Source organism: Mesocricetus auratus, unplaced genomic scaffold, assembly GCF_017639785.1.
Source record: "Mesocricetus auratus isolate SY011 unplaced genomic scaffold, BCM_Maur_2.0 Super-Scaffold_100004, whole genome shotgun sequence".
Lineage (NCBI taxonomy): Eukaryota > Metazoa > Chordata > Mammalia > Rodentia > Cricetidae > Mesocricetus > Mesocricetus auratus.
This window is the reverse complement of record NW_024429189.1, coordinates 15096024-15240202: the sequence shown is the minus strand read 5'-3', so window position 1 is coordinate 15240202 and position 144179 is coordinate 15096024. Positions and strand designations below refer to the sequence as shown.

The following is a 144179-nucleotide window of genomic DNA, read 5'->3' as shown; positions in this document are numbered from 1 at the left end:
ACCTTGCTTTCCTACCAGTGAAATTGTAATTCAAGGATTATAATAGATGCTAAATGGATTAAAAGACATACCTAATAACAGCACTCTAGAGGTTGATGTCATGAGTTGAAGGCCAGCCTGAACTATGTAAGACCTCTCTCTCAAAACAGACAAAATGAGTTAAGAGAAATTCAGCCCTACTACAGATTCACTCATAATTACACATTTTCTACCACATTTGAGAAAAAGCAGAATTATTAGTTCTTCTCTTGTTTGCTGTCTTATCTTTCCAGGTTCAACACTTCCTCAGCAGTGGCTGAGATGTGGCCAACAACACCACACTGTGGCATCTATCTGTGGGAAAAATACTCAGCAAATAAAGCACCAAGAAGTAGAAAATAGGGAAGAAGTCAGAGACAGGATTAAAAACTGGGGAACAATTCAGAATTAAATCAAATTCTTAGCCAATTTGGAGAAATTAGCACACATGGAAACTGTGAAAACTTGCCAGCTCCTGGAAGCTGTGATCATTTAGGAATGATGGCCACAGGGAGGACTGAGAAGGTAGAAAGGAGCAGTGTTAAATCGAATTGCATTTTAAGCCAAGTAGATTTTAGACAATATATATTCATTTCTGTAATCCATATTTTTGAGAGATGAAGATCTAGTTGCAAAACCTTTATGTTCATCCAGGAATAACACCTTATTATCATGTGTTATTGTTCCACATATTATACTGACTAGTCATTAATTTGATGATCCCTCATAATAGCCCTCTAGATATGTATTGAAACCGTGGAATTCCTAAAATATTATGAACTAATTCCAAATAATTTTCAGTACTTCAAGTTAGGGAAACAATTCATATTTTCATAGACAAAACATCTGATAGATAAAACAGTAATAAAATAACAGCTGATTTTGTTAAAATACAGAAAGATGATAAAAAGTGAAAATGCATGTAATCTAATTGCTCATGACTTTGTAATTTATATTTCCTGATGTACTCACAGAATTTTTATTACAGATATGGTAGACTAACACATATTTTTTAAAAGCTAAGCACTATCGGAAATCAGATAACTTTCCATATCCACTAAGATAGTGGTAGCCTCAAACCCCAGCAACAACAAATGCTGACAGGATGGGAAATTGCATCAACCCCCACCCAAACTGTATGAGGGCAAATGGAACAGTAGCTTTAGAAAATAATTTGGTAGTTTCCGACAAAACGCAAGATGCTCTTCCTATTGGAACTACCATTGCACTCCATGGTATCCACCCAAAATATACTTGAGTAGATGAATGGATAAGCTGGTCTTTTTCACACATAGGAATTTGGAGTTAATTTCAAGTCATGAAAAGACAAACAGAAAAAATATGAAATACTAAGTGAGAGAAGACAATCTGAAAATGCTGCAGAATAGAAGACTCCAATTTTATGACTTTCTGGAGAAACAAACCCCGAAACCATTAAAATATCAAAAACCATTTGAATAGGAAGGCAGTGGGGGGTGAGTGGGCACAGCAGAGGGAATTCTTGGGCCAAGGAAGTATCATCTATAAACTAATGATGGATACATGTAATTATAAAATTTACCAAACCCATAGAATGTGCAACACTAAGAGAGAACCATAATGCAAATTATGGACTTTGGTGATAATGATATGTGAGTGTAGTTTATAAGCTGTAATGAATACACCACTCAGGCATTGGATATTCATAACCGAGGCTACTACACATGCCTGGGGGAGGGGTGCATAGAAAATATCTGTACCTTCTGCTTGGTCTTTCAGTAATCCTAAAATTGATTCACACACACACAAAAAAACATTAAAAACAAAGAGTCTCATGAATACTTAATAAATCTGCACTGGGATAGCCAATTCTAGCATGGAACAGACAGTAGCTTCCACTATTAAACTTCAGGATTAGTAACAAGCTATCAAACCACCCACGAAATGTCAAAATATTCTGTACACCTCAGAGTTAGAGATGTATGACTCTCTGTGATTTATGGACACATTATTCATAATGTATTTTCTGTTCATTTCTGTCCAGCTCTGCACCTTTTATAAACCTACTGATTAATATCAAACAGTGAACAGATCTGACAAGCAGGATTACGAATCTAACAAAACTGTTTATAGTATGCATGAAAAAAGTACACCATTTCCAGGCAGTGTACTTAATAATAAAACCCTGTTGTACTTAAGTGGTGAAGGCATTACTTAACTGTCAAAATTCCTTTAGCTGTAAGAGTAGCCAAGTTAAAGACCTGATACCAAAGAGCACCAGCAGAATATTTTATTCCACTTTATTCACCATTATCATATTTGATATTTAAATATGATACAACTGAAGTATAAGGCAATAAATTCGATTATTCAAAATAAACATCACCTAAAAATTTTATGATAAAGAATAAACTAAATGACTTATATTTTTCCTATTTATATTTCAACTCATGTGTTATAAGTTTTATATAATTTTGGTCAAAAGAGATCTGCATTTCCAGCTTCATTGTTGCACTAGTGACCAAGATATGAAAACAATGGAGTATCTCCTGATAGATGAATGGATAAGAAAGCATGATATAAATAACAACAGATTATTATTTAGCCTTAAAGAAAAAAATCTCCCTTTTTAAACAACATGGATCAGTCTATAAGACAGTAGGCACGTGGAATTAGCAAGATACATAAACACAAATTCTGCAGGATCTTATTTAAGTGTGGAAACTAAAATTTTCATAAAAAGCAGAGTGCAGAATGTGTTTAGAAAGCTGAAAATAGGAAGAAGGGGCCATCTCCCAAAATTTGGATAAATGGAATGAGTTACAAAAACTAATATATACTATGCTGTAAACTGAAATTTATGTTAAATATTCTAAACAATCAAAAAGTCAAAAATGTTTCATTATGTACATATGCAAAACATACCATGTTACAAATTGTAAAATATTTGTTTTGTTGAAAATATTTTATTAAATCTTCAAAAAGAAAATAATTAGTTGCTTACTTTTAAAAAGATAATATATTTGTGAGTCATTAAAAATAATAAATATTGATAATGCCAGCAGAAGCCTCCAACCCCACCAGAGGTCATGCCAGCCACTAGAACCCCAGGTAAACTGTACACTCATGGACCAACCCCCACTTTCTTGGTGCCTGTTCAGCCTACCCCCACTCTTCCCTTCCACTCCTTGTCACCATATCCTGGCCCCCAACTCCAAGGGAGGCACCCTACTGGGCGAGAGAACATGCCTGCCAAGAGAACTCCAGGTCTCAACTGCAACTCTGGCTAAAACCCATGTTCAACCAGAGGCCACCCCAGTAATCAGAAGTCCAGCCACCAACTCAGGTGGGGACCCTCTACTCAACCACAGGCAAGTCTGGCCAAAAGACCAGACAGGAAACAGAAAGCTAAGAAAAAAATTCATCAATCCAAGAAAAACTCAGAAGTCAGCACCCAGACCTATAATTACTCTAAACCCAAATGCCTAGATGCCAGTGTAAGAAACAATCAATACCAGTCAAGGTAATATCTCCCCAGAGCCCAGCTAGCCTACAATACCAAGCTCTGAATATTCCAACACAGCTTAAGCGTTCGAAAATTACCATCCAACCAATGTTATAAAGATGATAGACATCTTTAAAGAGGAAATGAAAAAAATCCCATAAAGAAATCAGAGAAAAGACAAACAAAAAAGGGGGAAATTAATAAATCCCTTAAAGAAAGTCAAGAAAAAAAATCAATAAACTTTTGAAGGAAATTACTAAAATTGTTCAAGCCCTGAAAATGGACCATAAAGAAAATACAGGCTGAGAGAATTCTAGAAATGAAAAAATTTAGGTAAGCAAATAGGAACTACAGACACAAATACCACAGACACAAGAGATGGAAGACAGAATCGTAGATGTTGAAGATACAATAGAGAAATAGATACGTTGATCAAAGAAAATATTAAATCTAAAATAATCTTGACACAAAACATCCAGAAAATCTGGGAAACTGTGAAAAGACCGAACATAAGAATCAAAGAATATGAGAAGAAGATTCCCAGCTCAGAGTCCCAGAATATATATATATACATATATATATATATATTATATTTTATTTTCCAGTTTAAATTTAGATAAGAAACGAGATTGCTTCACAAGTCAGTTCCAGGTCCCTCTCCCATTCCCTCCCCACCTCCCGTGCCCTCCCCCCAGCCCCCCCCGTTATCCCCTCATTCCCCCAGGGAGGGTGAGGCCCTCCATGGGGGTGTCTATAGTCAGTCATTTCATATAGGGCAGGGCCTAGACCCTTCCCCAAGAGTTCAGGGTGAGAGTGCACCTCACATTGTTCTATGGGAGTCCAAAGTCTGTGTATATATTTGGGATGGGTACTGATCTGCTGCCCAAGGCTCAATAGATTCCCTAGGCCTCCTCACTGACACCCAGATTCAGGGGGTCTTGATCAGTCCAATGCTGGATTCCCAGGCTGATGCCTGGGATTCAAGAGTTAACCTTTGTCTGGTCAGCTGTTTCTGGGGGTTAAACCAGCCCAGTCTTAATCCCTTTGATCATCAGTCCTCCCTCTCTGTTACTGGCTTTCTTGAGTTCAGCTCAGTACCTAACCAAGGAAGTCTGCCTCTTCTTCGATCAGCCACTAAATGAAGTTTCTGTTTCCCAGACTCTCTGGCCATAGGATTGTAGGCTGGCACTCCCCAGATCTATGTCTAAAATCCATATATGAGAGAGTACATGCCATGTTTTTCTTTTTGTGACTGGGTTACCTCACTCAGGATGGTTTCTTCTAGTGTCATCCATTTGCCTGCGAATCTCATGATTCCATTATTTTTTTCTGCTGAATAGTACTCCATTGTGTAGATGTACCACATTTTCTCTATCCACTCTTCGGGTGAGGGACATATAGGTTGCTTCCAAGTTCTGGCTATTACAAATAAAGCTGCTATGAACATAGTGGAATAGACATCTTTGTTGTATGAATGGGCATCTTTTGGATATATGCCTAAGAGTGGAGTTGCTGGGTCTTGTGGTAGGTTTATTCCCATTTTTCTGAGGAATCTCCATACTGATTTCCAAAGTGGCTGAACCAGTTGGCACTCCCACCAGCAATGGAGGAGTGTCCCCCTTTCACCACATCCTCTCCAGCATAAATTTTCATTGGTGTTTTTGATTTTAGCCATTCTGACAGGAGTTAGATGGTATCTCAGAGTTGTTTTGATTTGCATTTCCCGGATGGCTAAGGATGTTGAGCACTTTCTCAAGTGCCTCTCAGCCATTTTAGACTCCTCTATTGAAAACTCTCTATTTAGTTCTGCAGCCCACTTCTTAATTGGGTCCTTTGCTGTTTTGGAGACTTGCTTCTTGAGTTCTTTGTAAATTTTGGAGATCAACCCTCTGTCAGATGTGGGATTAGTGAATATTTTTTCCCATTCTGTGGGCTGCCTTTTTGTCTTGCTGACTGTGTCCTTTGCCTTACAGAAGCTTCTCAGCTTCAGGAGGTCCCATTTATTAATTATTGATCTCACTGTCTGTGCTACTGGTGTTATGTTCAGGAAGCTGTCTCCTGTACCAATTCGTTCAAGGGTACCACCTACTTTCTCTTCTAAGAGGTTCAGTGTGGCTGGATTTATGTTGAGGTCTTTAATCCATTTGGACTTAAGTTTTGTGCCTGGTGATAAACATGGATTGATCCACATTCTTTTACATGCCAGCTTCCAGTTATGCCAGCACCATTTGTTGAAGATGCTTTCTTTATTCCATTGTATATTTTTACCTTCTTTGTCAAAGATCAGGTGTTCATACATGTGTGGGTTAATATCAGGGTTTTCAATTCAATTCCACTGGTCTACCTGTCTATTTTTGTGCCAATACCAAGCTGTTTTCAGGACTATAGCTCTATAGTAGTGCTTGAAGTCATGGATGGTGATGCCGCCGGATGTTGCCTTGTTGAACAGGGTTGTTTTGGCTATCATGGGTCTTTTGTTTTTCCATACAAAATTGATTATTGTTCTTTCAAGGTCTGTGAAGAATTGTGCTGGGATTGCAGTCTATCTGTAGATTGCTTTTGGCAGAATTGCCATTTTTACTACATTGATCCTACCTATCCAAGAGCATGGGAGATCTTTCCATTTTCTGAGGGCTTCTTTAATTTCTTTCTTTAAAGATTCAAAGTTCTTGGGATACAGGTCTTTCACTTGTTTGGTTAGCGTTACCCCAAGGTATTTTATGTTGTTTGTGGCAATTGTAAAGGCTGATGTTTCTCTGATTTCTTTCTCAGCCCTTTTATCACCTGTTTATAGTAGGGCTACTGATTTTCTTGAGTGGATCTTGTAGCCTGGCACTTTACTGAAGGTGTTAATCAGCTGTACGTGTTCCCTGGTAGAGTTCTTTGGGTCATTTATGTAAACTATCATATCATCTGCAAACAGTGAAAGTTTTACCTGTTCCTTCCCAATTTGTATCCCCTTGATCCCCTTTTGTTGTCATATGGCAATGGCTACAACTTGATTCTTTGTATTGTTTTCCTAGTTTCTACTTTATTGATTTCAGCCCTCAATTTGATTATTCCCTGGTGTCTACTCCTCCTAGGAGAGTTTGGTTCTTTGTGTTCTAGAGCTTTCAGCTGTGCTGTTAATTCTCTAGTATAATTAATCTCCCGTTTCTTCATGTGGGCACTTAGTGCTATGAACTTCCCCTGTAGCACTGCTTTCAAAGTGTCTCATAGGTTTGGGTATGTTGTGTCTTCATTCTCATTGAATTCTAGGAAGTCTTTAATTTCTTGTTTTATTTCTTCTTTGACCCAAGAATGGTGCAGTTGTGCATTCTTCAATTTCCATGAGTTTGTAGGTTTTCTGCAATTTGTGTTGTTGTTGAATTCTAATTATAATGGATGGTTGTCTGATAAGATGCATGGGGTTATTCCAATATTTTTGAAGCTGCTGAGGTTGGATATGTTGCCAAGTATGTGGTCGATTTTTGAGAAGGTTCCATGTGGTGGTGAGAAGAAGGTATATTCTTTTTTATGTGGAAGAAATGTTCTATAGATGTCTGTTAATCCCAGTTGGGTCATTACTTCTATTAGACACTTTGCTTCTGTGTTGAGTTTCTGTCTGGTATTCCTGTCTAGTGGTGAGAGTGGTGTGTTGAAATCTCCCACTATAAGTGTGTGAGGCTTTATATGCGATTTAAGTTTTAGTAATGTTTCTTTTACGAATGTGGATGCCTTTGTATTTGGGGCATAGATGTTCAGGATAGACACTTCATCTTGGTGGATTTCGCCTGTGATGAGTATGTAATGACATCCTTCATCTCTTTTGATTGATTTTATTTTAAAGTCTAGTTTGTTAGATATTAGGATTGCTACCCCTGCTTGTTTCTTGGGTCCATTTGATTGGAAAAATTTTTTCCCAACATTTAATTCTCAGGTAATGTCTGTCTTTGAGGGTGACGTGTGTTTCTTGTATGCAGTAGAAAGATGGGTTCTGTCTTCAAATCCATTCTGCTAGCCTGTGTCTTTTTATGGGTGAGTTAAAGCCATTAATGTTGAGGGATATTAATGTCCATTGATTGCTCATTCCTCTTTGATTTGGAATGGTTGTCAGTGGTGGAATTATGTGTGGAATTTCACCCCTTTGTTCTTTTGGCTGTTGGTAGAGAGGGATTCTCTAATGCCTATGATTTTCTGGTTGTAGTTAACTTCCTTGGATTGGAGTTTTCCTTCCAAAACTTTCTGTAGTGCTGGGTTAGTGGATACGTATTTTTTTGAATCTAGTTTCATCATGGAATATCTTATTTTCTCCATCTATAGTGATTGAGAGCTTTGTCGGGTATAGTAGTCTGGGCTGGCATCCATGGTCTCTTAGTGTTGGTAGAATATCTATCCAGGACCTTCTGGCTTTCAGAGTTTCCATGAAGAAGTAAGGTGTAATTCTGATAGGTCTGCCTTTATATGTTACTTGGCCTTTTTCCTTAGCTGCTCTTGATATTCTCTCTTTATTCTGTATATTGGTGTCTTGATTATTATGTGGCAAGGGGCCTTTTTTTGTGAACCACTCTATTTGGTGTTCTGTAAGCTTCTTGTACCTTCATTGGCATGTCTTTCTTAAGGTTGGGAAACAACTCAGAGTTTCTGTGAGGGATTGGCCCCAACACTCAATATCAATCCAGTCACACTAAATCTCTTAAAGGAGAAAGTGGGATGTACCCTTGAACAAATTGGTACAGGAGACCACTTCCTGAACATCACACCAGTAGCACAGACACTGAGATGGACAATTAATGAATGGGACCTCCTGAAACTGAGGAGCTTCTGTAGAGCAAAGGACACAGTCAACAAGACAAAACAACAGCCCACAGAATGGGAAAAGATATTCACAAACCACACATCTGACAGAGGGCTGATCTCCAAAGTTTACAAAGAACTCAAGAGGCAATCCGCCAGAACACCAAAGGATCCAATTAAAAATGGGATACAGAGCTAAATAGAGAATTTTCAATAAATGAGTCCAAAATTGCCAAGAGATACTTTAGAAATTGCTCAACATCTTTAGCTATTAGGGAAATGCAAATCAAAACAACCCTGAGACAGCTGTCAGAATGGCTAAAATCAAAAACACTAATGACAGTTTATGCTGGAGAGGATGTGGAGAAAGGAGTGCATGCCTCCATTGCTGGTGGGAATGCCAACTTGAGCAGCTGCTTTGGAGATCAGTATGGAGATTCCTCAGAAAAATGGAAATCAGTCTACCACAAGATCCAGCAATTCCACTCTTAGGCATATACCAAAAAATGTACCCTCATACAATAAGGACATCCGCTCAACTATGTTCATAGCAACATTATTTGTAAGTGCCAGAACCTGGAAAGAACCTAGATGACCCTCAACTGAAGAGGGGATAGAGAAAATGTGGTACATTTACACAATGGAGTACTACTCAGCAGAAAAAAAAAATGGAATCTTGACATTTGCAAGCAAATGGATGGCAGTAGAAGAAATTATCCTGAGTGAGGTAATCGAGTCACAAAAAGACAAGCATGGTATGTACTCACTCATATATGGAGTTTAGACATGGAGCTGGGCATTGCTAGTCCACAATCCCACTGCCAGGAAGTCTGGGGTGCAGGGAGGACACTAAGAGAGAGATGCATTGTAACATGGAGAAGAGTTAGGGGATGCGATCTTCTAATTGAATTGGGGGGGGACAAGAGGAGGGCAGAAGGAAATGGGAGAAATAGAGGGAAAAAAGAGGAAGGGAGCGGAGGACATGGGAAAGCAGGAAGGTTAAGCCAGGGTAAAAATAGAGGAGAAAAAGAATGTGAGATACCGTAAAGAGGAAGCCAGTATAAGTTGGAGCAGAGATCTGATACTAGTGAGATCTTCACAGATCTACAAAAATGACACCAACTGGCATTAAGGCTACCTTAAATGACCTCCCATGATGATGAGAATGATGACTACCTTATATGCCATCCTAGAACTCTCATCCAGTGATTGATGGAGGCAGAGGCAGACACCCATAGCTGTGAAGCGTATTGACCTCCTGGAACCCAGTTGCAAAGAGGAGTGATGACCAAAGGGATCAAGATCTGGCTGGCAAATCCCACATAGGCAATTGACCTAAACAAGGGAGAACACGTGGATCCCAGTCTGATGATTAGAGGGCCAGCATGGGACTGATCCAGACATCCCTTCCACCAAATCTGGGTGACAGAGAGGAGACTTTGACAATCTGTGGGACTTTAGAGAGTAGAGCAGTATTTATTCCTGGCCTAAAGAAGGACACTGGGAACCATGCCACATGGAGGGATGCTCTCTCAGCCTGGACACCTGGGGAAGAACCTGGGCCCTTCCTGGGATGATGTAACAGACTGAAAATACCTCATGGAATCCATGGCCCTCCCTGGGGATTGGAGGGGGGATGGAATGGGGGTGACTGTTTGGGAGGGTTGGAGGTTGGGGGAGGAAAGGAGGAAGAGGATACTGAAAGTGACATGAATAAATATTAAATGGAAAAAATGCATAAAAATGGAAAAAAACTTTTAGAGTTATAAGGGATAAAAGGGATTGACTTAAACATAATAAAGGCAATTTACACCAGATAGCCATTATCAAGTTAAATGGAGAGAAACTCAAAGCTATACTACTAAAATAAGACATAAGACAAGGATTTCCACTCTCTCCATATATAGTTAATATAATAGTTGAAATTCTAGCTGGAACAATAAGACAACTGAAGGATATGAAGGGGATACAAATTGGAATGGAAGTAATCAAGGTACCATTATTTATACATGAAAGTTTACCTAAGCAACCTCAAAAATTCTACCAGGGAAACAACACCCATCACAGTGGTCACAAATAATATAAAATACCTTGAGATAACTCTAACCAAGCAAGTGAAATACTTATATGACAAAAACTTCAAGTGTTTGAAGAATGAAATTGAAGAAGATATCAGAAAACAGAAAAATCTCCCATGCTCATGGATCAGTGGGATTAACAAAGTAAAAATAGCCATCTTATCATAAAAAATCTACAGATCCAATGCAATCAGGATTAAAATTCCAAGACAATTCCTTACAAACATTGAAATGACAATATTAACCTTCATATGAAAAAACAAAAACAAAAGAGAAAAAACCCATGACAGCTAAAACAATACTGGACAATAAAAGACTTTTTAGAGGTATCACCATCCCTAATTTCAAACTATACTATAGAGCTATAGTAATAAACATCACATGTCATTGGCATAAAAACAGACAGGTTGTTTGATTGAATCTAATCAAAGGACCAGACATAAATTACACACCTCTGGACACCTGGTTTATAATAAACAAGCTAGAAATACACAATGGACAAAAACAAAAGCATATTTAGCAAATAGTGCTGGTATAACTGGATGTTAGTGTATAAAAGAATACAAATAGATCCATACCTATAACCCTGCCCAAAACTCAAGTCCAAGTCAAAGCCTTCAATATAAAACCAGATACATTGAACCCAACAGAAGAAAAAGTGAGAAATAGCCTTGAATGTACTGGCTCAGGAGACAACTTCCTGGATAGAACACCAATAGTACAGGCACTAAGAAAAACTATAAATAAAGCAGACCTCATGAAACTGGAAAGCTTGTGCAAGGCAAAGAACACTGTCCATGGGACAAAACAGGAACCTACAGAGTGGGAAAACATTTTCACCAACTCTACACCCACCAGGCAAATAGATAATATTCAAAATATGTGAAGAATTCAAGAAACTATCAAAAATCAAATAATCAAATCTAAAAATGGAACACAGGGTATGCTCAACAGAAGAATCTCAAATGACCAAGAAACACTTAAAGAGAGGTTCAACATCCTTAGCCATCAGGGTAATGCAAATCAAATCTACTTTGAGATTCCATCTTATAGCTGTCAGAATGGCTAAGATCAAAACCACAAGTGATAGCTCTGCTGGCAAGGATGTGGAACAAGGGGAACACTTCTTCATTGTTGGAAGGAGTATTCAGTCACTATGAAAATCACTCAGAAAATTGGTAGTTGATGTACCTCAAGACCCAGCTTTACCACTTTTTGACATATACCCAAAGGATGTCCCATCCTATTACAAGGAAACTTATTCAGTTATGTTCACAGCTGCTTTATTCATAGTAGCCAAAAAAATTAAAACAACGTAGATTTCCCTCAACCAAAGAATGGATAAAGAAAATGTGGTACATTTACACAAAGGAGCATTTCTCTAATGTTAGAAGAAAATGACATCATAAAATTTGCTGACAAATGGATGAAACTAAAAAAAATCATCCTGAGTGAGGTAAGTCAGATCCAGAAGATGAACACGGTATGTACTCACTCATAAGTGGGCATTGCCTGTTACGTAAAGGAAAACTATGCTACCATCCACAGACTCAGAATGACTAAGTAACAATGGGGGCCAAAGGGAATGGGGCCCGTGGATTTCCCTGTGATTTTGAAATGTTAAAAAAGCTAAAAGCAGTAGTCATGATAAATTTTTTTATATTAAGGAAAATAGGATTTAGAATCACCAAGGAGATAGACTTTTATGAATTTTATTCTGTTTGTTATTTTAAAAATTAAGAGGAAATATCTTAGAATTGATTTATTAAATTATTAATTTATATATCAAATTGGTCTCTCTATAGTAATTTACCTTCATAATATAAATGATCTTATTTGATGTTTATGTTTCATTAGATTGAATTATTATGTATTTCAATTCTTTCTAGATTTATGTGGTGATACTTCCTTATAATGTAAACAGCACAGAGAGCCAGAGGCAGGAGGACCTTGAGTCTGAGGACTCTTGGGCTATGTAGTGAGACTGCAAAAAGAACAGAAAGGTAAAGAAAGAAAACACTTCTTTATATAGTGTTCTATAATTCTATCCACAAAACTAAACAAATAAATACATACATTTATCAGGAGGCTAATGATATGATATTTCTTTTCAAAATGTCAAATAAAATTCATCATATGTGTTCTTTGCATATATACTTGATATTCATTAATTTTTACTCTTCTTTCATACACTGCACCCTGACCACAGTTTCCCCTCCCTCTTCTCCTCCCAGTCCCTCCCTAGACCTTCCCTTTACTCCCTTCCTTCTTAATTTCTATTAAGAAAAGAGCAGACCTCCCATGGATATCAGCAAAACATGGCATATCAAGTTGCACTAAAACTAAGAATTTCCCCTTGTATTAAAGCTGGACGAGGTCATCCATTAGGAAGAAAAGATCCCAAATGCAGGCAAAAGAATCAGATACAATACCCCACCCCCATGGTTAGGCGTTCCAAAAGAACACAAAACTATATAACCATAAGGTATATGCAGAGGACCTAGCTCTGACCCATATATGGTCCATGTTTATTGCTTCAGTCTCTAAGCTCCTATGAGTCCTGCTTAGTTGATTCTGAGGATAAGACAGAGGTGGTAAAAATGATCCATATAGAAATTTGTGTGTGCATACATATATATACTTTCATAAGTATATGTCTATTTGGTACTTTTCGATAACTGAGATAAAAGACCATGATCAATGCAACTTATAGAAGAAAGAGCTTACTTAAGGTGTGGTTTCAAAGGATTAGAGTACAAGAAGGCAGAGCAAAAACATGGCAGAGCAGGAAGCTAAGGACTTTCACCTTGAACTACAGCATGAAGCAGAAAGAGCAAACTAAAAATAGCACAAGTCTCAAAACTCCAGTGACATATTCTTCCTCCAACAACGCCACACCTCTTTAAGCCTGCCCAAGTAGTGACACTGAGATCCAAGCACTCAAGTGCCCAAGACATCAGAGACATTTCTCATTCAACACATTACAACATGAAGAGATAAGGCAAGAAAATACCATTTTTATAAACTTCCCAGAACCTAAAAAGAACCAATTATTTTCTCCCTAACACACCAATAGCCTTTTCTGGACACCGTCTTTGTCTTGTGGACATACACCATCAATCCCACAAACACACACACAAGGACAAGCACTTGCTGAGAAGAGAAAGAACTCTGACTGATAGACACCAGAGAGCTTACCCACAAATACTACAGCTGTTTCTACCAAGAATTGCTCTGCCCAGTTCCACCCATCCTTTTGCAGTGTCACCCCTGTGTTTTGGCTTACAAACGAATGGATAGTTCTGTCACTCCGTGATTTTTCGAGTGATCACATTTGATAAACAACAAAATGGTCACGCCTCACGCATGCACTATTTTCTTCAACAAGTAAGAAAATGCAACACAGAATAAAGATCTTTAAAACCCTGTGCCTTTTGCTTTCTCTCTGAACAAGTGAAATGTCCTGAAACCACAGGTGAGAGGAGCTAAGCTATGTATACAACAGAGCTTAGCTTTTCAATGGAACTAAAAAGGAAACAGTGTTGGAGCCTCATGTTTCCAAAGAGTGTCAATTAGCAAATAATTTGAAGGCACTGGAGATGTAATCCAAAAGCTATTTGCAAAACATGAGGACTATTTTTTTTAAAAAGCCTAAAGGCTATTTCTAAATAGCAGTCCAACCTCAGAAAACTTCTCCTGACCACAATCAAATTCAGATCATCTTAGCTATCTTTAGAGGGAAGCTTTTAAAACTACTAACTCCCACCATACAATGAGGCTAAAAATAATATTATAGCATCCAACTTGCCTTTAAATAGCAGCATTTCTATCTTAACGTATTTTTAATTCCCATTGACTCAAATGAAAAGGTCCTTAGTACATGCATTATGGAAGCGATCTCCCAGCCTCAATTCATTCTTGTGCATTCTGCTCTTAAACACCTTTGCATTATGCTGTTTCCTATTTATAATAGAAACAGCCTGGTAACCAGTTCTTCAATCTTTCTCAGACACAAAACATTCACTTTACACAGCTTCCTTTACAGTAAACACTACATCAGACAGCCTTCGTTAATGAAAGGCCACGCTTATCACTTCCCTGTTGCCTTCAGTTGCATACTAATTACTGCTGCTTTGCAGTGCTGATGAATGGAACAAATAAATTTTATATGCATATGTGACACCACTGCCTACACAACATTCACCAGAAAAGTTAGAGAAGAGTAAACTGAATAAAGATTGACTGTAAAAATAACTCTATTAGGTCAGTTACTAATAAAAACAAAGTTCTAAGAGATGCGTGTAACTCAAAGAAAACCATTTTCTTAGCAAATGGAAGACATGCAAGTCTTGAAACTCAGAGAAATATTCACTCAGAGATATCCTGGGAGATACAAAAGCAAAGGCAGAGACAATTAGGGAGAAAACTTTATGATGAAACACAAAAACTATAAGGATAAATTCATTTGTGACATATCAAAACAGTGGTAAATTTGTAAATAACATTTTATTTAAAGAACTAGCTAAACTTTAAAATATAATGACAGGAACCCAAGATACATAATTTGTAAAATATTCAAATAAAAAATTTCTGTACAGAAAAGAGCTATGTAATGTTTTCCTATTGAAAATTTCCCAGGAAGTGCTGAAAGGGGAACCTTGTAAATGACTAAGGTGTTGAAAATGTCTTACAGCTAAAACGTGACAGAATGGACTTCAGGTCCAGATCTGCACTGCAAACTCTTAATGCCACTGTGCAAACGCCTGGCTTCGAGACATGTGCTTTGCACTTTGGTGGAATGATAGGTGTGGGCCATTAACTCATATTTATGGCCAAAAAGTAGAATAGTGTTTAGAGGACTATTAAAGTTTTGATACTGGATGACTGGAGAGTTTGTAATGCTGTTAACCATTAATAGGTGTTAGTGGAAAAAGATAATTGTTTAAAATGGGAAACTAGTTTCCCCTCACTTCAGCATTCTCTTTACTGCTATTAATATTGGCAGTTAATCTTATGGTCTCTTCATAGAGTAGAAGTCATACACAGATTGTTGTATCAAATATTCTCCAGTTTGATGCCCTGCCCAGAATCCTTACATAGAAAGCCAGGTAAGAAATTCACTCTTATGACCAGTGTCATGATATCCTAACAGTGTTTTATCCAGAAACGAGCACACCAATCACACCACTTGATCAGCCCTGAAGTCATATATATACAGAAAGTAACAGTATACTGACTGATCAGGTTGCATTTATTTATTTGGATATATATGTATGCGTTTATATATAATAATACATAATAAATATATTAATATAAGCATACATACATATTTAAAGGACACAATGAATTTGAATAAGAGCAAGGGGGATATATGTGAGGTGTTATAAAAGAAGAGAGTAGTGGGGTAATTGTAATCTCACACAATAAAATTTATATTTTAAAGTGTAATACTTTGCAGATAAGTAAGGATATCTAGAAATTTAAAGAAATTGTATAACATGAGAAATAGTGACCAAAATAATCAAAAAAAGACAAGTATATGCACTTGAGATTTCACGCAAAAAATAGATATTCCCCAATATATATTATTACGAGACAAAAGATATTACCTTCATTATAAAAAATAAGCAACAACAAAAAAGCAAAGAATGGGATAAGTCAAGGCTGTACAAAAAACATAAATAAACATACATGTCATTCAAATTTTAAAAGATAAGGTTAAGGCAAGCTCTTGGAAAATAAAGGAGAAAGTCAAGACAAAAATAACAGTAACAAACGGAGAAGATGAATCCAGTATAGAGATTTCATCAGGAAAGAGATTAAGGGAAGAAAATAACCACTGAACAAGTCAAGAACACTTTCAGAAATGAAAGATGAGATTTTCAAACTGAAATAACCCAGCAAGTACTCACCACAAGGGACACTACTGACTACACAGTAAGGTAGAGTGTCAACACCAAAATTCCAGAGGAAAAAATGACATCAAGGCTTTTATTCCAAAAATACTACTTCAACAAATAAACACATTTTCACACACAGTATTCCCAAGTAATATTCTCTTCTGGGCAATTTTCTTCAGAAAATGATACCACAAAATGAATCAATAAGCTGACAGAGAAGGCATGGGAACAAAAACTAGGAAAGGAATATGATTACATGAGTAAGAGAGAAGTTTTGCACCACACAGGGCAATTGCTCAACCTGGAGGAGGCCAGCAGCCTGTTGGGGATAGGAAGATCACAAACGTCTGATACTGCCAACATAGGGGAAAGAGAATCTATAACTGAAGATGGAATTGAAATAAAAGATAGAGCTTATTAGCAGCTAATTATGAAGAGGAATAAAAATCTCTCAACAGATAAAAGTTATTAACTATAATACTAACAATATTACAAAGCTGTGAAATACATATCTATGGCACCAGGCTTGTCAGCACTCTTAGAGTCCTGGTCCAATCCACAATATATACACATATATATACATATATGCATATATATGTATATTAACATATTTGTAATGGCTAAGATGTAGATAATATTTACATAGGACACCTGTAAAACACATATACAGACAAAAAAATCCATGGGTAGAGAAGCTATTTCTATGAAATAGGGTCATATTGATCTATGTACAGTGTCTACTTCAGTTTTTATGCTGCTTAAAACACCATCATCAAAAGAAAGTTGGGGGAGAAAGGGTTTGTTTGACTTATATGTCTCAACCACAGGTTATCATGACAGGAACTGGGGGCAGGAAATGAAGCCATGTATAATTGTATAATACTTACTGGTTTGCTCCTTCTGGTTTACATTGTCTGCTTTTTATATAACCCAGGACTGTCTGACAAAGGGTGGCACCATCCTCAGTGGGCTGGACCCTCTTACATCAATCATTAAGCAAGAAACTGCCTCATAGAAATTGCCTTACAGACATTCTGATGAAGGCATTTTTCTCAATTGCATTTCCTCTTCCCATATAACTCTAGCAGTGTCTAGCTAACAAAAGATCAACTAAAACAACTGACCCTTTGTCAAGTTGACACAACAACTCTATTAAACCATAAACTTTCTAATATTGCCAAGCATGTGTGACTAGATATATTATGTACTCTGGTGATTCTAAAGAAAATGTCCCACAAAGGGAGTGGTACTATTAGGAGGTTATGGTTTGTTGGAGTAGGTGTGGCCTTGGTGGAGGAAGTGTGTCATTGTGCAGGTGTGCTTTGAGGTCTCAAAGTTCAAGCTACACTCAATGTGGTACATAATTCACTTCCTGTTGCCTTTAGATTAAGATGTAGAACTCTTCCAGGAGATGAAAATTTCTGAAGGGTTAGAGGTTATCAACAATGTCAAAGAAATAGTGTCTTTCAGACACAACAGGGCTGATGCACATATGAACTCACACAGACTGTGACAGAATATACAAGATCTGAAAAAGCTCAAAACAGACAAATTCCACCATGGAGAAGAAGTGCACATAGTCCCATTCATAACCAAGAAGTTTTAGGTAACCAATAGTTACTGGGAGAGAAAGAATCTGTTTTATTCAATGGAGTAATATTATAGGTCAAACCGAGTACTCAGCAGTAGCTGGTCATCACAAACCCAACTCCATGGTTTTTGGATGCTATTGTTTTTGTATGTGTGTGTGTATGTTATCCATATTTGTTTTGTTGTTTTAAAGAAAAAGAAAAATCATTAAATTGTATGGGGTCATGGAAGGACATACAAGGAAGGAGTTGTAGAAGGGGAAATAACATTATAAAAATATTATGGTACATTTACACAATGGAGTACTACTCAGCAGTAAAATCCAATGCCATCTTGAAATTTGCAGGCACATGAACAGAATTAGAAAAAAAATCATACTGAATAAGGTTACCCAGACCCAGAAAGGCAAACATGGTATATACTCACTCATAAGTGGATATTAGATGTAAAGCAAAAGATAACCAGCCTATAATCCATGACCCCAGAGAAACTAGGTAACAAGGATAACTCTAAAGGAAATATACATAGATCTCCCTGAGAAGACGCAATAGACAAGTTCTCCTGAGAAAACTGGGAGCTTAGGATGATGTAGAGGGTGGAATGGGAGGGGAGAATGGGAGAGGGGAGCAGAACATGAGGGAACAAAATGGTTGAGAAGGGGAAAAGACAAAGATAGAGGGCAAGGAAAGAGAGCTTGCTAGAGGGAGTAATGGGGTTAGTGAGAAACCTAGCACTAAGGAAATTTGACCCTAAGCAATAGTGAAGAGGACACCTGAAATGGCCTTCCCTTGTAATCACATTGAAGACTACCAGAACTGTCATCACAGAACCTTCATCCAGCAACCGATGGAGGCATGGAGGCAGATGTAGAGATCCACAGCACTGGGTCAAGCTCCTAGAGTCCAGTGGAAGAGAGGAAGTAGTGAAACATGAGTAAAGGGGTCATGACCATTTGGGGAATTCCCACAGAAAGAGCTGACCTGTGCTAGTGGGAACTCACTGACTCTACTGACAGGGGAGAGGAAAATGTAGGACAAAGTTAGGTTCTCTGAATGTGGGTGACAGTTATGTGGTTTGGGCAGTCTGTGTGGCCATTGTCAGTGGGACCAGGATTCATCCCTGGCGCTTGAACTGTCTTATTGGAGCACATTCTCTTTGGAGGGATACCTTGCTCCGCCTAGATACAGCAGGCAGGGCCTTGGTCCTACCTCAAAGTGATGTGCCAGACTTTGTTTTAAAATGAAAATAATGAAATTAAAATAAAAGTATTGTATGGATTTCTCAAAAAGTAAATAAAAACATAAACCTACAAACTTCCCTTTCTGTTTTTATCCCTTAAATGTCACGTTAGTATTAGCACCATGAAATAAAACACATTCCGAATTCAAAATTCTCACAGTCTTCAAAAGTTCAATAGCCTGATACTGTCCAAAGCCTCTCTAAAAAAACAGAAATCTCTTCAACTGTCTGCTCTTGTAAAATAAAAACAAACTTCTCCTTCCAAGAGGGATTAAGTAGAGCACAGGGATGGTAATGTAGAAGCAAAACTGAAGTTCAACAGCGTGAAGAATTTAGAGCTTGACATCTTGGGACCTACTCATAGCCCTCTGCAACAGAGAACTTGCGCGGCTCCACTCTTCCAGATCTGCCATGCGCAGTGCACAACTTGCCTCTGAGGCTCAAACCTGCTCCACTCCTCACCTGTTGGTCTCCTTTAGCAATTGTCAAGTGATTGATATCTCCGTTATGCTGAGGTATTTATTGCAATGGAGGCTGCACCTTCGCTAATGGCTTCTCATAGATTCTCTTCGGAGATTCCAGCCCTACCACACAGTGTCAAACCTGAGCAGCTCCTCGTGACACCTACATACCTTCAGGACTAGTAACAACTGGATGACCTTGCACACTATAAAGTTTGATTGTCATCGGGAGATACAGCCTTGACTCTGGGCCAAGGATATGTGCGATGACACTGAGAATACCCTCAGAAGAGTTCACCTCGCGGATGATGATTCTTCTTGATAGTTTCTCAGCCCTAATTAGCATCAATTGTCCAGAAAATGAAGGGTTTTCCCTTTAGTGGTGTTGGTCTACTCTAACTCGAAGCTGACTCTTCAGTTCCAGCTGACCAGACACCACAGATTCTTAGCAAATGAATGGCTCTAATGGAGTCTTTTTCTTCCCTTTGAAATGTCACAGGCCAGGTCGTAAGTATTTCTTTCAGCATTCTTACCTTCCTATCTCTCACAGCAGCTCAGTAAGCTCTGAGCACTCAATTGCTCTTCCTGACTAAAACCCAAGTCCTTCCACAGTCCTCCTCAAAAATAACATGGCCACATCTGTCACTTCAGAAAAACGTATACCTGGTACCAATTTCTGTCATATTCATGTTGCATTGCTGTGATAAAATACCATAACCAAAAGCAGCTTGGGGAATAGAGGGTCTACTTGGCAAACAGGCCATAATTTCAGTTCACCTTAAGGGAACGCAGGCAGGAACCTAGAGTCAGGAACTAGAAAGAGGCCACGCAGATACACTGATTTCTCCTCATGGTTTGCTGTGTTCTTTTGTAAAATCCAGGATCATCTCTCCAGAGATAGGGGTGCCCAGCAGTATTAAGGACACCCCCACATCAATCATTAATCCAGAATATACCCTACAGGCAATATTATGGGGCATTTTCTCAAAATGGTGTTCTTCCCAGCTGGCTGTGTCAAGTTTACAAGTTTCCAACAAGAATATATAGTTTTCCACTCATTTCAATTTTTATATTTTCTTTATCTTATACCTACAATGTAATGATCTTTCCATGGTATCCTATTCCCTATGTGTTCCTTTCTCTGTGACTGTAAATTTTTTCGTATCTTTGCTTGTTTGATCTAGTTACTTCATCTCTGAATGCTGATATTCTTTCTTCTTAATTTTTTCATCTAATTGTAATATATTCTTTTCAGTTTTCCAGTTGGATTATTCAGTTTTTCAATTCCATCCTCCATTCAACATGGGTTTTCTTCAATACTTCTATCTCTTTGCTTCATTCTTATTTCACATCCTGGGGTGTCTCCATTTTTTCATTCAGTTTGTGTGGCTTTGCTTTAAAATTTCACTATCAATTACATTTTATTCCCTTATCCAACATGAAAAGAGAAAAAACAAACCATGACAGTGTTGTAACTAGAAAAACAGTAGCTTTTTCAAGACTTGTCTTTTGGTTTGCATTCTGTAATTCTTAATCATGTAATATTACCCTCTCTTAGTCTCCTTTCCAAATGTTGTCCTATTGTCACAAGTGTGTGTGTGTGTGTGTGTGTGTGTGTGTGTGTGTACACACCCTGAGTCCTTTAGCAGACAACAAACCCCTTCATGTAACCAGTGAAAAAAGCAGACACTCTCACCTCCTCTACTCCCTTAGGATTACCCCCAAAGCACCTATTGCCCAACATCAGGAGTCTGGTCTAGTGGGGTAAAACCTTATACCAAAATGCATAACCAATGACCTATTTCCAGAACCCAAGTCCATTAGACAAACAAAAGCACTACAAAAACTAGACGTTATTCACCCGTCAAAATTGTCAAATTCATGTAATGGTTCCCAATAAGAAGAACTTAGATGAAATTGAAGACACAAACAACAAAAGAACAATTATAAGCATATTCAAAAATTTCAAAGAGACCACAAATAAACACCAGAATGAAATGTAAGAAGACAGAATTCATGATTGAAGGGCAAATATTTCTGCAAGCTTAATCAGGGGAACATCTCTGCAAAATGAATAGTAAGAAGGCAAATACTCATAGCTGCCCTAGTGGGAGCTGTATATGCAACCCTCAACAAGACTCCTTTTAAGGCTCAGAAACCATTACAGAAATGGGAGAGAAAGAATGTGCAAGTCAAGAGATATGGAAAATTTCCGAAAGACACTTTCTTCTAATCATGACATAACCATTGCAATCATTATCCCATAGCAGCTAAGTTTGCCTCAGCTGGGCCTGCACAAGACAGGGCTTCTCCTTAGTCCATCATAAATTAAGAAAGAGCTTACAGGGCAATTTTCCTCCTTGCTGGACTATTGGATATTGGTGGATTCTGTGGAAGGGGTCATTATCTTCAGTGTGTACACAAAGGTAAGCTCACCAGGCTCCACTGGACTTTTCTAAACCTATGATCACTCAAGATGCCTGACTAAACACAGTGGGTTGTGAATGTGAGAAAAAAGCCTGGAAGACTAACAGTAGTGGGACGGAGATAGAAGCTCAGTAGTAAAAAACAATCAGGATGCATTATATATGATATTGTCAAATAAAAATTTAACTTTAAAAATAACTCGAATATCTCTAAATATAGAGCTAGCATCTGCACTTAAGTTTTATTTGAAAATATCCAAAGAAATTAAAAGTAGTACTATTGTTGCCACAAAGCAATTAGAAAAGATTGCAAAAATACAGTATATGTAGAAAAATAAGCTCCTGCTTTTAATATTACTCCAGATAATTTCCCCAAGTTATCTTGAGTTCTGAAGGAAATGTACCAAGATACAAGATGCAAGCCAGAATGTCCTGCACACAGTCAGTGAAGAGTTTAAGCTTTGCCTGAGGTCCTTGCCTAGACATAGAAACTAAAAGAAGAGCCTTCTTCTAGACCAAGGTTAACTCTCTGTTTTAAAATGAAGCCTGCCTGCCAATGTCCACTCAGATACATTCTTTATTCTACAAATTGTACTGCAAAGCAAGAAACAAGAATATTAAATCTTCATGTGGGCACATTTTGTATTTTCTGAAAAACTATTGTAATGTCAGAGTAGTATAAATATTTGATAAAATAGGAACTAATAAATAATGATGATGTATCCAGTAATTTTACTCAGTAACAAAGCAGTAATATTAAAAAATATAAAAGACCTAGATAAAGTGGCTCCTATGTTTCACTTCACTCATTTTGTAAAGTCAAGAGAGTTTAAATGTGTCAAAACTAGATATTATCCAGTTTCATAACTATTAAGTCTGAGAATAACTTATTTCTCTTCTAGATGATAAATATTTATGTTCAGAACTGCATTACTTTACAGAAACTTAGAATTATGTGTAAAAATTTAAAACCATGAAAAAAGTACATAAGTCATCAACTTAAGCATATTTCTGTCATTCAGGGAATGTATAACTCACGGCAAACTTCTTTAACTCCAAATGGTTTAGCATCCTTTACTTTAATACATGATTTCTGAGATTAATAAAATGAAAGTATGAAAAATAGTTTGATGTGATTAAGTACCTCAAAATAAATAGCATTGGTCCTTTCAACAATTAGTGTCCTGCTTCACAACTATTTTACTATGGTTTGCAAAACAAGACTGAATATTTAGAATGTCAAAGACATTTAGGAATAAAATCTGTAAAGCAAAACAGAAGATGTTTCAAAATATTTTCTAAGTGTATATAAGGGAAACAGAAATAATAATATGATTAATTCCCCATAGTTGAAGTTGCTCTATAACACATGTAAAACTATTCATCTTTTAAAGTCTATGATTATCACACAATAGAAATTATAAAAAACCAAACAGCAACATCAATGAAAGAGAATTTCATGGGAAGTACTGATTATATTTGATATAGCATAAAAACTGGTTTTGAGTTAGTTTCTGCTTACAGAGATACTTGGAGAAAGAATGTCCTTGGGAACAATCATAAACAGAAACTCTATAGACTGAATTTACAAAGAAATAAATATATACATAGTCTATAAAGGCAATGTCTTGAGCACTATGCTGGCAATCTTCCAGGAGCCCTGGGAACAAGCCTAATTTCCATCTAAATTTGCACACATCTTTATTGCAATCTCATACCCTGTGAAGATTTACGCACTTTCATGTCCTTTGGCACAAGAGGGAAAATGACATCTCTCTCCCTCTCCTTCTCCCTCTCCTCCTCCCTCTCCCTCTCCCTCTTCTTCCCTCTCCCTCTCCCTTTCCCTCTCCCTGTCCCCCTCACCCTACCCCCCTCTCAATCATACACCAGGAGTCTAAATCGCATTTCTTGAGATCAGTCTCAGCATCACTAATATTTAAAGAATCAAAATCCAGTCACAGTTTTAGTTATAGAACTCCCTGCTGAATAATTTCTGCAATGGGAATTTAGTTATACAAATGAATCACTGAATGATATTACACTCCACTGTAATCCTCACTGTAACTCATCCTACCTGAGTATAAAATACATGTATTCTCAAGTTTGCTATAATGTTACTAAAATTGACTTTTCTTCAAAAGACTGATGCCTGCTTGTCCATTTACAAGCAAGTTTCTCTGGAGTCAATCCTTGATTCTGCATTTCTAGCATGCCCTTTTTCTTGGGATGAAAATAGAATTACACTTAATAACACCAGGGATGCCTTCCCTTCAATTAATGCCTATTGATTTATTGCCATCTGCCTTTGTGTTTATTGCTACATTTTTTGACAAATGGTTTAAGGTACTTTTTCTTATTTCAGGGGTAGAGGGCAGTATTCATTTTATCCTCTTGTTGTCTGTTCCTTTCCAAACGAATATGTGAATACTTATTTAAATTTCAACAAAATCCAAGTCTTTAACTACAAGTCTTCATTTAACTCTTATTATCATGTCAATAATTTCAATCGTTTGTTTCATTGAACATTAAAAATATGTATGTCTACTAGACTCTACTTTTCTTGTATTAGCATTGTCTTTACCAATTGTTATCTAAGAGCAACTTGGAAGAAACTGTAAGTAGAAGAGATGGACTGGTGTTCTAGATCAAAAGAAGTCTACACTCTCACTTTATGAGTCAAGTATATTAACTTCAAATACAAGCACATCCCTAAAGGCAAGATTATAGATTTTAAAGACGTTGTGATGATAAACTTCATGGTCAACTTGACTAAATTTAGAAGGGCCTGGGAGACTGAAATAAGCTTCTGAATGTGTCTGTGAAGGTAGTTTTTAAAAGATGATTACCTAAGGAGCAAAGACATACTCTGGATGAATATTAGTGATGGCACCACACAGTAAACAAATAAGGAAAAGATAAAGTCAACCAAGACCCTTTGTCTGCCTTCTGACCACAGTGACATGCCTTACCATGTTTCACTGTGATGAACTGAGATCTCTGAAACCATAAATCAAAATAACATTTTTACCACAATCTCTTTTTTCTGGGTGTTTAGTCCCAGTAACACACAAAAAGAGTAGCTACATAGCAATGTTCAATACAGACAGGTGACAAAAAGTTGTCTTCCTGTTTTTTGTTTGTGTTTTTTTCCCACTGATTGTCTGGTGTTATTAGATACAAATTCCACGGTCATTAATAAAATTCCTGTATGTATGCAAAAGTACTAGGATTAAACTTGGTTATGGGTGGCAATGATAGGCTTACACACCTACTAAGGCAAGCACAGAACAAATTATTCATATTCAGGCATGTCTGTGCATGGCATAACATCCATGTTCCCAGGGAATGGGGACATATTTTAGTGCAGTAATGACAGTGGTCAACTCGTTATTTTATATGTCATTTGTGTTTATCTGAATATACATCATAGCAAGTCATCTAAACATTTGTGGGTAAACAGCAAAATTTTAATTTAACCTATTTCCTAAGTGAGAAATAATGTTAATAACATTATCTGTTATGTCACCATACTTACCACTACTATATTTTAGGTGATGTAAGACTTTACTGCCTCATTTAATCATATATCCATATGACTACTACTTACATGTATACATAGCACTCCATTATTTAGCTTTGGAAGCAAAGAAACTTAAAAGTATTTGCCAGAAGTACAAAACAGTAAAATGTAGAACCAGGTATTAAATGTATTTCCATCTACTTTGATACAAATGTTCTTAAGTATTTGCTAATAATAAGGGTTCCAAACCTGTATATGTTATAACCCCTTTAATCAAAATGCTCACAACGAATTTAGACAAATAAATAAAATTCTCTTCAAAATAAACTTACAGAAAATTTCTGGAACTTGAACTTCCTATTCCCTTTTCCAAAAAAAAAAAAAAAAAAGAAGAAAGAAAGAAAAAATTGGGAAGTCACTTGAGACTTTAATATCTTCATGGCACACAGCAAGTATTTTCAGCCAAGATTGGATGCCATAGTTGTCTTTACTAACAGAGATATCAGGTTGACCACTGTGTAGAGCAGCAGGGAATCAGCCAAACACCTTGCTTGTTTTGCTGAACTGCATCCATGCATCAAGTAAAACATCCTTAGACACAGCCATGGCCATTCTCTGAATTTTTTAATATGCTCCTTGCTAGCTTGTCCATTGAGGTAATCATTGTTCAGGTCTTGTTTAGGCACCCATGTTGATGAGACTTTATGTAGCCTCTCTGACATTTCTAAAAGATACAGCAGACTTTTTGTTTCTTTCTCCATTTTTTATTTAAATTAGAATCAAGCTTGTTTTACATGTCAAGCCCAGTTCCCTCTCCCCCTTCCTCCCTGCCCCCTATTAACCCCCTATTCCCATCCCCTTTTCGTTCCCCAAGGAGGCTGAGATTTTCCATGGGGGATCTTCAAAGCAGACTTCTTGTTCCTCTGCTGATTACCATCTTTCTACCACCTCTTCCACGATGAACCCTAAACCTTCAGTACAGAAGTTAGAAGTCACATTAATGGATGTATCAGTTGAGCCTGGAATCCACATGGTCTCTCTCTCTCTCTCTCTCTCTCTCTCTCTCTCTCTCTCTCTCTCTCTCTCTCTCTCTCTCTCTCTCTCTCTCTCTCTCTCTCTCTTTCTCTCTCTGTCTCTCTGTCTCTGTCTCTGTCTCTGTCTCTGTCTCTGTCTCTCTCTGTCTCTCTCTCTCTCTTTCTCTCCCTCTCTCTTGTTTTTTCCATACAGGGTTTCTCTGTGTAGTTTTGGAGGCTATTCTGGCATTTTCTCTGTAGACCAGGCTGGCCTCGAACTCATAGAGATCTGCTTGTCTCTGCCTCCCAAGTGCTAAGATTAAAGGCACGTGCCACCAAAGCCCAGACTCCACATGATCTCTTAGTCCCTTCATTTTCATTATTTGTGGAGCAGTGAGTCTTGAGATCATACAAAAAGAGACAACATTATATGGAGCAAGTTACATTTATATACTTAGTGATATATATGTATATATGTATTTAGGAGTATATATGTGGATATAAAAATATATGTATATACATATATAATAATTTAAAAGATGATGAATTTGAGGGAAATCAAGGAGGGTACATAAGAGAGGGGTTAGAGGAAGAACGGAAAAGGGTAAAATGATATAATTTCAAAAATGTTATATAATATGTACCTTATTGTCTTGACTGATACTTTTAACAAGTATCTTACTTGATTTAGTAGACTTTTCTCTATAAAATCCCAAAAAACTCTACTAGATACAGTCTAACATAAATCTTAGTGTCCATTGTTATTCTATGGTAAATAGCTATATTTCCAGAATTTCATTGTGAGATTTTCTTAATTTGTAAACCAGGAAACTGTTACATTTCCATATTATGAATTACTAAGCCAAATCATAATTATATTTTGATTTCTACTTTCAAAGAATCACAATTTATCCCTGGGAATAATTTAGACAAGAAAGAAAAATCCCTAGTAAATAAGCAGAAATGAAGTTAAAGTTGATATTGCTGAGACAATAAAATAAATTTTAACTGGAAACAAGAATTGCTCTCTGAGTACAATGGCTCTAATTTGTATGAACTTGGATTAATTCACATAAAGTCAAGAGATGATTGGAAATGTAAAATAAAGACCTCGAAGTAAATGTTGATAGTAAAAATAGCTTCAGGAATAAATACTGAATATCTAACATAAAGAAGTAGTTGTTGCATATTGAATCTATAGGCAGTGTCCTCTTTCTCTGTCTTTACCCACACTAATTGCCTCATAGGACTTAAATTTGTGTGCTAGACATAGATGAATGCACATGTTTATATTTTAGCCTTTAGTCCTGTGAGTTGATATAGATTTTAGCTGGGAAAACCAAAGGTATTAGACAAAATGTTGAAAAATGAAGTTCTATAAATGAAAAATCATAGTGGTTTATATTAAGTTTCTAATATACTCATCTGATAATTACATGATTAGGTAGATTTTCTTTTCTTAAATTATTTCTTATGTCCCCAATAGAACAGAATGTCTTCTTTGAAGGTTAGGATACAAATTACCTAATTAAGTTGAAGACTGTGTGTAAATAAAATCAAATGTATGATAAAATTGATGCTGTGCATGGTAATTCTGAACACACTGTTGATGTATTCACACAAAGAACAATAAAGTGACTGACAGGTAAATTCATCAACTTTTGTTTGTTAACCCTAATCTTAATCTTATTTACTACAACTATGCTCTTATATTGAAGATGGCCAATATAATCTGGCGTGTGGATAGATACAGTAATAATGTGCAGAGAGGAAAACCTGGTAATGTATTTGCTTCCTGTTAACGTGGAAAGTTGGTTTCCTTGCTTATGTGAAACTTTTGTGTAATTAGATATTCTCAGAAGCCTCAGTTGGAGCCAGTAAGACATCTTTGAGATTAAAGCATTTGCTTTGCAAGCCTGACAACCCCAGCTCAATACCTGAGTCCCATGGTGGAAGGAGAGAATTGACTTTGCTAAGTGGTCCTCTGACCTCCATACTTGCACCTTGGTGCATGTGCACCTGTCCCCACTCACACGAGAACATATACAAAATGATAAGGAAATCTTAACAGGCAAATTTTGTTGGAATCTGATTACTTCCCATATCACTGAGGATGAACCTTGGGTCTTAGCCATGACAAGCAAGCTCACTGCACATTAAGCTATTCCCCCAACTTAATCTGCTTCTTAAAAACAGCACTGCTGTAACTCTATTTTTCACACCATCCATCATCATATTTTTGCCACCATCTTGCTCCTCTTCAAAATCTGAAACAAACAGCTTAAAATTTAACTTTTAGCCAATGTCAAGATGACTCTACTCTGTGCCCACACTTCTTTCCAAACTAATGTCACTATTTTATTATGTATTCTAAAAAAAATTTACACCTAGATAACTAGATTCTTTTCTAGATTCTTGGTTCAGAACAAACAAACAATAAAAAAAGGAAGGAAACAAAACACTCATCTTCCTGTACCATCCCTACAATTGTCTCTACTGAACTCATAAAACATTCTTGTTATATATGAATTCCTATTCCCAGTTACTAGATCAGTTGTAGATATGTCACAATAAAATAGATATTAAGCTCTTTAAGGTCATTTGAAGGACTTATGAGAAAAAAATGCAGACAGCAGAATCCTGGCATAAAACCAGTGGATGATGGTAGGGTCTCAGTGCCTTCCAAAAGAGCGTTGCCCACATTACCAATGCCTCAAAACTCAGAGACTTGGCAGGAGAACAAGATGACCAGGGCTGAAGTTATAGATGAAGAAGGAAGGCATAACACATGTTGATATTACCCAAAGTGGAGTGGATGTTTTAATTGGTTTAGGTTATTTAGCAGTTGCAAGAGAGTGCTTCTAGGTTACAGAGAGCACTAACTGATGAACTGTGGAAAGAAGCCACATTCCAGCACCTGTGGTACAGAGTGTCCATTTGAGAGACAATGAGTGAGTAAATCCCTGTAAAGTGAGATGATTTCAGTTGTAGACTCTAGTATGCAGCTTCACTGTCAGCTGCTGCAAGTCTAGGACAAACAGGGGCTTCCCAGTGTGGCAGCATGGAGCCATAGAATTTTAGAGTTCTTCACAATACATTTTGAGAACAAAGATATCTAAACTATATAATTTTAATATTAGCCAAACCCCTGGGGCTCTTGAACTATTCATGAAGTAGAAGCTCTCTCCTAGTAAATGCCTGTGGAGGTGTAGTGAGGCACACACACCAAAATCATGCAATTATCACCACACTTGTATTCTGGGACCCCCCAAAAAGTCCCTTCAGGTCAAATTAAGTCAGTGTTTAATCAGAGCTTGTCTGACAATATGTATAGTTGCTCTTTATGTTCATGATGCAAAATATTTTTAAAGACTAAATTTTGAATTTGTAAAGATTCATCTCATTCATCTGATGAACACATCCTATTTTAAATGGAATTTTTAGCATTGCAGCAATGCTTCTTCCTGACCCTATAAATATAATCCTAGACAGCTAAGGAAACCATGTGCTGCTTACAGGCTCTACTCAACTGCTGCATTTTAAAACTGCTCCCCACTGTGCTATCCTTGGAGGCGATAAAGAAGAGCTGTTTATTACCAGGCTCTCCCCAACCTCCATCTTCTTGTTCCCTTGGGTCCTCATACTTCAAGACTATGATTGCATCTAAGCTGAAATAAATCACCTATAGAATGCCTATGTTCTACAAGGAAGCAGAGTTGCAGCCTGCCATATGAACGCAGTCCTTGAATGGAGTAGATAGACAATGGCACTTTGCCTTTAAGGATCTCTAAAGGCTAGAGAGCTAAGAGAGTCTAAGGTAACAAATCCATTAACCTAGGCTTCATGCCCTACCCACTTTTACTCCATCTCACTCTATTTCCATGTTCATGTGAAACTTTAAACATCTTGCTTGTATCCTGCTACTTTGCCAAAAGGACTATGTCTCCTCAGTCATATCTGTGCAATAAAAAATCTTCCTCTATCCTTTTGTAATTTGAATCATCTTTCATCAACTCACCTGTCCTTCCCAATGACAGATCAAATCATCTACTGGCAATGAATATAATAATAAACAAATTGGGTAGAATGTTGTAAGGTAGAAGGGGAAAATTATCCACTGAAGGAGTTCAGAGTGCTAAAATATGTAAAGGTAAAGTGATAATGTGCAATAGTAATACTAATGAGGAGGATAAAACACTGACATGTTTTACTTCTTCAAAGATAAATGTATATTAATGTCCTTTTAACAACAAAATAGCTAAGTAAATAAACTTAAGAGGAGGAAGTTTTTGTTTTCCAGTTTCAGTCCATGGGCTGCTGAATCAATTGTTAAAGGCCTGTGACAAGCAGAAGCATCATCGTGCCCAGGATACGGTGGACCTTTTAACAGTCAAGAAGCAAACAAAACAGAGCTTCTAGATGCCTTCTATCTTCTGTCTGTGTCCCATCTCAGACTCATGTCAACAAGACAGTTCTCCCACATTAAAAATGGGACTTCTCTCCTAGGCTGTGGTCCTATATAACAACTATGTCTGGAAACCTCTTCTTAGACATACCCCAAAATGTGCTTCATTAATCTCACAAACAAATGATAAGGTCAATCCAGATTTACCATTACAAGAAATAAATAAGGGAAAATTAATATCTATGGAAGTGGGTTGCAGCAAAAATACTAGAAAAAAAGCAGTTTTGTGGGATGGGGATAGCCTAGTGTATTGAAGGGGAAAACTAGGGACCAGAGTAGATGATGAAGAGTCAAGGATAAGACACAGGAAACTGTCTGAGTAGCAATAGTCCAGATCATGAGGCCTGGAGCAGCACTTCATCAAAGATAGTGTTTAGACAGGCGAGTGAACAATGAGACCAGATGGGAGAAAATCTGTTGCGCTACAATGATCCAATGAGTAGATATTATGTTTCTGTTTTAACAATATTACTAAGAATTAGTGTCTCAGCCCCAGTGGCTACAACTACAGAATGACCTCTGCATCTAAGACTCAGAATATCGCAGAAAAGGAAGCAGAAAAATTGAAGAACCGAAGGATCAGGGTATCTGATGTCATCCCTCAAGAAATGACAGTGAAATTTCACCCATTATACACCACCAATATAGGTGCCTAATTAAGATCGGCACAATGACAATACCAATAGACATACCAATGTGGAAGAGGGAAATCTCCTAGTATCTCACCCCTAAACAAAGAAAGGCAAACAACTACAAAATGCTAAGAGCAGGAGAAATAGTCTTCCTCAGGGATAAGCAACCTAATTGGTTATCCAGTATCAAGTGGACAGTCCAAGAAATTATATGCATACAAGTAACACTAGTTGAACCCAGAAGTTTGTAGTTATATATTTATGCATTTTATATGTGTGTACGAATAAAAAAGAAAAAGAGAGAGCAAGGAGAGTAAATATAGGAGGTACTGGACAGAGGAAAGGAAAGAGGGTAAAGGTATAGTTATATTTTAATTAAAAAGAAAACAATAGAGAATACTGTATCATGAATAATAATACATAACTTCAGAAAAAGGACATTAAATATATAACTTTCAAATTATGTATATTTTATTTACAGAAAAATGGAGACAAATACAAACGACTGACACAAAATGTCAAGACTTATCAAAACCATTTAACCTTCATTTAAAAATATTCCAATTTGAAGCTATGGAGCTGCACCTGAGGAGGCCATCAGAACTTTGATAAAGATATCTACAAATAACAGAATTGGAGTATAGTCAGTATGTTCTAAATTATATATAAAAATACATCAGATAAAGTGTGCTGTATTTAAATATTGTGTTTAAAAGATAATTATACTCTCATATGTTATAAGCATATCATTAAGTATATGTTATATGAATATTCATCACAGTAATATTAATAAATATCATAATATTGTAACATTATATCCCAAGTGTTATGAATGCATGCCATTCAAAACTGAGCATGATTTGTTTTGCCATTTTTAATCCATCAGCAGCACTTCTTGTTAAGTAATAAAAGCAGTAAGAGGTTCAGGATAAGTATTCATTCCTCATTGGAGAATTCTTTAATTAAGTTTTTAAAATTAATTTTTGAAAAACTTAAATATTATTTTAAAGTATAGTTTTCATTAATATTCCTACTTGAAAATAGGTACAAGAAATTTACTTTTAAAATATAACTTTAATATATACACTGCCTTGAATTTTAAAAATGAGGTTGTCTCATATTTGAAAAGTGTACTCACTCTAAACTCTTTTAAAGGGAAAGTATACTCAGAGAAATACACACAACATTCATTAACAGTCAAGTACACAGACACACAACACACACACTTGAAATTGTTTCCACTGCCCCACAGAAGTCAATCAAAAGTAAATTTAAATGATCAGGCCACCTCCTTTCCCACCTCACCAGTCTTTTTAGAGGGAGAAGGCAGTCTTCAGAGCAAAGTAAGTGGACAGATTGAAGAACGAGGAGGGGGGTAATGTTTTCTGGAAGTAGCTCTGAGAAATCTTGTTCACAGCCTGGAACTGCATAAATTTTCTCTGCATATGTTATTGCTACCTTGGGGGCCATGATAGCATATGCATTTTGGGTTTTGCAAAAAATAGATATATGTACACTAGTATGTGTGTTTAATGCATAAATATTATGATGACTTTCCTTTTGTGGGACTCTGTAGTCCCTTCAGACTTTACGGTGGTATATGCATTAAATAAACAGCAATATTTGAGAGTGCCTGTGTTTTTGGAGAAAGCACAAAAAACAAGGTTAGAAGGTGGTGGCTATCATTGGCAAATTTAGACCACCTCAGTAGTGGAAAAGTATTAAAGCAAATAAACTCAATGAGGCAACAAAGACGTTTAGAGACAACCCTGGTTCCAAAAGAAAAACCACTATGAGTATATGAATGGGATACAGACTCCTGGAGCAGACAACCACACTTACACATCAGTGCAGCAGCTCAAAAAGCTAGCAATGCAAACTAACACATGAATCAAACATACAGTATCATGAAAAACAAATACTTCTGACCAGGTGACACTAATAAAACAAATCACTCAGCATCCTGAACACCTATGGGCTGTCACTGTGAATAGGTGTTATTGCTGATTGTCAGTAAAGTTCTTAACACACTTTGTTTTACCAAAAAAGATACATGGTTGGCGTTCCTGGCTTTTGCTGTCCTTTGTATGCATGATGACACGATATGATGAAAGCAGATGACTGTAAGATGTTTTGTTTCCTGGCAAGTTCCCTGAAACGGAGATTGACAAATCTAATATGAATCCCCAGAAATCTGGTTACTTGTAAGCGTCAGTACTCTGGAATACATAAAATAAATGCATGATCAATGAAATGAAATATGACAAAATATTTAATATTGATGTTTTCTTTTTTCAAAAACGTCTTTTTGGTTAATGCCCCTAGTCAGTTTTTCCATACATTTTCTTATTCACAATGTATAGATTTTCTAGTTCTGATTTCAAGTTCAGGGGAGCCTGGGGAGAAGCAGGAGATCTCCCCAAGCCAGAGCTGCTGCTCGGCCTTTCACATGAGAAAATTGTTAGGCACATTAAAGTATTCCTGACGACGCTACATTCCTTTGTTCGGAGTGAGTTTTGGGAACACATCCTTTTCTCATTATATTTCCATAAAATATATTTGATCTATTCTATTCTTAGAATACCTCTGATGTGGTCTGTGAGTGGAGCACAGTATAAAAATATTTCTTTTTTATATGAGACAAAATGTTTCCATTTCTTAGACACATTAAAAAAATCACTATGTAGCGCTCTAAGAAAGTAAAACGTGTCGGGTCTGTTTTTGGTGGGACTCAGGAGAGACCACAAAGACCCCTCCCCTTCCATTGTAGTTCTGAACCTCACCCAAGACACAGAGGCCTCAGCAGAACAAAAGGGGATCAGGCCTTTAAGTAGAGGCCAAAAAGACTGCTAAAGATTGGGTCCTGGAGCTAGAAAAGCTCATTTATATTTAGAAGAAATGAAAGGAATTACCTCTCTTCCTCTAAGAAAAAAATGAGTCCTACTAAATTTATATTGGTAACTAAAGACGGTCAAATATTTTAATAGCTTAATGTGAGTGGTTAATGTTTCCAACTAGTGGCAAATAGTTGGGATGTTTGCTTAGTTAATTCAATTTAAAAACCACTGGGAGCCAAACCTGCTCTTCCACAGTTTTTTCTCACACACCCTCAGAGGCAGCACCAGGTCTCAGGTCTCCCAGCAGCCCTGGTTGGTGACTACTACCTTGGCTGGCCTTCTTCTTTGAGAGCACATGTCTTTGGCATACCTTAAGAGAAAACAAACAAACAACAAACAAAGAGTAAAAGTAAGATCTAAATTTTACTTGTCAAGTTCAAAATGAAAATGAAATTTTATCCCTGAAGGATTGTCCCTCATGATATCCAAAAATGGCATAGAAGAAATCTACTGCTGAACAGTAGATTTAATTTTAGATCTAATTTAATCTGCCTAATTTAAATTTAAATCTACTGCTAAATGGTTGCACACTTAACAGATTTTTTTTTATATTTTATTTTCCAGTTTAAATTTAGATAAGAAACGAGTTTGCTTCACAAGTCAGTTCCAGGTCCCTCTCCCATTCCCTCCCCTCCTCCCGTGCCCTCCCCCCAACCCCCCCGTTATCCCCTCATTCCCCCAGGGAGGGTGAGGCCCTCCATGGGGGTGTCCATAGTCTGTCATTTCATATAGGGCAGGGCCTAGACCCTTCCCCAAGAGTTCAGGGTGAGAGTGCACCTCACACTGTTCTATGGGAGTCCAAAGTCCGTGTGTATACTTGGGATGGGTACTGATCTGCTGCCCAAGGCTCAATAGATTCCCTAGGCCTCCTCACTGACACCCAGATTCAGGGGGTCTTGATCAGTCCCATGCTGGATTCAACAGATTTTAATGACAAATATAAGCCTTGTGATGAAGAGGATTTAGTCTCTCTTGTTTAACGGATATTACAAAAAGTATGAATAAAGGGGTGAACTGAGAAGATGGACCTCTTCCTTCATTTCTTCACCTAGCCAAAAAAAAAATGCATGAAATGGAACCAGTGAGATGGCTCAGTGGGTAGAGGGAAAACCAATTCTTGCAAACTGCCCTCTGAATTCCACCTGTGTTCTCAGCACATGCACACACGCACGAGCGAGCACACACACACACACACACACACACACAAGAGAGAGGGGGGAAGAAAAACAGAAAGAAGGGAGAGATAGTGAAAGAAGGAAGAAAGAAAGAATCAAAGAAAGAAAGCAAAGAAAGAAACAAAGAAGCAAAGAAACAAAGAAAAAAGAAAAGGAAGGAAGGATATAAAAATGAAATATATGAAGTATGGAAAATCTGCCCTTCTAAACAGAAAGCCTGACTGGTTATCCAAGGAAATCTTATTCTTTGCCCAAGAGATGTTCCCTGCATGTTTGAGAAGTAGCTGTTCCTTAGTGTTAGTAGGTACAAGAGTGCCTAGATGCTTTTTACAAGACATAGTATGGTGTTAAAATAACTAAATGTTTCTGTTACAGATTGAAAGAAAAATAGCACTCCAATCTTGAACTCTCACACAGTACCCAGCCTGCCTTCTACTGTAATAGATGAAGCTGTATACACATGTGTATACTTCTGATACAGTGACACATAGGTAACAACATGCAAGGAAACAGTAGGGACTATGAGAGAAATAATACTGGAATACAACATTCAAAACAAATGCATTAAATTTCATCTCTGTTAGAAAAGGACACAATGTATTCAAATATATGAAATTATTTTTCATTTTGTCATATTGCTTTGTTCTTAATGTGTTTATACATGACACAAGAATCACAGAAATGTATTACAGTCATATTCAACAGTCTAGTTTTTGATTCATTAAAAATATCCAAGAAAAATAACAACACAGATTTGTAAATGTTTAAGAAATGTGTAGATTAGAGTAATAATATTTTACCTTGAAAAGGGCTTGAAGTGCAAGTAGGACCCAGAAGGGTAAAATCCTGTGGCTTCCGATCTATGGTAGATGAGGGACTATATGAAATTAAACAGGAATCTGTAATAACAAATGTGGGTGCATGCAACTAGGAATACAAAACAAGGTAGCGCTAGATATTGGAAATGAATGCTTGGGAGTTTTGTGTGTTCCTATATAAGCATGGTTCTGTTGTTTACAATCTCAGCATATATCTTACAATTTCTACAAATAAAATTAGGCAAAATTTACATTATGCAAATTGTTCCCTAATACATCCCTCACATAATTCATGTTTTAAAATAAGTTCTAGAGCAAAACTTCCTATAACATCCACTAACCCAATGAAAGATACTGAGGCACAGATCAGCCTGATCCATACATTATTACCCTTTTACATTCTCATATAGTGTGATTTCCTCCTAACTACAGCTGAAATCTGTTTGCTAGATCTTTGGATTTCTTAAAAGTATCAAGTTGAGGGAGTAACAAACCACTATTTGATTGAAATTAAGGGCCATTCTGCGAAACAGAGCCCATGCCCAATACTGCCTAGGTAGCTGAGGGCCTGAGATGAGATAGGACATGTACCTAGGGGAAAAACCAAGTACTATTGTTCTGCTGAAGAACAGCAGAAATTAAGCAATTCCTACATACATTCCGCTATACCCATAGATCAGTGTCTGGATCAGGCATCATCATAGACACTTCTTTCTGCATTAGATGGGGACAAACACAGAGACCCATAACTGGACAATGTGCAAAAAGTGAGAGATCTTAGAAAACAGCCCTAGATGGGATTTCTCCATCAATTCTTTCCCCTCATGGCTGAGGAAACCCCAAGGAAGAAGATGCAGCAGACTGTAAGAACCAGAGGGGTAGACAACACCAAGGAAATGAGGCCTTCTAGACACAACAGGACTGGTGCACATATAACTCACAGAGACTGTGGCAGCATGTCCTGCACAGGTCTAAACCAGATGAGGTTCCAGAACTGGTAGAGGAAGGAGGCACAAATCTGAATCCCTAAACTAGATATTATCTACAATTAATGATTCTCATAGAGGAAAAATTAGTTTTCTTCAATGGAGAAACTATTCTTATTGGCTATTCATCATACATAGGAGTGGATTCCAGACCAGCAATAGATAACCAATGCAAACCACATGTAACAAACCACATGTGTTCTGCAGCACCACACACACACACACACACAAATACACTCACTCACTTAGATCTGTACTCCTTTTTAAATTGGATTCTTTGGGTCTTTTATGTCTAGTTTCTTGTGTTCTTTATATATTTTGGTTATTAGCCCATTGTCTGATGGGGTGGAATTGGTGAAAATCTTTTCCCATTCTGAACTATCTTACATCTGTCGGAATACTCTATCATTGTTGGTGGTATTTGGTGTCTAGTTTCTTGAGTTCTTTATATACTTTGAAGATCACCCTTCTGTCAGATGTGGGATTGGTGAAGATCTTGTCCCATTCTGTGGGCTGTGGTTTTGTCTTATTGACTGCATCTTCTGCCTTACAGAAAATTCTGTTTCAAAGGTCCCATTTATTGATTGTTGGTCTCAGTGTCTATACTATTGGTTTTATATTTAGGAAATGGCCTCCTTTGCCCATGTGTTCAAGACTATTTCCCACTTTCTCTTCTATCAGATTCAATGTAGAAGAATGCAAATAGATCCATATGTATCCCCAAGCACAAAAGTAAAGTCCAAGTGGGTCAAAGACCTCAACATAAATCTGGTCACTCTGGTTTTAAATGAAGCATGGCCCTTGAAACCCAAAACTTCTCCATACACATACATGTCTCTAATGAATTATACTACAACCACATATATAAGAAACCATTAAAAATAGATAATCTCAAATTTTTACCATTTTTCATAGTCTTGATTTTGAAGTCCTATGAAAAGTAGATGGAGATAATCCAACATTGCTACTTCTCTGCCCACTACAATATAGAGTCACTATTAATACCTTTTTGAAACATCAGTTTTTCCTTCTATTCTCTGTTCTTCTTAATTACCATTATCTAAGATTAAGAACTGAGAAATAACTTTTCCTTCTTCCTTTAACAGTGTTTTTTCTACTTTCTATAAAGTTCCACATAGTCATGACAATACTAAAAGGTCCTCTGGTATTCTCCAAGCCCAGCCAGAAAAGTTATGTCAGACATAATATGGAAGAGTTGTCAAGGAGGACAATATCCAGATACTTCAAAGTAAACAAATAGCAAGAACAACAGAAGTACTAAAGAAATGAACTTCTTCAAGCATTAATCAATAGACTATTAATCTGGAAGTGGATGCAAGAGTCCAGTGAAATTATGTAAAGTCTACAAATTGAGTGTGCCTTTGTAAACTAGAGCAACTACTACATATTGCTACCTTGAACTTTGCAAATTGTCTTCAATGACTGTTTCAAAGCTGTATTTTGCAAGTAGAATTAAACATAAACTAATAAAGTAAATTGGTATGTATGTAGCACATTTATGGTATTGCATATGAAGAGATAACATTAAAAATTTTATTTTCACCCCTTCTCATGTTCACATCCATTCCTAAGAACATTGTATATTATATTCCCAATGTCTCCTTTATGAGCACATGACCCTTATTAATTGCTAGTAATAACTATTAATACTACCAGTATCATTAACTTCCATTTTGTGCCCAAGAGAGGTTCAAAGCATTAATAATGATGTTTCAGTCCTTTTGTACAGAAGGATTATTAGTAATTGAAACAAGAAAATAAAAGACATTTATAGATGTAGCAATAACCAACAGAGGTCTCCCTCCACCCCACCCCCATTAACCAGATTATAATTGGGAAGGGAGACATTCTTTCTTCATACAGTACATAGTTGTTCAAAACAAGGACGTTACATGTTAAGTACCCTCATATTTATTCTTGTCACAAATGCCAATGTTGAAATAATCACAGAGTCAGGACAAACATACTACTCTAGGCAATAGTTACTATTCAATCTGGGATGGATTCTGTCTCCTGTACAACCAGCAAGTATTCCAAATTCTCGTGTCTTGAAGTGATTCAGTGGTAAACTGAGGAGTTTGGAATTTGACTGAGAGTGGTCCAGGTGATGCTGTGATAATGAACAATCACTAAACCTCACTAGCTCTGAGTGCTTCTACCAGCAACATTTGCAGTTGTTATTTAAACAAAGTTTAAGTTTTCCTTGCCTGAGTGTTCTGTGTGGGCCGAATGGGGTCACTTTCCTGCTTTGTCATAATCTTCACTCAAAGACCTGTGACAGTAGAGCTATAAATGCATGGAATTCGGCTGGTTACATTTACAAAGGAAAACCACCTATGGCTTCTCAAAGTCTTGGGGCATGTCTATACTCCATTGGTTAATTCCGGTCATGTGACCATGCTTACTTTCAAAGAGGTGATGAACAATTTTTGTGAGTAGTCTGGTAACTTAAAATAATTCCTTATTCATTAAAGCATGAAAACTGTCATTAGCAACTTAATATAGCTAGTGATTTCAAGAAGAGAACACAAGGCAATCAGCTGCTTTGTCAGACTGTTATAAAAGGGGCATTATGAAAATATGTTATAATCTGACTTCAAATTTCCATTATTAAACACATTAAAATTTTCAGATTACAATATTATATGAACATCAAACCAGCATTTTAGGGGTTAAAAGTGAAAAGGGGATTATTTTTCATTGAATGTTATTAGATAACCCAAGAACATGTGACCTAAATCATTTCATTAGTAGTGGGAACTGTGTAGAATTTAAAAAAATAGATGTGTTTAGAAGCTTATAAATGCTAGGAAAGTTTTATAATCATTAAATAGCTAAGGCCTGATGTTAGCGGAAAAAAATATGATTTGATCTTCATTCCTGTGCCCACATTCTGAATGTACCAGCTCACGTGTCAGCCATGGACTTGCCATGCTTGGTTAGATGTGTCTTCTTCAGTTACCACTTGGTTACTAACATGACCAAGGCCAGCGCCTTCTCTCCAGCATGGTTTGGCTGTCACATGTAAAAGTGATCTGGCTTGTTTAAACAGAATATTTTCTTACTGGTCTCTGTTATTTTATATCACAGCAGAGAGAGCTTTGAGTTAATAAACAGCATTTTACCATGGCTTACATGTCAAAATAGGTCATAGAACCTTAATGGGGTCTTTAGAAAATCGATAACATCACCATAGCTGATGCCACACAAGTGTGAATAAGACCAGCCTGCAGCTCAAACTGTTGCCAATATATTCTGTCTTTTATTCGTCTCGTGTGCTCTTTGAGTATCCATCTCTTCTCTCAAACTTGATTTAAAACTTTGCTTAATGCAGAAGCCAAGCTGCTCACTTCTGTTAAATCAACTGTAGAAGGTACGCAGCTACATACATGGAGGTCCCCTGACACTTCCTTTTTAGTGACACTTACTTATTAAAATCAAGGAGGGAACAGAGGAATATTGTTCTTTGATTTTAAAAATACTTTCGAGAACTGCCTAATGGCCTAGGATGTATGAAGTTTGGGGAAGAAAAGTAGACCCCGATATTTGTGCTCAAACAGTGTCTTAAAAAACATACAGCAAATCTCTGAACACAGTTTGGTTGTGACAGTGGAGTAGTGGTGCAGCTGGCACCCAGTGGATGGAGTCAAGGGACAATGTTATGGGTCTTACAATGCTCAAGAGACCTTGGTAGCAAGAACTAGGGAGCATCAATGTAGATCATGTCCACGCTGAGAATTTCTGTCCTATAGTGGAGTAGAGTTGGAGAGTGAAAAGCAACATTAAGGCAAACTTTTAAAGTTTATTTCCTATATTTTTTGAGATAATAATATAGTTACATATCTCTCCCTTTCTCTTTCTCCCTCCAAGGCCAGCCATCTAACTTCTCTGACTTCTTTCAAATGAATGGTCTCTCTCTTCCATAACTGTTGTGATATACTTACATTTACATGTAAATAACTGTATATTATGCATATGTATGTATAAATGTATATTCCTGAATAAATAAGTATGACCTGCTCAGCTGTATAATGTTACTTGTGCGTAGTTTATTTTCAGGTCTGACCACTTAGTATAAACTAACCAATGAGTGTATGCTTCCCTGGGGAAGACTATTTTTCCTGCTCTTATTCCTTAGTTAACTGTAGCCCTTTGTGTAGGGTTGAGTACTCACAGGGGCTTTCCTCCACCTATGTCAGCATGCCTATTGTTATTGTCTTTGTTCATCTCCTGTTTAGGTAGTCATGCTATTAAGAATTTCTGGGTGTAGTTTCTGGCATTTCTGGAAGACACAGTCACACAGCAAATTTCCTGTTGGGCTCTTAACAGTCTTTCCATTTCCCTGAGCCTTAGGTGCAGAAATTATTTAGTAGATGTCTGGGTTGGGTCTGGACTCTACAGTTGTGTTTGGAGTTATGGTCTGCCTCTGTTGCAAAGAGAATCTTCTTTGATGCAGGTTGATGACCTGTGGGTATAAGAAAAAACATTTAGAATGGAGTTAGGGGTTATGCTGGATTATAATAAAGTAGCAGTTTAGGTTTTCTTTCAAAGTCCATGAATTCACTAGCCCTGGGGGTAATATAGATTTATGATTTCCCTTTTGCTGAGCGGGTCATAAGTCCAATTAGAGACCTGGTAGTTACAGCCAAGGAATGCATGACACTACTGAACCCTTAGGGTTATCATGCTAATCATTAAGACCAATTCTTAATAGTGATTTTTATCTATCCCCCACTGATCTAAGTGACAACAATTTCAATATTTTTATCTAACTGAAGACCATAAAATAGATAATGACAGCCTTTGGGTTCAAACATATGACAAAACTATAAACAGAAGTTATTAAGCAAAATGTTGTGATTGAGGAGTGTGGTTTTGGCGGGGGAGGGAGCATGAAAAAAGTTAACATCTTCAATAACATAAGTAAGATAAGTAGTAATATAAGTAAGTAATGTAAGTAGGTTAGGCTAAGTTTAGAAAGCTACTTGTTTGTTCAAGAGTAGAAAAGTAATGGTAAAAATTTGCATGTGATACATCATATTACATTGCAAAAGAATAAGAAACAGCTAATCTTCTTGATTAACTGTAACCCACATAAATATGCATCATTTACAGGTAGGAATACTAGAATTCTGTGACATAAACGTATGAAGTTTGTGTGCCACGCAAGATTTAGCAATTGATAGTCAAGTCTACTGTTTCAATATAAGTGTTGGGAACACTTAGTATGTACAACTGAATTCCATATAACACAAAGTAAACAACTGCAAAAATATCAATGTATTATTTGTTACTGCAAATCCTCAATTAAATGTTAAATCTTTGTGTTCATCAGAGATTCAAAACTTCATAGTAACAAAATTTCATGGGCATACATTGTCTCTTCTTTATCTTTGTGTATAGACCTCTCTCTTCTCTCTCTCTTGGTCTCTCTTGTGCTCCCCCTCTTGCTCTCTCTCTCTGTCTCATTCTCTCCTTTATTCCCTTTGCCCTCTCTCCTTCTCTCCTCAGAAAATACAGGAGCCTTATTTCCTCACTCACTCATTACTCAGAATATAAAGGAAGGCATAACTTTTCTGTCTCTATCAAGTTTACTGAAGGTATTATTAACAATCTTCATCCAGTGGTCTTTGCATCATTAATCTCCTTTGTATTTTATTATAGATTTTTTGCTATTGTTCTTTCCAATGTCCATTTCACTTATTGCCTCAACGAGCTAACAGATGATTTTTATTTTCATTTTTTATATTTTATTTTGTATTCTTATGTTTTTCAATTATTCAACATATAGTTATTGAATAACCACTATGTTTATGGAACATATAAGACTAGAAAATGACAGTTAACAAAATATATGCCATTTTTTCTTTCCCTTATATCCCTTACAAGTATTTAAAGAAGGTAACCAAATGGTCTGGCAGTGCAGCATGTAAGAAATCTTTTTATGAGAACTGGAGAGGAGACATCAAAGTTGAGATACTAGAGTTTTTGACATCCAGAATTCAATATGAAGAATTAGAACATAATACCCTGCCAGGCAATGAAAGTAGATTTATTTTAAGTGATGTAAATAGCATCTAACGGTAACATGATTGGGTGTATGTTTTCAAACTACCACTTCCTCAAACAGCACTACAATGGGCCAGGTGTTGAAGCAGGGACATCAGCCAGAAGTCACTGGCAGTTTTATTTCAAGATGTGATGTTGAACTGTAGTGGAAGAGAGCCGAGATGATGTGACTATGTGCAGTGGAGGGGAACAGGAAAAGCCAGGCTTCTGTTGAAGTTTCTGACAAGTGGAGTTCGCTAGAAAAATAAGATGACTTCAGTTTTAGATCTGAGCTATTTCATTTCTAAGGTGTCTACCTTGAAAAGGAAATGTCTGTATGGAGAGACCTTGGATAAGTTATTGATTTTATGACTCTAAATCCTAAGATGGAAGCCATTACAGTATGTATGTATGTATAATATATTATAGTATAGTATATATATATATATATTATGCAAGTATGTATGTATGTATATGAAATTATATGTTTTTCAGTTAAATGAGCACATTATATAAAGCTATCTTTTAAATATGGGTCCAAGAGTGTAAAGTTAATAGTTCTTGAGGAGTCTCATCCCAGGCTTAGGATATCTTTTCCCCTGACTGTTTCAAACTCACATTCCTTATAACTGTGTTTGCCAAAAGGTTAAACCGAACTACTATAAATATCTTACATTTGAGTATTTTTTTCACAATATGCTAAAATTCTTTCCCATACTTCTCTGGACAGTTTCAAAACCATAAGCTGCTATTAGAAAAACAGTCAGAAGCCAGAAAACTGGGCTATAACCACAGACCAGTAGTTCTAATGAGGCTACCATATTTATTCTGGGGTCATAGCCAGTGTTCAGACCCTGGAGTCCAGAAATCAACCAAACCAACACCTAAGATCCAAGCCAAAGGTCAGGGCCAAAACTGTGGGTGAAACCAAGAACCCACTACAGGATTAGCACATCAGAGCAGCCCAGTGCTTATGGGAAGTTCAGGGCCCTGCTCACTTCCTGGGTCCTTTGGAGGCATTCCCTGCCCACACGCTGGGCTGACACTCTTAAGCAATGCATTCTCTGAGGTGGCAGTGGGGAATCCCCTGTGTCTTTATAGGACCTTGCCTTGAAGCTACTGACAAACCTTAAATATGTTCTGCTATTCTTTTAGAACAGGCACATAACTCTTAAACAATTTTGAGTATTATTTACTAGTCTTTTAAAATATCTAAATAGAAAAGCAAGCATTGTTTAGATTAAACTGACAACAGAAGGAGCAAAAGAATACTTCCATAATTAATTGGGCTTCTTTTAAAGAACGTAAAATGTTAAAAATAGAAACCCTATATTCTGTTTTGAACATGATTCATACTGTCACAAAGTTGTTCTCTCACTCACACTCTTCCTGGGAACTTTGGTAACAAGTCTTAGATTTCTCTCTTTTTAACCTTTGATGTAACAAAAAGAGCTGTGTAGTTAAGAAACTAAGGCTTTCATTCAGCTGTGTTCTTAAAATGAATTGATCATGGTAGATCTGTCTTTGGATATGTAAGCTTGAATAGACAGTGCAGTTATGGGTCTCAGTCTCTTTACAGGTCTGTATCTGTGACATCCATGAAAAGCTTCATCTTCAGTTAAGTGCATTACTTCCACTTTGGCATTACTACCAACGAAAGCTAGCATTGTTATGAATTCTTCTCTATGCCCTCAGAATGTTACAATGCGTGTGTAAAACTGAACATGTATAACTTTGTTTTTATTTCTTGTCTCTAAACAAGGCAGGGATCATTGCTCTGAACATTGTATACTTTTCTGGCTAAACATTAGATTTCACACATTTTTTAATGCTGCGTTGTATTCCATTACGTAAATTTATTTCCTTTGGCCAGCTATGCAAAATAGATAATTAACACAGACACTTCACTACCAAGATTATAGTGCTACAGCTGATGCATCACCTGTATCATATATACATAAACATATCTCCTGGAAAATTTGTCCAAAACAATTTGATGAAATAGGAGGTATTGCACTGGTGATTTTAAGTCATAACTCTCAGTGCCTTCCACAGATTCACACCCATTTCAACTTCTCCACTACTTCATCCATAGATTATTGTGGAAAACTTACTTTGACTTTTTTCAAAGTAAAGGGAAAGACTCTATCACTACATCAAAACTTAATATTTTATTGTTGTACTGTTAGTATGAATCATTTCACAGTGCAAGCAGACGGAGATATGGGGTTTTCCACAGTCTTTGCATTTTTTTATATAGGTGATCTTTTTAAAATCACTGGTTTCAAAGCAATGGTGGAGAGGCTACCTTAAATGCCCTTCTCCAATTAAAAGAGATTGATGACTATCTTACATGCCATTCTAGAGCCTTCATCCAGTAGCTAATGGAAGGAGAAACAGACACCCAAAGCTAAACACTGAGCTGAACTTCTGCAATCCAGTTGTAGAGAGGGAGCAGTGATGAGCAAAAGGGTCAAGACCTGGCTGGAGAAACCTACAGAAACAGCTGACCTGAACAAGGGGGGAGCTCATGGACCCTAGACTGATATCTGGGAAGCCAGCATAGGACTGATCCAGACCCCCTGAACATGGGTGTCATTTACAAGGCCTGGGCAATCTATGGGACCTCTGGTAGTGGATCAGTATTTATCCCTAGTATACGAATGGATTTTGGGAGCCCATTCCACATAGAAGAATACTCTCTCAGCCTAGACATATGGGGGAGGGCCTAGGCCCTGCCCCAAATGATATGACAGCCTTTGGAGATGCCCCATGTAAGGCCTCACCCTCCCTGGGGAGAAGAAAGGAAATGGGATAGGGGGCCGGAGGGTGGCAGGGGAGGGGGGGGAGGTAGAGGGAACTGGAATTGACATGTAAAACAAACAAGCTTGTTTCTAATTTAAATAAAAAAGACAACAAGAACAAAAACAAAACTGTAGCTTTATGTTTTGAACATCTTATATGTGGATAAAAACAAATAATGGTCAATGTCACTACCATAATAAGACTGTATGAAAAGACTGATAATAATAATAATGATGATGATGATGATGATGATGATGGTGATGATGATGCAGAGAATCAAAATGGATCAAATATCAACTATTCATGGAGCAACACACCCCAATAAAGCATTCAAGATGCATAGGACTGCCCATAGATGCAGATGAAAGACAACAACAGAGAAATGAGTAAATGAAGAAGGCTGCATTTGCACAGACTAGGAAACAATATCCTGGTGATGCCAATTTGATTTAAATTATCTTCTACATTTTGTGGGCAATTCTTCTCCAGGGTGACTGGAATGTTTTTAGATTTTTTTAAGACTGGAAAAAATAATTCTATCTTTAAAAAATTAAAATAAATTTGTATTTTAGAATTTTAATAAGTTAACATAAGTATGCATCAACTTAAACTTTAAACTTTCAATTGTTTTCACAAATCTATTTTCTGATGGATTAGCCAATTTTCCCTCGTGGAACAGACCAGCAGAAAACAATTATATTACAAAGCATGGTAGAGGATTGGGGGGGGGAGTTGTTTTTTATTTATCTATCTATCTATCTATCTATCTATCTATTTATGTATTGTATGTCCTTTTGAGACAGATTTTTTCAGTCTTGGTTCTCTTGGCATCTGCTTTGTAAACCAGACTGACCTCAAACCCACAGAGATCCACGTGCTTCTGCCTCCCAAGAGCTGTAATTAAAGGTGTGAGCCTCCACTGCCCAGAAGTGGGAGGAGTTTTAATGTATGTCCTTTTGTTCTTTCTTTGTTGTTTTTTGCGGGGTTGGGCATTGCTTTTAATAACTTTCTATGGTTTGAAATAAATCTATCCCCACAGGGCGGTGTGTTGAAGGTGTGGTGTCCAGCCAGGCTGGTCTTTGAATATGATGGAGCCATCAAAAGGTGAGGCCAACTAGAAGAAAGTTGAGGGAAGGAAGATAGGTTGAAGGAAATAGTGGAACTCTGGTCCTTTTACAACTCTTTCTTTGCTTACTGACTACATTGAGGCAAGAGGTCTCTTTTTCTAAACCCTCCAACCCTGACAAGTGCCATCAAAGGCCTAATGAAAAAGAATCAATTGATTGTACAATGAAATCACTGATACCATGAACCAAATGAAACTTTCCTTCTTATAAGTTGTTTATTTCAGATATTTTGTCACAGTGACATAAAGATAACAGTGATGGAGAAGATATTTATTAAAAATCCATAAGGAAAAAAGTAGTTAAGAAAACCTGATGAAGAAAAATAAAATATGTCATCCCTGCAGTAGGTTAAAATATATTCTTACCGATTTGGCAATAGGTGCGGGAGGAGGGGAGGGAGAGGGAACTGGGATTGACATGTAAAACAAGCTATTTAAAATTAAAATAAAAAATGATAAAATAAAAAAATATATATTCTTACCCTCAATAGTGTAAAGAACGGTATTGTGTAGACCCTGATAATCTAATAAAATAAGACTATTAATTATGTAAAAATCCAAAAATAGTTCTAACTTGCTCTTCGAAAGTTCCGACTACCGCCCCACTCGGATGAGCCAATCCCTCCTCTTCCTTATAAGGAATCACATCTGCACACCTGAAGCCACACCCCTAGGATACAGCTACCACCGCAAGTCCACTGGTGAAACAAGATGTCACTACATTTAACATATGCAGAAAAGTAATTTATGATAAGATGCTACCTTAAATGAGTGAAAGGAGAGCAATTCAGCAAATCCTTGGGGGAAATATTGGCAGCAATCCAAAACAAAGTACTAAATGTATTCTATGCCCTCCAAAAATCAGGGGAATTAAAGATAGATCAATATCCACAATTTTAAAAAGAATGGAAAAAGGAGAGGCTGATATTGTGAGACACTGGGGCCAAAGCAACCTCCTAGTGCTCAAAGAAGCCAGTCTCAGGATAAAGTCCACAGAGGTGCTCTTGTAGAAGCAGCCACATCTCTCCCCTCACAGACCCAGCACTGCTGTGCCCAAGCTTCCAAGCCTCCTCATCGGCAGGTTCCTAAGTGTCTTGCTACTTACTACTGGGATGGAAGATTAAACCCCTCTGGGTTTTCATTACTCAGAGGACAGAAATTTCAGGTAAAATGTGACCCACACCCTGATAAGAAAAAGGCATTTGACACAAACATAGTGGGAAGAAACAGTGATCTTTGGTCTGTAGTATGACATCTAAAATACAGATGTTGTCAGTTCAGTCCAAGTAGACCAGGTATAAGTCTGAAGAATGACTCTTTATATCTGGACTGGGATGTGATTTGTTAAAAAGGATTGGGCTTCACCATCTGTAGCAAGAACAAAGCTTGTATGTGGTTCTTTGTACATATTTATACATATTAAGGGACAAGGGATAAATTTTAATCCCTTGTTCATGAGAACATAAATAAATACATCCCTTCTACTGTGTCCCCTCAAAAGAAAAACGTTTTGAGGTTAAGAAAACTATTTTATCAAACTAGTATGAGCCCTTTGACTATTCATTTCATACACCATCATATTTCTCTATTCTTTATGCATACCTTGCTAACTTTAGAGAACTGCTATTTTCTTGTGCAATTTTATAAAAGTATTCTCTTGTACTACAAACTATTCTTTTGTCTAAGAGACAGCAGGTTTTTCTAGGTTGCATAATTCAAAAGATCATCTGAAAACTTCTGTAAGGAATGAAGCTACTTTGAGTATGTTCTTCAAATTAGCAGCACCCAGGTTGAGAACAAAAGTGTTAGTGCAGCTTTAAATACTGGCTCCATCTTGTTTCCACCTGTCCCCAGTGGTATACTAGAGTCAGAATCATTCTGGGCTAAAACCAGTGACATGGAAAATATGTTTGAGCAAGAAGATTTGCATTTACTTGCAATACAAGCTGGGGATGGGTTCCTACCTACAAAGAAACCATTTTGGTCTACCTACAATAATATTTGACATCTTCCATAAGAGGAGCACAGAACTGTTATGTCATAACTGTAGGTTATTATTGAGACTGGTTCTAGAAGTACACTCATATTTCTTTCTGGTGTAAACTGAGTACTCCTTTTTTTCTACTGAATGACTTTGCTTTTTTAGGGCGATAGGAATATCAGAATTTAGTGGTAACTGGTTGAAGTCGGTTGACTAAGGGAGTACAGCCATCCTTGAGCGATTTTTTCCTGGCCCTTGTACTATTTTCCTATTATTTGCAGAAGACCAGAAAATGAAATAAGTTGTGTGAGTTTAGAGTGTGGCAGAAGAGATGAGGAAGACTGTGTTCCTGCAGAGGGCTGGTCACTGCTGAGCAAAGTTCCTCTTCTGGGGAAATGGCATATAGGTTGATATGGCCACCAAATAAATTTTTCTTTCCATTTCATATATGATAATCATTTGGGGTCTATTCCAAATTGTCTGAGAAAATCAACTTCAGTAATGTTGGCTTACATCAAAAGTTTCAACCCATAGTCACCTGGCTGTTCCTAGGCATGCACAGAGGTTAAAATAATAACAGGGTAGGTTGTACACAGTAGAGCAAAGATCTTCACTTCACAGTGAGTGGGGAGTAACATGTGGGAGAACGAAAGTGGACTTTGACCAAGAATACTCAGGGGAAAACCTCCATTGATTCTAACCAGGCTCCTCTAAAATTTCCATCACCTCCCACAGTGCACTCAGTGATAAATTTATCACTAGGCTGATACATGAAAGAAGTTAGAGGCCTCATGATCCAACCAGCTCCCAAAGGCTCCCGCTCTGAGCTCGGCTGCTTTGGGAAACAGGAATTAAACTCATAAGCTTTCAGGAATATTTGAGGTCTACAGAATTTTGTCCTTTTCCCCACCTCTAGTTCTGTGTAAAGTTTATGGTAAGAGAGAACTAAACATTTTCTCTCCCAAATCTCACGTAATTTTGACACCTTCTTTTCAATAGAGGTACTGAAGTATTTTTCTATTGCCATGTACACTTCCAGCATCAAATAATAAATGCCTAAGAGCTCCTCCTCCATATGTCAGAATGTAACTATTTGGAGAAGGGCATTTAAAATAAGAAACATAAAATGGAGTCATTAAGGTGTACTTTCCACAGTATGATATTTCTTCTGAAAAATCAAGAGATAAATACAGAAAAAGGAGGGGGAGGGGGGTTAAATAAAAATGATAGAAAAATCATAAGGACCGAAACTAATAACAACCTAAAAATCCCTAAAAAAGGAAAGGAAGGAAGAAAACACACAAGTCAGTGACCAAACATACAGATCAAGAGTAAATAATATTTTCTGGGCTAGCAACTCTTCCTTTAAGAGTCATAGATCATTTAACAAAAACCTTAGCATCACTTACGAGAAGCCGTCTTTTGAGCTGCCCAAGGAAAAACACTTGGTCACAGTTGTCCAAGAGATTCCCAAGACACACATCATTTTGCTGTTGTCCTTGGTTAGCCCTAAGGTGGTGGTCCTTGTTGATGAAGACACTATGAATTTCAGAAATATGACCCAGAGACCAGTGAGCAGGAACTGGCCTGCATGCCTTCTCCCTGTGAACTGGTACTAATGATACCAGGAATCACTATGCAAGCTCACAAAAGGGGTAGGCAACCAGTAAGTAGTTGTTCTGTTCAGCTATGATGTCTATGAACCACAACAACAATCAGCATGACAGGACAACCCTAAAAGTGCAGTAGTGATACACATATTTTGACAGTAATCAACAGCTCTAATTAAACTCAAGATCATAATGCCATCCAGAGGGAAATATTGCCTGATGCTGGAAACCTAACTAGTTACCCAGGACTAATGAAGTCATAGATTTGGTGGAGAACCCAAAACTGATACTTTCCTAGACCAGTGTAATTTCTAACTATATTCTAAATGTCTGTCCTCATTTTCACAGAAAGTGTAGTCCTTAATTGTGGCAAGGAAAGTTCTCTTCACAGCATAGAACGGCTATTACAGTAAATCATGACCAATCAAAATGCAGAATAGTGGAGTCCATTCTCAAGGAATCCATCTACAAAACAACCTGCACTAAAGACTCTGGAAATTTTGTGGAAGAGGAGATGGAAATTCTATAAAAGCTAATCAGGAAGTTTGCTGTGAGACTGTGGTTTTTAGTAACATCAGAGCTATTCCCATAAAGTCTCACAAATATGATCGCCTAAACATGAGCTGAATAAAGATAATAGGCATTCTAATATGGACTTGGAAAGTCCAGGAGGCCTTAGCCCTACACAATGGGCTACAGGCAACCAAGAAATGTTGAGAAGAGGAGAAATAGTCTTCCCCAGGAAGATCATATTAATTGGTTATCCAATACCAAATTGTCAACCTTGAAAACACACATACAAGTAACATAAAAGTAAACATTGAGGGTGTGTGTGTGTGTGTGTGTGTGTGTGTGTGTGTGTGTGTGTGTGTACCACTGTCCTGATGGTTAGAGGCCCGGAACATGGTAAAAGGCATCAGCCAGCCCCAAGATTTTTTGGGTATGGTGGGGGGCTCATAACTCATTTTACCTAAGCCAAACAATCTGGTTGGCCAAGTTAAACTATATCCTCAATCCTGAAGATATGGACTGAAGTTGTCTTCAAAGTTCATTAGCAAAAAAGAACCTCTTCTGTCATGGTCAGAGTTCTGATGACTATGCTCATTGGTATGGCTGAAGTTCTCAATTCAGTAATAAATTTCATAATGATGGTGAGATGTGGACATGGGTTGTTGGGAAGCTATTAGTCATCTCTTGCTGAGCACCTCAGTGTCTTCTTCCTCCATCCACAACTGAGCTAGACCTGTCCATCAAACCTGAGTGTGATTGGCTTTATTTAGAAATCTTGTCTCTTGTAGTAGGCCTTCATCATTCTGCTGAGCAAAGTGTGTCTACTGATCTTGATCTGTATCAAAGAGCCGTGGTGTTACCCCACCAAAAGTTCAGGCTTTTGTTTTAACTCTGACCAAGGAAACCCAAGCCTGTAACTGTTTCTATTTCATGAAATGTTTACTCTCACAGAAAAGAGGCAGGGCCAGGCACAGCTGATGAGCTAGCTCTGAAGTGGTTATACATGAACAGAGGGAATGATCCAAGGAATTGACATGGAAAAGTTGCCAAAATTATCATGACATCAGGGTCACAGATCAAATTCATGACCTTGCATATCTTGGGAAATTCATGTTTACAAAGCACATGGTACAATCCTAAAACTTCTAAAGACATTCTCCAAACAGCCACTTACTCCAAACTGCTGAGTTGTATACCACAGTGAATAAAATGTTAATGTTTCAATGACTTTGAAAGCAAACATGCTTTTATATGTAGATTTCAGTTATAGAGAAAGCCTTGTCCTAAATCAACTGTGCATACCTTTTCCTTAAGCAAATGTTGCACAAATAGCAGGCAGCTGAAAGCTGAAGACAAACAATGGGAACAAAAACCAAGCTCTCTGGAGCTAAGAGCTGTGATTCATGCTCAGGGGGTCCAGCCACTTCTCACTGCCATGAGATGTTTACTGCTAGTGAATGACAGAGGGACTGATCATCTGTTGTGAGCTCACTTGAAAGTCTCACACCCAATAAACTATGTTGCATTTAGGAAGCCTGGTTGGCATCATCTGAGACTGACTTATCAGAGGATTGCTCTGGAAGTTCAAAAACAGTTTTGCATGGTCACAAGTACTATTGCTTGACCAATAAAACCCCATTTTACAGGACAATAATGATGAGATACATAATATGTGTGCAATTGGTGACTGTGATGGGACTGGAATCAGTCAGCCTTGCCTCAGTCCCTTCGCTGTTTTAACTGTGACATCCAGAATACTGCCATCTTTCAGTTGCCTCATTCTGATTCACTTAACTATTATACAACCTGTGGTTTTTTTTTTTACAAAACAGGAGATATCAAAATTAATATGAAGTTCACCCTGTGATAAAGATTGTAGCCTTGGCTTAAGACACTTTCTAAGTGACACTGTTTTATTGTTGACTAAAGATAAAGAATCAATATAGACAAACCTCCAGACTATAGACTAGATGTTTATTTTCACCCTTGATATATATTTATTGATAACTGAAGGTGCATATATTTGTCTATATGTAAATATATTGTTAATTAGGATCCCCCAAAGATTTTGCCAATGTAAAAACTATGCCATTTCTTTACATAAAATTTCTGCAGAGATGAAACTCATGCTTTTGGAAAGCAAATAACAGACCTGTACAACCTTGTCCATTTCTACTGTTCCATATCATTTAGAATATGAGTCTTTTTTTGGCATAGAATTAACAACACAGTAAGTTCCCAGAAGACAAAGTTTTGTGACTTACAATGATGAGCTAAGAATTCCTCACAGTGAAAAGTAAGCATGTTGGATGTTCAAAAAATATTTTTAACATTGTTGGGTTTCAAACAAACCTACTGTTGTCATATTACCAGTGTAATATATAATTAAGCTGAAAGGTTTTTTGAAAAAAGAATCAATGATCATTGAATGGGAAATTGGTTAAACAATAAGAAATGCAAGAGTAAATGCTCTGTTCTGGGTCTCTGTATGAACAACTGAGTCTCCAGTACCTAGACTCACCAACATTTATGGGACCTTTAGAGATGGGGTGTGTTTTCTTTTGTTCTGTTGGTTATAAATTAACACTTAGTCAGTCTCTCTATAACAAAATGATGGTTCCCACATATCAGGTAGTTTTCCTTTTTCCCACAAATGACCCTTTTGGCTCAAAATGACAGTGAAACTTCACTTAGGCATCACTTGTCTATCTGGGGTAATAGGTAAGGGACAGGAAGCAAATGAGGAAAGGGATCAGGTTCAGAAGGACCTAGTATGTGCTAACATCCTTGTGGAGGGTCTTCTATGCAAATAGAGCATCCTATAAAATAGACACTATCATTCATTTCCAAACACAAGATAACTGGATACTAAATGGCTAAAGCAAACTCCTGAAGGGCAAAGAAAAAGGATCCACAGCATTGTCAAAGCCAGAAATACTAATCACAAATTAAATTTTTATTGAAATTTTTGACATGTTATTTTAAAAATCACAATATTCAAATGCTTACATAGTGACTGTGAATTTGTGCTTGTATACCTATTTCTATTGGATGATAAAACTGAATCTCTCTTTGGAAACATGTAATGTACAAATCCAGAAAATTTGTTCACCAAAACCTCCTATAAATGATCTCGGCTCTATTTTTCATATTGCTTTGTTTTACTGTTGTTGCTGTTTTGCGCTGGGGGAGTAGGGACACTGTTCTCTGAGGAGAAACAAAATAATATTCTGTTTCAACACTCAGTATCTTCTGCACTGTCTAGGAATAAACTGAGCTAATTGTTGCCTATGAGAATGGTTTTCTAACGTATGCATTACTGCTCCAAAGTTACTGATTGCTATATTTGCCATCTTTAGCCAAAAACACAGCTCAGAAAATGGTTATAGATTCAGTCTTCGACATTTTCATCCCCATATGGATGCGCAACAGGTAATTCCAGTTATCCAGTCTGCAGACTGGAATCACTGAAGGAGTTTCAAATGCCACATAGCATTCCAATAATCTATCTGTATTTGAAGCATATCAGTTTCTGCATGTGAATGGCTAGCACATCATGCATCACAATGTCATCCTGGCTCTGAGGAACAACGGCTTCCAATTTAAAGAATAAAACCCCCTCCAGCTGAAGAAAATTCTCACATTACAATATGTTTAAAAGAATCTATTCCAGTTGTGGTTGGTTGTCTATGAGAAATCTTTTTCATGCAGGGAGGGGAGTTGAACATTCCCATGTGAAAGTCTTGCAAGAGAAAAAAAATAATGCGTTGTATTTTATACAAACTAGGTGAATTCAAAATGATGGATCATTTCAAAAATATTCATTATACTATTTACTTACATAAATGCGGTTGTATAAAAAGTAAAAAAAAAAAGGAATGCATTCACAATTGGTTTAAGTAATTTTCTCTTGGCAAACCACCATATAAAACAGGGGCGTCATGGCGCCATAGAACTCTGAATTGTGGTGGAGCATCATCGGTACACATGGCATTAATCTCTGTCTCGTTGCAGGAGACACCCTTGCTTGCATTAGCAGGCTGCCTCTTAAATATAAGATGGTGTAATGTAACTCAGGTTTAAATAACACAATAAATAAGACCTAGTTCTCTTTAGTCTGTCTTTTTCACTCTTCTACTCCAACCCCTTTATGCTAAAGCACTTCTTTGTTTACAAATTTTAACGTAAATAATAATACATTGTTGGGTGGGAAGTTTTAAAAAGAAAATATAAAGGAAGAAACATTCTGGGGGCAGACACAAAAATTATAGTTAATAAATTAAACCATTGAAAAACACTTATTAAAAAATTATCCTGGATATATAGACATAGAATAATGCCATAATCCACATTCGTTTAGCAATCTGACAGTGGTCCCAAATCTACTGTTTTATATCACTTCATGCTACTCATGACAAGGAGAATATTTAGCTGCCTTTAGTGTCTTCTAATTAAATACTCAACGCATTCTTAAATTCTTCCTTTTCCAAATATAGATATATTTTGAAATAACAGACTTTTTCAAAGGCATTTTTCTATTGAACTGAAAAGCTTTCAGAAACTGTCCCCACTGAACATAATGACTATTTAAGGAAACAAGCTATTTATGTGGAAATATTAAGAGGGGTGATTTTGATAACCCACACTCAAGGCCAAAATAAGGATCATAGGGACTTTTACTGAAGAAGTTAATGGAGGCCAGGCCATTGGCAAATGACCTTGAAATCCCTCGATGTAGCCTCAAATTGGCTTCTGCACAAGCTTATTATTAATGCAGACAGCTAGTTTATACCATGAAAAGCACACGGTATCTCTCTCTGAAACCAGAGCTGTCACTCAGACACCCCTAGAAATAAACAAAAGCACCAGTAAGGCAGTGTATTTGTACTTTTTGCTTTAATAAATATCACAAGCTTGATAATTAGTATTCCATATTGTCTATGAAAACAAGGATTCTTCTGCTTAATATAAGCTTTATGTATATAAAGATATACCAAATAATTATCATGCAATTAGTATATATTATTAAAATGGAATATATCATCTTGTAACACAGATGATTCAGATTTTAAATTCTATTTTCCTCTCTGATTAGTAGTGCCCTTGAGAAACATATAAAAAATCTTTTGTTTTTAGGTGACTCAACATGATAAATCATTTTCTCTGATGCTCTGATGTTTTTTTAAACTGATATACTTTAGATCTTACACATACGCATATATACACATTTACTCTAGCCAGTCAGATACATAATTTTTGCCCACTTTGTACATACACAATCATTAGGGACTGTATTTCATGGTGGGAAATTTAAATATGCATTGTTAAAGCAAGGTCAAGAAATAAAGTTAAAAGGTTTTTTTGCTTTTTGCTTTTGCTGTTGTTTGAAAATGCACGTTTCAAAATGAGAAGAAGAAAAAGAATCTCTTAATGGTAAAGCATTAACATACTTTTTCATATGAATAAAATCTGTAATCAGTTAGATAAGAGCAATGTGCCTTTTTTGGCATTTAATCAAACAATGAAATCATACACATATTTCCTGACACAAAAGACAAATGATGCAATAATCTGAAGGAGTTTCTCTATCTCCTTGGAACTTTGCATACTTGACTTGTTTTCCATATTTTGTGACTTTAAATGGTGGGAAAATTATATTAAAATGCTTGTAGCAGTTCCTCTAAACTAGCATCCTTTTTGTTTTATTGTATTTAATATAAAAGCAGCAATTATTTGATTTCAAAGTTATGAAAATATGTACCTTATGAGAAAACAAGCAATTTAAGCTTTAATTGGTGTCATTTTTCACAGAACTGGCAAGATTCTCGCATCCCTGGCACGTTGTTTTTCTATAAAACTGCAGAGCTGCCTTCAATGAATGTTTTACGAACACAAAAGTTGTTATATGAAGGTATATGCATAGATGCCTGGAATCTAAGATTTCTGGTGGGAGTTATTTACCAAAGATGTATTTCATTTGTTACTGTGCGTGTAACAACTCCTATTATTCTAAATGTTTCTCTCCTCTCAATAAGACGGCTCTCAGCTCCAGCCTGGGAACTGTGAGGGCTTGTGTCTAGGGTAGAATGAGAGGGTGTGCTCTGCTGAAGTAAAAATGAACACTTGTGAAAGAACTAAAAAGAAATTATACTCCTTACTAAAAAGAAGTTATAGAGAGAAAGACACTGAGTGGCAGACTCTGGTTTCCATTAGAAGGCAGTACAGAATACGCAATGGACAGCTAACCTTATAGAAATTCTTATACGAACCATACAGCTCTATGTTTTGTAAGATGTTAACTTAGGAAAGGTACCTTCATTTGTTCTGCTTAGATTGTGTACCAAAAAGAGGCCTTCTTTGAAGGACAGAAGTTTTAAAATTCTAATATCTGAGGAGTTTTATTGGTTGCCACACCTGGGGGTGGGGTAGGATCTGTTGTTACTTCTCACAAAGATGTCAAAGCTCCTAACTCACAATTGAGAAGGGCTGCATTCTTAAGAAACTAGAGATGATTTTTATGACCAGTCAGATTTAGTGGGCTTTACACAGAATGTTCTTATAGGGTGGCAAATGGGGTTATAATATGTAATGATATATAATATATAATGTAGCATATACTCGATATTACATCTTTGCCACTTTCAATGAAAATTTTTGTTAATATCAGTGACTGATAGACACTTAAGTATGACTATATCCTTGAAAACTTACTTCCCTAAAGTCCCATAAAATGGAGACCAATTATTCTTTCCTCTTTAGAGAAGGGAGTATTTCAGAATGAGTCATTTACTATGGATATGCAAGTAATGAGCATGTAGGATAGAAAATCCAGGTCTCTGTGACTCCGTCCCTTTCTCCACACTTCTCTACTAGGAAACTAAAAATAATAATAACTTAATAACTAGGAATGTGTTTGAAACTATGTTCTTATTGGTTATCCAAATTAGCATTACACGCTAGAGTTGTTGTTACTGTTTTATTGATAGCCCTATCACTTATTACCATCATTGGTTTGATCCAGTTTTATTTCAAATGAACCACAGAGAGAGACTATTCCAAATAATCTGCCCATTGCTGTTATTTTCCATGTATGTCAATATTAAGTGTTTTTTTAAAGAAACTCAGTGAGAACAAAGGCATCTACTGGTTTATGTATAGTCACAATCTTTCCATTCACTAATTCATAGGTATGTTTAAAGTAAAATAAAATAAAATAAATCTCTCTAAAGCATGAGCAAAAATACTAAAGGTAAAGTTAAAGGAGGTTTCTTTCTGAGAAAGCATAATTTTGCTGAGCTTTTTTCAGAGATATCTTTAGCCCCCAAATATATATCAGATTATCCCAGTTTGGGCTGTGTCTCTAATTGTTCCCCCTTTTCTAACTTATTAAAATTATTTTAATTATGTCTATACATCTATGTGAGTATGGGCTTTGCACATGAATGCAATGTCCACAGATACTAGAAAAGGGCATCAAATCACCTAAAATTGGAGTTACAGGTGATTCTGAGCTGCCCAATGTGAGGACCAAACTCTGGTCCTCAGTGAGAGCAATGTGGGCTATTAATTCTGAGCCATCTCTCCAGTCCTCTTTGTTTCTACCAGCATCTTAAGATCCTGTACATAGCAGGACATCTGCCAGTGTTGTCTTCATTCCCAGATACAAGAACACAATTCAAAATTCTTCTCACACTCAGGTCACAGAGTATATGATTGTTTTTAATCTATAAAGTGAGAGTACTCATTATTTTAGACTTCTGAAAGATGCACAATTTCCTCGGCAACTAATAAACTATTTTTACAATGCATAAAGACTCACAGATGTGATATAAAAATGGGTGTGGTGAATTTTAATATAACTATATTTCAAATAATTCTGTTTATCATACAATAATATTCCACTCTATATTTTCAACTGTTTTAAAATATAAAAATCACTCTTGTGGTTTGCAGACCATACAAAAGTTAGCAGGTCAACCTTGGGCAATAGGCCAAGTTTGTTGACCTCTCCTTTAGGCAATCAATAAATATTTGATGATTGGTTGACTAGCTAGATAATTGTGAGAAATTAGCCCGTTTAGATTGAACACATGATGAGCCTACGCATATGATAAATGAAAGCTTGTGTCATGACATTCAATCTCCAATTTAGAAATAATTATAAAGGACAGGAAAAGTACTTCAGAGGTAGTAATTAGTAGGCAGAGCTAAAATGACGCAGGACTACATAATTAATATCAAACTAAAGATCTGGGGAAATCCAAAGTACATAGACTCACAAACATAAAAGTACAGCTTTTCATCCTCACCACCAGACAAACTGCAGTGGCCTTTTAGTTGATTCTGTGACACATTGCACTCCATACTGCTTGATCTGTCACTGAGGATCAGAGAGTACCAAGTCCGATATCTGGACCTCTATGTTCCCTGGTCATACTCATATTCATTAATTAATTATTTAAATACAATGGCTCTTGGGCTTTCAAAACTGTCACAGTGTGGCTCTGAACAAAATCCAATGACTTCCTCAAGTAAATGGATTGTTGTGCTCTGGTAGTTTTCATGTCATCATGTTAAGAATTAAAGGTCATTTTTAGCTGGTGATGAAGAAGCATCTTGCACAACAAAGCCTCTATGCAGGTAGAGCAGCTGCTGCAAGATGAGGCTGAGGAACTAAGGAACAGGGTAGTGTCAGAAATACATAACCTTGGTCCTTTCCTTGCTTTTAAATCTCAAACTTCAGAAGAAAAAGTCATCCCTCTGCTCCACTAAGCCATTCTAATAAATTAAGCCATGAGACTTTTAACACCTTACACCTCTTTCTCAGCTAAATTTCTTAAAATGACTAGTCCTGCCTGAGAAACACAAGGTCATAGTTTCCTACCACTTCCTCCACCATGATTCTTGAACATCTGGGAGACAGTTAAGTCCCAGGCTGTTTCCCTGTCCCCAGAGCAGACCACTACAAATGCCAATCACACTGCTCATCCTTCCAGGATGCATCACTCTAAACCAAGAGACAACAAGACTGGATAACCACTTTTTAGAGAAATGGGTTTGGGGATTTGGGAGGGGGCTGTTGTTTTAGTTTTATGAGCTTTATAAACCTAATATTCTGTTTATAAAATTCAGATTTTAATATTCTTTCTGGCCTGAAAATAATTAAGACTACACAGGAATGGTGACTGGTGCTCTGACAGAAGAGATAACATAGCAGTCACTGTTGTGCTTAAATATGTTTGCCTCACCAAGTCTGCCTTTTCATAGCCACCTCTCCTAAGGAGTATATATACTTTTACAATAGTATAGCACAGGTCCTATTATATACCAGGTACTCATAATGCATTGAGTAGACAAATGGCAAAATGTTCCAAAGCCAAACAACAAATGTTCAGAGTTGTTTAATTATAACAGAAAGGGATAGCCACTATCCCAGTCCAAGATCTTCTCTTCTCAAGAACTGTCAGTTTCAGCTCTTTACATATTTTTGAGCCCCTTTTCTGTTGGTGTTAGAGCTAACCTTCCTCATCAGAGCCAGGATCATCTTTCTGGTTTACTTTCCCTTATCTCTGTCTTCAGGTGTTTCTTATACCTCCTCTGGAGTTAAATAAAATTCATGACTTTATGTAATGTGACAGTCATAGGATGTTACTAATTGTCCTGTTATTTCCTTTGGAATGACTCATGTCAAAAGTACAGGGAAGTTAACGATATCAAGAAGTGTAACTAGATGAGTCATGAGGCTTTTAGTGGTTGTGCTAGTACTTGTTCTTCAGAGGAACAGAATCAATAGGACATAAGTATGAAAAGGCTTACATGATAGGGGCTAGGTAGCTCAACAATAGTTATCTGTAATTAGAGGTAGAGAACATAGCAGTTACACAGTGCCTCAACAGTCCCAATTCCTAGATGCTACCTGGATAATCACAGGTGGTAAGTCCACATTGAAAAGCTGAGGAAGCTATATTCTGATGTGACATCCACACCCAGAAAAGCAGCCTACACATACTCATTCAGAAAGACAGGAGATGGAGCTGTACTCACTCTGGCTTCCTTTACCATTGCTTTCTAACAGTCACCAGCCAATTTCATTGAGCTACCTACATCCATGAAGGGTATTTCTCCTAAAGGCAGAGTTCCAAATATCAATTCCCCCTGCAAGTGCACACAAGAGGGATGTTTTGCCATTCCTAAACATCTCTTAATCAAGTTGAGTTGACAAACTTCAACCATTATAATTTGATGTTTCCTAGACAGTTGTAAGTGTATAGAAGAGAAGCTATAATAAGAGATTCTAGTTGGAACTAAAGGGATTAGACAAACCCGGATCACTTCATCATATCACAAGCTCAAACTATACACCCTCATATACATTGTATACTTATACAATATGCCCAAGTACTGTGCTAAGCAGGCCTTCCCATTCTCTAACAAATCTCAGGTCCAAGTCAATATTATAAAACAGTATACATTAGGGGTTTCTGATGGAGAGTAAGCTAATTCAGCTGAAATGCTGAGAAGACTTCATAGAGCAAGCAGTAAGTCTCTCAAGCCTTAGTACATGAGGAGGAGCTCATTGAACACAAATGTAGAGGAAAGATATTCTAGCCAGACGATGCAGCACAGGTAGTTAGCTGTGCATTCTTTCTAGATTTGCCTCTCTGAGACACATAAACATGTCAACTAAAGCCATATATTGATTCACAAATGTTAACTCTTCATAAAAACTACAGGGTCGTAGATAAATATGATTGACACTACTACATAATGTTGTATACAATTCTCTGGGTCCTAATTCTAACCAGAAAATGTGACAGTATAATCATTCCTACCCTAGATTTTGTATCTCCTCTTCCATGTGTTCAGCTGCTGAGGACCCTTCATCATGATCCTCCTACTATTATACAAACAATACAGGCATATACATATATATATATATATATATATATATATGGAACTTGATTACAGGACTGTGAATGTAGGGCCTTGCATTTGGCAAGCAAGTGTTCTACTGCTAATTCCTGTTTTTGCTTGATATTTGGAGGTAGATTTTCACCAAATTGCCCAGGTGAATCTTGAACTCACTTCAGTCCAGGTATACAAGCTTTAAATTTGTGACCTTACTGACTGGACACTGTAACTGTTGCATGCCACTGGTTCTGCTGCCCCCACTATTGTTTTTCATTGAATTTTAATATTGTGCTTTATTATGTCTCTGAGATTTCCATACAAGGTAGTCATCCTCATTCTTTACCCTATCTCCTCCCAAATCCATTTCTACCTCCTTACCCCCTCCTAATGCTTTGCCTCTTTGAAAAGAAAGTTCAATTTGTGGTGCCCATATACTCAAGAGTATGGGGCCACTCACTTGAGAGTGATCAATCTAACGGGCCATTCCCTTAAAGAAAACTGACTCTCTGTCTTCCAGATGCCATCAGTTTTCAATAGTTCCTTAGCTAGGACAAGAGTCTCCAGACTCCATACCAGAATGTTGAATGGCTTGATCTTGTACTGGTCTTGTGCAGAGGTAACCACAGCTACAGTGAGTTCATAAATGCAGGGGTCCTGTCATGCCAAGAAGATACTATTTCACTCTGGTTCTCTCTAATCTTTGGTTTTTGCAGTATTTTTGGCTCTTCTTCCAGAATCATCCTTGAGCCTTGGGGAGAGTGATATATAGATGCATTATTTGTGGCTGAATACTTCACTGGCACTAATTCTCTGCATATTTATCAGTTGTGGGTTTCTGCATCTACCACTGTTTGTTACACAAAGAAACTTCTGGAGGGGTATGATATAAGCACTAATTTTGGCATATAGAGATATGAATTTAGAGGAGTGTTTAAAAGAATATCCATTTAGCATAATAACAGTAGTGAGTTCAGCCCTCTGAACTGAGAGTTCCCCAACCATGGGTTCTTGATAAGACTTACAGTACCAGACATACCATTCCTCCCATGGAACAAGCTTTAAAACCTATCAGGAAGCAGTTGGTTACTCCTCTAATATTTGTATCACCACTGCATCTATGACATACTTTGCCACTTCACACATTACTGTAGTTCATGGGGTTCACAGCTGGGTAAGATGCTGATGACTTTTTCCTTTCACAGTCTACATAGCTCCTTCCAGTACCATGAAGAGAGGAAGCTTCATAGTAAGTACCGCCTTGATTTCTTGATGTCCTATGTGTAAACTACGCAGAAACTTCAATGGTAGGACCTTACCATCCAGTTCTTGTGGATAAACAAAATCTATGACAGTAGCCTGGGTTGCATATGGGGTTTCCAGGACACTCCTGATCAGCAGCTTAAGGGGAGGCATCCCACACTTGGCACTGGGTTTCTTAGTTGGCAAGTTATGTCTTCTTGGTGAAGCATTTTCTTCTGTGAATGGTAACTCCAATTATTTTTAATGTGTGCTTGTGTGTGTGTGCATGAGTGTATATATGCATGTCTGTGTAGTCATAATTGCATCAGGTATGTGATCCACAATCAGAGAAAACTATTGGGAATCATTTCTCTTGCTACCTTAAAATGTCCATGGATAAAACTCAAAATATCAGGGCTATGATTAAGCACCTCTACCTGTGCCATCTCACTGTTAGTCCTCTGCTATTCTTTATCTTCACCTCACTGGTCTTGAGTGTCATCTGTTCTTATATAGATGGAATTTTTCTTTGTGGTAGGACATTTCACCAAAGACCAAGTCTGCCATAGAACTCAGGCTCCTCTAACACATTCTGGAAATGACCTGAGCTGAAGGACAGTGTTCTTCCTGTAAGACAGGTTATGTGTAGTTTCAACTTGCTCAGGTAGGAATCATCTGTACCACATTTTGGAAATCCACATTTTTTTTCCTGATAAATACTTCCCACCCATCTCATGCTCCCATTAAGCAGTAAAGAACCTATCACCACACTTCTGGCTAAATGTTATTTAAAATCCTTCCTGGATGCAAGATTTCATTTCATAAATATATGTTGCCATTTCACTCTTAATATTATGTGTCCTATCTAAAGATAAGAGGACCCCCCAAGACTACACACACACACACACACACACACACACACACACACACACACACACATACATTTAATTTTATGAAAACTGAGTAATTATAACAGTTACCTCGCCGGGCGTTGGTGGCACATGCCTTTAATCCCAGCACTCGGGAGGCAGAGGCAGGCGGATCTCTGTGAGTTCGAGGCCAGGCTGGACCGACAGCCTCCAAAACAGAGAAACCCTGTCTCGTAAAACAAACAAAAAAAAAACCAGTTACCTCTAGGCATCTGTGATAGGTAGGGTAAGGGTGATGTTGCAGAAGGAGTAAGATAGGAAAAGTTGTAAATTACGATTTTCAAATATCTTTAAGAAACATATAGATATGAATCTTCAAACCCGTTCAACCAGAGTTAACTAGAGATGAAATAAGTAAAGAAAATATAGATATAACATAATGCATGTATGAATTTGCCAAGAAAACAGTTTTTTTTACAATGAAGACTTTTCAAATTAATTTTGGAAAGGAGAGTCCTTTTTTTTCTCATCAGATTATAGGGGGTGTAAATTTTAAATTCTCTTGTTTTTTATTTGTATGTGTTTGGAAGTAGGATATGTGCCCATGAGTTCATGTGCCCAAGTAGGCAAGAGGCATCCAATAACATGGAGTTGGTGTTACAGGAAGTTGTGAACTTCCCAACATAGGTTCTGAGAATCAAAGTTGGTGCCTCTGATAGAGCAGTCTGTACTTTTAAACACTGAGTTCTCTCTCCAGGCCTTATATTTCAAATTAGCACTGTAAAATAATTAGAAAAGAAATCAACAAACTGTAAATGGCTGTGCTGTGATGTGAAAGAGTAGTAAAAATTGGGGTTGGCTTCTATTCAGTTTTGGTTTCTAGGTGCCCTTTTTTCAGCAATCACCACTGTGAATCCCCAGTTGCAAACAAAGAAATGCTGTAAGTCAAACTCTAAAATGCCTCAGAAGAATGCCAATGTTGAAAACAATGAAATATGATAATATAGTGCACCTATAAATACTATGGGTTTATCATATGATAAACACTGTCAGATATTTCTGCATTCACATATGTATGTGGAGTGGAGAAACGCAGAGGCAGGGAGACTATTTTTGCTAATTCCTGCAACTAGTTGGCAAATATACTCCCCTGCAATATGAATACAAAGCATGGGACTTATGGGAATATGTCTTTCTGTATTGAATACACACACATAAACATAGAAATTGGAATGTTCACATGTACACATACGTATATATTTTAAATAACATTTCAATGCAGTTTGAAAATACATATGCATATACATACTCACACACATGCTGAAATGCCATCCTTCAACATAATTCATGATGTATATTGAAATGTATCAAAGCAGAAACACATTCCAAAAAGAAATGCTCACTGGTGCAATTAAATCATAAAGAGGTTTAATTCGTTCACTTAGTACTTAAGTGTTTATTTTGACATTTTGGTCCACAGATGCTTTGTTGAGAATGGACCTGGAATAAATTAAACTTGGCTATAAATTTAAGCTCATGAGTTAACATGTTTCTTCAGGGAGCACACTTACACTTTGATGTATTTATGTGAACAATCTTCTTGAAAATACCCATTTCAACTGCTTTGAACTTGAAACCTGAACATATTTGTGATTGTTTTATTTAATAAATGGATTGGAATATTTGTGGACTTGAAAACTGGGAAGCCATCTTATGTGACAGCTTTATTGAGATATAATATTCTGGTATATTCGTTCCCTTCCAGTGTTCCAGACAATGACTTCTAAGTCTAGAATAATAGTCAAATTTATTTTTTAATATGTATATGTGCCTTTCATACATACTTAGATTCCATTAATTCCAATCCATCTTCTCTATCTCCCTGTCCCACCCAATCCTATGTAAGCTCTAATCTATTTTAATCTATATATTTGGTATATTCTTGAAATTTTATAAATATAATCATATATCATATGATCTCTCACATGTGATCTCATATTTAGAATTGTATCAGTATTTATTCTTCTACATTGCTAAGTAATACTCCACTATCTAGATATCATATATTTTTATCTATTCACCCGTCAGTGATTCATGCATTGATTTCACCTTAGGGTTATTATCAAAAATACTTCTATGAACATTTATGTAGAAAGGTTGACAAAGCTACATTTTTGTTTCTCAAGATATAAATTTAAATGTGTAATATATACAACTGAATGTCACAAGTTCATATTTATTACTCTGAGAAACAAGAAGACTATTTAGCAAACTGGCTTGTCTTTTCACATATCCACCAACAGAGTATAAGGAATACAACTTCTGTGGCCAACATTCCTAATTTATCAAATTGACTTGTTTTCTGAACACTAGAGTTAAGTACTTCTATGTCTTCTTGATGTGTGCTCAGAAATACAGTTCCAGTAGACAAGACATGAATCACGATGCTATGCTGTACCATTTTAAACTAATTGATTGATTAATTTTATTTTTGCTAGTTTGGAACAAGTTTATAATGAGTATCAGCCAATATCATCTCACATCCTCCTATCTCACTCACCTCCCTCTTCCACTGGAAATCTCTCTTCCTAATATGTACCCCTCATATTTTTGTATCTCTTTTAGGAGTGTGGATCAAAGGATATTTCCTGGAAAACAGGAAGCTAATCACTGACTACACCACTAATGAAAATGTTCTGCCCCACAACCATTAACTATTCATAGTCCTTCAAGAATGATGAGACCTCACATATACATTTCCTACCCATGATGAAATGTTGACTGACCCACTCTTGTCCAGGCCTTGTACAGGTAACCACAACTGCAATAAATTCATCCTTGTAAAGGATATGTTATGTCCAGAATTCTTTTTTCTGAACATCTCTCCATCCTCTAGCTCTTACACTCATTCTTCCCATCTCCTATAACATTCCTTGAGCGCTGAGGAAATCATATAGATCATGCATTTAGGGTCAAGAACTTTACCATAATTTTCAGCATTTTGACCAGTCATGAATGTCTGCATTAACTGCTAACTATTGGACAAGAAGCTTCACTAACAAGACTGAACCAATATGAATATAAACATAATAACTTAGTAGGCAGTTCGATAATATACACAGTTATTTAGCAAGTGTATTTCCACCAGGGCCAAGACTCCCCAAGCACTACTTCTTGGCCAGGTTTACCATACCAGGTATGCATTCCTAGCTGTGGAATTCTAGTAAAAATATTAAGATTGGTGAACCCTATACCAGTCATACCTCTATTGCATCAGAGGCACATTTTGCCTGGCAAATGCTAGATTATGTTTAAAATACAAATTTCAGAGTTACTGCTTTTTAAACAGTACCATTTGAGAACTGAATCAATACAATGGGGCAAAATAATATCATAGGTTATTTAAATGACACTTTAGTCCTTCATTAATGGAATATGTATAAGTTCTTTCCTAAACTTTCAAATGCCACAGGCTGAAATTTTTTTAAAGAAATCTAATTTACTGTACTATGTGTATGCTCTATCTTGCTTATTTTAAATACAAAACAATTGCGAAGATTGCATAATAGAAATGCTTATAAATTCAATAAATTTAATTTGCCAAATTGTATACTTTTTCATATTTCATACATATAAATAGAAATCTCAGTTAACAATGTATTACTAAATCTTATGGTAGAGCATTATAGTGGATTTTAACCTGTGAATACATAAGAATATAATAATAATAATTTTATTAAACAATATCTTAATGTGTGTAGTACAGATCAAAGAAGTGGGAAAATTAGTTCACATATGAAATGTTGCAACCAAAGGGATCCAGTAAGTCAGAGCATGGCAAACATAGCTTTGGCAGGTCTTGCCCTGTCCCCATTCCCTCTGCCTTACTATCCTTTAATTACATTCCTAAAGTTAGCCACCAAGATTCCCTTACTTGGGCATTTGCCCCTCCTGAGACTGACCACCAAGGTCCAGTTTTCAAAGTATTGAAATCCAGCAATCAAAACCCACTTTCAGTTACCCTAAGTAATATGGCCAATCAAAACAAACCAACTCATCATAACATGGGGTTTCCCATTTTCCCTTTATAAATCACCATTCACCTATGGGTTATGATTCTCTCCTCTGTACCCAGAGGAAGTCTTTTGCCCCTCTGGGGCAAATATATGTTCCCCCTCTCCCTTGCTCTTTTCCTCTTCTCCCTTTTCCTCTATCTCCTGTTTTTGTCTCTAATTCTCTCACCTTTGTCTATATAGAGCAAATACATCTCCTTTGGGCTGAGAACTTGGTCTGGGTGTATCTTGTGCAAATTCTATTCCCTTCAACAATATTCACAACATACTGAAGTAGTTGTTATTAATATGCCCAATTTGTAGATGCAGAAATGAGATACACAGAAGCTAAATTATTTGTGCTTATTATACAGCATATAAACAAAAAGAAGAAAGAGGTCTTCTCTGGTTCCATAGTAAACTCCACACTAATTAAATATATCTGTTTGAAAGAAATACAGGCAGGCAGTGGTGACACATGCTTTAACCCTAGTACTTGGGCGACAGAGACAAGTGGATCTCTGTGAGTCCAAGACCAGACTGGTGTACAGAGTGAGTTCCAGGACAGCCAGGGCTACACAGAGAAACCCTGTCTTGGAGAAATAAAAGAACTGTGGATGCTGCAAAAAATAAGAAAGAAATAAAGGAAGGAAGGAAGGGAGGAAGGGAGGAAGGAAGGAAGGAAGGAAGGAAAGAAGGAAGGAAGGAAGGAAGGAAAACTGCTGAAATACAGGCACTGCAGGAGAGGGGCCTAGTATATTCACCTCACTGAAGAGTCTCCTGTTTCACTGGATTACTTGGAACAAAGCACTGCAGAGGACATAGTATTTCTCTTATACATACTTATTTCCAAATGTCTGTAGAACCTGTGACCTTTGGTGTTCTGGTTATTTTCAAGTAACTGTAAACAAAACACCCAAGAGAACCACTTAAAAGGGGAATGTTATATTTGATTCTTGATTTCAGAGCGCTCAGTATGTTCTGGGGTTTTTTTTGTTGTGGACTATTCCTTTAGACTGTGTGAATATATGTCAACGTGAATGGCTTAATAAAGAAGAAAACTAGCCAACAGCTGGACAGGATAAGGTTAGGGGGCGAGACAAACAGAAAATGCTGTGAAAAAGGGCTAAGGGGGAGGATTCCCAAACAGACTCAGAGAGAAGCAGGATGGAAATGTCATACTAAGAAAAGGTACCAAGTCACATGACAAAGCATAGATAAGAAATATAGTTACATAAATGTAAGAGTTATCAAATAATAGCCTGAGCTATTGACCAAACCTTTATAATGTATATTAAACTTCTATGTGGTTATTTGGGAATGGGTGATCAGGACAGGAAAATGACATCTACATGTTGTTTATTGTTTTTGTTTTGTCCTGTGAACTTGGGTAGACAATGGTGATGGTGGAAACATAAGAGGGAGCATTCTTCACCTAACTAGGGGCAGGAAGCAAAATATGTGATACGAAGGGGCCCTATACCCAAAGACCCACACCCAAATGGCTTACCTCCTGAAGGCAGGACCCAAATTCTAGAATTTCCACCAAATTCCCAAATAACCCCAACAATGGGGAACCAAGTCCTCAACATATAAACATTTAAATTATATTGTATACTCAAACCATAATATTTCATTAAAATACAAGTTCATTATCAGTAGATTATAGCATCCTTTTCCTATTTAATATTTTATCTTCAACTTCATTATCAATCAATAGATAGTGAATGGACAATTATCAAAGAGTTTGTCTGAAAAATTGTTCTGTACTGGAAAAAGGTGCAACATGTTTGAAAATGTAAATGCATAGCCAGAACCTGGAAGCAGCCTAGATGTCCCTCAATGAAGAATGGATAAAGAAAATGTGGTACATTTACACAATGGAGTATTACTTAGCAGAAAAAAAAAAAAAACAGTGGAATCTTGAAAGTCACAGGCAAATGGATGGAACTATAAGAAACCATCCTGAGTGAGGTAACCCTGTCACAAAAAGACAAACATGGTATATACTCACTTATACATGGATATTAGACATAGAGCAAAGGATTACTAGCCTACAATCCACTTTGCCAGTTAAGTTCGGAAACAAGGAGGACCCTATGAGAGACATACATGGTCCCCATAAGCAGGCTAAAGGGACAAGATCACCTGAGCCAATTGGGAACATGGGGGGAGGGGAGAGGGAGTTAGGAAAGAGAAGAGGAGAAAAGGAGGGGAGAGGAGGACCTGAAGGAGCAGGAAAATTGAGTTGGGGTAAGAATAGAGGAGATCAAGAAAAGAAATACCATAATAGAAAGCCATTACAGGTTTAAAGAGAAATTTGGTACCAGGAAAATATCCAGAGATCTACAAGGATGACCCCAACTACCATAATAGAAAGCCATTACAGGTTTAAAGAGAAATTTGGTACCAGGAAAGTATCCAGAGATCTACAAGGATGAACCCAACTAACAATCTAAGGAATAGAAGGAATCTAAGGAAGAATCCTTCCCCTATAATGAGATTGATGACTACCTTATATGCCATCCAAGAGCCTTCATCCAGTAGCTGATAGAAGCAGAAGCAGACACCCACAGCTAAACACTGAGCTGGACTTCTGGAATCCAGTTGCAGAGAGGGAGGAGTGATGAGCAAAAGCATCAAGACCAGGCTGAAGAAAACCACAGAAACAGCTGACCTGAACAAGGGGATCTCATGGGCCCCAGACTGATAGCTAGGAAACCAACATAGAACCAAACCAGACCCCCGAATGTGGGTATCAGTTAGGAGGCCTGGGCCATCTGTGGGGCCTCTGGTAGTAGATCAGCATTTATCCCTAGTATACGAAATTTGGGAGCCCATTCCACATAGAAGTATACTCTCTCAGCCTAGACACATAGGGGAGAGCCAAGGCTCTGACCCAAATGATATGACAGACTTTGAAGATCCCCTAAGAAAGACCTCACCCTCCCTGGAGAGTAGAAAGGGGATGAGATAGGGAGTTGGTGGGTGGCAGGAAAGGAGGGGAGGTAGAGGGAACTGGGATTTACAAAAACAAGATTGCTTCTAATTCAAATAATTAAAAAAAGGGAAAAAAGAAAATGTAAATTCATACCAAGGTTATACAGTTTTAATAACCTTAATGAATTAAATGAACTCACCATATGGGAAATCACCACAATGCTTACTGACAGAAAACTGTAAAAAGAAAGCACCTGTAAATATGATGTGTGCTTGAAAGTGGCCTCTTGGATATTTCCACTGTGTAAATCTAGGATTTAAAATTCCAAAATACTAGTGTGTGTGTGTGTGTGTGTGTGTGTGTGTGTGTGTGTATTAGGGAAGTACAGAACTCTATTCACAACTGGCAATTGGCTACAAGTAAGCTCCTAGAGCACATGCAAACATATTCAGAATCTACACAAAGGTGTTCAGTTTATAATCTGCATTCTGTGCTGAACTCTATATGCCTTATTTGTTTTTATAAAACTCGCTCGCTTTTTCCGTTGCTTTTTATTTATTCTGTGTCGTTTATATCATGTATCTTGATCTCATTCATGTCCCCATCCCTTCACATCTGCCCTCTGCTCCTGTACCCTCCAAAAAAAATTGGAGGAAAAAAACGGGGGATTGAAAATCATCATGGAAGATTCAGTGAGTCACTCAGGAAACCATTTTGGCCTTGTTTCTCTACTTGCCGGTGTTTGAGGCAGAGAGTCCCTGGTCTGGTTTGAGGCCTCTGGTTTCCATTACACTATCGTTGCTGGGCCCTGCCTGGGACTCTTCTTGGATACCCTGTTGCTGCCCTGTGTTTCAGAGATCCTGAAGCTTTGGATCTGCAGGACCAGCCCCTTCACATGTTCCAGTAGTTCATAGATGGGTGAATGTTGGGGTGGATCAAGTTATAACCTTGATTCTAGACCTGGGCTTCTACAGGGTTGGTCCACTCGCCAATTCTCCCTTGTCCTCGCCACCAGGGCGAGCTCTCCATCATTGCCCTGGCTAATTCACCTCTTGCAGCAATGGGCAAGGTGTGGACGCAGTTCTCCTGCTTTCACACCCTCAGGGTTGGCTCTCCCATACCCACACCCCAGGGCCAGCTCTATTGTGTTGCTCCTGTGCCTTGTCTTTTGCAGGAGGTAAGAGACCAGGGGTACATGGATGCATCTCTCCCCCACCTATACCATGGCCATTCAGACAAGTATGGAGACAGCTATCCCTTGCTTCATGGCTGGCCCAGCCACACCTCTGCCAACAGTGTTGGCTCTATTATGCTATCCTGGTAAGGTGTGGGGCCAGCTCTTCCAAGTGTTGCAGCTGGTAGGGGGCAGGGACAATTCTACTCTAATGTCCTCAGAGCCAGTTCTCACACCTACCTCAGGTGTTGATGGGTGGAAAGTGGGGGTGGGGAGGTGAAAGAAGGGCTGCTCTCCCTTGCCTATGCCACCACAGGGCAGATGAGTGATGGGGACAGCTCTCCTTTGCTTGCTACTTTGTGGCCGGCTCCCTCACACAAATGCTAACAGGGATGGCTCCATTATGTTACCCAGGCAAGGTGTTGGGGTATTACAGCTGGTGAGGCTCAGGGACAGCTCTTCCATACTTATGACCATGGGCCACCACTCCCACTTGCCTGAGTGTCAATGGGGGGGGAGCAGCAAATCCCCACAATGCTGAGTAATGGAGACAGTTCTCATATGCTCACAAATCAGCGCTGACTTACCCACACCTTGGCCAAAAGGGTTGGCTATATTGTGCTGCCCTGGGGAAGTGCAGGGCCTCACATCTCAGGCATTGATGGGGGATCCCTCCCCAGCCCATGCCACCATATGACAGGTGAGGGTTGGGGCTAGGTCTCTCACACTCATGATCTCAGGGTTGGCCCACCCACCTGTGCTCTCTTCAACAGGGTCAGCTCTGCTGCACTGCCCAGATGAAGACCAGTGCTCACTACCCCTTGTGTTGCAGTTGGTCAAGGGGCCACCTCCCTCACCATCTGGGAGCAATAGGGGAAAGGGGCAAAGGGCACCTTTATCTCATCCCCACCACCTTACCATAGATGAGGGAGGCAGTACCAGCTATGCCCCTGTTGTGTTCTCAGGGCTGGCTTTCCTGAGCCCATTTAAAGGGTCATCTCTATCTTGCTACCCAGGTGAGGTGCATGGTTTGATCTCCTGAGTGTTGCAGCTGGTAAGGGGTAGTCAGGTCTCTGACCTGCTGCAGGTGGTCAGGGTGAGTTGCCTAGAGGGGAGAGGGTATCGTTCCTTCACCCGTGTTGCCAAATGGGATATGAGAAGGGTGGGACCTGCTCATCTATTCCCATGCCCTCAGGGCCATCTTGCCCATGCCCCTGAGCTCTATTGTGCTGCCTAGGTAAGGCATAGAACCACCTCTCCTGAGTGCTTCAGCCAGTGAGGGGTGGTACCAGTTCTCTCAAGTGTTGCACCTAGGGGACGGGGTGGGAGGGGGCAACTCTACACAGGCGGCAACTCTACACAGCCCTGTTCACTCAGCTTTGGTTGGTATCATGGTCCAAGGACATTAACAGAGATCATAGCTGTGTCAAGTCAGGAACCCAAATGTGAGTCCCAGAGGCAGACCAGACCCAGACATCACCTTGGCCTTGATGATAATCAGGCCCCTCATCATAGCCCTTCTCTGGCACCTTCTGATACGCCTCTGTCCACACGACATGCACCTCTCTTTCTCTCTCCCTTATCACACCATCCCATACCTCTGCTCACTCTAACAGTACCCATCTGGATGATGCTGCAAGGTGCCAGATGGGCCTGAGTTTTCTGCCTGGACCACCAGGGCAGACAGCCCCAGACCTGCGTGTAGGTCTCCTTATCCTGTTCAGTTTTCCATGCTTCCTCATCACAGAGAGATCGTTATATTGATATAGGCACTGGGCAGGCTCTGGGTTTATGCATTTGGTTGAGTCCTGTCTACCCTGGCAACATGGCACTGCTGGAGTCTGATAACTGGCTAGGGTTAGAATACCTGACCCAGGTGGCTGAGATCTTTCCACCACTCTCAAATAGCATGGTTTGGGAAAAAACTCACTTTTTTATAGATACTAAATTTAGAAATATTTTAATGCTGGCCTTAATAAAATCTCTTTAAAGTTATTATGCTCAAAACTTGAAGCTACAGAATGTAGACAATAGACAATAAATTTAACCAACTGTGAAATAAACATGCTGAAATCCATAGCCCAGAATTTCCTTTTTTACCTTAAACTTAAATATACACAAAATAAGCATTCTGATATGACCATTAACAACTTATCACTTAACAGCAATTAAAGAAACACTTTTAAATGAGTGTCTTCTGAAATCCCAAATAAATTAAGATTATCTCGTTTATAAATTCAGGAAATTACCTTTCAAATACCTACATGAATGTAACCCAGCATTGCAGCAGCATATTCTTGTTGTGGAACATGTGTTTAACTATTCAAAAATGTGTTGCATTTGTTTAAGTATGTAAAGGCACCTTAAAAATCCGAAGAGCCAATGGTGAAGGAGGAGGTATAGGCAGAACTAGAACTTCTGGGTAGGAAGGGTAAATAGGAGGAGGAATTTAGGCTTGCAGAAGGGGAGAGAGAGAGAGAGAGAGAGAGAGAGAGAGAGAGAGACTGACTCCAGGGAGTTGCCAGGGGCCAGACAGACAGACATGGAGGAATCAGAAGAGTAGAATATTCAGAATGAAAAGAAAGTAAAAAAGGCCCAAAGTGCCAGGCATTGGGGGTATATGCCTTTAATCCCAGCTCACAGGAGGCAGAGGCAGGCAGATCTCTGTGAGTTTGAGGCCAATCTGGTCTACAGAGCGAGTTCCAGGACAGCCTCCAAAACAATACAGAGAAACCCTGTCTCAAAAAACAAAAACAAACAAATAAACAAAAGCCCCAAGGCAAGATGTAAATGAATAAAAACAGGCTAAATTCAGTTAAAAGAGCTAGTGGGACAGGCCTAAGCTAAGACTGAGCATTCATAATCATTAATAAGGCACTGTGTTTTTATTTGGGGGCTGGTTGATGGTCCAAAGAAAATTCCAGCTTCATATGGTGACTGAAATTTTGCTCAAAAAGTTTCCACATTAGATCAGAGAAAGCTGAAAAAACAAAACAAAACAAGAAACCAAGAAAATGGTAAGGTTCCTTTAAGAGGCACTGCTGTGAAGTGAAGCACTTGAGCAGCCCATACCAAGTAGAAACAACAAGCTAAGTAAAAGCACCTGCCTTTGTAGAGGTACCAATATCCTAGAGCTGGCACAGTTAAATGGAGCACTCATTTAAATGCAGCTCCCAGTTAAACAAAGCTCTCAGCCATGCCCAGGGACTTAGGGCTCTGCTCTCACAGGTTGGAGGATGGGGTGGAGGCAACCACTAGAGCCAAACAACAGTGGGCTTAGTTGTTGCTTTGCAGTTTAAGGTGTGGCTCGGGTCAAAGAATGCTACAGGTGCACAGTAAAACAAGTCCAGACCAGAAAAAAAACACAAACACAAACAAAACAAAACAAAAAGACCAACCTTTTAAACAGGTTACAGTACATATAGTTGCTTAAGAAAGAATTAAACCAGCCTAGATACTTTGAGAAAGTCTTAACTTTAAAATGGTATTCAGAAAAGGCATTGTGTTAGGGGAGAGGTTATGTTTTTGCTTCCATGGGGAATGAAAGGTTGTGGATTCCTTCAAAGTTAATATAGAACAGATTTGATTGGGGGAAACTGCCTAAAAATCTTGGTTACAGACACAATTAATAAAACCTAGAAAAACTGCAAGACAGGTGATATATATGCTGATCCCTTAACATGGGAACATCTCTGAGACTAGATGAGATTTAATAAATTTTTTTGGTTACAGAGTCCTCATGATTTATTACATGCAATCTTTTCATATGGCATGCATAGAGATGTAGTTATACAGCCCAAACAAATTATAAAGCTGACAGATGTCTTTTACCTGCTCATACATAAAACAAACAAAAAACTGTTGGTGGCAATGTATGAAGGAAAGGTGTGGGAGGGTGATCTGTGGATGGACCCATCTTTTTAGTAATATTTGACAGGGTAATCAATACTAGTGTATCATGCACTCACCTTTCACCTAACTTTCCTCTATATGCCAGTTACTGATTACACTCTCCCCACCCTATTCCTTTCATTCTGCAAACAGCTCTGCTCATAGGATTGTATTCTGGAAATCCTCCAGAAATGGATTGAGCTGGGCTGTAGCAGCTAAAGAAAAGCAAAGCAATTTGTGATAGTTCCAGTAAGAAGTTAAATGATCAAAGTTTTTAAAGTATTTTGTAATAAGACATCCTAAGTTAGATAATAAATTAAGTACAATAATGCAAACCAACAAAAAAATCATCAATAACAGCAAAAGATAATGTGGGGGACTGAAAAAGTCCATAAATTCATATAAGTTTCAAATTAGCTTCATTATATTAATGTATCTGTTCCCAGAGTATGTGCAATTTGTCACATTTTATCCATGTTTTCATTAAAGAAAACATTTGAGATTATAATTTAATTGCACTTATTCCTTCCCTTTTCTCCCACCAAAACTTCTATATGCCCGTCTTATCGCCCCCTCAAATTCATGGCTTCTTTTTTTATTAATTGTTATTGCATATATATGTAATATTCATAAACACAAACTGTTCAGTACATTTTATCTATTTTCAACCTTTTTCTTGCTTCTGTCTCTTAACACTTGGTCTAATTCCTTATTTGCTCTAGTTTTTTGTAACTGCCCTCCTATTTTCTGCTCAAGACTTTAGCCTTGGTGTGAGCTATCATTTCAAGTTTTGTGTTTACTCCATCTTTTCCATTATATTTTCTCGTTCAAATCATTCCTTCCACACATACCTAGGGATGTTTGGTCAACACTACAGCAGAGGCTCTCAGTGGTGACATAGTTGCCTAAGGTGTCAAAGGGATGGTCAGGGTCTGCTTGCTAGTATGATGTGTTCCATTCTTCATATCCTCTCACATCCATACATCTGAAGACAACTAGTTTTTTCTCTTTGGAAGTATTTGAAGTTCATTATATTTAATCTTATTCCTGGGTCAAGTCTAAAAGACACTACAAGCACTTAAACACTCTAGAGATAGTCATTCAAGTTAAAACAAATGAAAAAATGGTGAGAAAAATAAAAGAAGTACAGAAGACTAGAAGAGGATTACAATGACCTTGGTAAACTCAAGGGAAGTGGAACCTGTCAAACCTTCCCTTGGATCATGCAATTTGAGCAGAATTTAGGGAGCATATTTGTTCTAGTCTCTCCCACTTTTAGAATCAGTTTGCCCAACAATATGACACACATGTTCCCGGTTACCATAATAAACTACATATGTAATGTTAACTACATCATTTCAGAGCTCCATTTGCAGATTCTTCATTTTGTTCAACTCCTACTACCCGCCCCATAGGAGACAGGCTGTTAATCCCCATCCTCTGTGGGAAGCTTAAGCTATGGCTGGCAAAATGTGAGGGAAAAAAGCTTTGTATTCCAGTTGCCATGTTAGCTGTGATACACACTCATATACTTTTCATCTCCAGTGTTGTTCTTCATTAATTCACTTTGGAATTTGTAATACATCATTTCAACATTGTCTTAGGGAAGCTCAGAGCAGATTTTTCCTGGATATTCAATTCACTCCTTTACAGAGGAGTCTGCAGCTATAGTGAATGAGAACACCTCAATTTATGCTCTATAGACTAAATCTGAAACTTTGGTAAGCCTTGGTAAAGTGATAAGCTAAGAACATCTGACAAAAACAGGCACTATATATAATATTAATGGACAGTGTAGCCAACTCTTTACCATGTTTTCTTGGTTCTTAGAGAACTCAACAATGAAGCCATTGTTATATATGATTCTGAAACCTCAGGGAATACAATGGCTTCTTATTTAAAAACTTCAAATGTCACCATAGACACATAAAGAATACCTTTTGTTTAAAAGTTACAATAAGCAATATGTGAAAGGACTGAGACAGCATTTAAAAATCTTAAATATAAGCAAAATTATATCATAACTTCCCCAAAATAAAAGCTAAAAACATAGCCATGAAATACAAAGTCTAAAACAGAGTACTAAAAATTATTCGAAGCTGTATGGGGTGACTTTTCCTTTCAGAACATGATTCATTTTCATATAAACGAGAAAAATGCCATGAATGTTTGCACAAAAGTTGCTTTTATCAGTCAGCTTTCTGCTTTCAGGGTATACAATGCCTCACTTCCCATATCTGATGGAGACCAGCAAAGGACTTCCGAAACAGGGCCTTGCATACTGCTCCTTTGGCAGGGCTACGTGGAGATTGACAAGATTCTCCAGTACTGTATTGTGCCCCTCAGACTATCGCTCTCATCTATCACTCTGCATTTCATATCAAATTTATTTTGACACATTACACTTGAATAAAACAGTGGTAGAACATGCATGCTCATTTACACTTTGATATTAATTGTTACACTTTTATGCACTAAATAAATGTACATAATTGGTAAAAAGGCAAGAGAATTGGGTCAAATTAGTCAAATATGCATTGTAAAAGAGCACTTCCCTGTCTTATTCACTGCTCTATATCTACATGCATATTACAAAATAATTTGCAACTGTATATAATATCCCAAAGGAATACATTCTTTATAACCATCAACGAAGCAGAGTAAACTTGTATTAAGTTTGGATTTAAGTTCAATCAATATGACTTGATTTTGTCTTCATGAGTGAAAGAAAGTTTTACTAGCCTGAACACTGTCTACTCTGAGAGGTTCAGGAATCTTCCAACCTTAGACAGCCAAGGGACCCTTGAGGATAAGAGAGTTTAAGCTACTAGCAAATCTATGGGAGTAATTGAGCAAAAGCAAGCTCAAGCAATCTTCTTCCCTTTCAATGACTCTTTTGAAACAGTTATGTCACCATAGACACTTCATCTTCTTCTCAGTCAAAATCATGTTTCCCAGAAGAATTTAGTTTTGAAAAAATAGGGAGGAGTTGTTCCATTGGCTTCAAGTTTCCCAATACTGCCAGATCATATCAGAAATATGTCATATAACTTAAGCAATTAAGTTGCTGTTTGCATACAAGCGATTTTGAATAGAAGTCTGGAAATGTCTTAGGAACGTATTACAGTACCTATCCCAGAATATTGTTAATACAGCAATAATTTCTGAGCCAAATAACAATAGAAGAGAAAATCTTGTCATGAAAACTTTTATAAAAGAAAGGAGTTTGTGTGTTCCTGTAGGTACTAAGTACGTTAACTTAAAGCAAAGAGCAACACCTCTCTCAGATGAAAGCCAGAACAGTTTTTGTTCCTTTGTGAAATTTATTCATTCACCCATTGTGAAATGTTAGAAAGTAAACTTGTGCATCACTCTCCAACTGAACAACACGTTCATCTATCTGTCTTTGTTCTTAAGAAGCCAGTGTATGCTAGCCCTTAAACCTATCCATGAACATAGAACATTAGGCAATGTATCAAAAAAAGTAACAGATGTTACCCTTTAAATCTTAATCACTTTTTCAGAATTCTAGAGGGATGCTACTCAAACTGGACATAGCTACCAATTGATCCAAATATGTCTGTGTTTTGGAGACATTTCTTGTGTATTGTAAGAGGTTTAGCCTAATCTTTAACTTCTACACACTAGATGTCAGTAGCACCTTCCCCCTTCTCTAAGTTGTGACTATTCAAAATGTCCGGTATGTGTTAGGGGTATAACTAGGTCTAACACAGTCACACACACATGACGCACCACACACACACACATACACAGAGAGAGAGAGAGAGAGAGAGAGAGAGAGAGAGGGAGAGAGGGAGGGAGGGAGAGAGATAGAGAGAGAGGGAGGGAGGGAGGGAGGGAGGGAGGGAGGCAGGGAGGGGGAGAGAGAGAGAGAGATCAAAAAATGTCCAGGGGGTGTGAAAATTTCCTCATGATCCGGACTGCTATATCAGAGGTGAAGGCAAGCTCACTGAGAAACGTAAGAGACTGTGAGGACAAAGACTGGAATTTGAGACATCAGATATAAGAACTAGATGTGTGGCATCCTGAGGTCTGGTGATACAGGGACCAGTGCAGGATCTTCCCTAATACGAACAATACAAACAGTTACTTGTTCTTATGCCTCAAGATAGAGGTGGTCAATCAATATTAAGTGCATACCCAGGACTGTGATAATCATAGGCATTAAGAAATTGCGAAGAGTTTGTTCAATATATCCCGTCGAAGAACAGAGAAAAATACAACGTATTTGAGGAAAAAAATTCAACGAAATAATAAACTTGTCAAAATTCAAACTTTTATTATGAAGAGTGGGGCTTTTGTGTCTATGTACATGTTAATGATTTTAAAGAAAGTACGTATTAGGAATACTTTCTTTCAATGACAGATATGTGATTTGTTTTTATAGTTCACGAAAAAGACTCTAGCCACAAGGGAGATACCTGAGGAGGATTTTACCAGATAAGACATGTCTATCAGAATTCTAGAGAAGTGTGCATTTCACAGAAAAGAATTTAAGTCATGGACACAATGTACAAGGCGAGTGCAATGCAAAGCCAAACAGAGAGAAGCAAAGGGGCAAAGAAACTTCTACCCCAAAAGGAACAGCAGAAAGAAAATATGTGGCAAGTGTCAGAATGCAGAAGGCCAGAGCCCAGAGGCTGTATATAGGTCAGTCTCATTTTGCAAGAAGCCTTGGAAACTTGACCCAGAGAAATTAATAAGCAAGCCCAACTCTTAACTTTGAATGACAGCCTAAAACAGGGTTGTGAGAATGGGGATGGAGTTCACATTTTTCTCATCATGATGCTCTGTAGACCTCACATACCTACCCCTGAGGCTGTGAGGAGAGGGTTGAGATAAGGAGATACCAAAAGGAGCTGCAAAAAGGCTTGGAAGGAAGTCAATAATTATGTTCCCTATTCACTTGTGTTTTCGACATTAAAATCAATCAGCAAACACATATAGAGGCCGACTTCAGCATGGAACACAACTCCTTAGCTTACTAGCTTTGTCATTTTGACAAATGAGTTAAATCCTCTGATCCTTGGTTCTCATATATAAAATAAACACACACACTAAGTAAAACCTTGGTAAAAAACAAGCATTCACAGGGGATCACATTCTTGATGATGAGCTGCCAGCCTTTATCCAGCCACACTTCTCAAACAAAGGTGGGAGGGGCATACTGGGGTTCTTTTACCCTGTCTTGGGATCACTTGGAACATTCTTGGGTCATTATGTTGTCACTCATTCATAATGTATGCCTCAGCATCTAACATTTTGTTTGTTTTAGTGACACAACAGACCATCTACAAATTTTCTCTAATTTTGTAAAAGCACAACTCTGAGCTTTGAGATTAAGTTTTCTGGATGAACTTAATGATGTTCTGAAGATGTCTTACAGAGCACTTTGAGATCACCAGCAAGGCACATCCAGTTGTGTGGGGTGTGAGGCCTTTGCAATTGTGGGGGATAAGGGAGCTAAAGAAAAAATGTGACTTTACATGAAATTAAATATGGAAGAGAATGTTTATTTGAGAGTAAAATGTACTATGCATTTCAAATGAGAAATTTAGAAGCAGAGTATTGGAAATGCCCCTTCTAAATGAATAGCCTAAGTAAACTTCATCAACTTCAAGGTTCCTCTGCCTATGGATCAGGATGAGGATTACAGATATACCTAATATCAGATATTAGAAAGTTAGCTCTAGTAAATGTTAGAATTATTACTATTGTCAGTTAGTGAATAATACAATTATCCAGCACATGCCACATCACATAACGCTGGAGACCCTGGGAGACTTGGGAAAGTGAGGAGATGCAGCACAGCCATCTGTATTCACCAAGCAGGCATTGTGAATGGATGGCGCATGCTTAAGTTTTCAGTGAGGAAAACGGCCCCATTCCAGTTACCCTAGATGGCAGAACTAACCCTGAGAAGTCAAGAGCCCCAGTCAAGTCATGTTCTAGAACAATAAAAAGAATACACAGAAAGTAGGATAGTTTTCTAAGGACAACATCCATAAATATATTCATAGAAGAATGTTAGCATCCAAATATATACAGGATGATAGTGTATGAATGATTAACAAAAGTGGGCAATCCAGAAACTTTAAAAAATGACTTACCGAAATACATGAGTAAACACTGGGTATAAAGAATACTAAGCAAAATGAGGATTGGGTGAACAAGTGTAGACAAGTTAGACCTGAGAGAAGGCTGACAGAAGACGAAACACCAGTGGTACTACTTTGGACTAGACCACCCTGGCCATTAAGACGTTTGCCCTGATGTGCATGGAGAGATTAATGCATCGATTGTTTTTTAAGTTTTATCATAACTTTGGCAAGGCTGTATACAATGATCATGATTGCAAGGGACTGTTAGGGAAAAGGCCCTAAAGAGTGAGGCTGCAGAAACTATAAACTCCAAAAGGGTGTCATTCATGCATACTACAGTAGAAACAATGGATTCTCAGATGCTAGACTTACAAGGGCATTATCCCTAAAGACATGGGATTCTTAATGAAGGTAACGAAAAGAACAGATATCTAAAAGAATATCAAGCATAGGCATTCTCTTCAGCTTCATTGACAGAAAAAAATGAGGTTAAAGTAACATGAAAATAGTTGGGGATTAGGTTTTTAAGTTAATTATCTCAAGCTAAGAAATTTCACCTTAGGATTTCAGGGCGACCAGGTTTCCAGATACGGGAAGCTAGAAATTTCGGGGCTTTTCACACTGAATGATGAGGATCCTCTTAAAAATACCCCTCACTTTTATGAGGAAAAAAAAGACTGGTTTCATTTTCATTTACATGGAAATTGTGAGGGAAATCTTTCATTTGTTTCATCCACTATACATTTATTGAGTTCATATTCGTGTTACCTTTAAGTAAGTCCAAATAAATTCCCAGGCAAAAGAGAGTTCTAAACCCCAGAAGGAAATGTCTGGTGTCTAAGGTATCAGTGTGGGTGCTAAGGGCAGAGCAGAATCTCCGATACTCTCCATCTCTTTCAGCTCAGTACTTACCTGACCCAAATGTGGCCACTAGCCAAGTGCCACAGCAGTTCTGCAACACTGGTTTGAAGTTTGTGTGACATTTGTATCAAGGTGGAATTCACTCGTCTCCAACCGTATCACTCAGATCAAAATAAGAGTAATCTGCTTATCAGTAAATCCCCAAGTTCATGGTTCATGTTCTGTCATTTCTTCCTTATCAGATTAATTATCAACAACCTGGAAATAAAGGCTACTGCTTGCAAACGTTGGTCTTCTCACCTCCCCTCTGGTCCTCTCCTGCAGCCTTTATATCTCTGTCATCATGCCTCCTTCATGTTTAAAAGACCACAAAATGTTTTCCTTTTTAGTTTGAAATCTGCCAGTCTTTTAGAGACACAGACTCCCAGGTTTCACATGCACTCCCCCACTCCCCTTAACCCCCACCCCATCCCGCAAACCCACGGAGTCCAAGTCAGTATCCACAAGGCCCAGAGAAAGCTCAAAAATGTCTGGAAAGCAGTGTGCATGGTAAATGAACCACCTAGGTGCTGGGCAGACTCAAGCAATGCACAGTAAACACACACAGGTTACAGGAAGCCAACTTGAAACGCCAGGGTTTCACAAACAAAGAATTTGGCAGAAGAATTTAAATAAAATGGAGAGACTATGAGACACCCAGAAAAGGGAAAGACTGTGAAGAACATGGGAAGACAGAGTTTCCAACTAGAAGCTTTTAGCTTCCAAAATTGCAACCTGATCCCGATAATTCACCTCCTAAAGACAAGCCCACAAAACACAGAGAATTGCATTTCCCCCGATTTGCATAAGAAAATACATCCCAGTGAAGACAAAACACACCTCTCACCATATTTTAAGATGATTACAGCCAATCTCAGGTAGTTAACGTAATTTAGCCTTCATCCTTTTACCTTATACCCCACCTGAGGCATGCTGAGCTCCTTAGAAAGGGCCCACCTATTGTTCCTCGCTGCTTAATTATTATATTAACATAGTGAAGCTGCCTTTGAATTAGCTCATCACCGTGAGTGTGTATGTTTTATAGAAAAGCCCTTTGGTGATATGTGATGGAGGTAATTTTTCTTGTCAGCTTACTTCAAACATCCAATAAGTATAAATCCACTGCTATTTTAGTTTTGCCAACATCTTACTTTCAATTCATTGTTTTGTTTTCATGGTATCTTTACCCCCAAGTATAAAGATTCATTTCTGTGTTGGAATGCAAAGCAGGCTGCCCCTTTTCTCAGAATACACAGAGCTGTTTTGCTGCTCTGGCTCCTGGGACTCAGGGTACCTTTGTCCATAGTAGGCAGAATCTGGCTTGCCTGGAAACACAGCATGAGAAAACACAGTGAACTTTGGCCCACTTGGCAGAGCTTTGCACATTGACTAATTGAAAACTGGTGGACATCCATGTCCTTGCACATAAGCAAGTGAATATAAGCTTTTTGGGGGGGGTTAAGCATTACTCATTCAAAATTGGCAACCACAAATTTTACCTGTTCTATAGCTTTAACCCGTGGGGCAACAGCAAAAGGATCTTGGTCAGAAGAAGAAAACAAATGGAACATCCCATGGCATTCCAAGTTAATATTCCGTTCTTCTCCAGTGAGTCTTTAAGAATTAAGGCCTGTTTCTAATTTCCTTAGCTATACCCTCATCCTGCATCTGCCTCTTCAAAACTAGCACATGCTAAATAGTAAATTAAATAATAAGTACTGCTTCTATTCAGTTACATGTATGTCCTCTTGATTTCCTAATATTGGGGGAGGGGGGAGCTGCTACTGCCACAGGTTGCAAGTTTAGCTCGGTCCACTCACTTGCCTGCCAAGGGAGAGCTGGTACCTAGTTCCCATCCACAGAAGCTGCACGCCGTTTTGCATCAGGATGTACACATTTCTTTTCTCTACATCTGATGTGAGAAGGGCAAATGGGAAAATGACAAGAGCCCTTCCTCATCACCAGAAGTTGTGAGAAGATGAGGAGCCTGACTTCTCAATTCTCTCCCTGTGTTCACATTTCCAGAAAGATAATTCCCTAACTAACTGTAATTTTTTTCACAGAAATCTCCTTTTGGGAAAAACAATCTCCTACACGAAATATAATCATAAGAAAATAGCTTCTGTAGATTTTCTCTTCTTGGGGTTACAAAGCTAGGCCCGTGTGCCACACTAGTTGGGACAGCTCTACAAATGCACTGCCATGTTTATAGAGAAGGGGCTGCTGTCCTGTTAAATACAATGACTGCTGCAAAGCCAGATCTCAGAGCAGGAAAATAGAAGACAAGTGGGTAGTGGCTACAGAACCGCAGTGTCACCTCACTTTAATCTTAAGCATTCACCCCTCAGTGTGAGCAGCTGATAGACTCAGAATAGGTCAATTCCGACCAAGTTCAAGTGGTGGCAGATAGTGATAGGGTGGTCGAGTTCAGTGGTTACAAACACTGGCTTGGAACTGAGACAAGCCTGTGGTCCCTGGGTTATCTTGTATGACATTCAGAATAGAATAGAGATGGAGGGACTAAGAGCAGAATCCTGGAGGGGAGGGAGGGCAATGCAGGAGGTAGCATTGGAAACATCAGCAGTGGGGTTCAGCATCAACTTTCACCATCAAACTGGAATGGTCACTTCTCACTCATTCTTGAATTTCAGAGCAATTGAACAATACGTGAGCACATAGTCTACGCTAAGTCCTAAGGTCACTGATATCCTGCTGGCTTCATGAGAGAAAGGCATTAAACCACAATGGGTAAAACAACTGCAAAATAATTCTGAACTTTACATCAAGAATATGAACAAAATAGAGGGAATGTGTAAGGCCCACTTTGGAGTGGTCCTTCAAATAAGAGACAACTTGCCCAGCAAAGAAGGGGAGTGATTCTAAGTATAAAAACTAACAGCAGAGTCCTGCAAGCTTGACAAGGTTTGGAAAGTAGACATTATTATTCTATGTTCAGAACTGAAAGTAAGGAGAGAGCAAGGGAAGATGATGGAGACTTGCAGAAAATGTAAAGGAATTTTGACTGTCGTCAGGACTATAGTCATCTGAATCTGAGACCAGGGCTGACTAGTATGATGCTGCTACTTCACGCTCAAGTCTTCTCCAAAAAGTCTGGGATGTTCTGTGTCCTCAGAAACATTCTTCTCCTTACTGTTTTCATGGCAAAGGAAATTACTATCCCGAGAGTGACTGGTTTGTGAGAGAAAGAGAGAGAGAGAGAGAGAGAGAGAGAGAGAGAGAGAGAGAGAGAGAGAGAGAGATAAAGGAAGAAATGTCAACATTCTTTATAAGCAAATCTCAGAAGTCAAATTCTACCACTTCTGTCCTATGCCACTGAAAAGATGGGAGATCAATACTGTCTGTGTATTCATCATGTTTGCACGGGATTAGATTTCCCAGTACTGGAGTGGTAATTAAAAATTAATTATTGGACATTATTTAACATATAAAATATATAAACTGGTGTGTGATAAGTTGTTCTATGATCAATTTTACTTGAATGTAATGATGAAAGCCTGTTTTGTTATTTTTTATCGTGTGTGTGCGTGTGTGTGTGCATGTGTGTGTGTGTGTGTGTGTGTGTGTGTGTGTGTGTGTGTGTTAAAGATGTAGGGCATAGGGCACTCACATGCCTTAGTAGGTACATGGAAGTTGGAGGAAAATTTGACTTATGTAGTTCTCCTCTTTCACCTTTATGGGGTCTCCAGGAATCAAAATCTTGTTTCCATGCTTATGTAGCAACTTTACCAGTTAAGATGGATTTTCAGCCAAGTAGGTTAATTTTTTTGTCTCATCAAAGGAAATTTATTTAAGTTAATTTGAAAGTTCTTAGATGGATGCTTTTTAGTAGAACTCCATCATTAGTAGAAATGTTCCAGGCTACATAGTCCAAGTAGTTAAAAGCTACATGTGGACATTTCATGGCACATCCTATGCAACATGGTCCTGAATTGACTAAAGAGGCAAGAAAATGAGTAAGTAAGTCAAACTATACTTATTTACAGGTGACATGATAACTATCCATTAGCTATCCTAAAAATTCTACCAAAACAATCCTATAAACAATAAAAAAATCAGCAATGTGGCAAGAAAGAGAATCAGGTTGTACAAATCAACGGCTTTTCTGTACACCAACAACAAACATACAGAGAGACCATAGACCCAATAATTAAAGCCAACAATAAAAAGTGGGACTTCATAAACTAAATAGCTTCTGCATGATTAAAGAAGAAAATCAGCCAGAAGTAGTACACAGAATGGGAAAGGATCTTTGCCAGCTATATATGACAGAGGAAGATTACCCAGAATATATAAACCAGGACTTGCGATGAGCCAAGAATGACCTTGAATGCCCAATTCTCTTGGCTGGGGTATCTCATTCTACAGCCTTGACTGCTTTGGAACTCAGTGAGAATCCCAAATACCACTGTTTCCCATGTGCTGGAATTAAAATTCTGTCCCACAAAAAAAAATTAAAACTGAGTCTGGGGCCTTGAACAGAGAACAGAGTTCTCAAAGGAAGTGGTGGTGGGCAGAATGCAGACAACTAAGAAATATCTCTTAAAATGTTCATCACTTTTAGTAATTAGGGAAATGCAAACCAAAATAAATTTGAGATTTCATTTTACCTCAACCATAATGCAAAGATCAACAAAACAATGCAAATTCTGGAGAGGGTATGGGGAAAAGGAAAAACTTATTCACTGTTGTTGGACTTGCAAACTGCAGTAGCCACTAGGGAAATCAGTGTGAAGAATTCTTACAAAGCTAAAAATCAATCTATCATATGACCCAGCTCTATCACTCCTTGGTACTTGCCAAAATTATCTGACATCCTACTCCACAGGTACTTGTTCAATCACCTTCATTAATGCTCTGTTCACAGTTGCTAGAAAATGAAACGCACCTAAATGTCCTTCAACTAAAAGATGGATTATTTATATATAGAATACAATCCATCTGTAAAGGAAACGAAATCATGAATTTTGCAGGTAAATGGATGGAACTAGAAAAGATCATATTGAGTGGGGTAACCCATACCCAGAAAGACAAGCATAGTATATTCTCTCACCTGAGGCTCCTAGCTCCAGATCTTCAGATGTGAGTATGTATTCTGTAATAACTACAGAAACCAGAAAAGTAAAAAAGACAATAGCCAGAGTCCAGGATGGGGATCAATAGAAAGGGAAAAAGCAGGGTATTGTGATCTGATCTGGAAAATGGGAAAAGGGGGCTTGGTGAGAGGAGGGGAAATAAATGCAGAAGAGAAAAGGGGAAATGACAGTAAGAATGTTTCAAAAAGTCATTAGGAAAAGGAATCATCCTAGTAACTATCTAATAAAAAATAATTGTGTATGAATATACATTTATAGTTTAAATGCATTTTTCCCATCCAGGATAACAATACTCCCTCCAGTAGTCAAAGACCACCTAACGAACAGCTGACACAAAGCATATAACATTCTTTTTGAATTGCTGCTCAAGATTTTCCAAGAGACTGCTAAGGCATTACAGACTGTTGATATTACCCTTGTTTACTCTACAACCATCAGAGGCAGAAGGTAAGTCCTTGTGCTTTAGACACCACTCACTTCAAGCACAGTATCCAGAGTCCCTGAGCTGGAACTAACCCAAATACCTTCTTCCTGTAGGCACTATTCAAACTTCCAAAGCAGAGAAGCAAATTAGAGCTACCCATCAATGGTACCTTGATGCTGCAACGATAAACGGCACACTTGTTGAGGGTATAGGTAACTGGTTTTTGTAGAAATTACAAAAGTGGGCCTGGCTAGTGGCATAGTTCCGCCACTCTGTCTCTAGTCATGCCCAAAGTGGGTGTCATTAGCTGTACGGTTCCGCCCTTTCATTACCACAGCCGTATGCGTCTTTAGAGCGCCACATGTCTAATGGTGGAGTCCTAAGTTTCCCCCTATGGTACCTAAAGAACCACAATAGTCAGCATAACAAGAGAACCATCACGGTGAAGTTGGGGCACAAATACATAGTAACCAACAGCTCTCCAGTTAGATTTAATCACTCTGTAAGAGGGAATGCATGGTATTGGAAATCTAGCCATCATCTACCCAGGGCTAGTAATGTCATGAGTTTTGGAGAAAAACCTACAACCACTTCTTTACTAAACTACCATAATTACTGACTACATTCTAAAGATTTGTCCTTATACTCACAGGTAAGTGTAGCCTTTAGCTCTCACCGAGGAAACATCTTTTTACAACAAATGGAAACCATTTCAGAAAAACAAATAAACTTCAGAGCTATTGAGCCTAGTTCCAATGAATACATCTACAAAACAATTCCTGCACCTAAGGTTTGGTGAGTAGTATAGAAAAGAGAAGGTAAGATTGTAAGGGGCAGATGATCAGGGAATTTGCTCTAAGAATGGCTCCTAGTAATGTCAGAACAGGCACACATATAGCCTCACCAACATGACTGCCTAAAATGGATCTGAACAAGGACAGCAATAGACATATCAAAATGGACTGGGGGAAAGTTCTGGAGGCTAAACCATACACAAAGACCTACAGTCAACTAAGGAAGGCTAAGAGTGAGAGAAATAGTCTTCTGCAGGGAAGAGGATATCAGGTGACTTTTTAATAAGAAATGGTCAGCCCTGAAAACATACATACAAGTAACATTATACAGACTCACAATGTTATATTTGGGAATACATATGTATATGCACATGCATATATAGTATTATTGAAAAAGACAGACCATGAATTTGAAAGGAGAGGTATAGGTAAGAATTTAGAGGGAAGAAATGGAAGGTGGAAATAATATTAATTATTTCCTCAAAAATAAAAGAAATAAACAAAAGGCAGAAAAGAATTGAGGAATACACCCACCACTGATCTTTAGCCTTGTGTGTTTTTTGTGCTGATATGTACTCATGTGTGTATACAATGCATCCTATCTTAGTGTTCTGTTGCTGTAAGGAGACACCATGACCACAGTAACTCCTATAAAATAAAGCATTTAATTGGGGTTGGCTTACAGTTTCAGAGGCTTAGTACATGATCTTCGTGGAAGGAAGCATGGTAGCACACAGACAAGACAGGGTTGCAGAGAATTCTACATCTGGATGCACAGGCAGGAGGAAGAGAGAGAGACATTGGGCCTGACTTGAGCACTTGAAACCCTGAAGTCCACCTCCAATAGCACACTTTCTCCTCCGGCAAGGCTACAACAACTCCAACAAAACCACACCTCCTAATCTTTATCAAGTAGCACCACTCCCTACTGACCAAGAATCCAAATGTATGATTTTATGAGGCCATTCCTACTCAAACAATCACACATATGTATACAAGTAATGAGTTGGGATGAACCCATAGAGATTGATTATTTGGACTTTAAGCTAGGATCTCCACTCACAAACAGTTTGACATATGAAATTGTGATTTATTTTTCTTTCCTTTGGTTTCCTCATTGGCAATTTAAAAGTACTTCTTCCACAGGATTAGTTCCTAACAAAGTATATAGTGTGTAAGTTAGTTTTTATACCCTATTATACTTTATCAATATATATATATAGTCTCCAATATCAAGTGTGTGTTATCAAATAATCTTTTTGTATACTATGAAGACGTATCTTTGCCAACGCACCTTCTGATTGATTTAATGAAAGGCTGACAGTCCACTAGCTAGGCACAAAGAGGATAGGCAGAAGAAATAAACTAAGAAGTCCCAGAGAAGGAGGTCAGATTCTCTGGGTCACCAGCCAGATGCAAAAGAAGCAGGAGATGAACTTGCCATACTGAAAAAAGGTACCACCACTTGGTAGAGATAGAAAAGAAATATGGGTTAATTTAGGTTGAAAGAGCTAGTTAGTAACAAGTCTAAGATGTCAACTGAGCATTTATAATAAAAAGTCTCTGTGTGATTATTTGGGTAGCCAACTGGGGCACAGAGCTGACTGGTGGGACAGAAAATCTCTGCATACAAGTATTGGCATAGTTTCACATCAATGAGCATTTCTATCTTTACCACACACTAATATGTATTTCCTACATAGTAGCTTCTTTTTTTTAAGAGACAAGTCATTAGCTAGAACATCTTTTTCTTCCTTTGGTTTTATAAAGTCTGATTTGGGTAGCATTGAGTTGGACTAGGGTTGTTAACATATTTTTAATTATAACACTGATAACTACTGTTAAGAAAAGGCCCCTAAAATTAATGAATTTTGCAAGTGTTCACTTAAGTTATTGCTACTTGAAACATGAGAACAGCCTACTCTGTAGCACATGGAAATGGCTCTAAGAGAGGCCACATGATGGGTTAAAGCAAACCCAACAAATACAGAAAATCAAAAGAATCTCATGTCACCTTTCTGATCCTTATGCAATATAACTTCAAATCAACACCAAGCAAAACTCTACACATTCCTGTAGACAAACAACTCATTACTAAATGTTGAAGGTGTTAAAGAAGAAATAAAGATATTCCTGAAACTAAATGAAAATTAAAACACAACAGGACATCTGGGACACGTGAGAAGCAGTTCTAAGAGGGAATGTTACAGCCCTAAGTGCCTACATTTTTAAAACTCAGAAGGAACAGGAATAAATGGCTCAATGATGCCGCTCAAGAATTTGGGGGAAAAAAAGAACAATCCAAACCTGTGTAGAGCTGATGAAATCATGAGCAAATGTGTATTGCTGACATGGGTACATGATGTGAAGAACATTGATACCTCAGAACCAGAGGAATTGGCAAAGCTTTCTCACAGGTGAGGCTCAGAGGCATGGCAAAACCCTCCTCTGGTTCAAGTACAAGTGTTTACAAACGATTGTCCTGGGTGTGCAAAAAATGGCAACTGCTCCTTCCTCCTCCAGGAATCTGAACAGAGTTCTCAAAAGTAAGAGTAAAAACAAGAGAAAGTATTCATCATCCTTAGCCACTAGGTAAACGTGAATCAAAACAACTTTGAGAATGCATCTTACTCCATTAAGAATGACTATGGTCAACAATATAACTGACAGCAAGTGTTGGCAAAGTTGTGTGGGAAGGGTAACTCTCCTTCACTGCTGGGGTGCGGGCAGATGCAAACTGCTGCAAATAACTCCAGAATCACAGTATGGGGAATCCTCAATAAACTAAAAATACATTTTCCATATGACCTAGCAATGCCACTTCTTGGCACATGCCCAAAAGACTCAACATCCTGTTCCACAGATACTTGCTCAGCCACAAAGTCTAGGATATGGAGACCTAAATATCTTTCAACAGATAAACAGATACTGAAAATATGGGACATGTACATAATGGAACACTATTCAGTTGTAAAGTAAAATAGAAAAGCTGGAGTGAAAAAAAAATAGCCCTACCAGGAAGTCTGCTGTGAAATAGTCTCTCCTAGAAATGAGTGCATAAACAAGACAGAACAATAGTAATATCAATAGACATGCTAACACAGAATGGGTGGGGGAATCTTGGAGTGTCATAGGCCCTTGACAAAGAACTACAAGCAACTAAGCACCATTGAGAGAGGGAGAAATAACCTCTCTTCAGGATGACCCCACCACCACAATGGGTTATTAAATATCGGTGGCCAGCTCTGAAACCATATACACACAAACAACAAAAATAGAGTTCATAAATAGTATTTATAGATTTACACATACATATATAACATTAAAATCAAAGAAAAAAGGCTATCAGTTTGAAAGAGAAAAAGAGTTGGAGAGGTGGGCACTTAAAAGGAGATGAAGAAAAAGATGGGAAATTGTGTGATTATATTTTAATTAAACTATATAGAAAATAACAACATTTTAAAAGATGTTTTCAAGAGAAATAAATACAAAAGCAAAGGAGTCTTCATTTACTATAGACTAAAGATAAATCCAGACGAAGTATATATTGTATAAAATGCCTACCTTTATTTTATTAAGCAGAACACGGGACTGTAAGTTTTCTGCATTTCTCCAGGCACATTTTAAAAAATTGTTCTCTATCAAGACCTGGACAAGCACTCTGGAGTGTATTTGTGGCCTGCCCTTTCCTTCCACATTGTAACATTAAGCCACTCTCAAAATGGTTCACTCTTGCTTATGAAAAACTAAGAACTTCTTTCAAGTGTTTATGACTTGAAAGTTGTGTGTCTTACAACATAGCATGCTGTAACACATCAACCCAGGGTGCTGTCCCCATCTTTATTCTAAATACTACCCTTCCTCATTCTATGATTCAGTTTAAAGAATCCTTCAAAAGATCATACTAAATAAATAACAAGTTAGCTCTCAGGCAAGCAAATAAATTTGCATTGTTTTATAGTCATCATAAATATTTCACCTAATTACGGAGGTACCTTGTTTAGAAACACGAAACAACATTATAAATTAATTAGAGCCATCCCTGATGATTTCTAGAAGTTGTGTGGAATAGAAAAGCCACAAGTCAAAACAGGCTATGAGAGTACTCAGTGCACACCATATGCAAACGTCCACATGCAATGTCAAATGTAACCTGTGGGCTACATTCTGAGACACCATCCGTTGTGTTACATCAGTTACCACACTATTTTCAAATGAGGCTCTGCTTTCATTTTTTACTTCTTTTGCTCTCTCTGGAAATAAACAGATAGAAGCTCACATTGTCGTGATGGTGAATAAAGTTGTTATTTTCTTCTCACGGAAAAGCAGAAAATGCTTACATTACTAAAACGTGTGCAAGTATTTTGAAAGTTGTGGAGTGCCATGGATGTAAAGCAAATGTAATATTAATACAGAAATTATATGGGATTCACTATTTCATATCTAAAGCAAAAGTAACACATTTTTTAAAACTAACTGCAAGATTTTAATGATTTCTTCTGAACTTATCATCAAATAATGGATAATGGATAATGTTTTAAGTTGGTAACATAGGCCAAGGAAATAGAAAAGTTCATAATCCCTGAGCTCAAGTTGAAAACAGTAAGATCCATATTTTATTAAAAGCAGACATATAATATTTTGCAAAAAAAATGAATCTATGTATAATTCCTATAGAACAAGTATTATAAACATCAAACTAACTTGCAAGTCTTAATGCTTAAGTCCATTTAAAAATTTTAATTGCATCGTTATACAAGTATTATTTTATTTTTCCAAATAGTCTTAATTATATATATTGTTATAAAATACTTGAGTTTTTTTCATTAGTAGACTTTAAAGCTGATTCTTCACTGAAATATCTGCTCAAGCAAATTGTTTGTCTTTACAGTGAAATAGCAACAGCCTGAAGGAATTAGTCCTTACAAGAGAAAAGAAAAATCAAGAAAAACAAAAATATTTTGTTTGACCAAGTAAAAATTACCAAAAATGGTTTGGTTTAAATGATACACTAAGTCTGAGTGTCCCTGACTTAAGCAGCTTGGATTTTTCTCTGAGCAGTTGTGAAATCAACTTAAATCCCTTTAATGCTTACATCTTATCTTCAACATGCCTTTTTTTGGCAATATTGCTGGATGTTTTGTCAAAGGGGTTGTAATGAAACCAAGATAATTAACATGGGAAATATTTGAAATGTGGGGGTTTTGTTGCATGTGTACATGCATTAAAAATGAGTATATACATCACATTCAACAAAGCTAGGAAGCACAGCTGAGACTTTGCTTTGAAGCAAAGGATAAAATCACCCCCACTAATGTATCGGAGTCTGGATACAGTCTCTGACAGCCCCTATTCAACCTACTTGACAAAAGCCAACTGTAGATTCCAGACTGCAGTTTCATGAAGGTCTTTTATGTTAACCACTGCTTTGAATGCATGAACAATTTAGAGCTATCTTCCTTAATCATGTATGGAGTGACAAATTGAAAAAGTGGAGAATTGACTCTGTTAGCAAATTCCCAGAGTGTTCTGAGCAAGTGTTAGACACTAGTCTGAAAAATACCTGACAACAACAACAAAATCTCATTGCATGTATACCCCAGGAGTTACTCTTTCTTCCTGCCCTGCTATGGCTTCTGTTATAGCAATAGCCTATTCTTGGCTCCTCCATAATCCCACATCACTTTTTCCCTAACATCACTTCATTTGATATTGCTTTTAAATGTCCAGTTGTTTGTGAAACATAAATTCTATGCTGAATTATGGAATTAAATGGCAAGGAAAATGGGGAGAAAGAGACAGAAAGAGGAACAGAGACAGAGGGAAAGACAGAAACAGGGACAGAGACAGACAGCTCAATAAGTAGAACTAAGCCTGGTCTGTGATCTCAGCTACCTGGAAGCCTGAGACAGGAGGATCACAAGTTTAAGATCGACCTGGGCTACAGAGTGAATTCATGGCCAGCCTCAGCAACATAGTGAGATTCTGTCTAAGAAAACAAAAACAAAAACAGACAAACAAAAAAAAGTGAAAATAAAAGTTGTACATATAGCTTAGTTTGTAGGGTTCATGACCAGCATGTGCAATGCCCTGGGTTCTATGCCCAGTATTGATAGGAAAAAGAAAACTAAAAAGAACATTTTAAAGAAACTAAAAAAATATATTTATTTATATTAATGATGGAAATAATAGACATTTTAAGCTATGTTCTATTAACATGCAGTGTTTTTTAAAAATATTTCCATGTTCTTAATTTGTAATTCAACTTAAATAGTTAATAGGCATATCAAGTAACTGTCAGACAAGATAAGAATGATCCTATTGGTAAGTAAAGAGCTAATAATAAAGGCATGAAAATATAAGTAATATTTTATTTAACTATATATTAATCAATACTTAGGAGTGTTGGTTTTTATAGCATTTACAGTGCATTTGATGCACTTTCAACTCTTTCGAAACAAAAACAAATGATTATTACTTAACACAAGGGAATAACATATGTAACAACTTTTCATGACTGTGGCAAATACTTCAAACCAAAACTAATCAGAAGAAATGGGAAAGAACACTACTTACTCATCAAAGGAAAAATCAACCTAGAGGTCATGACAATTCCTAACATCAATGCCCCAAACACAAGGATACATAAGTTCACAAAGGAAATGCTACTATACCTTAAACCACATGCTGATCCTCATACAATAATAATGGGAGACTTAAATACCCCACTCTTGCCAATAGACAGGTCATTCAGACAAAAACTAGGAAGTCCAATGTTCTACACATTACACAACCAATCCAGGTCCAGACAAAATCTAAGTAGAAATATTAGAGCTAACTGACATTATAAACCAAATGGACCTAACAGATGTTTGCAGATCATTTCACCAAAACACAAAATACCTTGTTCTCAACCCCTTTAGGAACTTTCTCCAAATTTGATCACATATTTGGACACAAAATGAGTCTCAACAGATACAAGAAAGTTGAAATAACACCCTACATTCTATTTGACCACCACAGATTAAAACTGGATATCATCAACAACAGAAATAACAGAAAGCTTACAAACTCATAGTAACCAAATAACTCACTACTTAATGAAAAGTGGGTCAAGGCAAATTAGAATGAAATTTAAAATGCAATCCCCAGTGTCCATATGTTGGTTCTCCTGGGAACCCTAATCTCCCATTTTGTGGTCACCTATATTTTAGATAGCTTCCTAGTGATTATCTATACATCTCAAACTCGTCACATATAAAAAACCAAAATGTTCACTGTACTCTTAGATTTTCTTTCTCTGTGTGACACTCCTTGTTCTGTTTAGTTCCTCACAATTTTTATACATGTCCAATTCAGAATCTTTGTCTTGTTCTCTATTTCTACCTAGTTATCCAAAGTCTATTATTCTCTTCTCTACATAGTTTAACTTTTCTTACCTGTCATCTACAACTCTGATACAAGCACCTTTGCCTTAGTAGTTTAATTTGATTGCATTAACTTCTACCATCCCCACCCTGATCGTCAAAACATGAACAAATTCATCTTTGAATGTCACCAAGATGATTTTATCACTCTCCCTTTGGTAATACCCAACTATGCCTCAAATTAAGTAGATGTTCTTTCTCTTCACAGTCAAACTTCCTGGTTATTTCCAACCCTTCTTTTTCCTTTGCTTCTGCATATATGTTTGTATTGGAATGGACCACTTCTGGCTTGCCATTTCTGCAACATAGGAAGCCTTCTCAAAAGCAAGAGTAGCTGTTTCCATAGCAGAGCATCCTTCCCTTGTGATCGCCACAAGCTTCTTGTCCTTATTGCAATTAATAGTACTTAGTTCCATTCATTGTTATTAGTTAATATTCCTTTCTTCTAATCTCTATCATAAGGTCTTTGAAAACAAGGACTATATCAACTATCTTAAAATTTGATATTGTATCTTACACATAGCCAATGCTTAGGTGTTAGAGAATACGTCAATGGCTTTTCAAGCATGAAATTTACACCTTTGGTCACTTTCTTATGTACATATTTCTTTTAATGAAATGTTATGTTGATCTTCTGAGTAATATGTTTAAATACTTAGGAATGGCCACCCCCCATGAGTAGTAAATCATCTGTTCTTTTAAGAAAAGCTGCTGTATAGAAGGCTATTTCTCTTTTAGAAGAAGGTGTCTAGGACAGAAAAAAACAGTTACTTTCTGTATGATTTATGAGTGACTAATCCATAATTAGATCTTAGTGATGGGGGTGAGCGTCAGGGTTAAAGCTATTTCTTTATCCAATTAAGTCTTTGCAGGAAAACATAGGTGTGTGCATACATTCTTAAAAATAGGCACAATTAAACATCCCAGTGGTACATGAATCAGGTAAGTCTGTAATTTGGCAGAGTTCTGAAGGGAAAACGGCATCAAATGATCAGTCATTTCCCTGAATGCCTCTCTTATTTTAATAGCTATTACTCTCTTTCTGTGCTCATCTCCCCTGAGATACTGTGTTGGTTTCTTTTCCTAAGTCTTACAAAAATTAAAGATAAATACAAGTCTCAGAATACCAACAACATTTCTCTCTGAGACATTTCTTATCCATTAAACCCAAACAGGGTGACATTGGGGCCCCATCTTACTCGGATCAGGTGAAACACTCCCTGGATAAATCTCTTATACAAGTCTGTTCCCTCAGCCCTGAGCCAAGAGCAACAAGAGTAAAAGCACAATAATATGGTAATATCATTCCAAGATCCCAAACATATCTGTAAAACCTCGGCTGGAAGTTGATTTAACCTCTCCAGTATTGTCATGTGACCCCTGAGGTGGCACCTTCCTTCCCTAAGTGAGCAGAGTGATTACCATTACCCTGGAAGCCTGAGCCCCCTGGAGATTTGGGAGAGCCTTCAGAAGGGATAAAGTTTCATAGTTTATTGCAATTCTTCCAGCACTGAAATCTCCTGGAGCTGAAACTCATTCAGAAATGATGAGGCATTTGAAACTGCCTGAAATGAGGGCTCTCTGTTGAAGTGACTAGCTAGGCCATAGCCCACCTGAGAAAATGTAGAATCATTTGTAGGTTCATAAAACACAGCCACTCCTACAATGAAACAGAGGCTGTGGTTTTTGAGCTGACTTTGACCAGGCTTTGATCAACTCCTCATTGCTAGTAGCCCATCTTTGCTTGATGTTTTCAGACTTCACCAATCTTTTCTTTCTTCCCTCTGAATCCTGTGATAACCTCTTTCTCTGCATCATTAGAAATGAGATAAACACTGTCACCCTTCCAATATCAGGGTAAATGCACAACTACCGATTCGTCAGACCTAGCACAAATCCTCTCCTCCACAGTACAACCCAACCCTGGGAACTTTCTGGCCACTTTCCCACATTGCAGACCACAGGAGAAGTTAGCTTGTGGGGACTTGACTGATAACCCACACATGGGCTGTCATCCCACAATAAGCAAAGCAAGAATGACAGGCCTCCTGTGCATTCACAAAATTCTTGTTCCCACATCTGAATGGATTTTCAGATACAACAAAACATGAACTTTCTACCACCCTGGATTCAGGAGTTACATGCACACATGTTTTTACACTGCCATCACTCAATCAGGGTGGTGTTAATGGCATCTTGTAAACCACACTTGGAGCTGACCACAGTATTCATGGTGCAGGGGTGACCAACCAACACAAGCTGCGTGTGCTGGGGGCCTAAAGAGGTAGAAAGAGAGTTAGCTTCAATGCTGGAAAAAGCAAACAGGAGCATTCCCGGGGGGAGGAAAATGAACAACTGACTGGCAGAAATGTGGTAAATGAAAAAGTTAACTGTCATGAAGATGATTTAGGAAGCAATTTCAGACAGCTGAGGTTCAGCGAATGGTAAAAGACAAAAAGGAATACTTATTCTCTCAGAATGCATGTGATTACTGTGTGGACTTCAGTCTGGCTCCAGAGAGGTGCTTTGGATATTAGTTTGCTGACTGACAGCAAAAATATAAGAAAACCAGAGGCAGAAAAATGTATGTTTAAGACAACATGTAAGGCCACATAAGCCACTGTCCACCATGGCTGCCTGCCGGTCTTTGAATGATTATTCTGGAAACAAGAAACAAGCTTCCTCCTGAAGGAAAAAGAATAAAGAAAAAGAAAAGGACAGAAGGAAATAAAAAGAGGGAAGGAAAAGAAATGGACTGATCTGGTGTTCTGCTGTTTTTTGGTTTTGTTTTTTGTTTTTATGTTTCAAGAGCAAAATTTTAAAGGGCAAAATTAATGGGTCAGAGCAGCACATTCAACTTTTTCAGAACTGTGAAATGAGGAGCAGGGGGAGAGAGAGCAGGAAAGAGAACGGGAGGAAGAGTTACAGAGAAAGAGGAGAGCCTACTGAAGAAACGAGCCCCCCTGTTCAGACAGCCTGACGCCAGATGGCTTCTTCTAATAAATATTCAACCTTAACTCTGTTCCCATGTAACTTCGTTGTAAAGCTGCCAGCACACCCACACAGATCTGGGCCAGCAAAATGATTACAGTAGTACAAACAAAATAGTGCACTAGAGGAAACAGACAGACAGGGTCCTGTCCACAGACAGGCAAGGCTGTAAGATGTGAGCTGATGGGCCTTTAGATTTAATGCTTTGGAACTCGTAATAGTAAGTAGCACTGCCGGGGAGGGCACCTCCAAAGAGGACAGGCATTTAACTCTTATCTGAGCTTTGCTGTCCACTGCAGCATGGGAAACTTGCACAACTTTCCTTCATAGATTACAAGTGAAAGACTCCGTCTCAAACACAAGTCTCCCGCATGGCCTCTACTCTGAGTACATTTACCGGAATATCAACTGAACTTAACTGCCCCCAACACTTACACTTTTTAAGTTGGGGCAAATGTGAGACATTGTATTTAAGAACCCTCATGCTAGCTGGATGAAAACGGATGATTCACCAAGTATCACCCCCGCCCCTTGCTGCCCAGGGAAACAGGAATTCTCCTCAGTGTTTTTTACTCTCCTTCCTATGCATACAAAACAATGACTGGGTACTTAAATTCTATTTAAACATGATACATATTGATTCTGAATTGGGGAGACAGGAAGGAAATAATTTTAAAATAATTGTGACAAAAGAAAATGCCTAACAAATGAAATGCTATATGGAGGTTTTGAACCAAACAGTGTCACATTCAGCTGAAGGAAAATGACAAAATAATAAAATATTATTTTTTAAATGTTCTTTGGAATACACTAAATGTGGTGTTTAGTTGGTCCAGGGTAAGCAAGAAGAGGCCCTTGAACCTCCTACTTTCAATATTATAAAGAGAGGACCAGGCCAGCTATGTAATGAAATACAACAATTTGAAGGAAAATATCTTGATACAAAAGTGAGATTCTACCTTTATTTTATTCCCTAATGCTTGATCTAATATCTAAAACTGCCCAGAAACAAGAAAAAGCTCACAAAAGTTCATCACAAACCAAGTTTTCTTTTTCTTTAAGATTGAAGAAATATTTCATAGGGTTATCTGTGAGCACCAGCAACTCTGTGGGAACAGAGATGTAAGAAAAACCAACAAAACAAAGCATTAAACACTTACCAAGAGCTAGATAAGTTTTAAGTACATACTGTTGTTTTGACAGTTTGAGAATCTGCACAGATTTTACATTTTATTACACTGACATCAAAAGCTGTATTGATAGGAAAGGACCACATTTCTAACAAGGAGAGGCAGATAAAAATTAGCATTTATCTGCTGGTGATACTGAGTCTTCTAATGGCAGGCCATGGTGGGTTTTTTTTCTCCCTGCAGAGAACTCTCTCAGGGAACTGAAAATGCACTGGTAAGGTATAGCTTCCCAATTAAGGGTATGATGGAGAGCAGTCATTGAAAGGATTGTAAAAACTGCACACGAAAAATACAAACAATGCAAATATATCTGTATACAAAATATGCAGTTGTGCATTCACAAAAGGGTAATGGCACGCAATAATGGAAAATTATTTGAACATCTGCTTGCACATTAATCTGCATATTTTTGCACATGCAATCATCCATTTGCATCAGCATATTTTACTTGTCGCATGCACACGTTAGACACCTGTTATTAAAAACCAGGTCCATAATGTGCTGCTGATTCATTTGAATATAATTCCATTTTCATAAGATTTATCAGTCCAAAGGGCAGAGCTTTATAAAGGAAATTAACAAAATGCAGAGTACGATATAAGTGAAATGCTTATGTGTGTCTCTGCAGTAGACTTTCAGGATCAAAGCAGGAATAAACTGACCATGAATGAAAGCAAAACAATGTGGATAGAAAATGCTAACATAATCTACCACCTCTTTGCCAGTAAAAAAAAAAAACAGATCAACTGCAGCTACACATGCTTATCAGCTATGCCAAACACTACACCACCTAGCACATAGTACATGCTCAATAAATATTTGGTGATTCCTTGGTGAAGAGGGGAATGTGTAATTTAATTAAATGTCAAACTTAGCAAGTATTTGCTGAAATGGTATATAAGACACTATCTGAGTGCTATTACAGTCCCTGTCACTTAATTCCTTTAGAACGAGCTTTGGGGAAATACTAAACTAAAAAGACTGGGCTCTTCTGCTAACTAGGAATGTAATGTTAGACTAACTTTTCTAATTTTGTAAAGTGGGAGACTGTGTCGAGTCGGCAAGTACGTGGTACATATGGTACCGCTCTCTCCTTCGTCAACCGTGGTAGATGTGAAAAAAAGCTATCCCCACACTTTTCCCCACTGAGTCTGGACTTTGCCATAAATTCCTTCTTAGCACAGCTCTCCAGGCAACCACCACCAACTGATCAAATTTGGCACACAAGATGAATCTATTTTCTATCCCTGGACTATATTATCTCTGAGGCCCCTTCCAAAAATTGAATCAAGAACTCTTACAGACCACTAAAATCCTACATTTTAAAGCAACTATCCTAACTATTTGGTTGCTTTCTAATTAGAGTGTATCAAATATGCTCTTAAGCTAGATGTCCATTGTTAAGATTTGAAAAATGTGCACCCTATATAGAATTTCACTGTAATAGAATTTTAATGCATTTAACCCATGAAATATGCTCAAGTAAAATAGAGTTCGGTGTCTTTCCCTCTTTTGGATTATCCACAAAAGTACTCTTTTCCAGGCACTTATGCAAAGCAGATCAGGAAAGCAGCGTGAAGCAATACTTTGCACAGCACAGTCCTTCAATATGGAAGCAAGACAGCAGCGTGGTCCCCGTTTCTGCCAGACAGCGTTGGTGGTGTGAGAGAAAGCACAGAAACCTGGAGGCATGCTGAAAGGACACATTCAGACTCCTTGAGTGATATGGAGAGATGAAAAACAAATGCAGCTCTCAGCATAGGAGATGAGAAAAGTTCCCCCCAAACCCTTCTGTGTGATAAGCATTGCAGGCAGCTGTAATGAATCCTTCAGGAACATATACTTAGAGTTTGCATGAGTCCAGCTCTCTGCAGCATTCTTAGAACTAAGTGAATAAAGTGGTGCCTGCTTTGGGAGAAACTGGATTCCAACTAGGAAAAATAAAACCTAGTGTTACAAAACTACTCATAAGTAAGGATACCACTTTTTTTTTCTAGCTACCTAGACCCACATAAGCAACATGTCAATCAACTATGATCAAAAGGCACAGCTTCAACAAAGAATGCCCCAAGTATTCCTTATGTGTGACAAAATGCCCCTTTGGGTGGCTTTGTCCCCTGAGTTCCTTTCCTTCCTATTTATTATGTCATGATGTTTCTACTCACAGTGGTGGGGGATTGGGTTCCCTCACCTGTATATCATACAATCCTCCTCCCTTCTAGTATAAAAATCTTTCCCCTAAGGTACTTTCATCCCCATGCTCCATCTCTGTGGAATGGGTGGGACTGATGTTTACACTCTATCTCTGGAGGTAAGTACACAATCGAGCATACACAAGGGCAGCCATAGGGATTTCTGGGTCTGTTAGAAATTAGAAGCTCAATGCATGCCTAAATTTACTGGTAGCCACTGATCACCAAAGACTAAAAATAAAATCAACTACAGGAAAACAGTAAGAGGAGTGGATACTCCCAGCCCCTACTGGTGTGCTCTGAGTGCCATGACAGCAATGTAGCAATGTTTGATTGTAGCTACATTTCTGTATTTGAGATTATCCGAGCCCATTAGTTTTTACTCCCCACCCACCATCAAGCTTAAAGCAGTTTGAAATGGATTTCTGTCACAATGAAAACAGGCTGGCCAACTCACTATATCACTGGCATGCAATGCAGCAGGCTGTTGGCCCCAAATAATGTAACCTAGACCCTAAGAATTCAGTCTCTTTCCTAAGCTGTGTCCTTTGTGGGAGCACCAAGCAGATCCCATTTCTCCTTTCAGTGCAGAGGCTTCTACTAGTATTCTTTTCTGGAAAGTATTTGAAAATGAGACAACCATCATAATTATGCTTGACAATCTACAAAAAAATTTCCCTTGAGTGAGGATTTTTTTCAAGTTACTAGTTAAAAAAATACTTGGTGAATACAGTGGATCTAATTATTGGGGAAAAAAATCAACAGATTAAGGAAGAAGTTCGTGTTTAGTTGTGTTTGTTAGATTACAGTGTTAATTCTCAACTTAAGGCACCATATTCTCTTGCTTTTTCACCTTAAAAGTTCACTGAGTTTCATCAACTGCCCCAGAGAGAAATGGCTATGTAGTGTAAATTCCACCTCAAGATGCAGGGCATCCCCGAGGGACAACAGACATGCTCACTCTGGAGGGCATCTTGGGATACTGGCAGGGAACCCCGGGTATCTCAGCCTAATTTCAAGAAGTAATCTATGCAATGGAATGAATGAGCTGGTGAAAATAGGTAATACATAAACAACTTAGAAGAGGTGGGATTAAGTTTCACACGCAAAATATCAGGTCAATCTGTAATGCTACCTGCCTGAGACAAGGAGTCCTTAGCTGCTTGTCTAACCTAAGAAGTCATGCTGCTGCTTTAGTGAAAGCTGCCTGTGGGAACAGGTCCATCGCAGCATCCTCACCAGAGGCAGCACTTTAATACCAAGCATTTGTTCTTCTAACCTACTTCCTGTTTAGAAAACCCTTCTATTTTGAGCAGAATGTTTATTTTTTCACCTTTTGGTAACAGGAACTGCATTTTATTAGCTAGAATTCAAATACAGATAAATGAGAAAAACTCAATAAACAGGTTGAAAATTTTCATCCAATAAATTTGCTGTGAAATGTCAAGTTTGTGGCTGTGCCTGCAGTCATTTTAGTTATAAGACACATAGTAGGCAACAGTTCATGGGTCCTTAACCATGGGTTTCTAAACTGAGTAAGACAGATGTGTTCATTCATATGAAGTAATATAATTTTTCTTGGGAAAGTTTAATATTATACAAATCCATTAGCATATTTACAAATTAATCTTCCCTTAGGAAAAAAAGATTTAGAATTTATAGCATGGAAGGCTTTATTACTTTTAAAACTGCATTTTAAAAAAAGAAAAGAAAAAGAGATAAATTGCATTGAACTATAAGTGCCTTGTTATGACTAACAGTTTTGTAATACCAAAATTTATTAAAGAGCAAAATAAAATCTTTTAGCAGCTTAGACAATGCAGCTTCTATATTATAAATTGCAAATTTCTGTAAAATTAAACCTGTTTTTGTAAATGCAAACTAAATGACACTAAATCAATTAGACAATCCAGAGTATTAATGTGAATTTCCTCTGGATATGTTTTTGTCTAAGTTCTCAGCTACTTGTTCTCATTTTGGCAAGATACGTTTTGAAACCTTTGCAACACCAATAAAAAGAAAAACCAGTCCTTGTGTTTCATTTCTTCCCCCAAGCAATCAATTGTTAATTTGAACTGGATGACAGAACTATGCCCTGACATTCCATTGTCTTAGAGTGCATGATCTTACATTCACACAGGAAAACTCTGAATGTGTGGTAAGTCTCAATGTGTGCACAAATGCCACACATATACTAGAGTTAAGAAGCGATTTGATTTTGCCTCCCATTTATTTTGTGACCATTCTTTACTTAAGGGAAGGCTTAAGTCTATTTTCTACACATAGAATACAACAAGATATTAGCAGCTAATCCTATATATAAATTAAAAATTATTTTAATGAGACATTGTTTAAGATTCACTTTTGCAAGATTTCAAACTAGTGAAGGAAATCAAAGTAGTTTCTATACTAAAATGTTCTTTTATGGGTCAAAAGCCTGCTACCCCGACTTATAAAACAGTTTGGTACACATTCTTGAGGCAGAAAGTCATGTGGTAATCACAATAATAGTAAACACTCATCACTTATTACCTTTAATAGTTACAACAACCCTACCAGGTAAATACTATCATCATTTGTAATTTGTAGGAGTGACAATTCAGATCAAAGTTGTTGAGTATCAAAGACATCTAGTCAGTGAATGATGAGTCCCAGAATGAACCCGAAACCATCTGGGGCTGAGTCCAGACAGTCTACATGGAAGTTTCAAATCTTGAAGCAAGCATCCCCAACTTTTCCTTATACCTTGAAATTAAAATTGCTCTTTCCTGTACTGTTTCTAACATAATAAATGAGCCACTAATACTTACTACAGTCATTTTCAGGGATCTGGGCCTCAATAAATAATGATGACAGTTATTTCAAAGGGTTTTGTTTCTTCCTTTATATTCAACTAATCTCTGCTTCTGCACCATATGTCTACTAGATCAGATTATTTCTTTTTATTTTTTTCTAGATTCTTTTTCTGCATCTTCTGATTGTTTGGGTTAGTTTATTTTGTCTGCCACAAGGTACTACAGATATGCTTAATAACTCTTGAGAAGCATTTCCATTTCAGATTATAAATCCCCCATTGAACAGAAACCCCTCAAAAGAAGACATATTCAGTCACTTCTTTCTTAGGTCTACCAGTTATCTGGAGTAGAAACTGCCAGCCAGCCTACCCAAGCCTCAGTTGTAGGCCCCACTGCTTAAGCGTGCACAGCAGGCACTTCCTCCCTGAGCCACGCCTGCCTCTACCTCCAGAGACTGATTACAAACACACACCTGACTGGAGACACCAATGAGGAAAGGACAACACAGCAAAGTCAGCCACCTGAGGGAGTAGGACCTTGGGAGAGGTCATAAAGGCAGGCCTGACTTCCTTAGTAAGTTTGTGGCACACTCTGCTACTCCCTGACTCCCAGTGCCTGAGTAGTTGGTACTTTGTTGTCTCACCCCTCTCCCCAAGGGGTGTCCACTTCCACCCTGGGTCACCTGCAACAATCATCCAAGAACCTCTTTAAAGGGGCAGAACATGCTGTGGTTTTGTGGCTTAGTAGAATAGATGCCTAACTGTATGGCAGGACCTGAGTTCAGTCTTCAGTGACTCAAAACAAAAAGCTTCTCAACCAGAAACATCTCTCACAAATATGTGACCATTGTGACTGGCTTGTCTCTCCATTCACAACTGATTCTCTTTCATTTCAAGGTTCTAAAATTATGGATAAAATGACAACCTGTGTCTATATCTTACAGCTTTATCACTTGCAACATAGTATCCCCTTTAAAACCTTGGACTGCCCCTCTTCTATGATTCAGTAATAACTTTGAACCGGGGAAGAAATCTGGGCAAAAAGCCCAGAAAAAATATTATCCCCTCTCATCCTTATGATGGCTCTCAAACCATCCAGCATTTTAAATTTGAAAATAATTTAAGTAGTACTTTCTTACTGGGGTGGTTCCAATAAGTTTTGTCACAGTGATAGGATGGAAGTTCTCACTGGTCCAAAGCACATGAAAAAGAACAGAACTGACCAAATGTTATTGGAAATACTTGAAGAGCAGTCTAAGAAAAATCCCTGAGAGCTTTCATGCATAGATGAAAATATCAGAATCTTAGGGAAGTGATGCTGGATTCAGAATCTCTGGACAAACAGATACCTATCTAGTTTTTCTAGATGTATACAGGTTCGTATGGCATTTCTGTCTTAGGTGTATCACGTTGTATTAGTAGGTGAGGCGTGAGAGAGACATCTGCCAACTCTCTTTAATCAAGAGAGAAACTAAGAGACAGAGGTGTTCAGTGACATTCTTTCATTCCATGCAGAAAATAGCAGTGCAGCGGGGTAAAACGAGTTTGGTCTTCCTGGTTAATATGCTTTTCAGACTTCCTCTCTTCACATGTACTGTAGCTCATCACACTTAACCTACACTTTCCACACCTCCAGATGGAGACACTCAGAGATATACCTGCTTACTTTGGCACAAACTCAAAGAGAGAAGACTGGAAAGCTGGATCTTTTCTTGTACACTGACTAATTTCCCCCATCCATACATACACTGCAAGAACATCAGGTAGATCCATTTACTCCCGCCCCCGCGGTGTCCCACTGCTCTTCCTAAACTGACATATTAATTATGGTTCCTCTGAAATTTTCTCTTACAAATGTAGGCTTAGACTTCAACACCTATATGAATTATATATATATACTGCACAAGCCTGTTTGTTCCAGGTTTCTTAGGAGGAGAAAATGAATGCAGTGTATTAATCATCACACCAATGTCCCTGATTGAAAAATAAATTATTTAAATGAGTAACACTTTTTTTGTAATACTTTCCAGAAATCTTTTTTCTAGCATTGCAAGTTGTAAGATTGAGGAAAATGTTATAATATACTACTGATATGATACAAGGACCAAATTAAAGTTGTGTGTAAATCATGTATAGGATATTATCAATTGGTTCTGCAGTTATTCATCAAATTTATTGAATTGTAATCCACCCCATTAAAAAGGTCTACACTCCCAGACAGACTGTTACAATTCTAAATATATTTCTTACTCTTCACACACAAAAGCTATTCCAAAACATGTAGCATGAGAAAAGAAAAGGGAATGACCACAATATATGTTTATCCAGCCTGTGCTGCTTAGTGCTTTAAATTCCTAGGAGCAAACTCTTTGTTTCTTTCTCAGTTTACTAAATACTTATTACAGATATATCATGAGTACAACTAAAAGTTCCAGGAATGAAGCCACCAGTAATGCAAGAAGACACAAAACTCAAGATTCAGTGACTACCTTCAACTGTCCAAGAATGAACCCTCTATATACAGAGTGTATGTGAACTAGACAAGCAAAAGAGACACTCAGTGATAACCAAATATCAAACTCAGTAAGTGCAGGGGGAAATGGTAAGAGTTAATGGAAGTTAAGGGAGGCCATATTTGAGGAGAATTAACAACGTAAATTCCAGAAAATTCTTATTTAAATAATGGCCCAAGGGTATTCCTCATGGGTGGAACACTGCTTCATGAAGTCCTTTAAGGCCCTGCATGATGGAGTGTAGCCACCATCAGTGAAAGACTTCCACAATCATCCTGGAGACAGATCCTTTTAAGCTAGCAGATAGGAGGGGGCGATAGAGAAATGTGTGTTAAGTTGTAATAGGGCAGGATTGTTCTGTTGGAAATGTGCATCTGTTAAAATTTCAGTCAGCTGTGGTATGTATTTCTATTCAGTTACATCAGTAAGTGTTACCATTTATTTTTAGTTAAGACCTTGGCATCCCATACTAATTTTTACCTTATTTTGTCTGTTAGTGCCCATATCATGTGTTCATCCTAATGTAGCTACATGGGGACATATGAAACATTATGTCTTGGTAAGAAGTTAATTTTGTATTAGCACTACTGATATATTAGTATAATATACAGTTGACCCCTCCAAGTTTATAATTCATTGGATTTGATGTTTTTCCAGCAATCACAATAGTTTAAAACAGTTTTAATGCCTCACAGTGTACCTTACATTCCATCCTCTCAATTTTATACAGCATCCTACTGTCAGTCTCTATAGATTTGCTTGTCCTTTATATTTTATAAAAACAGAACCTTACATTACTAAAGACACTTTTTACTAAGCACAAAGTTTCAGAAACCTTTTCGTGTTGAAACATAACTGAGTAATAATCTTCCACTGTATGGGTAGACCAAATTTTATTTATTCATTTATAAATTGATAGGTATTTAAATGGTTTCAACTTTCTGGCTATTGTGAACAATTTTGCTAGATATACTCATGTGAACTTTTTCCTGTGAACATTTTTTTTCATTTCTCATAGATGTATATAAGGAACTGGAATTATCCCATTATGTCTTCATTGCACTTGGTGTGACTTATCAAAGACATTTTAATTTATATTAATATATTAATATTTATTGTCTTAAAATTCGTTTTAAGAAATGTTAGAGATAGCTCTGCAGGTAAAAGTGCTTGTTTTGTAAGCAGTACAACTCTCATAGATGTCTTTCTACAAGTTAAAAAAATGTTCTATTCTAATCTAATGAGAAAATGCTCCAATTCTAAACATATATGCACCAAGTGTTGGTGTACCTAACTTTATAAAATAGGCACTATTTGATGTAAAGTCATAGACTGAACTAAATACAATGATGAGTGATTTCAATATCCAACTGTCACTCATTTTTCAAAAACCCATCAAAGTTAAATAACATTATAAATCAAATACATTTTACAGTTTAAATTCTACAAATACACCACCCCAAACAGCAGATATGTATTCTCCTCACCAGTCCATGGAATTTTCTCTAAAGTAAAGCCTATTTAAGGATACATACTGAGTCTTAACAAGTACAAAAAATTAAAATTATTTCTTCTTTTATCTGACTTCAAATGAAAAATTATTAACAGCAAAGAAACAATAGAAGGTATGTAAATTCAGGAACATTGAACAAAGTATTAAATGGTAAATGGTTTACTGAAAATGGCAGGTGAGAACTTCAAAATTCCTTGAATTAAGATTAAAATGCCAGGTTCCAGAGCCTGTGTGGTACAATGAAATCAATTAAAAAAGGAGTGACAATTGTGATACCTATTTAAAAAACAACCCAAGAAGTGATCATTAAAATAAAAGGGAGAAACAAGGAGGAAAGAGGATTTGAGGAAGGCATGGCTAACAGAACTCAGAGGACATGGATGAGCGGGCTGGGCAGGGCAGGATACTTGAGGTCAGTATGGTGGGAACTGGGATAGAAAATTCATGAAAAGTGTAATTTAATGAAAAATGCCATAAGGACACATAATATATTTGTTTTCACTGTCTTGACACTGGTCATTTAAGAGTCTGTCGTTTAATTTCCACATGTTAAGTTTATTAATATTTTATTGTTAATTTCAAATCACAGTTAATAATGGTTATAGAATATACTTTGTATTTTAATCATTTTGGAAAACTTAAGTTTCTTTTAATGTCTAACATGGTAAGGAATATTCTACATGCTCTTGAGAAAATGCATGTTGTTTGGGGCAACCTTGGGTTCCATGGGGTGTAGACTACTCCTCCCTTCTTGTCTCTTGTTCAGCTTCTGACTTCTGTCAGGGGATGAAATCCCATTATTCCCACATTATTTTTGCTGCTATAACTTCTGAAAATATATTACCTACATTTTAGTGCTTTATTATTATGTGCATATTATAATTTTCACATGTTTCTAATGGTTTGAAATGTATCATTATTATGACTATAAAGTCCATTTTTCTAATATTAGTACAATGTTTCCAATATTCTTTTCATTATTTATGTATTTATATATTTATTTATTATTTATTTGGCTTTGCAGCTCTGGTTGTCCTGGAACTGTAAACCAGAGTGGCCTCAAACTCAGAGATCTGCCTGCCTCTACCTTCATAGTACTGGAATTAAAGGCATGAGGCACCACCACCTGGGTCCAATTTTATGTTTACTATTTGAATGATAACCCCTTTTTTTCTATGCTTACTTTCAATTTATTGTATCTTAGAATTTAAAAATAAGTCTCTGGTAGACAGCAAATAGTTGGATCTTAGTGTGTTTGATTTATGTCTGCCACTTCAAATTTTTTGTTTGTTTTTGTTTCAGGGTTTCTCTGTGGCTTGGAGGCTGTCCTGGAACTAGCTATTGTTGGCCAGGCTAGTGGTCTCAAACTCACAGAGATCTGCCTACCTCTGCCTCCGGAGAACTGACATTAAAGGCATGTGCCACCACCGACTGACTTGCCACTTCAATTTTTATCTATGCATTTGTGTTTTTGATCATCTTTTTTTTCTATTTTTTTCTATTGTTCTGAGGGAACTTTTTATGTAACATCTGGGTGTATTTAATAATTCTTACTATGTACTTTAGTAATTTCCTTAATGGTTGCCTGAAGACCACATGCTTCTTTTTAAATAAATAACCTCAGGTTTGGGTTTTTCCTTCACTGTCAGAAGAAATGCCTTCTTCCCATGTGTTACCTTTTGCTTTTATTGTCACACCTTCTAGGTTTATAAATGGCAAAACTCAACCAGCACTGTTCTTTACATAATTTGACGTATTTCAAGGAAACACAGACAAGCATACAAACATGTACTCACTGTTTGGTATAGTTACTTCCCCATTTGCCATTTCTGTTTCATCAATAAATGCATCAATCTTTTATCACAACTGTCACTCCTTTAGAGAATGGTCTTAGCCTTGAACTTTTCCACAAGTAACATCCATCACTTTGACTCACCTCTGATGACAACTCTATGGCTTGCTTCTCTCCTCCCCCAACTACTCTCTGCTGAAGACAGCAAAGGAAACGCCATGTCTCTAGTCTACTCCATCAGAATTGGCTGTATGAGGGCAACTAGCCCCAAGTTTCTTCTGCCTTACCTTCTCAGTGGGGAACTAACTCTCTGTATGGTCAAGACTAGTGCGGCCGAAACGTCAGAATTCTAGGCAATGCCACGTCACAGGTGGAGCTCTATGACGTCATTGGGGGTGGCGTAGAAGAGTGTCTTAGCCACACCTGCTCAGAATGGAGCCTCAAAAGAAGGTCGCTGCAACAGGATGGAAAACAACACCCTGTCTACACTTCTCTGGAAGAGAAAAAAGAAACCAGGGCTCATGCCTACACCACTCTTGTGTAGAGCAGAGTGACATGGGGAGACTGCACTTCTTGTCTTATGTATCACAGATTTTTTTTTTACGAGACAGGGTTTCTCTGTATTGTTTTGGAGGCTGTCGGTCCAGCCCGGTCTCGAACTCGCAGAGAACAGCCTGCCTCTGCCTCCCTAGTGCTGGGATTAAAGGCATGTGCCACCACGGCCCGGCTACATATCACAGATTTGCCTAGTCTTTTTCAGAACGTAGCTGGTTTCGAGAGAAATACTTCTTAATTTGCATTATGTCTGTAGGATTGTTCCCACAGATCTTGGGTTAGTTTTTGTTTAGTTTTGATTACTTTTCCTTTTTTTTTTTTTTTTTTTTTTTTTTTTGGTTTTTCGAGACAGGGTTTCTCTGTGGCTTTGGAGGCTGCTGTCCTGGAACTCACTTTGTAGACCAGGCTGGCCTCGAACTCACAGAGATCCACCTGCCTCTGCCTCCCAAGTGCTGGGATTAAAGGCATGCGCCACCAACGTTTTACCTGGAGAAAGACTTCAGAACACCTCCCTGGTCATACTAACCAACACCTAGCTCTTTCAATTTTACCTTTTATTGTACTCAGTCAATTTCACTAATGAAAAGTATTATTGCAACTTAGAGGGCCAAGTATGGGTTTATTTTGTTTTATAGCCTTCTTACTGAGGTTTTAGAGTACAGAATCACTAAACTTTGCATCATTGGTGATACTTAGAAATCAGCCTCATCTTCCTTGTGGCTGTCTCTTCTTGCTATTTTACTAAATGAAAAGACACACAAATATTCTGGATCTCTCTAAAGGCTTTTTCTAAACTGGAAGCCTTGGTATATCTGCTTTCCAGATTATATGCAGTTTTATCAACTACGTGTCACTATATGATATAGGTAACAGTGGTTTTCCATCCCTAATTTTTGTCGTCTTTATTTCAACTAGCCAACCAATATACCATATTCCAAGATTTTATATGGTAACAATTTACTTCAGGATACTAATTAGTTAGGTAGGGCAAAAAAGCCACAACACTTAAAAACAAACTAAATCTAAGTTTACTTCTTATTTACAGAATAGTACCAGGTCAATGAATAAATCTGTAGGAAATACACAAAAACCAATACTTAAGAGGCAGTTTTAGAAGTGAGATGTGCTGGACCGACAGCCTCCAAAACAATACAGAGAAACCCTGTCTCGTAAAACAAAAAACAAACAAACAAAAAAAAGAAGTGAGATGCAACGTATCTTTCAGATAGCAACCAATCTAGAACATAGCTTTGTCTTAAAGTTAAGACATTTTATGAAATGTCATAATCACATTATGGAAAGTTTTGTGGTCATTTGTAGACACAAATCATAATACAACTGAAAGCTTCTTGAGAGAGTAATTAGAATGTTCGGGGGTGCTTATAGAAAACACTGATGTTAACCACCCTCTGAAATATTTACAGGTCACATATTTTTGGAAGATAACTTTTAGGGAGAAGTACTGGTTCCTCTGCTATCATTTTTTTCACACAGGACTGAATTACCACTCCTAGAGACACTGTAGTTGCTATTGTGTTAGAAACAGAATTAAATTATGTCTCTCTAAAGTTCATGTAGAAGTCCTCAGCCTAAGTACCCCATAATGTAGGTATTCCCTAAAAAGAGTAATAAAGGTCAAATGAGATCATGGTGGTGAGATCTCATCAATACAGAGGCCAATAGGTAACCATGTGTGCACACAGTAATAAAGGTACAGCTGTAAGACTGGGGCATAAGAAGGAACCAACCCTGGTGACTTCTTAAGCTCAGATTTCTGGTATCTAGAATTAAGAGAAAATAAATTTCTGTTGTTTAAATTGTTCTGTCGGTGGTATTTTGTTATGGCAGCCCAAGCCAAGAAATCTATAAGAGAAGACAGAAAGCCTGCTAACCAATAGTAATTTAGATATGATCTATATCTGGAAGAAATAAAGGTAACAGAGAAAAATGAAAAGAGATTCTAAGATATGGTAGACAGCTGGATAGTCTGATTTCTCCCTGTAGAGTTTGGGGAGAGATGACACCAGTGCTGGCAGATATTGAATTTAATGGACATGGGGTACATATGGGAAACAGCACAGGTCAAAGCAGATGCCAAGGGAATGTGCTACCTGTCAACCGGATTCTATGGATCCTGTGATGCTTAGGCAGGCTAGACTTGGACATTGGTTTACTTTGAATAGATAGGATAATGTTTGTATGTGAGCTACAGAGGCAATTACTTTCTGGAGATTTCACCAACTTTCTAATGAGGAAAGTTTTTGTGCTATCCCCGGAACCACACTGGCTAGCTGAAGTATACTGCAAATTCATAGAGCCAACTCAATAATGTACACCCAAAGCCAGAACCATTTAATAACTGCAAATGTGTTTTTCATTTTTTGGGTACAATAATAATAAGGGTGAAGAGAAAAGCTCTGTACTCATGCTTATTGTCAACCGAGATGAGAAAAATGAGCACTTGTGAGGAACCAGCTCCTGTGAGGAACTGAGAAAATGGCAGTGAGACAAAAAGGAAGATAAGTGTGTCCCTGTCACTTGTGAGGAGCCACAGACTCATCAGGGTATGCTTTGTTGTCTGTTAATTCAGGGCCATAAGATTGTTTGGATAATTCTTGTAAAAAATTTATTTTAAAAAGAAAACATTAAAAATACTTAAAACGATACCTGGCAATTAACTCAGTGCTGAGTGTATTTTTTTCCTACTTCAATTCACCTTTGCTCTCTACCAGGATCAACATGTGAGAAAAATTACTTTGAGCATTGTTGAAATTTATCAAGCTTTGTGGCAAAAATTTAAGACTTACAGAAAGACTACCGATCAAAGCCAGCTTTTACTGGAGAAGACCAGCTCTTCATTATCCTGGAAAAAACTTTCAGAACTGTAAGCACATTCTTCTTGAAGGGGTGTGAGAATGTGTGTGTGTGTGTGTGTGTGTGTGTGTGTGTGTGTGTGCCTCTTTTCTCCCAATTTGAATATATAGTACTGATCACAAAAGACAAAAGCAGGATAACTGGTGGAAATAGACAACAAAGGATACAATGAAGAGTTCTCTAAAGAAACAAAAAGAAACCCATTATCTGAAATATGAAAAACCTTATACTTTTTAGACATGGAATATACTGATGTATTTTTATCCATAAACTTAACTATCCTTTCTGGAATGAAAAATAAACAATAGAAAATTAAGGGTAAATCAATCCCTACCATCTTCAAACATTGTGGAGGATGCATAGATCAGGTAACATATTGGTATGGTACATTGTCTGTGGTGTTAAGCAGAGTTGTCAGTGTCCCTTTCCAAATGCCAGGTTGGCTAAGCAATCTGAGAACAGCCTTACTTTTTCACAATGTCAGAGTAGTTTCAAATACACAGTGTACAGACTGCATATTCATAGTTTCAAGAGGTTGATTAGGTGCAAATTATCTTCAAATTACTTTCAAGCCCTATCTAAGCCAGCAAGTTATAGATCCTATAGGCAACGTGTTCTTTTCTCTTTTGTCACACTATGTCTTCTTCTCCTACTGAGCAGAATTTTGTTCTAAGGTCAAATGCTAACTTTCTTAATCTGACTTGCTACTTTTATTTTAATCTCAAAATCCTCCCCAAACAATTCTCCTAAATTTAATTCCTTCATTTTTCCCCACTGACACATAGACTGAAATTATGTTCTCCATACCTCCCTCAGTTCTTTATTTTATTCTGAAAGTGCTGAGTTTATTCTTTACAGAGTATAATGTTAAGGTGTTTAGAGAACCATTATAGGTTTGGAGAGAAATCTGGCACTAGGGAAATTTCCAGAGATCGACAAGGATGACACCAACTAACAATCTAAGCAATAGTGGAGGGGCTACCTTAAATGCCCCTCTCTGATAATGAGTTTGATGACTACCTTATATGCCATCATTTAGCCTTCATCCAGTAGCTGATGGAAGCAGAGGCAGACACCCAGAGGTAAACACTGAACTAAACTCCTGGAATCCAGTTGCAGAGAGGGTAGGAGTGATGAACAAAGGGGTCAAGACCAGGTAGGTGAACTACACAGAAACAGTTGAGCTGAACAAAGGGGAGCTCGTGGAACCCAGACTGATATCTGGGGAACCAGCGTAGGACCGATCCAGAACCCCTGAATGTGGGTGTCAGTGAGAAGGCCTCGGCAATCTATAGAACCTCTAGTAGTAAATCAGTATTTATCCCTAGAATATGAATGGATTTTGGGAGCCCATTCCACATAGAGGTATACTCTCTCAACCTAGACTCACGGGGGAGGGCCTAGGCCCTGCCCCAAATGATATGACAGACTTTGAAGATCCCCCATGGAAGGCCTCAACATCCCTGGAGAGCAGAAAGTGGATGGGATAAGGGTCCATTGGGGGACAAAGGAGAAGGGGAGGGAGAGAGAACTGGGATTGATATGTAAAACAAGCTTGTTTCTAATTTAAATTTTAAAAAGATGTTTAGAGATCACAAAGAAATAAAGCACTCAAGTGATTTTTACTCCCAGATTATGGAGCCAACTAATACAAATTTTTCATATACATTTCACTTTTGTACACAAACTTATAGGCCTTTCATTAAGCAGTAATGGTCTGTTATCAAATAAACAGTAATAAAATATTTCCTTCTATACCTGGACTTCATGCACAATACCCTTAGTTGAAATATCCAATGAAACTACCTACTGTTTAAGGATCCCTATAATATCTAAATGCATATATGGTAGCTCTCCTTTAAGACAGAGCAATAAAACTTGGGTAGAGCTCAGTTGGGAGAGTGCTTGAGGCACAAGCATACAGAATTGATACCTGTTATATGTACTCTTTCCTGCCAGCTGCCTGGGTCCTGCTGCTGTCTCAGCCCCCAAATAACACTCAAGATACTATATTATAAAGCTGTTGGCCATTTGTTATGGTTTCTCATTGGCTAACTCTGACTTAATTATTAACCCATAATTACTCATATATATTTTTATAAGGTCTTATCTTACCGAGGACCAGCCTCATGCACCCTCTCTTCTGAAGACCACATGGTGACTCTCTACTCTTGACTACATTTTCAAGAATCCTCCTCGACATCTAGTCCCACCTATCTTGCTTCCCTATTGGTCAACAGTGCTTTATTAAACAACCAATAGGACAACATATACACAGAAGGACTTCCCTCATCAGATACCAATGTTGGAACATGCCTAAAATCCCTGTACTGAAGAGGTAAAGATGCAGAGGATAGCATAATTGGGATAACCCTAGTCAAAGAGAGACCACATTGCAAATGATAAGGTACATGGTACCTCCTGAGGAACACACACACACACACACATACACACACACACATACACACACACACACACACACACACACACGGTCATTCTCTGACACATGTACACATAGCAACACTGTTCATGAGTATACATGCATATACATACAGGGGGGAAGGCAAGCACAGAAAAAAGATGAATAAATTCGTAACTTAAACACATTGTAGACAAAATAATAAACAGTACAATCTTCTGCATAATAAAATTTAGACAGATTGACAACATCCTCACCAAAATATAGCAGGCCAAGGTTTGAGATGTTTTATTCCTTCTGTGTGACTGACACACCAAGCAAGACACCACAATAACTTTATTGCAACTGCCCAGACTCCATAAAGTGCTCTCAGAATAAGTCATGCAATAGTACAAGGATACTTCTCTCCATATCACCCAGTTTCCTTGGTATGTCAGAGAATTTTCATGTATATTATGTTAAAAATCAAAAAATTAAATAGGTTAATGCATAGTTATTTTTAATTGAACTACATGAGTTTTGTTCTCTAGCTCTAATTACTTTCTGCTTCCCCAGGTGTTGTTACCAGTCCTCCATTTACTGCTTGCCAAGGAGCTGAACCAATGGAAATATCTCAGACAGAAAGAACAGTAACTCACTAACCATCTAGGATTCTGAAACTCCAGCCATGACCTCGCAAGTTTCTTTGGTTCCAGAGCTTACTTAGTGGTCCTTGAAATCATGAAAGTGTTAAGTGCAAGGACTCATAAATCAGCATTTCAAAGTCTGCTGCCAGCATGACCTCCCCACACAGAAAAGAGAAGGTTTTTAGACAACACTCAACAGGTCTCACTTCTTAAAACTCAACATTTTAGTAATCTGAAATAGGGCATCACTGAAATCTAGTAATACAAAAATAGAACAGGTCTTCTTTTTAATCAATCTGTCTATGCATAAACTGTACAGACTGTACACTTACATCCAAAATACTAAAACAAAACAAAAAAAAACACAGTAAGATCATTTAACCTAAATTAAAACAACTTAAAATTTAAGGAGCATTCCAGTATTTTGTTTTAGATTAAAATATCTACGGTATATTTTTCTGTATATAAAAGAATACAATTATTCATAAATATATTATTTCTTAATTTATTCAAGTAGACACATCCTCATATATACTTGCAAGAAGGAAACAATAGAGATGTATCTTATTTTAGCTTCAGTTTTTGGTAGAAACTTTCAAGTGTTTTTCTACAGAAATTTGCTTCTTTTCTGTGATCTTGTTTAGGATACAAAGTGAATCTCATTTTTCTTAATGATATAATCCTATTTGCTTCATTGTTAAAGAGAAATGTATCAAATTTGTTAATCCAGGTTGTATTCATCCATATACTTTTTGGTGAATGCAAAATATTTAATAATGTATATTCTGTTAAGATCTTTTGTTTTAGGGTTAAACAGAAGTAAATTTATTTTAGAGATAAAAATACAGCTTTCCTTCAGACAAATAAGTCTATAAGCAATTTTAAAAGCAAGTGTGGCAAAATGAATACTTCAGCAACAGAACATTTCTAAAACAATTGGTTATTTAAATAAAGTCTACTTTTTTGGAAGACACAATTTATAGCATGCTTTTGTAGAATTAAAGTGCCAGATTCTGGTGTCTGTCACATCTTGAGACACATACAGTTGGATATGGCAAAATTTTTTAAACATGGCTGGTCAGATATTTTGCAGGAAGACAGTCATCCACAGTGTGAACTAAGAATCATGAGGGAGTGTCCCTGCCAGCAATCTCTCTCCTACCCCCACACTCGTATTGTAGCATTCAGATTTCTAATCCCTAGTCATTATTTTTTCGCATCATTAAAAATCTTTACCAGAAAGCAAACATATTATCTAAGAAGTCATTAATAAGTCATTAACACCTTGCCTTAAATTAAATCACTCAGACTATGCTAATAGTTTACTTAAGAGCCCAGAGGGAGTAGAGTACCAAACAGGTAATTTTGATGAGGATAGCCATTTTTAAGAACTCGACTTCGGGTCATTTCAAAAGAAAGTACCCTAAAACATTGTTTTGTTTGTCAGGAGAAGAACTGAGAGGGTCATAAATGCAAGGGATGGAGAGGTATAAAAGAAAAAGTACCCAAACTAAAACAAAACCTATGTCGTCATTTCCCTCCCAAGCAAGGAACTTAAAACTTGTGTGTGATTGACAGCACTCCAAACACAGTCACCACAGTAGGAGATTTATACTGCTACCCCATAAAATCTGGGCTTTCAGTAAGCTCTGACCTCTGTCTTCCTAATGACACTGTTGCTGGCATAGAATTCACCACACTGCCATGTCCCCTGACTACTTTTCTCTGAAGCAAAGTGCAGGCTGCAGGAAAAACTCACTGGCACCTTATGCTGAGGCCCAGCTTAATGCCCTCAGTCACATAATTCATAAAAAATCCGATGGTCGGTTACCGATTACTCGATGACATACAGGTAATTCTGAATCAAGTGATTAATATCAGTACGTGGGGGACAATGTAACAGTGAAACTGGTGGTTTGATGGGAGGGACCAGTTGAAGTAGGTAATAAGGCCTCAGGACAATCCTGTTCTGACAGAGCCCTCTCATCAGTGAGCTCTTTGGCTCTCCAAGTCCTTTACACTACTGTAGTCACAAACGTATCTCTGTTGTTCAACAAAAGAAATAAAAAATAACAGCATTTTTCTCAAAATTGAGTGACTGGATGTTTTCAGAAGTTAATCAATAATAAAAGAGTAAACCTGTTAGTAGAGTATATTCTTCATGTTCCAGAACTATGTTTAATGTTCTCTAACTGTTCCCTCATTTTTTTTCTGTTCTCTTATTTTTTAAAAACTCAGGTTATCATCCTCTAGAAGTGGAACTAGATATTTAAATTGAGTGAAGGGAAAGAAAATCACTCACTTCAAAATAAGGTAACTATTTCAAAATATTTCTGTAAAATGTTCCATACAATCACTAGCAGCCCAAATTCTTGGCCAACATTCTTCTCTGTACACATAGCTGGGTTTATAAATGCCATGCCACAAAAGTTAACTCCTTCAGAAACATGTTTATCTTAATTAGGAAAGCCAGAAGACTTCTAATGGGGAGAATGAGCATTTTTCTCTATGTTATGGAAGGAAGGCATCAAAGGCTCAGCTCTCCTCCCAGCCAGTCTTCCTTCCTTCCTGCCTTTTAAACCCAGGTGATTGTAGACAGCTGAGCCTGCATTTTCCCCAAAGCCTCTCCTGCACAGACTCCACTCTGCTGCCTTGTCACATTTCGGCTCTCTTGCTCTCTCCCTCACTTTTTGTGTCGCTCCTTGTGTGTAGTTTTTGTATTTTTGCCTCAGGAAACCAAGGGATATTCATGGCACTGAGGCAAATAATGTGGAATTAAAAACTAAATTCTTGAGGCCTTATCCTAGCAACAAGACCATCACCATCTGTTCAGAGGACAAGCCAGCCATTATCTGCTGCATTCTTTATACAACTCCATCACCTGTGAGAGGGAAACACTGCCCCTTTCCTGGGCTCTCTCTTTGTCATGAGGGAGAACGGGCTGTTCCCCTAGGATCCTGTAAAATCAAGGAAAGCAAATATAACTGGAGCCACTTACAGAAAATTTAAAGGGACATGTCAGAAGGCCCTAAATGGCCATTCCAAAGTAATCTGATAATTGTCATCTGTGCGCAATAAAACCTGACAAAAATATATTGTTGGTGTCTCGGAGTACTCATTATATTATTTAAATTGGAGAAGGGCAAATAGAGTCTGTGTGTTTGTGTGTGTGTGTGTGTGTGTGTGTGTTCACTGATAAAATAAGCCTTATAGTCTGTCTCTATTTTATTTATTTATTATTTATTTATTTAGCTAAAATTGTATTTGTTTCAGCCTTCAAAGCAACAGGATGAACCATATTTTTAAAATGTTGTCTCAGAGACAAGTCTATAAGTGGCTGAGTGGTGAGCTTTCACATAGCAGGTGTGAGGACCAGGCAACTGTCCTCAGCGTTGAAAATAAATGTTATTTCACAGACTTCAGGGATGGGAATCATGGTACCTAGAGATCTAGTTTAACTACAAGATGAGATGTTTCTCTAAGGAAAAATGTTTAAAACACTAAGTACAGCAACAAGGTTACATTTAATGGAGTAAATGTATATTATTAAGAATAAGCAAAGTCTGTTTCCTATAGTAAAAAAAAAAGACCAAGAAAAGAAGCAAAAAGATACAGCACTTGAAAAATCTTTAACAGAAGCTAAAGCTCAAATAAGATAAAAACTCAACTATTTCCTTCTTATGATATGAGGAGAGGGCTGATCCAAGCAATAGATTAGTAAATAATAAATAAATGATCTATACCAATTTTGATACGAGCTACAGAGCACTATCAGAAATTGTCACATTATTTAAGAAAAATGCATCAGAAATAGTAACTCTCAATGGATATAATATAGTTACTTTAAAGTCAAAGCGTATACAGACAAACACAAACCATGCAAGGAAAACATATACATGGGAAACAAAGTGAGAAAAACCATCTTCTGAGGTGCATATTGGTATGCTCAACTCTCTCCCACAGAAGAACTGAAAACTCTCTATCCCAAGCCTGAAGCAATTCTGGTATCTTAAGGCGCATCATTGACATTAATTGTAACACAGGAAATGTATGTGGTTACAAAGGTAGCACTAGCTCTCCATTCTCTTAGGCAAGAGAATGTGGGCTCAACGAGATGGGAATATCCATCCATTGTAGACAGCACCATTTTCTAGGTTGACATCCCCGACTACAGAACAAGGATAAGATGAACGGAGCACAAGCATTCACCATTCTCTTTGTTTCTTAATTGTGGATCCAGTGTGACCAACTGCCCCAGGCTCTTGTCACTAGGCTATTTCACCATGATGACCTGTATCTTTGAAGTGTAAGTTCAAATAAACCTTGTCTCCCTCAAGTTGCTTTTGTCGGGATTTTTAATCATGATAACAGAAGAATAAATAAAACAAAGTACTCGAGGAGTGGTACTGAGGGTCTTAGATAAACTCAATTTTCATGGATAGGTATTTCCAGAGTTATTAGCCAAATACAAACTTATACTGGTAAAAAACAACTCATCCGGGTAGTTGCTAAATATCTTCTTTTGTGTTGTACTTTGTATTCCAAGTTCTGTGAATTTTCCACATGGTTTTTGCTAAAATTATTCTGGCCAATCACAACTGAAAGTCCTTGGCAGTTAGGTAGGGACTCTGAGAAGCAACTGAATCATCCTATTTCTAAAAATGATTTCAATTGACCAGGCGCATAAAGGTATTCTCAGATCACAAAAGTTTCATTGCTGAACTAGGAAAGTCACAGACAAGCTATGATGAGTCTCTCATCCAGGAATGTGAAATAAATTTTCTTGTGGTTGAATTTGGTGCTAAATGTACAGACTTTCCAACCATGTCTTTATGAAGCTTTTTCTTTTAAAAGAGAAACAGAACTTTGAAGTACCTATATTTGATAGTTACGAGATCTTACTGGACAATTATTATTAATTTTTAATTGTGTGACTACATGTTCATGTATGCAAGTCTGCATGTGAGCATGCACGCATATGTTTGGAGGCCAGAGGCTAAGTCTATTCTAGATACAAATCCTTTCCCAGAAGTATAGCTGACAAAGACGTTTAACCCTTCTGTAGGCTTCATTTGAGTGATGATGTCCTTTGCTGTACAGAGCTTTTTTAGTTTCATGAGGTCTCATTTGTTAATTTTTGGTCTTTGTGCCTAAACTCTCAGAGTTTTTTTCAGAAACTCATTTCCTGTGCCAACAAATTCAAGCATATTCCCTATTTTCTCCTACATCAGATTCAGGGTGACAAGTTTTATATTGAAGTCGTTGAACCATTTGGAGTTGAGTTTTGTGCAGAATGGTGAGACATAAGGACCAAATTTAATTCTATAAATGTTTAGATATAAATACATGGGTAGGTAGATAGATAGATAGATAGATAGATAGATAGATAGATAGATAGATAGATAGATATCAGTTTGATCAGTACCACTTGTTGAAAATATCTTTTTTTCCAATGTGTGTTGTTAGCATCTTCCAAAATTCAGGGTGGGGGCTTATATGTGAGTCCTCCTCATCCCATTCCATAGATGAAAATGTCTGTATTTATGTAAGTATCACACTGTTTTTATTATTATAGCTATGTTGTAGAATTTTAAATCTGGAATGGTGATACCTCATTGATTGCTTGTTTGCTGTTCAGAACTGTTTGGATTATCCTTATTTTTTGTATCCATATGAAATTTAAGGTAATTTTTGAATGCTCTTTAGAAATTGCATCAAATCCATAGATTTTTTTGACAGACTGGCCATTTTTATAACATTAATTCTACTAATGCACGAACATGGAAGATTTTTTATCATCTTGTATCTTCTTTGGGTATTTTTGGTGTCTTAAAGTATTCATTGTACAAGTCTTTCACTTTCTTGGTTAGATTCATTCCAGGATAATTTTGAGGCAATTTTGAATTGTATTCTTTCCATGGTTTCTTTCTTACTGGTGCCAGCAAGCATCATATAAAATAGAGAAGTCAATTTCTGTATGTCTCATACATGAGTCACCCATAAAAAGTTTTGATATTTACAAAACATACAAATAAATAACAAAAACTTGAAATAAATTGTAGCAGACACCTCTGGCACCAATGGCTCATCATTCTGCAGGCCAAATCTCAAACTCACAGCATGCAAACACCCAAAGAAAAGTCAGTGATGGCGATGGAGGATGGGACAGGTGCCCAGTTTTCAACAGTTGCAAAATAAAATAACCCAGTAACAGTTAGTTCATAGGATTGGCAGCATTCTGGGAACAAATGGCTGCTATTTCCAGAGAGGAAAGAGGAACCGACGGATGAAGGAATGAACAAGAAAGAAAGAAGAGAGAGAGAGAGAGAGAGAGAGAGAGAGAGAGAGAAAGAGTAGGAAGGGAGGAAGGGAGGAAGGGAAGGAGGCAGGCAGGGATGAGGGAGGAAGAGAGGGAGGAAAGCAGGAAGGGAGGGAGGGAGGAAGGGAAGGAAGCAGGGAGGAAGGAAGATAGAAACAACTGAAAAGGAAGTGAGGACACTGCACCAGAAAGGAAGTTATCTACAGTTGAATAAAAAAGACCTAAAAACAGATAGCAACAACTACAATATGTAGATCGTGTTTTATTTTTGATTTGAGTAAACTGACACTTTACAAAAAAGACATCATTAAAGCAAGTAAAACTATTGGACCACAAATTGAACATTAAGTGATTTTTTTCACGAAAAAGATTTTTTAATGGGACTGAGTAATGGTTCTGAGATTAGCAGCACATATTGCTATTGAGAAGATTGGTTCCCAGCACCCACATTGGGTGGCTTGTACCTCCATTTCCAGAGAACCTATTGCCCTCTTCTGTCCTTTATGGACACCTGCAGGCATGTGGTACACATGCGTATACTCAGGCACATACACATAAAATGAAATAAATACATGTTTCCTAAGATTAAAAAGGGATTTGCTAGGGAGGATATGCAAATGATGTTTTGGGTTGGTTAGTTGGTAAAGGAGAAAACTAGCAGTCGAGATACACCCTAAAATGAATGAGTAAATTGCTGTTATTTTATCTGTAATTGTTTTAAAATACTCCAGCAAAACACAAAGAGAATTGATAAAATCAAACCATGAAACTCTTGACATCTGTTGAAGGTTTTGAAAGGGAAGCAGACATTCTTTGTTGTTACTATTCACCATTTTTATGTCTGAAATATCCTACATGTGAATCCTTTAAATGAAAAACAGAACTGCTAGACACACCCTAAATTCACAAACATAACTGATGTGAGTTCTGAACTGTTTCTCAGGGAATTGATGCAGTCAGTCTGTCTGTTGATTTCAGATCGATTCCTATTAGAAGTGGTGGGAACAGGGTACAGCAGGAACCTAGGCGGTGAAATGCTTGTCACCTTAGGATTACCACAAATACTAGTGTACATCATTTTGAAGTCTCCCTCAAGTTCTGTGAACACAGGGAACAAAAAAATCTATTTAAATATTAGCCTAGAAGAGATACAAATTAGAAACTACAAAGAGAAAAGTGAATACCTATCTCATTTGCATTTATACTTAGAAAGTATTTTCAAATGCATTATTTCTGCAAATTCTTAGAGAATAATAATAATGAAATGTGTATTATAGACTGAAGTCAGATGAGAATGTGAATCCGAGTCACTTGAAGTTAACTTTTCTCTTATGTGTAGAACTAGTGAAACTACCTGAAACTGTCACAACAAATAGGGAACTGCCTGCAGTAAAGGGCTTTTTAATCCATGTGTCTTTTATAGCCATAATATCTAGGGTAGCATGTGTCACACTGTAGTAACATTTCTTTAAGCCTGCAATAAAATCACAATTGAATATCTACCTTTCTTTAATCATCATTGTCATTATTACTCTCAGTATTTTTGACTTTTGTGACCTAAAATTGATTGTCCTCTATTGCCAATGCCAAGTACATTTTAGATGGAGTTCTTCACAAATATAAATAGGGATACATAATCACTCATACACATATTTAAGCACATACACAATAAGGCCATTCAATTACATTTCATACTCCTAAATATATTATTATTATTATATAAGTGTGCATATGGGAGTATGCCATTATAAATTGCTTTATATTTATATGTCTCTATTTACAATGTGATTGTTTTTTCCATAACTTTCTTCCTTAACAGATTTAAACTATGTTATTCAAGCAGGGACTGGTTTTTTGTTTTGTTTTGTTTTGTTTTTGGCCCCATCTCTATTTCCAAGATCCTACATAGTGACAAAAACATAATATGTGCTCAATAACTTTGTCAAATGAGTCATCAAGAAGCTGAATTTAGTTTATTCTACATGATATTAGCATGTCACTTTCAATATTCAAATTAAACAGGTAAAACAACATACAAAGGATAAGGTCAAACTACAATAGTCCTTCCAAGTCACTTCTCTGGGGTTACCTGACATGGAAAAATGATATCTGATTTTCATTGTTCCGAAGATACATATCTATAATAAAAAATAATACAGCTATTACAAACAGTAAAACATTAACATTAACTAATAAAAGTAGAACCACAGTTGCAATGCAATAAAATAAAAACTATTTACTTTCTGTAAATTACTTACTGTGGCCATTTTTAATGTTTGTGGAGAAGGAACTGTTCTAGAATTGTTTCTGTTTACTAAAAAAGTATTATACGCATATAATAACTTACCAACACAAAGCAACAGCTGCATCTCTTTGTTAAAGTGTGGTCCTTCTTGGAATTGGAGGCATGTACTTAAAGAATCCATGGTCCTACTTTGAATCAGAGTGCAGGGAGTGTCAATGGAGTGCTCGGGCACAAATGGGATGTCTATTTCACACTCTCACCATCATGGAAAGCCAGATGTCAGAAAGTGCCAAAATGTCTTCAGGGAATGACAAGAACACTAAACTCATGAGCTCACAGCAGCTGTGCTTGTTGTCTGCGTGAAGCCTATACAAGGTCAAGCCAAGCAGCATTCAAGTATGGAAAGAAGTGTTCATGAAACCCCACCCCTAGCTGAGGACCATTGGCAATTTATGACTTCTAGGAAAGGAAGTCAGTGGACTTTTTTTAAGTTTAATTTTTTTGGTTGGAGGGGGCATTTTCAAGACAGGTAGCTTTGGAGCCTGCCCTGGAACTCGCTCTATAGATCAGGCTGCCCTCAAATTCACAGAGATTCATTTGCGTCTGTCTTCCAAGTGCTGGGATTAAAGGTATGTGCCTGCACAGCCCTGGTGAGTCAGTTTTCTTTAAGAATATGGCTGGTCTAAAACGGGACACACACACACATACACACACACACACACACACACACATACAATGTTAGAGTTTGAGGAGGGGTAGGAACTGGGAGGAGTTAGGCGGGGAATGGGGAGTGAATAACTTAAAATACATTGTATGAAATTATCAGAGAATTAAGGTATTATATTTAAAATAATTAATAAGGGTTTGAGAGATTTCTCAGAGGTTAGGAGCTTCTTGGCAGCTTAAAACAGCCTACAGTTCCAGTCTGGGGGCATGTGACACCCTCTTCTGGCCTCTGTGGGCACCAGAAACACCCACAGTGCACAGAATACAGGCAGAATACTCATACCCATAAAATACTACACTTCACAAGAAGAAGCTTGACTCTGGATGCTTAGACCGTTCAATCATCCAGCATGTGCAATCCAATCTGATAGGGAAGAAGACAGCATGGAGAATATTATCCTTGTTTAGACAAGGATAGGAGCAGTTGAAGGGAGGATAAAGAGTAATTTAACTGAAACTAAATATGTATTTTTTTAAAAATATGGAAACCCACTACTCCTTAAACTAACTTCAAAATGTAATTTTGCAAGCAAATAAGTTTGAACATAGGGAACCAAGCTTGGGTGGACAATGATGTTCCCAAAAGACATAGACTATTAAACATGAAATGACAATGCCAAACACAGGATACCTCCCTACTATGGTCAGGTATTTCACTGAGGTTTTCAAAACAACTTGGGTCAGTTTTTTCTGTTGCTCTTATTAGTGCATCACAACTATAAGTTAAAGAGTCTATTGCTGAAGACACCACACACTTTGACTGAGACATAGAGAAATCAGTCTTAGACCAACCAGGACATTTTTTGTAGGCTGGTTAGCACTTATCATTCATACTGCCAAAAGGTACTATTCAGATTGACAGGAAAGAAAAGACATTGAGGATACTACCCAGCATTAGACTCTCCATGCTATAACATCAACCTGACAAGCAATATATGCCCAAGGGTACAACAGAGGCATGACATTTGTGGGATAAGCAACTGCTTTCTAGTAGAAATGGAGTCCTGCTCTACTGGAGGTTATTCATACCTGGTGCTTCCAAAAGTCTCTGGAAGGAGAGGTCGCAGGCTCTAGGGATGAACCTACTGCTGTTATTTTGCTAAATAGCTATGACATTAAAACACCTTCAAAACATTTATGTTCCAATCCATAGACCTAGACATGGTCTGCTTTCAACCTTGACCACAGCAGCTTCTTTTTGTACTAGGTAACAGTCAATATAGATATGCCTAACTGCTCAAAGTGCTAAGAATAGTGGCTTGCTTAGCCCTAAATCAGAATCTCCATCAATGACAGACCTCCTGCCAAGGCTCAGCAGCATCTTGTAACAGAAGGCAGAGAGAGTGTAAGAGGCAGAGAGTGGTAAGCTGTGTTAGAAAATGCCATTTTGTGGACATGAGCTGCTCATTGTACTCACATCAGCATTGGTTACATGGACAAGTGATGGGGGAAGTCTTTATGTGTATACGTTGTCTTGTTTGTTGATTAAATAAAGCACTGTTGGCTGAGAGGTAAGCAAGATACGTGGGACTAGAAGTTGAGGAGGATTCTGGGAAACAGAGGCACAGTCAGTTATGATGTAGGACGTGGGAGAAGTAAGACATCTGGACCCTTTCTCCAGTAAGAGACTACATGGAAATACTCCGATTAGCAGTAATGGGTTAATAATTAAGTCAGAGATAGACAATAAGAAACCAAGCAAACGGCCAACAGCTTAATAATTAATATAGTGTTTCGTGTGTTATTTGGAGGCTGATAATGCTCAGGACCCAGGCAGCTGGTGGGAAGACTACACATTACATATGGTGTCAGACGTTACAAACAAGACCCTCATAAGATCAAGACAGCCAAAATCCCAGCATAGACAGAAGAATTCACAGGACCCCATGCCTGAACCAGGAGCAATTAGCAGTTGATAGGTGCTAGAAAGAAAGGTCACTCTTCTCTGTGGGTTTAGTCACTGGTAAGTTGCCCATACTCTAGTGGGTGACCCCATACCTACACATAAAAGGACAACACTAAATTGGCTTAGTAGGCTAGTTGTTTTTAAAAGAAAAAGAGAGGACATGGAGTAGAAAGGTATACGACATGGGGTGACATCTATGGGGTTAATGAGGGTAGACATGATATTTTATTGTATATTGGAAATTCTCAACTACTTTCACTTTTAAGGAAGTAAATATAAAAGTGATTAAAATTACAACTCAGAAAAAAATTTAAATACAAAAGAAATCAGTACTAAAGGAGTTGAAAACAATAAAGACATAGTACACATGAAGAAAGTTGTCAGCAAAATGGTAGGTTGGTTGTCAGTAATGACTTTAAATGTAGGTGAATTATACTTCTCAATTAAAAGATACAAAATGGCATAAAACATACTATAACTAAAATCAAAAAATACTGTCATGAATAAGTGGAAACAATAAAATATATTTTACTACAAAATCTTTGAAAAAAACGTTTGATTTCAAATTTTTGGTAAAACCCATCACACAGGAAAGAGCACACAGGACACTTAGTTGCAGGAAGATTGACACTGATTTTGGAGTGTGTCTCCCTGGTTATGAATTCTCAACTCCATGCTGATACATTTCCATTTTAAAGAAAAATACTGTTCCTATGAAATATCAAATAATAGCAATTTGAAATACTGTAAAATGATATGAAATATTCTTACAACCTGTGAAAAGACCTGCTCAAAGCACATAGGCTAGCACAAAAGGAGTCATCATCAGGTAATTTCTGATTTAATATCTTTAACTTGGAAAGCATAAATGATTTTGTTAATAAGCTAATGATGGATATTTATTGCCCCTCACAACTTAAGCTTCGACTCGGAGAACAGACAGAATCAGCAGTGAAAACCTGCTTGAAGTAAACACACAGTGCAGCCAGACACGTGGCCACAGAACTGTGCAGAACCCTGCCCGTGTTTTCGGCAACGGAAGGAGATGCTTGTAGACTCAGCATTGGGGAGGATGTGGTGTCTAGGATGGCAGTGATGAGCACATTAGTATTCCTGGGGCCTCAGGCTCTCCATAGGTACCACCGTTGTGGAACATATTTCATCTGAAAAGAAATAGCCCCCTGAAGGGCACACATGTGAAATCTAAATACTACCCTTTCTTTTTGAAATTTTAATTTCGGAACTTAATATAGAGTCTACTGTTACCAGAACAAACGCATCTACCCAAAATCATCTGAAAGTAGCTGGAGAATCCCCAAAGCATAATGAGTTCTTATAGAGTTTCCATAGTTATGGAAAGGAAATCATTAGTAACCTAAGACAGAAAAAAGAAATCATCTAATTAATGTATTCAGAGATGAATCTTAATGTCCAATTATTCTCTTGATTTGACACAACCTAGTAACAACATAACATAGTCAGCAACATTGTACTACTGTTAGAAATAGCAGGAAGTAGCCCAGTGGGGGAGGGAGAGACATTTTCTTATCCTTTTTTTTCTTTTTTCATAGCACACAATAAGGAAATCTCCTACTTGAATTTATCTAATTTTTTAAGGAAGCCAATGGAATTAACCTGAAAGTTATATTCTGCTAGAATATCTGGATTCTATTACAATTAAAGCTTACAGATATGCTTTAAACAAAGATCTAGTGTCCAATTCACTAATGTTAGTAAATTGTTGTGCTGTTTTTCAGTGTAGCCTCTCAGTTCAGCTTATTGATTGATTTAACTATGTCTAGTTTCCACATTTTGTAGTTGGTTCAAATTTAACAGTGCTTCTGACAAGAGGAAGGGAGGAAAAGGTGAGAAGCTAAAGTACCAATGTTGTGCTGCAAACTGATCCCTTGCTGCATTAAGATGGATGTCAACGAAGACACATTTCAATGTGTCAGTGCTTTTCACTACAGTAGCAATGATTGGATGAAGGAGCGCCTCGGAAACCCAAAACTGTTTTTTCTGCTTTTCCTCTTCAAAAATTATTTTTTAATCCTTCTTTCTAGGTGCTTAAATTCCTCCAAAATTGAAGGACCATAGCTCTTAAACATTAATAATATAAACTTAATCATAGCCATAATTAATACTTGGATATATTTATCATTATTTAGCCCCATTTCATTCTCCCTCACTGAAACATTATAAAGTCATATACATATTTGAAGAACACAAAATTCACTGTGTGACTACCAGAATGATCTGTTTTTTTCAAAAACAAATTTGCTTCATGGTTATTGTTATATTCAGGATATGTCTCCTTCTCAGAAGATACTTTCTACTTGCTTTTTTAGGTAATCCCTCTTTATTGCATATGCTTTTTAAAGGCTGACAAATACTTCTTTCCCATTGCTTCACTACTTGTCAGTCATCCCAGAGCTATTGTTTCTATACTATGAAGCTCTACTCTGACTATCCGAACCACAGATGTGGTTGAAAAGACTAATGTGTAAGAGAACATAGAACAACATGGCCAACTATCATCAGAAATTAGCTGCCAATAGATACAAAAATCCATAGTAGGCACTATATCAGATACTGAGAATAAAATCTCACTCAAGAGATATCTAAGAAAGGAAGTTCACTTTTAGGAACGGGAACTCCACCTTAGAAGATACAGTGCAAGGAGATGATATGCACCTACCACCTGTCTTTAATAATACTGGAGCAAAGAGCTAAATGCAGAAATTCAAAGGGACTACAGTCAAGGCTTTGTTTTTTTTTTCTTTTTAAGAAGCAATATTTGAGCTCTACTTCAGATTTATGTAAGATTCTGTTAGACAAATACATTATGTATTCATTTATTTGTGGGTGTCATATGTTAAGTCTTTGTAAGCAGGCTGCAAGCCACATCGCCATGGATGTTAGGTAGAGAGTAAAGGACTAGTGAACAGACAAGAATCTCTGTACAAGGAGAATTAGAATAGTTATGGAAGGACTGGGGGTGGGACTGGGTAGATTGGGAAGATAAATGGGAGAATCAAAAGAAGGGAGTACAAGGAAGGACTGCTAAAACTAAAGGCTATTTGAGGGGGTCATACGGAGACCTAATATGGTAGAAGTTTCTTAATATATATCCATATATGTAAGAAATCTAGATGCAATCACCAAATAACAAAGATACAAAGCCCCCGCCTAGATGTCTCTTGCTGTTAAATGAAATTTCCCTCAGACATGGCCATAGGTCAATGTGATCTAGGCAATTCCTCAATGGAAGCTTTTCCCTGAGATGATGCTAAGTGTGCCAAATGCCATTGTCCACATCTTGGAAAGTCAATTTAGTCATATGTAGTAAAATAAACAGTTCATGATTTTTTTAAAGCCTTAACATATAATTTTAACAAATGAAGCTTCAAAACAGGCTAGGAAGTTTTGTCTTTCACCTATGCCCTCATTTACTCAGCAAACACTGACTCCAGTTTTAGAATATCTAGTCATTATAAACATATATAAATCCAAGGAAAGTTAAAAACTACCTACCTTAGATATCCACTTACCCTTGGGTCAGAGGGAAGGCACTAGTGACTGGGGTTGTGTTAACTGGGTAGTGCAATTGAAGATTCAGATTACACTAGAAGAGAAAAACAGGCAATGGCTAAAATCTGAGTCAACCATACGAGCCTTCCAGGAAGACAGTGGGGCCTTTCAAGGCAGTAGCTCAGGATCAGGGTAACAGAGCTCTCTCTCTCTCTCTCTCTCTCTCTCTCTCTCTCTCTCTCTCTCTCTCTCTCTCTCTCTCTCTCTCTCTCTCTCTGTCTGTCTGTCTCTGTCTCTCTGTCTCTCTGTCTGTCTGTCTGTCTCTCTCTCTCTCTCTCCCCCACCCACCTTCATTTTCTTGTGATTTTTGCCAAGAAGGTAATGCCAGGTCCTGAGAAGATGCAATAAACTTTTTCTCACTTCAGAGGATTCTGTGTTCTGTAAGCTCAGTTAGCCTTGCACAAAATGTGATAGCCCAGCCTAGGAGTGCTAGGACGTCAAATCTAAACATATCTTCCAATTAGAGGAGCCTAGGAGATTTGGGAGGGGTGAGGCAGTATCCTGTCCTTCCAACAATTCTGAGAGAAGGGCAGAATGCTTAGAGCTTCCAAAGAATGAACTCCTACTGTCTATTATAGGAGCTTCTACAAAACATTCCAGAAAAACATATTTCAAATGTATTCTGGGCCATCAAACTCTTCTTTGGGACTCTGCTTTTAATAGAATCCAAATGAAGACAAAAATTCATTCAGGGTCACTTATAGAAAATGGTTTGATTGGTAATGACAAGAGGGGATAACCTATATGCAAAGACAGTAGAAACTGGAAATAATTTTATCCAAAAGTCATATATATGAGCATATATAAACACAGACTTTGAAGGATGGAATAACTGAAAATTCAGATTGGAAAAACCAAGAGAATACTCTTTTTCTACCTCCTACTTTCAATTTCATTTTTCCATAGAAGAAATATATGGAAAGGCGAAGTAATTTTATTTTTATTTTAACATTTATCTCCATGTTTGAGTGTCAGTGATTCTTTCTTCAATAGCTTATAATATACAGCAATGTTTTAAAGTGATTATTTAACATTCATGAAACAATGGATGAATAAGCAGAAGAAGCAAAACTTGTAATGTTTTCAAAAATTCTAATTACGTTTGTTCTTTTTTAAACTTTACTCTTTGGGGAGTAGTTGTTTCAGGGATTTTGCTTTGTTTTACTTTTTAAAGATTCTCACATATCATAGCTAGCCTTGAACTCACTATGTAGCAGAGGATGGTTTTGAACTTCTGATCCTCTTGCTTCTGACTTCAGAATGCTGAGGTTATAGGTATGTACCACCATGCTCACTTTTGCTCATTGCTGACTATCAAACCAGCGACTTTCTGAATGCTTGGTGAGGACTTTACTAACGGAGCCATATCCTCAGCCCTATTTTGTTACCTACTGGTAAGTAGTATGTAGTTTAGTCTTGCCTATGTTTCTAGTCTAGGCTGTGCCCGAAAGAATAAACACTTACAGAACTTGTGAAGTTCTGTGTAATAACAACTCTCTTAGAGGATACTATCCTTTTATTTCTGTAATATTTTCAGAATTAAAGTAAGGCTTGCAACAGAAATGACGATTCCTTCTTCCACCTGATCATTCTTGAATTTTAGGGATTCCTATGGTAATGTAGGAAGCATATTAGAGGGCTTTATCCTAACATGGTCAACAAATATGAGCCCAGAAAACCTGTGGGTTTTTCCCCATGTTTCTATGATACTGGCACTGCGTGTCTGGAAGCCTCAACATCAATTACACAATGAAAACTTTATCAGAATTGTCTCTGATTCATTTTGTGTGTTTAGTGCCTATAACATAGTACAATCTCAACAAATGTTTGTAGGATTGCATGAGATCCACTCATTATATAAAAGGTATACCTAAAAAAACCTAATTAATGCAGCTCTATTAAATGCCCACCTCAAGTCTTCTTGTTATCCCCACTTATATGGAAATTAATAAATCAAGAAATATTAAGTAATTGCTGTCCCATTTGCTGAAAATGGAAAAGCTGAACTCCATGTTGTCATGGATACAACATTCTATTTTCAGTACTAGTCTGTCCTACTTGTTAATGACTGTTACAGTAACCAATAGGAAAATAACACTTTACTCACCACATTTCATTAAATATAGCACCTCATACTAAGCTTAATGGGACAATAAGAACAAAGCCTTGCTTGGCATTTGTTTACAGAATTCCACTATTTCCCTACTGCCTGTGACTTGCATAGCATCAACCCTCATGACTAGCTTCCCCCCAAAAGTCAAGAAAAAAATCTTTCTATGTATCTGAATAATAAAGGGTACCAAGCAGGACATTTACTGATGCTTAACCAATAGTTGAGTTTAAGGATTCTACTGTCTTTGACTTGGGGTTTCTGTTTCTCCAATAGATGATTACAGTGCAAGAAACAACCTTGTTTCCCAACATTGTAGATTCAATCAAAAGTACACTAGGACGATATGAGTCCTGAGCACTAGAACCTTGAGAAACTAGCTGTGGTAGTGTGAATGTAATTGGCCCCCATATGCTCATATGGAATGGCACCATTAGGAGCTGTGGTTTTGTTAGAGAAGGTATACTTTGTTGGAGGAAGTGTGTCACTGCAGGGACTTGCTTTGAGCTCTCTTCTGTTCAAGTTTCACTCAGTGTGGCACAACGACCATTTTCCTGTTGCCTGCAAGATGTATGACTCTCAGCTGCCTCTCCAGCGCCATGTCTGCCTGCATGTTGCCATGCTTCCCACCATGATGATAATGGACAACCTCTGAACTGTAAGCTGCTACCCCAATTAAATGTTTTCCTTTATAAGAGTTGTTGTAGTCATGGTGTCTCTTCACAGCAATAGAAAACCTTACTAAGACACTAACATTCAAGAGAGGTGTATGAACAGGGAAATTGTGTAGTTTGCTACTGAAGCAATCACAATGAAATAATCACCACCGTCACTGAAATCATGTTATGTTACTTCCAAGTTGAGCTGTGAGAGGAATGAGTATAATAACGTTTAAGGGGGGAGAAATTACAAACAAACAGCTTAGGCTCTAGAAGAAAAATGTAGGATAATTACCTTTTATGCTGCACACATCTGAGCAAAAGATCAAGGAAATACTGAAAACTGTAATACTATTTCAAAGTCAAGGGAAGTAAGTGGGAAAGGAAAGAAGGACAGATAAGTCAGAGTTACTAAAAACAAGATCCCAGATAGGATATAAAAGACTAGAAACAGATGTTTATATTAAATCGCCAATGGAGTGATGAAACCCTACAGATTGTGATACCAACTTAACTAGAAAAGGCTATGGCGAGCAGACACTTCTGAGTTGGAGCCCTATTTTCTACCAGTCTACTAGAGGAGGTGGCTGTTCCTGCTCCTGCTAATGATGAGTACCATATGCTAGCAAGAGACATAGCCAGAGTTCTCGGCTGTGTTAGTTAAGAAGACACATGTAATTTTCTTTATCTGTTACAAAATTAGTGCAACTTTGAAATAACTACATGCAGAAAGCATACAGAGGGGACCATATTGCTTCTCATTCAAAAAGTCAAGAGTGAGTCATTAAGCAATTCTTTTCATTTCAATTCAATAACTCAGCTGAAGTAGCTTTGCTGTGATTTAGACATGGTTTTGCTCTAAGTTCTGGTTGATTTTATTCTTGTGGTGGAGAGAACACCAACCAAAAGATATGTATAGTCAGTGTGCTATTTAAAAAGCAAAACATTTGTAGCTTGCAGACACTAAAGGAGTACTTAAACCACTCTATACGAACGTGTTAAATATTTTACTGTCCCACCAATGACAGGGTCCAAGTCTTGGTTTCTAGCCATTCACCTAGTTCAGTACCCTAAAATTTTCATCACTGAGGGGTTTTTTAATCATTTGCATTTAAAAACAATCTAAGCTTGACAATATGGGGGTTCTCATTTGTTTGTCATTTACACTGAGAAAATTTTAAGGTCCAAAAACAAACAAATAGCCAAACCAGAAGAAAATGAAAGAGCAACTAAGGAAAAGTATGCAAACTTTTGTTTTCTTTCTGAAACTAGCTGTAACTGTCTTAATTCTGAGGCAAACACATGGTTAATCTGACCTACTCAGGAGTAGAAAGACAAAAAGAAGAAAATAAAGCCTAGCTATTTCTTGTTATATCTGGACAAATGAAATGACTGCTTATCTCAAGATTTTATGCTTCATCTCTTTATCAATGTCATGTAGATACGGCTGAGATGGACTTTTGTTTGTTTCTTCCCCCTCCCCTTTAAATCTCATTAAAATATGGAGAGCACAAAGGAAGAGCCTCAGAATAAAAATATTTTGGTAGTCCTCATTAAAAAGAGTTTAAGTACTCTGGACTTTATTTTATTGCATGGCAATAAAATTCAGGCAGTAGAGATATGTCCAATCCAGAACTTCATGGAGGAACCTTAAGCAGAGTTAACTCCTAACCAAGGAGTTTTGACCCATACTTATCCAAAGGAAGCCTGCTGCCCCAGAAAAACCATCAGCACTATTTAAGCTACTATATTGTTTTTAATATGTGAGTCTGAATGTTTTTATACAGCCAGTAGAATGAAAAAGAAGGGGAGAGAAAGAATTCTGACAGAATGTTAGCCTCGTAACAAATAAACTTATCAGATAAACTTTAATATGACATGCTTATCAATCAAATTTTGTTGTAAAAGATTAAAGAAAAAGGATAAGTGGAAGAAAATGGGAAAACAAGGCAAGAGACATGCTACCAGAGATAGATTATGTTCCCGGCAGGAACCTGCCATTCAGTTTTGTCTAGAGGCCTATAACTGAGGCTCAATGTTTTTTAGTCTTTTGGATTTCTGATACCAAGAGAGAACATCTATTACTTGTCAGTATTCTAAACTTGTCTGTTGGGCAAAGTTTAATATACCTGTGCCCCCTGCTTTTTGTGTGACACTGTCCTGCGTGGCAAGCCTGACCCTGCAACTCCACAAATGCCCTGCACAAGAGTAAACATTGCCTCCCAGTGAGCTTGCTCACCTTCACCCCTTTGGGAGTCCTGAGTCCCCACAGAAATTCATACCAGAGTTTTGCATCCACAGCTGAGGAGAACAGTAGCTCTCTCTGGCAATTGTTGCAAATGATCCTTGAGCTCTCAGGAAGCCAGCTTGCTGAGAAAGGCTGATGGTCACTGGGCTCTATATACCAATCCCCACCACCACTCTGCTATCCTGCTTAGGTTCCAAGAATTCACAATGAACAAGAGCGTAGAAAGAAATTAGAATTGTAGACATGCCAAAGGTGTCCCTTGGATATGGTGTATATTGTGTTGTCATGTAAAAGAGCCCTTGAAAGATAAAGGAGCTGAGTCCAATTACATTACTGGTTCCGTGTTCATCTGAAGCCGTCTAACATCAGACTTCCAAAGATAGCACAGTGCCTGAAATAATGAATTCACCTCTTACTTCCAAAACAATGTTGGAAAATTAATTCCCAGTGCTAAGATGAATTTGGCAGCAGAACAGACACATTACAATTTTCCAGGTTACCTGGCAATCATTTTGAAATGTTATCTTGTGTAAAATGGGACTCTTGTGTCTTTCCCACAGACATAGTGCATCTGAGTCCTGGGCTTTATTTCTTGCTAAGTTAAAGAAGGCAAATACATTTCTGATGCTGTCGGAAAAGCATACAACTTACCTGATTACCTGTCATAAACATTTGTACAAGTGTCTAAATATAATTTCACATAACAATACTGATTTGAACTACAATTAAAATGAAACTTTATGAATAAATACATAGGAGATAAAGTTTGTTGTTATTGTATGATTATTATTGTAGCTTATAATGAGAAATACCAACATAATAATTTAATCTCAACTAGGACTAAAGTGAATTATTTTACAGGCAATATTTAAACTAAAACACGTATTTTTTGAATCTATATATCAGAACCTAACAGCGACCATTTAAACACATCAAAACTTAAATCTTACCTACTGAGCATGTGCAAGAACTTGGGTTAACAAGTTAACAGTCTTTCCCTGTGACTTGGAGTTGTTGACAATTGAGAAAACCTATAAAATGTCCTGAGTTTGAAATGCTGTTTGATCAAGGGGAGCTTTCTGCCATCCAGACCTGTTCTGCTAACTATTAAAAACCATGCTTTAGAATGCCCAAATTTACAGGGGCTCCATTCTTTATGCTGGGCTCTCTTTAGACTATACCAATCTACTGATCCCAAGAAGGGATATTTGAATGAATATTTCAGCAGAAGAGAAAAAGAGAGGAGGGGGCAGGAAGAGAGAGGGAGGGAGAAATAGAGAGGGAGGGGGAGGGAGAGATGAGCTAGCCACAGCTGGGTACTCTCCTTTGGCAAAACCCAGCAGCAGCCATTACCCTTCTGTTTATGGCAGCACAAACTACTTTATTTGAAAAGTCACTCATTTCTATGATAGCAGTGGACATGTTTTCATCAACAAAACAGTTCAGGAAGAAAAATTGTATTATTAGCTAATTTTCATTTTATGAATTAGAAATTTTTCTCTGCACAGACAGAAATTTCAAACCCCTCCAGAAATGGACGTGTGCCCATGGATTGATGACTAAGATCAAGTTTCCAGTGTGCTAATAACCTGCTCCAGTGAAAACATATTTTTAATTTGCTTTGAGGGTTATTTATTTTTTTATTATTATGCTAAGGGTTTATAATTTAATGTCAAACATAATTTTGCACGAATTATGTGAGTGTACTCTGATGCGGTAGATAAGCCTGTGTGCCTGCTTGGCATGGTCTCAGACGACGTTTTTGAGAAAATGGATCACCGTTTGGCAGGTTGCCAGTCCATAAACTGCTCGGTGGAACACTGAAAGGAAAAAGTTGTAAGGAATTTTCATGTTTTGCAAAAGGAAGGGAAGGGAAAGAGAAAATCCCTAGTAACACTAGAGAAAGAAAAGATAATTACTCTCATGGTTTTCTGTCCCGCGCTACCGTCTCGCCAGCAAGAACGACGCAGAACACTCGGATCCTTCTGCAGTAAAGCTTTAATGCATCTTGAGAGATAGATGATCAGCTTCTTAGAGGGAGACCCCAAGCTAAGAAACCCAGCCCCTTATATAAGCCTAGGAGCTCCGAGTGAGATGTGTAGAGCCGGGATTGGTGGTTTGCACATCACCCCAGATGACGTCACGGGAGAGGCACAGTTTAAACGGTTAACTCCAACTGACAGCGACAGTTAACTCCAACTGACAGCGACAGTTAACTCTAACTGACAGCGACAGTTAACTCCAACTGACAGCGACAGTTAACTCCAACTGACAGCGACAGTTAACTCCAACTGACAGTGGATGTCAGCGCCATCTTCTAACGGCAATAGCGATAGCGAGGGCGGCTCCTCACATCTTTCTACTAGACATAAGATAAATTGGTAAACCTAATTAAGAAATTAAAAGGCTTCCAATTAGAAATTACAATGTCATATTTATTATAAATCATCAGCCAGCTAAGTGGAATAATATTTTAAACAGTAATATTTGTTTAAAATATAAAGTAGTCATCATAGTGTCTCCTGGCTTTATGACTGGATTGGTAAACATTCAGAAGCAGTATCTACAGTGGGCCAATCATTATGCTGTAAATGAGAGATGCGAAAATAAAAGCTGACTGTGGTTGCCCTCTAGGAGCCCCTTCTAATGGAAGAGACAGTCACAGAACATCCAGCCAGGGCAATGCAGTAAATTCACTAATGCGGTTTCACATGGGGTACTTGGAACACAGAGAAGTAGCATTTGGCCAGGATTTGAACATGAGGTGAGAGGTCAGAAAATGTCTCTAAGAGGGGACTGGGCAACAGACTTAACACTACAAATAGGAAGATAGAGAACCAAAGGATTGGCTGGGTCAAATTTATTTATCCATTCTCAAGCTTAAAAGGACAATAAATATGATATTTGTATGCCATTAAGTCAATTTCATATGCTTTAGCAAACCTGGTTTGCAGACCAACCCTTGTGGTATAAACATGAGGGGTTTGACAGACTCTCTGCAGATAAGGACAGCGATGCCCAGATATCCCAGATAGTACCCCACTCAGGTAATAAATGACTTATAACCAAGCCAGCACTGAAGACAACTGATCCATCACTCTGGGATACTGCACTCCTCCACCATCCTGCTCACTTATGTTGTCACTGACATAATAAGAGGGAAGGATATGATTATAATCACATGAAACATTATTACAGCCTTTGCACTAAAGTAAAATCAGCAAAGATGTTATCAGCTTAATATAATCAATAAGCTACAAATGCATATTTTAAACTTTTGTTGGCTCCATATTCCAAATATGGGAGAAAATATGTCCTAGTTATTCATATAGAATATTTTTAAAATAATACCAAAAGGACAAATAGCCATATCAGTGAGTAAGAAAATCAACTGAAGACACAATTCTCAAAAGAAAATGTACAAATGGCCAATAAATACAAGAAAAAAATATTCAACTCCTTAGCGATTGGAGAAAGACAATTTAAAAGGATGGAGAAGAGGAGGAAAAAGAAAACAAAAACAAGCAATTGAGTTGGGAGGAAATAGCCAAAGCATCTTGAAGCCGAGCCCAGGCTGCAGAATGAGCTAAGAGCCAGCTGATCTGTATTGTGAGAGTGTGTGGAGTGTAGCCTGGGTTATATAATGAATTTCAGACTGACCTGGGTTATTTATCACCACCACACACCAATAAAAACCCAGAGGTTCACACACACACACACACACACACACACACACACACACACACACACACACCACCACCACCACCAACCACCACCACCAACAAAAAGCAACAAATCTGGCAAGGACGTGCCACACGTGTAAGAGGTACTGGGTGGAGAGGTAAGCAAGCTGAGTTGCAAGTTAACAAGCAGCACCCCTCTCTGGCTTCTGCTTCAGTTCCTGCCTCCATGCTCTTGTCTTGCACAGAAACTTGGGCTTCTCTCAGGGACAGAATGTGGGCAGTAAGATAAAGTGCTTTTGGTCAGTGTTTTAGTGAAACAATGAAAAGTAAATGAGGACATTGAAATATAGTGTGCTATGGTTATACTACTCCTTGGCATATACTTGAAAGAATCCAAAGCAGCATATTACAACAGAAATACCTGCATAGTTACATTTAACATGGCACTATTCACAATAGGAAAGTTACAAAATCAGTCTTAGTGCCCACCAATAGATGAATGGATAACGAAAATGCTTCATGTATACAATGAAGTATTACTTGGGCATAAAGAGAGTAAGATATGTTATTTACAGAAAACTGAATGGCACTAGACATTGTGTTAGCTGAAATAAACTGGAAAGGGTCAGATAAAGGAGTACATTATTGAATCTACTTTAAACTAGAAAGCAAATATCAATCTCAAATATTTTACATTGGCATGGGTTTTTGTACACTGATACAAATTTAAGGCTATTTTTGTTATACTGTGTGGGGAGCCGCCCCCCACATTCTCCGTTACAAGATGGCGCCGACATCCGTTGTCAGTTGGAGTAAACAACCTTGGTGCGCATGTGCCTGCTACTTTTCTATCCCTTACTCTCTGCCTCTCCCGTGGCGTCATATGGGCTGAAGAGCAGGAGCCAGTCAGGAGATGACACGTCCGAGGCGGGGACTGCTGAGCTATATAAGGGTTGGGCTTTTCGCTCCCCGGGTCTCTGCTCTGTAAGCTTATGCTCTCCCTCTCAAGACGCATTAAAGCTGTTCTGCAGAAGGATCCTAAGTGTGCCGCGTCGTTCTTGCTGGCGAGACGGTAGCGCGGGACAATACTGTATATATGCTTTTACTCTTTTTTTAAGGTATTGTACCTGGGCAGCTCATTTAAAAATAATGCATAATTAAGAAATGTACATTAGTAGTTAGTCATCTATAATAATCAAACTTGTAGTTAGATTAGGTATGTTTCCAAGGTAAATGTAGCAGGCTTGCTTGGACTGCCAGGCCCCAAATCATGACACAGATTATGGATGCTTGACCTTAACTTAGGTTTGTTTCTAGGTAGTTCTTTTTTTAATTAAATTAACCCACTTCTTTTAATGTATATGCTGCCCTAATGCTCATTTACCTCATCTAAGTACTGTCCATCCTGCTTTCCTTCTTCCTCTGTGTCTATCAGTCTGACCCCTGGCTGGTTTTTCTCTGCCCACCAGTCCCACCTATCTCTCCTCTGCCTAGCTGTTGGTCATTCAGCTTTTTATCAGACCAATCAGGTGCCTTAAGCAGGCAAGATAAAACAGCAACACATCTTTACATAGTTAAGCAAATGCAGATAAACAAAAGCAAAACATCTTTTAAATAAATACTCTTCAACACAAACAAATGTACCACATCTTTACTTAAGTAAATGTTCTATTCCCAACAATAAACCATATACAGAAAGAAAAAAATTTCATAGCTAACCCATGTTCTAAAACTAAATTGGGCATGGGGGGGCGTGGGGAGATGTAATGCTATAAAAGGGAAGCAATTTGGGAAAT

General features: G+C 37.7%; 2 long non-coding RNA genes across 2 annotated transcripts in view; one reads left to right on the top strand and one right to left on the bottom strand.

Annotated features, from left to right (window-relative positions):
* Window positions 1-32051: 32051 nt before the first annotated feature.
* LOC121140341 lies at window positions 32052-140637 on the bottom strand. Its single transcript, XR_005877127.1, has 6 exons — window positions 140620-140637; window positions 133644-133717; window positions 41674-41964; window positions 34681-34809; window positions 33644-33754; window positions 32052-32220 (listed from the first exon to the last, which is right to left on the bottom strand). It is a non-coding gene; the product is annotated as an uncharacterized LOC121140341 (long non-coding RNA).
* Window positions 140638-143451: 2814 nt separating this feature from the next.
* Window positions 143452-144179, top strand: part of LOC110340690 — a 3507-nt gene continuing 2779 nt past the window's right edge. The window contains exon 1 of the long non-coding RNA XR_002382489.2: window positions 143452-143501. This is a non-coding gene — a long non-coding RNA (uncharacterized LOC110340690). The remainder of the gene's footprint in view (window positions 143502-144179) is intronic.